The 136,434-nt window shown below is 42.3% G+C and overlaps 1 protein-coding gene, 1 long non-coding RNA gene and 1 other non-coding gene across 3 annotated transcripts; 2 read left to right on the forward strand and 1 right to left on the reverse strand.

Annotated features, from left to right (window-relative positions):
- Positions 1-8,041: 8,041 nt before the first annotated feature.
- Positions 8,042-58,029, reverse strand: LOC140197269 (uncharacterized). The gene is made up of 3 exons (XR_011885901.1): positions 57,965-58,029; positions 12,199-12,366; positions 8,042-8,127 (listed from the first exon to the last, which is right to left on the reverse strand). It is a non-coding gene; the product is annotated as an uncharacterized lncRNA (long non-coding RNA).
- A 140-nt stretch (positions 58,030-58,169) lies between these two features.
- Positions 58,170-119,865, forward strand: haus6 (HAUS augmin-like complex, subunit 6). The gene is made up of 17 exons (XM_072257192.1): positions 58,170-58,463; positions 68,417-68,512; positions 73,580-73,658; positions 75,811-75,943; positions 76,931-77,075; positions 80,293-80,358; positions 81,543-81,588; positions 82,367-82,540; positions 92,928-93,112; positions 94,251-94,380; positions 96,006-96,108; positions 96,309-96,417; positions 99,188-99,245; positions 99,379-99,567; positions 102,311-102,446; positions 103,533-104,777; positions 118,464-119,865. Exons 1-17 carry the CDS (start codon positions 58,354-58,356, stop codon positions 118,562-118,564), a joined length of 3,105 nt encoding a protein of 1,034 aa, XP_072113293.1. The 5' UTR covers positions 58,170-58,353; the 3' UTR covers positions 118,565-119,865.
- LOC140198546 (small Cajal body-specific RNA 8) lies at positions 97,594-97,725 on the forward strand. Its single transcript, XR_011886199.1, has one exon.
- Positions 119,866-136,434: the final 16,569 nt, after the last annotated feature.

The following is a 136,434-nucleotide window of genomic DNA, read 5'->3' on the forward strand; positions in this document are numbered from 1 at the left end:
CTGGAGTCAATCAGAAGAACATGGCAGTGATAACTATTAGGAACTAATACATAGCTGTATAGTACTGCAGTAGTATTTGTAGTGTTCTGATTTGTTCTGTATGTCATTTAAATACATAAAACAAATGGTAGTTTAGTCTTGATATACCTTTCTATCTATATGCATGAAACTTCAACTAATTAGGGCAGTTGCTTAATTGGGCAGTTTTGTTCCAATTAACCAGAATCCACTGTATTTGAATCATGAAGGCTATGGTAGAAGGTCTGGACATTGAATTAATATAGATGGTGTACATGGACCTAGGAGGGGTTGGCTGTTGGTGGTGGTTAAAAGGAGGACAGTATAGTTAAATCAACTTTGGAGGATACAGAATCTTCAGGTGTGATTCAGGGAGAAAGATGTAAAAGAGAAGGATTCTTTTAACATTGATTAACATTATTAAGTATATCCTAAAAGGTTGTTCAGATGAGGTCATACGGGTGGAGCTCAAGGGGAATGAAAAAGGAATGATTATGTTGCTGGGGGTGTAGTGGTGTCCACTCTATACTTCCTAATACTGAGCAACAGACAGAGGGATAGATATTTGGATGAAATGGAGAGATACTAAATAATGGGATTATAGTGCATTAAATTTCAGCTTCTTCAACATAACTGCATTTATTTTAGTACTAAAGGCACAGAGGATTTGTAAAAGATATTTAGGGAAGTTTTTTGAATCCAGTACTTACATAGTTCCATTAAAGAAAAGGCAGTAACTGTACTTAATCTTGGGGAATGATATTCTCCAGTAGCTGAAGTGTGAATTGGGTGGTATTTTGGAGACACCTGCTGAAGCTCAGTAGACTTCAAGATAGCTATGGAAAGGGATAAGGATAGTCCAGAAAATAAAGTCCTGAATTTGGATAAGGCGGATTTCAATATCATAAAACAAAACTTGACAAAAGTAGATTTGATGCAGCCTACTTCAGAAAAATAGAAGTCATTCAAAAACAAGATAATAGGAGTTCATGGATATGAAGTGATTCACTTTCGAAGGTTGAAGAAATGAGTTACTGGTAGGATTCTTAGCAGTGTGAGGAACAGGGGGAGGCTGGACAAACTTGGGTTGTTTACTCTGGAGTGCCAGAGACTGAGGGGAGAGCTGATAAAGGTTTATGGGATTTAGAGGCATAGATAGAATAGGCAGGGAATATATTTTGCCCAGGGTAGAAATGTCTGATACCAGAGGGCATGCATTGAAAGTGAGCGGGAGTAGGTTTAAAAGGGATGTGAGGAGTAAGTTTTTTTCCTCAAGAGGGTCATGGATGCCTAGAGTTTGCTGTCTGGTATGGTGGTAAAGGCAAATACATTAGTAGCTGTTAAGAGACATTTAGATAGGAACATGGATGTAAGGAATATGGAGGGATATGGACATTGTGCAGGTAGGAGGGCTGAGTTTTCGGGAGTTATTGATTTAATTTTTAGTGGGTTCAGCACAAGACTGTGGGCAGAATAGCCTGTTCCTGAGCTGTAATGCTCTGTGTTCCCTATGCTTACACTTTGGGTTAAAACTCTGCATCAGGGCTGACACTGGACATGCAAGATGGCCAGTATAGACAAAAGAGAGGGGTGGAAAGATTGGCCCGGTTGGTGATCAGGGAATCAAGGATGGTTCTATCCATATATTCAGACATTTTACCCACTAGATTCACCTCACCCGCATCTGCTGTCACCAGTCTTCCTCTCTGCTAGTGATTCCCCTTATTACAATTGGTATACTGTGTTCCACTCTCTGACTGTGCATAAAAATGGTTGATATCTATGTTATCAGTACCTCTGTACACAGTGGAGTAAAAGTCAAAGACTATTTGGCAATATTACGACAAGCATAGTCACTTTCAAAATAATCCTTCAAGAAGTCTTCTTGTAATCTGCTAAACATTTTTAAGAATTCTTTTTTGTAATCACAGCATTACCATTGCTGACCTTGGAACAATATTCAATGCTTACTGGTCTTTCTGGGGAACAAGGGGTTGGGAGCTATTGACCAGTGCCCTCCCCCCACCCCACTTTCCACCAGAAACTTGGCATGGAAACAATGGACCAAGAGCCTCCCTCTGTGCCATAAGTTTCAAAAAGAAAACATTCTTTGTCAGATGTTGCAGACCTGAGACACAACCTAATTAGAAAGTTCCTGAATCCAACCATATTTCTTTATCATTTTCGTTAACTTGATGTTCTTAAGTACAAATTCCAGGAAGAGGAAGCTCAACAGTGGTGGAGTTCACAAGGCCAGAAATGGCCTGGACAAGAGAGCTGCATGTAGCACTGCCTGTGTGAGAAGGTGTGCAGTGAACAGTGTCTGCTTCCAGCCTGGACAACAGCAGGGGGTCACTTCGTTAATGTGGAGAATGTACGATTCTTGCATTAATACTTGCAGCTCAAGCAGAAGAGAGGAGGTGTTTGAAGATTCCTAAACTGCTGAAGATAGTAGCAGCCTAAACCAACTAATTGGACAGATTTCATGAATGAAGTCAAATCCTTCTAAAAGGAGCCAGTGCTGAGAATAGAAGATGCCAGGAAGTGTGTCTTTCATTGCAGTTAGGATCCAGAGTAACTCTGAGACAAAATAAAGATAAGTATCACTCACAACACGCTGGAGGAACTCAGCAGGTCGGGCAGCATCCATGGAAAAGATGGGTCGACGTTTTGGGCGTGAGCCGTTTGTCAGGACTGTAGAGGGAAGGGGCAGAGGCCCTATAAAGAATTTGGGGGGAGGGTGTGAAGGAGAAGGGTGGTAGGTTCCAGGTGAAAAACCAGTAAGGGGAAAGATAAAGGGGTGGGGGAGGGGAGGCAGGGAGGTGATAGGCAGGAAAGGTGAAGAAAGAATAGGGGAAAACACAATGGGTAGTAGAAGGAGGCGGAACAATGACGGAGGTGATAGGTGAAACCCGACGCACTTTGGGGGACTGCTTCGACAAGCACCTCCGTTCTGTCCGCCAAAACAGACAGGATCTCCCAGTAGCCACCCACTTCAACTCTGCTTGCCACTCCCATTCAGATATGTCCGTACATGGCCTCCTCTATTGCCATGATGAGGCGAAACTCAGGTTGGCGGAGCAACACCTCACATACTGTCTAGGTAGTCTCCAGCCCCTTGGTATGAACATAGAATTCTGCAACTTCTGGTAATTGCCTCCCCGTCCCTTCCCCTATCCGTATGTCACTCTGCCCCCTCCCCCAGCTGCCTCTCAGTTCCCTCATGGTTCCGCCTCCTTCTACTACCACTCACAACACGATGAGGCTGAGTACAGGGCTACGGTAGGAAACTTTGTCACATGGTGTGAACAGAATTATGGTTGCCCCACTAATGGAAGGATGTTGAGTGTTTGGAGAAGGTATAGAAGAGGTTTACCAGGATGCTTCCTAATTTAGAGGGCATGTGAAGCTGGATAAACTTGGGTTGTTCTCTCTGGAGTGCCGGAGGCTGAGGGGAGATCTGAGGTTTAAAGATTATGAGAGGCATAGATAGAGTGGACAGGGAGTATCTCTTTCCCAGGATTGAAATGCCCAATAGCAGAGGGCATGCATTGAAGGTGAGAATGGGTAGCTCACCAGAGTGATGGCTCACAGATCCAGTCCTGACCTTAGGTTCTGTCTATGTGGTTTGCAAGTTCTTCCCACTACCCAAGTGGTTCCAATTTGCTCCCACATCCAATGGATGTGCTGATAGAACAATTGGCTCCCAACATTTATCATTTAGTGTAGGTAAATGGCAAAGTAATCAGAGGAGTTGGTAGACACCCAGAGAGAATAAGTTATAGGGATACAGAGAAATAAAGAGGGCTGAAAGGGATTGATAGGGGTGCTCTGCTGGAAGGGAACATGGAATGGGCAGAATGGCTTGCTTCTGTAATAATAACTAATATTAAAAGAATCATCTTAGATTTTGGGTGTGTTTGATATGCGGGATTTGAACCGACAATCTTCTGATTCAGAGCCTAGGTAAAACTACCAATGAAGAGTCAGAATCAGGTTTAATATCATTTAGAGATATTGTAAAATTTGTTGTTATGTGGCAGCAGTACATTGCAAACATAACAAAAACTGTAAAATACCACCAGAAATATATATAGTTAAATAAGTAGCTCAATAAAGTAATGAGGTAGTGTTCCTGGGTTCATTTGTCCATTCAGAAATCTGATAGCAGAGGGGATGAAACTGTTCCTGAATCATTGAGTTTATGCCTTCAAGCTCTTGTACGTCCTCCCTGATGATAGCAATGACAAGAGGACATGTCCTGGGTGATGGAGGTTCTTAAAGATGGATGCCATCCTTTTGAGACATCGCTCCATAAAGATGTCCTGGATGCTTGGGAGGCTGCTGCCCCCAATGGAGCTGAGTAAGTGCACAACCTTCTGCAGCTTATTTCGATTCTATGCAGTGGCACCAAACCCACACCGGCCCCATTAGAATGCCCATGGTATAGCTGTAGAAATTTGTGAGTGCGTTTGGTGACATAACAAAACTTCTCAAACTGCTGATGAAATATAGCCGCTGAGATGTCTTCTTTGTAAATGCATCAATATGATGGGTCCAGGACAGATTCTCAGAGATGTTGAAACCCAGTAACTTGAAATTGCTTGCTCTTTCCATTTCTGATCCTTCTTGGTGTACTGGCGTGTGTTCCTTCACCTCACCCTTTTTGAAGGCTACAATCAGTTCCTTGGTTTGATTGCAAGTTTGTTGCTGCGACACCACTCAATGAAGGAATGGAATAGTGCAAACACTATGACATGCATTGTCACTCTTGTTGCTACATCCTGAGGTAAATATTGGTAGTTGTTTATTATTGTCACTTGTACCAAGATACAGTGGAAAAACATTTGTTTGCTAGCCATCCTGTTACATCACTGAGGTAGTAAAAATAAAAGCAGAAAGCAGAATATAGCATTACAGAGGAAGTTCATTGATGATAGACAAATACAGAGGAAGAGGCACAATGAGGTACATTGGGAGATCGAGTTCAAACATTCAACTTTTAATGTATGAATAGCCTTTAGTAGCCAAAGATGATAGCAGAAAATAATGACCCAGTTCACGATTACCTTTACTGAAGTGGAAGTGATTGTAAGCTGTGTTATAAATGAGATTATTTTCCAAATAAAGTGCATTACTGGATTCTTAATGTAAATTGTAATCATCTCATCTGAACTACAGAAGTTGTTAAAAGAGAGGAGAATTGTCCTATTAGTCAAGTTCAGGCCATCTGTATACTTTAATCTATCACTTAACAATGTTTGGACCAAAGATTGAATTGAATTGAATCGACAAATATTGGTGACATGATTGATAATATAGATCAGTTGCAGATATGGGCTGAGAAATGGCAGATGGAGTTTCATCTAGCCGAATGTGAGGTGTACATAGGGAGATCCTATGTAAGGTACACATTTAATGGCAGAACCCTTTATGATGTACTGAAGGATCTTGGGATCCAAGCCAAGGCCTCTTTGAAAGTGGCCACACAAGTCAATGGGATGGAAAATAAGGTATGCTTGCCTTTATTAGTTGAGGCATGGAGTTCAAGAGTCAGGAAGCCATATTGCAGCTTGAAAAAACGCTGGTTAGGCAGCATTCTGAGTACTACTTTCATTGCTGGTTACACATTATAAGAAGGTTATGGAGCCTCTGGGGAAGTTACCAAAGAATTGAGGGACATGTCCTATAAGAAGTTGGAGAAACTAGGGTTGTTTTCTCTGGAGTGGCTGAGAGTGAGGGGAGACCTGACAGAAGATTATTTCAAGTTTGTTACATAGAATGGTGTGTGTGTGGAATGTGGTGCCTTCTTTCATTCCATAATCTCTACAATTGACCTGAATTAACTTAGTGATTTTCCCCCGACTACAGAAGACTCCCCACATCTTATCACCATCTACATACAAGGAATTCTTGCATATTTGCCTATTTGCAATTAAATTCCTGACATTATCTACAATGGTGACCAGCAGGCTAGCGGAGGGAAGGTGCGCCTGACACCTTCTTTGGTAGAGACAATATCTCCACCCTGCCACCACTGCCTGGCAATGCATCCAACTGGATACACCTAACTTGAAATTGCTAACTGCTATCATTACTGTTATATTCTTTAAGACAAAATTAACCCTCTGGATAAAGATACATTGATTACAACTGACCCAGAGATTGCTGAAATATGCCATATTGAGATTGTTCCAGTTCAGTACTACAAGTAACAGTCTGCAAAATGTTGGCCACCAGCAGAATTTTCAGAATAAAACAGAAAAATAGATACTTCTGCTCCTATTTGAATATTAATTCTAAAAAATACTGTATGTAAAACTGATAATATAGAATGCTGCTTTTTAAAAATCAGAAACTTAAATTCCAAAAGTAGTCAGAGGGGGTATCCAGCCATCAATAACTCATTGCTTGCAATCACAATGAGTGCCAGTCTTTTCCAGATGAGAACCACAAGAGGACCTAAACTCCATGATTCTTCTATTTAGCATCTGATAACACACACTAACTGGTAATCCAAACAAATTCTTCACAGCTCAATAGGATGGAAAATAAGGTATGTGGCATGCTTGCCTTTATTAGTTGAGGCATTGAATTCAAGGGTCAGGAAGCCATATTGCAGCTCATAAAACTCTGGTTAGGCAGCATCCCGAGTATTACATTCATGGCTGGTTGCACATTATAGGAAGGATATGGAGGCTTTGAAGATGGTGCCAAAGAGTTTTACCAAGATATTGCCAGGACATGTGCTATTCGGAGAGGTTGGAGAAACTACGGTTGTTTTCTCTGGAGTAGCTAAAACTGGAGGGAGATAGAAGTTTATAAGATTATGAAAGGTTTAGACAGAGAAGGCACACAGGGCATGCATTGAATTCCTCTGCAGAATCTCTTTTCTTGTTCTTCCTACATCACTGGCACCCACATGCACCATGGCAACAGTACCTTTCACCACCTATTCTAAATTCCTCTGCAGGTCATATGAAATGTCCCAAACTCAGGCACAAAGCAGCCTTCTGGACTGTTTATCCTGGCCACAGAATATTGTGTCTGTTCCCTTGATTATACTCTCCCCATTCACAACTACATTTCTCTGCTTCTCCCCTGAAAAATGGCTCCCTGAACCGTTGGTTGCTCATGCTTCCCACAGCCGTCACTCTCATTTTCACAGGGAGCAACAATCTCAAATCTTTTGGACAAGCACAAGGGCTGGGGCTGCTTCAGCACTACCCCTTCAATTCCCCCTACCTCCCTCACTTGCAGTTCACTCTCTTACCCCTATCTACATACCAAATTTGAAGTAGTAAACCTAATGGGTATGACTGCCTCCTGAAACATGGTGTCCTGGTAAATCTCTCCCTCCCTGATGCATCACACTGTTTGAAATGTAGATTTCAGGTAATCACTGCTGAGCCTGAGTTTCTCAAGCAAGCAGCACTTGCTGAAAATGTGACTATCAGGAACCACAGTGAGATCCACCAGCTCCCGCTGCATGCAGCCACCACACAGCACCTGAAGCTGCTGTACATCACCTGAAGCTGCATGCCTAATTAATTTAGTTAGTTGTAATCTTTTAGTCTTTTTATATAAAAGACTATGACATAAAAGCTTATTTTTTCTTGCCTGCTACTCGCCTCTGCCTCCTTGACAAAGCCATAGATCCCCACACTAACACTGTCCACTCCAACAGTGGCTGCTCTGCTTGAGCCTAACTTCTTTTTACTCACCCTTGCCAGTTACCTATTATCCTAATCGATCTCAGACTCAGCAGAAAGTCCCCAGTCCTTGCTTGCTTTTAAATCTCATGCTAATCACGACAAATAATGGCCTGCAGTCTCTAACATTTTGGGAAGTCAAATCCCCAATGGGCACCGAAGGACCTAAGGCCAGTTAATCAACTGATATCGGTATTGGCGATTATTTCAGTTTGCCATTGAACATCCCTTTTGCTGACCGTCACAAAATGTGGACTCTTTTTCCATAGATGCCGCCTGGCCTCCTGCTGATTTCCACCAGCATTTTGTCTGTGTTGTTGTCATGTTTATGATCCCTTTTGTTGATTGGGTTGACCTGTTCTCCGATCTTGGCAATACATTTGCAAATGCTTCATCACTATACAAGGAGACAGAAATAGAGAGATGGGTATTGCAAGCATTAGTAATGTTGGAGTCTGAGCGTGGAACAAGCAGTGTTTGTTCTCCTAAAGATGGAGGAAACAGTTTGGAATTGTGAATAACACATTTTTTTCAGTGTCTTGATGTCACCTGCAGGGCCAGCAGCTATTGATTTGTTTTGGAGGGAGTTCCAGCAGTTATACCCATAGTGATGAAAGAACAATGATATATTTCCAAGTCAGAGTATGTGGATGGAGGGAGACTTGCAGGAGGTGGTATTTACATTCTCTTCCTCCACTATACCTCTTGCTGTCCAGGGTGGTGTTATTTGTGTAGTCTGATTGAGAAATTGTAGTGCATTTTGTATATGGTGCACCTTTCATCCACTGTGTTCCACTCATTTATTGTGCATGAAATGGGAGAAATCTATTATTTCAGTACCTCTGTACACAGTAGAATGAAAGCGAAAGACTGTTTGGCAATATTAGAATAATCATACTCATATTTCAAAATAATCCTTGAAGTCTTTTTGTAATCTGCTAAATATTTTTTTTTAAATTTCTTTTTTATAACCCCAGGAATACAAATGCTGACCCTAGAACAATATTCAAAGCTAACTGGTCTTTCTGGGGGGAAAAGAGTGTCCAGTGTTTTCTGTATTTCCAGTATCTGCAGGATCTTGGGTTTAGAAAGTTATATGATTAACTTTATGGACAAAGGTGGGAGAAGTATGGATCCAGGAGGAGGGGAGTGGTTGAGCCTGAGGGGATCTCAATCCACCAGTTGGACCAGACTGCGGCATCGGGAAGGGGCAGAGGTGACAGCACCTGCTTCATGATAAACTCATTGTAATGCTTGGAGCACCAAGATGGTGCCAGAAAGTGGCGAATCTTTGTGTGCAGCTCTGAAGGGAATCGTCAAATATTCTCGTTTAGGACTACTTGGGCGCCATGGTAGCATAGCGGTTAGTGCAGCGTTATTGCAGCTTGGGGCATCGGAGTTCAGAGTTCAATTGTGGCGTCCTCTGTAAGGAGTTTATACATCCTCCATGTGGAGTGCATGGGTTTTCTCCCACAGTCTAAAGATGGAGCGGTTGCTAGGTTAATATGTTATTGCAAATTGTCCTGTAATTAGGTTAGGGTTAAATAAGGGTTTGCTGGAGGTGTGACTCAAAGGGCCAAAAGGCTCTATTCCAAGCTGTATCTCTAAATAAAATAAATACTACAGCTGAAATGCTTAGTCACAGCCAGGGGACTTCAGTAAGCAATGTGGTTTTAAGACATTAAAAAAATGTTTTGATCCTCAAAACCGGCAGATTGTGGACTGCAAGACTTGGGTCACAAGTGCAGTTTCCCTTTATTAGCAAGGAAACGTGGAAAGCATGCCGGCCTGCAAGTAAGACTGAAACATAAATCCCTTAGACCCCCACTTTCTGCTATCCTACTGGCAAATCTACAGTCTCTGGAAAATAAAATAAAAGACCTCAGAGCAAGATTGCAGTATTAGAGGGAGATTAGGGACTGCTGTTTGCTTTGCTTCATGGAAACTTGGCTCAACTCCACCATTTCGGATGCAGCATTGCAGCCCGAGGGCTTCACCATGCACCACAAAGACAGGACAGCTGAGTCTTTTAAAGGTAGAGGAGACCGAGTATGCTTCACGATTATCTTATCATGGTGTATAATCATGGTGGATCTGTCTCACTAATGCTCACCCAAACTGGAACATGTACTGGTCAAGTGCCATCCGTTATATCTCTCTGGGAGTTTTCCACCATTATCCTGGTAGCAGTGTACATTCCAACCTTGGCCAACATTAGCTTGGCACTGGAGGAGCTGAGCACCATGATTAGTAGTCACAAAACAGTGCACTCTGATGCCTTCCCTATCACTGTGGGCTTTTCAACCTGGCCAGCTTGAAGATATCTCTGACGAACTACCAATGACATTCCACCTGCCGAACTGGAGGATGCAACACACTTGACCACTCTTGCATCACCATCAAATATGCTTACCTTACCACCCCACACCTGCAGTGTGGGAAGTCCAATCATCTGTCTATACTTCTACTCCTGCCATAGAGCAAAGACTAAAGACCATAGCACTGGTAATGTAGACCACAAAGGTATAGTCAAGGGAGGCAGAGGAATGCTTACAGGACTGCTTTGAATCAGTGGACTGGACAATATTCAGGGATTCATCATCAAACCTGAATGAATAATCCACACTTGCCACCAATTTCACCAATACCTGTGTGGATGAATGTGTGTCCTCGAGCATATGCTGAACATGCCCAAACCAAATGCCATGGATGAACCAGGAGATTCGCAATCTGCTAAGGGCTAGATCTGTGGCATTCAAAACTAGTGATCCAGAACTATACAAGAAGTTCAAATACAACCTACAAAAGGCTGTTTTAAAAGTGATAAAGCATTCCGAATGAAGATAGAGATGGAATCGGATACAAGACAGCTCTGGCAGCATGTCCTACAAGCTGAAAGCTAACATTATAAATGGATGTGAAGCTTTACTTCCAAATGAGCTCAATATCCCCGGTGCATACTTTGGAAGGGAGAATAAAACTGCAACTGCAGCTTCTGGAGACCCTGTGATTTCTGTCTCGGAGGACAACATCAGAACATCTTTCAAGTGAGCGAACCATCGCAAGGCATCAAGACCCATAGGCGTACCCAGTAGAGCACTGAAAACCTGTATCAACCGACTGGCAGGAAAGCTCAAGGACATCTTCAGCCTCTCACAGCTGCAGTCAGTGTTTCCCACCTGCTTCAAAAGGGTAACAGTCATACCAAGGCCCAAAAAAAACAGGATAGGCTGCCTCAATGACTATCACCCAGTAGCACTCACATCTACTGAAAAGGACGCTTTGAAAGTTTACTAACAGCAGAATCAACTCCTGTCTAAGTGACCTGTTGCAATTTGCCTATCACCACAATAGGTTCCCGCAGATGCAATCTCATTGGTTCTCCTCTCCGCCTTGGATCACCTGAACAACAAGAATTCTTGCATCAGGCTTCTGTTGATGGATTACATCTTCAATATTCAACACCATCATATCTTCAGTACTAATCAACAAGCTCCAAATCCTGGATCATTGACTTCCTCATTGGGAGACCACAGTCAGCGTGGATCAGAAATAACATCTCCTCCTCACTGACATTAACACTGGTGCACCTCAAGGATGAATGCTTAGCCCACTATTCTACTCTCTCTACGACCATGACTGTGTGGCTAAACACACCTTAAATGCCATATATAAATTTGCCGATGACACAACTATTCTTGCAGATTTTCAGGTGATGATGAGGAGATGTACAGGCGTAAGATAGATCAGTTGGTTGCAACAACAACCTTGCACAATGTCAGCAAGATCAAGGAATTGATCGTGGACTTCAGGAAGGGGAAGTCTAGGGAACACATGCCAATCCAGATCAAGGGATCAGCAGTGGAAAGGGTGAGCAGTTTCAAGTTCCTACGTATCATCCAGAAGCCCTGGATGAACCAAGAGATTAGCAATCTGCTGAGGGCTAGATCAGTGGTGTTCAGGACTGATGATCCAAGAAAGTACAAGAGGTCCAGGTATCACCTCCTGAAAGCCATCTCACGTGCAAATTGGCAATTTCAGGCTAAGATTGAATCACAGAGGGATGCTCAACAATTGTGGCAGGACTTGAATACCATCACCTCCTGCAAGTGAAAACCAAGCAATATAAATAGAAATGAGATTTCATTTCTAGAGGCGCCAATATCTTCTATGCTCACTTTGACAGACATTTTCACCAACCCCCACAGATCCTGACAACCTCGTATTTCAGTCTTTGGGGTGGACCTGACAGCATATTTCAGGGAGTTTGAGCCGCCAGAAAGCATCTGGCCCAGACGTCATATGTAGCTGAGTACTGAAGACCTGTGCTAATCAATTGACTGGAGTGTTTACAGATATCTTCAAACTCCCACTTTGGCAATCTGAGATACCCACCTACTTCAATCATACCAGTGTCCAGGAAGAATGTGGTATCTTACCTCAAGGACTATCATCCAGTAGTACTTACATCCACTGAGAGCTGTACTTCACCACTTAAGCATAACTGAGATGAGGTTGGTCATGAAGCATATCAGTTCCTCCTGAGGAGTGACCTGTATCCACTTGACTTTACCGTCAGTCACAACAGGTCAATAGCAGATGCCATTTCATTGGCTCTTCATTCAGTCTCAAACACCTGGACAATGAAGGTGCATACATCAGGATCTTAATTGACTACAGCTCATCATTCAACATTATAATCTCCTCAAATCTTATGACTAAGTTCTAAGACCTGTGGCTTATAACACATATGGAATTTGATCCTGGATTTCCTCACTGGCAGACCTCAGTTAGTACAAATTGGCACACTTAACTATCAGCACATACCCCAGCCAGTTCAGAATACAAACAACATCACCTCCACGATCTCCATCAGCACAGGTGTACCCAAAGGCTGTGTGCTTAGCCCCGTGCTCTATCTACTCTATGCTTAAGTGGTGAAGTACAGCTCCAATGCCATATTTAAATTTGCTGGCATCGAAACTGTTGTCAGGTGAATCAAAAGTGATGATGAATGAGCATATGGGAGGGGGATTGAAAATATGATTGAGTGTTGCCAGAACAATAACCTCTCACTCTACAGCAGCAAAACCAAGGAGCTGATTATTCAGTACATGAGGAAGAAACCAGTCCTCACTGGAGGAATGGAGATTAAGAGGTTTAGTAGATTTAAGTTCCTTGGCATAAACATTGTCAGTGGACCTGTTCTGGGATCAGCATATAAGTGCCATCACAAAGAAGACACAACATCCCCTCTACCCCTCTACTTTCTTTGAAGATTGCGTATATTTGGCGTGTCACCTAAAACGTTTATTCTTTACGACATCCTGCTACCACGTGATAGGTGCAAACCTCGCTTAAAGTAAACTCGAAGTTAGACTCACATTTCGATCTTCGCTGCCTTCCTTTGAATTGGCTTAATGTTTTGCAGTTACAAAACATAATATAAACAAGGAAAGGTTATAGTGTTAGAATGTTAATCATAGACACTTCTAATAAGGCAAGGATGCAGCCATCTATAATCCAAATGGGAATATTGGTCTTATTATGTACATTTTTGCAATCAGTTTTGAAAGTCACTACAAGAATAAAGCTTGCAAAAGGTAAAATATTTATTTTAGCTTTACTTGTAAGTAACAAACATTCTTTAATCTGCTAGAGAAAAGTAGGTACAAAAATCGGTTTAGTATATTTATTGCAAAAAGCTCTAAAATTCCTTCAGCATTATATAAGGGTATGGAGAAGTCCACTGGTTCTCTTGAAACCTGTTTGTAGCTTGGATTGAGCTATACAGAGTGAATTTTAAAGGAAGAGATTAAACAAACAGATGAAGACTGAACAAGTTAAAGTTCAAATGTCTAGTGTACTTTTTCAATACAGAATATTGTAAATAAACAACGATGTCAGGCTGAAGATCAGGTCTGGCCTCAATAAAGAATTACACTCAGTTCTGAGCCCAGGGCAAAATGTTAAAGAGCCTTAAAACCTTGCCTCTCGCATGCCTTTTGCTTCATCAATTCTTTCTCTTTACTTCTAGCATACTAGAGAGTTGATGGGCTTCCAGCCTCTCTTCACTTGAATTTCCAGATTAAAACCACTAGAGGTTCCCAACCGTATAAATATCTGTGCAATATATTCTAACGCCACATTTAAAGCAACATCAGTGACAAGAAGGAAAATGTCAGATTAAGTCATATGAGCATAAGACACAGGGGCAGAATTAGGCCATTCAGCCCATTGAGTCTGCTCCACCATTTTATCATGGCTAATCCATTTTTCTCTTAACCCCATTCTCCTGCATTCTCCCTGTAACCTTTCACACCTTGACTAATCAAGAAGTTATCAACCTCTGCCTTAGACACACCCAGTGACCAGGCCTCCACAACTGCCTGTGATAATGAATTTCACAGGTTCACCACACCCTGCCCCCCCAGCTAAAGAAATCGCTCCTCATCTCCATTTTAAATGGGTGTCCCTCTTTTCTGAGGCTGTGTTCTCTGTTCCTAGATTTCCCCATCACAGGAAACATCTTCTCCACACCCACTCTATTTAGGCCTTTCAACATTCAACAAACAATGAGATCCCACCTCATTCTTCTAAATTCCAGCAAGTGAAGGACCACAGCCATTACATGCTCCTCATATGATAACCCTTTCATTGCTGGAATCACTCTTGTGAACTCCTCTGAACCCTCTCCAATGTCAGCACATCTTTCTTAGATAAGGAGCCCAAACGTGCTTACAATACTCCCAAGTGGAGGCCTCACCAGTGCCTTATAAAGCCTCAGCATTATATCCTTGCTTTTATATTCTAGTCCTTTCAAAATGAATGCTAACAATCATCACTTCTGACTCAATCTGCAAATTAACTTTTAGGGAATCCTGCACAAGGACTCCCAAGTCTCTTTGCAGCTCAGATTTTTGAATTTTTTGCCCATTTTGAAAATAGTCTGATTTTTATTCCATCTACTAAAGTACATGACCATACACGTCCCGGCACTGTACTCCATTTCCAACTCTTTTCTGATTCTCTTAATCTGTCCTAGTCCTTCTGCAGCCAGCCTGCTTCTTCAACAGGACCTGCCACTCCACCTGTTTCTGTATCATCCACAAACATAGACACAAAACCATTCATTCTGTCATCCAAATCATTGACATCCAACATAAAAGAAATGGTCCCCATACTGACCCCCGCATTATTCACTGGCAGCCAACCAGAAAGGGCTCCCGTATTCCCACTCTTAGCCACCTACCAATCAGCCAATGCTCTATCCATGTTAGAATCTTTCCTGTATACCATCAGCTCTTAAGCAGTTTCATGTGCAGCACCTTGTCAAAGACCGTTTGAAAATCCAAGTATACAATATCCACCGATTCTCCTGTTTCCATTCTGCTTGCTATTTTCACAAAGAATTCTAACAGATTTGTCAGGCAAGATTTTCCCTAAAGGAAACCATGCTGACTATGACCTTATCATCTGCTTTCAAGTACCATGAAATCACATCCTTAACAATCAACTCCGCCATCTTCCCAACATGGTTCAATTTCTCCAGAGAAAACCTGAAGTGCACATAAAAGAGGAAGTTAGGAGAATCCCCTACACCCAATAACATGCAAGCACATCATCGAAGAACATAGCAGTCAATATCGGAAAGCACAATGACACAGTAAATTATTATCTGTCCTGATGGATGGAAAATTAAAGCAATTTGAACGATATGGTGATTACTGATCAAATTATTTTCTTTCCTAGGTCCAATCCTGCCGCCGCCTGAATTTCTGCAGAGTTATAGGAAGAGAAATAGTATTAAAGGGAATAACGTACGTAAGCAGTTGGCTGATGATGAGATTGTAAATGCTATTGATGAATACCTCCAATATAATGACATAAGCAGCGATTTGATCCTGAAACAGTAGGAATCGGAAGGCAAGATAACCAAATGCCATTACTAAGAAAATGCTGTTCTCATGGTTGCAATAGAGAAGATTTTCGAGGGTACTGCTTCTGATAGAATAAAACACAGATGGTGACACCGTTTCAATGAAAACTTTAATATAGTAGTTTATTAAGGATCTTGCTTTCATGGAAAAAGCAAAGATATATTGCTTGCATTATCTGTTGTGTTCTTTTTGACTGTATTTGCATCCTGAAGCTTTAAAAGAAATAAAATCAAGCCCTGAGGCTTTTGCAGCACTTGTGTTCTCCTGACAATTTGTTTTGCAAATATTAATTTCAGTGTTTTGACAAATGCACACACATGCCTTTCAAATGACATTGGTCAGGACACAATTGGTGTTGTAGGTAGTTTGGGATCCCATATCTCAAAAAGGATGTGCTGCCGTTGGAGAGGGTGCAATGGAGAATGATCCTGGGAATGAATGGGTTAGTGTATGAGGATTGTTCGATGGCTCTTCTCCTTTGCAGAGTTTTCTTCCTGGGTGTAGGCTCTACATCAGACTTTGGTCCAATATGTACTCCCTGCCCTAGAGGAGAAAGATGGTTCCAATGGGGAATTTTTACAGGAATATTTCCATCTTCTGGTTTCAACTAAAAAATTGTCAAGTTTGGCACCTGACTCTGCACTACGTAAGGTGTAGGTACCCAGCAGGCGACCAACTTATGTGTCTCTTGTAGCCCTAAGTTTCTTACTAGATCTCAATCTCCAGGCATAAGTTGTGAAAATGTAATCTTCTGCGCGTATTGCTTCTTGTTTTTTAGGTTTTGTATTCTAGCTGAAATTGCTGCTAATTCATAAGCTATTTGTAGTTTCTTCGCATTGGTCACAAACCTGAGACAGGTTTTCTGTGGCAAGTCCTCACTAGAGGTTCCAAAACAAAGATCCGCAGTTATTCTCACTTTGTGTCTGAACGTTATGGTGAGTAGCCAGGAGCTTCATTCAGAGTACAGTTGGCACGAGAGTTCCCTGCTTGTCTGAAAATGGCTGTTTAAATCTCTGAGCAGAGGATGATATGGCAAGGTCCTTGACTTCTCAACTCCAAACCTGCTCGGTAACTCATGTATGAGACGGCTCTCAAAATCCATCCCCTGATTACTGTGCGTCCTTCTCAGGGGGCCATAATGAATGATGTATTTCCCCCACAACACTGTTGCAACTGTGGATGCTTTCTGATTCTTTGTGGGAAAGGCTTGACTGTATCTGGTGCAGTGATTAGTGATGACATTTGCAGTGTTACTTGAATCAGGCTCTATGTAAAGAAAATCCATACACACTGGATCAAGTGGTCCAGCGCTTTGAATGTGAGACAAGAGAGCAACTCCTTTTGGTCACGTCTTTCTCTGAATACAACAAATGCATGATTTACAGTCAGCTTCAACTTCAGGCTTTATTTGTGGCCGATAGAAACGATCTCTGACTAATCCATAATTCTTGTCAGATCCCAGATGAGCTGAGTCATCATGATATGACCTCAGTACAATCTTCTTGTGCTTCTCAGGCAAAATCACCTGAGAACATTGAGTTCTGTTTGTAGGAGAAGTAGCCCTGTATAAAGACTTTGTCCAGTTTTTCCTCAACTCCAGTTTTTCCCATTCTCTCAGCAGTAGAGTTCTCAACCTTTGAAATATCTCCTTTGAAAACAGCTGACCAGATTTCACTTATACAAGGGTCATCTTTCTGTGCTGCTGACAATTTATCAGGACTCAAGGCAGGAAATTCTTTCATATTCAGCATTGTCAAGTTGCAATATTCCTGGGGAATTTCATTGATAGATGCACTCAAATACTTGACAGCTCCATCGGGCCATAGGCTTTGCTCTGATTTGCTAACTGTGAAGAACTGGCACGTTGCTTTAACACCCAAGGCAGTTGTCGCCTTCTCATAAGAGCACCGTGATTATGCATTTGCATCAATGCGCTGACTTCCTGGTCAATATTTAAGGCTGAAATCATAGGCAGACAACGCTGCCAGCCAGTGATGACCTGTGGAATTCAACTTTGTTGAAGTGAAAATATAAGTTAGTGGGTTGTTGTCCATTCTCACCTCAAACTTGGGATCATTGAGTTCGTCTACCACTGCCTACTTCAATGCCAGAAACTCCAATTTGTGAGCAGGGTAGTTTCATTCAGATGGTAATAAACTCAGGCTATTGAAAGCAACAGGTCTCAGGTCTTCACCTTGGTCGTGATAGTCTCTTTTTATCACACCAAACCTTAATCCTTGCAACATCCGTATCAGAGTCCTTTACTATTTCGTGCTTTCAATTGCACAATAAAAAACTATAGGTAACAAAATATAGAAAATGGCCCTAGATATATATTAGTCCATATCATGCACATAATCATTGGAGCTCATTGTTGTGTAATCAATTCAATTTGTTTCACTTTGTTTAATCACAGTACTAAAACAGCTCTACCCTGAAAACCCTGTCAAAGTGAAACATAAGTAAGTTTCCACGTAGCATCCAAGGAAAAAACGTTGAACTTTCTCCAAGGTTGTGTGCTAACTAAAAGTCATGCATGAGACCAAAGTCTGCACGAGGACCCTCAGTGTACCTGTTCTTCCAAATTTGTTACCAGTTCCTTCGTCTTGCTGACATTGAGAGAGAGGTTGTTGTTACCACACCACTCAGCCAGATTTTCAGTGTCGCTTCTATATGCTGATTTGTCACCAACTTTGATTTGGCCCTTACCAGTGGTTTCATCAGCAACCTTGAAAATTACATTGGACTGTACTTAACCACATAAGTATAAAGTGAGTAGGACAGGGGGCAATGCACACAGCCCTGTGGTGCACCTGCGCTGGTGGAGATCATGGAGGTGATATGTCAATGATGTGGATGATGGAATTGATGGCTTTGTTGCAAAGTTTGCAGATGATATGAAGATAGGTGGAGAGGCAGGTAGTTTTGAGAAAGTAGAAAGGCAACAGAAGGGCAGACAGATTAGAAGAATGAGCAAGGAAACGGCAGATGGAATACAATGTTGCAAGTGTATCGTTATGCACTTTGGTAGAAGAAATGAAAAGGGTGACTATTTTCTGAATGAAGAGAAAATATAAAAAAACTAAAGGTCAAAACAACTTGAGAATCCTGCATAGGACTCCCTAAAGTTTAATTTGCAGGTTGAATCTGTGGTGAGGAAGGCAAGTACAATGTTAGCATTCAATTCAAGAGGATTAGAATATAATGTTGAGACTTTACAAAGCTCTGGTGAGGCCTCACTTGGAGGACTGTGAGCAGTTTTGGGCCACTTATCTTAGAAAAGGTAAAGGTCTGCTGAAACTGGAGAGGGGTCAACGGAGGTTCAGGAAAACGATTCCGGGATTGAATGGCTTGCATATGAAGAGTGTTTGATGGCTCTGGGCCTGTATTCACTAGAATTCAGAAGAATGAAGAGTGACCTCATTGAAACCTATTGAAAGGTGAACAAAGACTTTGATAGAGTGGATGTGGAGAGGAAGTTTCTTCTGGTAGGAAAGTCTAAGACCAGAGGACACAGTCTCTGAATGAAGATAAGGAGGAACTTTTTAGCCAGACAGTGGTGAATCTGTGGAATTGTTTGCCATAGGCAGCTGTGGAAGCCAAGTTTTTATGTATATTTAAGGCAGAAGTTGATAGATTCTTGACTAGTCAGGGCATGAAAAGATATGGGGAGAACACAGGTGATTGGAGCTGAGAAGAAAATTGAATCAGCCATGATGAAATGGTGGAGCAGACTCGAAGGGCCAAATGGCCTAATTCTGTTTGTATATCTTATGGTCTTATAATCTGCAGGCCCACATACCATTTGGTAGGTGGTGGGTGGGTGTTAAACTGGGGAGCTGTATTGATACAGTGGGCTGAATAATTTTGTTGTGCCTTAGATTGTCTATGGTTCTATGACAGCAAGAGCATTTCTAAGTGTGCTGCTTTCTGCTGAAGACTCAGTGACTGTAGTATCCTTTTCTGCACCATTGTATTCCAATGGTCTAGCAGAAAAAGCAGCATGTTACTTGAAATAGAGGCAATCTAGAAGAAAACCTAAAATTAAAGGGTGTAATAGAAAAGCAGTGAAATATGGGACAGAGCAGTATGAAATGCAAGTACAAAGTTCAAAGATAACAGTAAATTTATTATCAATGTACATATATGTCACCGTATACAGTAATCTGATTCACTTTCTTGTGAGCAATCATAGTAAATACAACAAACACAATAGAATCAATGAAAGACCACACCTAACAGGACAGACAGATAACCAATGTGTTCAAGACAACAATCTGTGCAAATGCAAAAGGAAAATTACAAATAATAATGATAAGTAAATACGCGATTGAGAACATGAGATGGTGAGTCCTTGAAAATGAGCCCATAGGTTTTGGGAACAGTTCAGTGATGGGGCAAGTGAAATCCCTCTGGTTCAAGAATCCGATGTTGAGGGATAGCAACTCTTCCCGAACCTGCTGGTGTGGGTACTGAGGCTTCTGTTTCTCCTTCCTGATGGCAGCAGTGAGAAGGGATCATGGCCTGGATGATGGGGTCCTTGAGGATGGATGCTGCTTTCCTGCAACAGCATTCCATGTAGACGTACCCAATGGCTTGGAGGGCTTTGCCCATAACGAACAGGGCTGTATCCACTACTTTTTGTAGATTTTTCCATTTATGTAACCAGTCGGTTTACAGGTACTCTCTACCATGCATCTATAAAGTTTGTCAAAGTTTTATATGGCATGCCAAATCTTTGCAAACTTCTAAGAAAGTAGAGGCACAAGTATTAGAAAAATTAGGAAAAAGTGCATTATTTTCTCTGTACATCATGAAAACCAGCCTCCTTCCCATAGATTCTGACTGCACTTCCCACTACCTAAGTCAAGCAGCTAACATAATCAAGCACCCCACCCACCACAGACATTCTCTTGTCCCCTTTCCTATAGAGAAGAAGATACAAAAGGGGCAACACGGTAGTGTAGTGCTTAGCACAACACTTCACAGTACAGGCAATGCAGGTTCAATCCCCTTTACTGTCTATAAGCAGTTTGTGCATTCTCCCCATGACTGCCTGGGTTTCCTCCAGGTGCTCTGGTTTCCTCCCATATTCCAAAGACATACTGGTTGGTAGGTTAATTGGTCATTGTAAATTGCCCCATAATTTGGCTAGGATTAAACTCAGGGATTGATGGGCAGTGATCTTCAAAGGATCAGAAGGGCCTACTCCATGCTATATGTCAATAAATAAATAAACAAGCAAACAAAAGCCTGAAAGTATGTATTGTAAGTCTCAAGGGCAGCTTCCATCCCTCTGTTATAAGGGTATTAAATAAATCCCTGGTACAATAAGATCATAAGAATAGGAACAAAATTATGCCATTTAACCCATCGAGTCTGCTCCATCACTTGATCATGATAGATTTATTTTCCCCCTCAACCCCATTCTCCTATCTACTCCCCGAAACCTTCGACAACCTTACTAATCAAGAACCTATCAAGCTTCACTTTAATGTCAGAATCACAATCAGAATCATGTTTAATATCACCGGCATAAGTCGTGAAATTTGTTAACTTTATGGCAGCAGTACAATGCAATACATGATAAATATACTAAAAAACTGAATTACCATAATTATATATATATAATGTGTGTGTGTGTGTGTGTGTGTGTGTGTGTGTGTGTGTGTGTGTGTGTATAAAAAATAGGTTAAAAGAAGCAGTGCAAAAAAAGAGATAAATTACAGAAAAGGTAGTGAGGTTGTGTTTATTTAGAAATTGGATGGCAGAGGAGAAGAAGCTGCTCCTGAATCATTGCAACACACACAAAATGCTGGAGGAACTCAGCAGGCCAGGCAGCATCTAGGAAAAGAATACAGTCAACGTTTCGGGCCAAAACCCTAATGCGTGGTTACTGTTCAGAAGCTTGTATGTAACTTCCAACAGGGTCTTGTTTCTTAACTCTACCTACAGGGCTTACTAAATCTTTTCATTACTCACTTCTTTCTAAGGATTTGATTTCATTGTTTTAAAGCAACAAAGTTACCTCACCCACTCTGTCCGCCTGTCCACCCTTTTGATACAATGTGTACCCCTGGATATTCAGCACCCAGCTGCAATCTTCTTTCAACTCTGATTCTGTGCTGTCCACAATGTCATACCTACCAATTTCTAACTGTAGCACAAGGTCATTTACCTTACTTGTATTCAGCGTGCCTTCAGTCCTCTATTCACCAACCTTCTTTTCAATTTTGTCTCCATGCTGCTTTATGTTAATTTCTTATCCTCTTCTAAAGATAGCCCTGTTCTTTTTCTGGAGACTTCAGTAACCTCTCCTGCACTCTCCTTTCCTTCTAGTTTATCTGTAGTGATTCAGGCTGTTGAAGCCACCCCTCCCTTGACTAATTAGTTTAAAGCCCTAACCATGGCCCTAGTTATGATCTTAAGATATGATGGACTCTTTTCCTCACAATCTACTTCATTATGATCTTGCATTTTATTATATCTAAATGGACTTCTGTAATTTATTTGCTTGCTTCCCACAAAGTCCAAGGATGCCTCCAAAAGGTATATTGTCAGTTTGGGTAGCCCTGACCTGAAGTTATGATTGGATAGCCTTCAACCTAATGGCATGAAAGGGTATCTTCCAACCTGACGGCATGAACATCTATTTCTCTAACTTACGGTAATTTCTTCCCTCAACTCTTTCTCTTCTTTTACATTCCCCATTCTGGCTCCCCTCTTACCCCTTATTTTCTCATCCCCTGCCTGTTTCCTCCCTCTGGCACCTATTGTGTATTTAATATTTCATTAATATTTGAGTAATATCAGAAATATATTGTTTGATTAATCATTCTTTGCTTGTTTAAATATTTTATTGCGGGTTGTATGTAAAAGTACGTGATTGGCATATGTCATTACGCACCATGTTATAAATGCACGCCTCACATGAGAAGTAAAATGAAGTAGACCGATTATCCCTGGCTTCAGGTTTTTCTTCTGACTTGTTTTATAGTTGGAGTTTCAAATAATAACAGCGCTCCTTCCCTTTCTCTCGTCGTCCACTCTTCTATCCTAACAGATTCCGTTTTTTTAGTCCTTTACCTTTTCCACCTATCACCTTTCAGCTTCTCACTTCATCCCCCCCACCTCCTTCAGCCACCTGCCCTCCTCCTCACCTGCCTTCACCCATCACCTTCCAGCTTGTACTGATAGTATTTAACTCCATTCGTTCCGTCGTGGTGTTTGTCGGGACTTGAACCCGGACAGGACACAGAAACACTTCTCTGCCTGCATTCCGCCTTGCCTGAGAAATTGGACCCTTGAGTCAACTGAATTTGAAAACCAACGATATTCATTTAATTCTTAGTTGTTCTTTTCAGCCGCAGTGCAGGCTTCGTTTTCCATTTGAATGTTTTAGTCATTGGCCCTGTCTGGCCTCACGTTTATTGTTTTCTTTCCCTTTAATACTGTTCGCATTAAATTCTGAACCATCGACCTGCTTCAGTGTCTCTCACTCCGCATTTGAGCCATGACCGAACCACCAGGTGACAGTAGAAACTGGTGTGTGTGAAGATCTCAGGAGATTGTCAGTTTGAGATATTCAAACCACCTTGTCTGGCACCAAAATTCATTCCGTGGTCAATGTCACCTAGATCACATTTCTTCCCCATTCTCATGTTTGGTGTGAACAAGAACTAAACCTCTTGATCATGTCTCTTTGCTTTTATGTATTGAGTTATTGCTGTATGATCGGCTGCTTTGATATATGCGTTAACGAGCAGGTGGACAAGTGTACCAAATAAAGTGGCCACTGAGTGTATGATAAAGCTAATAAAACCATTGATTACAAAGCGCTTTGGCAGTGACAAGTCACCTCTGCCTCGTTCACCTTAGAGGTGGACCAGTGTTGCACCTTCTTCCACAGGGCCCTCTATTGACCACGGAAGATTTCTTTGGCACATTTAACAAATTCCATACTGTCTACGTCCTTTGCATTGTGAGTGAGCAGGCCAATATTATGTAAGTTAAAATCTCCCATGAATACCACCTCACTATTCATACAACTACCTGCGATCTTCACCACACATTTGCTTCTCAAATTCCCGCTGACTACTATGGTGCCTTTAGTAAAGCCCATCAAAATGCTCATCTCCTCCTTGTTTCTAAATCTTACCCATACTGAATCTCCCAATTCCTCTCTCAAAAAGACAATACCCCTTCCTCTCTGATCCATCTCTCTGTTAAACCTGTGGCAACTGTAACCTGGAGCAACTGTAACCTGGAACATTAAGCAGCCTATCCTGGCCTTGTCTCAGCCATGTTTCCGTTATGGCGGTTGTATCCCAGTCCTCCATGTCGATCCATGTTCTGAGTTCATCCTCACTAAAAATTCTCTCTTGCTGTCGCTCTCTCTCTCTCACACATACACACACACACACACACACACACACACACACATACCCAATTTGCAAAAGAGGACAAATTGTGCAAATAGCTTTTTGAAAAAAGTAAACAGAAGTAGACATGAACTGCAGAGTCCCCCAAAGTGCGTCCACAGCTGCGGAGCCCGTTCGGTGCTCAGGAGAATGAACATGTCCAGGAGCCTGTGGCTGTGGGGCAACAACTGCACCCAAACCTGGCAGTGTGGACACAAGACCCCTGTACCTTCTGCCAGGTGGTAGTAGCGAGAACAAAGGGACACCGGTCACACGGAGGTGGTTGGAACTGAACACCTGTTTGTTTTCTGCTCTAGTCAACAATTTTAATCTTACTCAAAGCTTTAATCGGCATGAAGTAACAGAAGCGACCATGGGTCTGTTTTCTGTTATCAGGGCTCAACACAGTGATGGCCGCCCCAGCCATACCTGCACTTTCAAGAGTCTGGTTTACTGAATACCCCAAGAAACCGCAAAAGTGCCAAATCATTTAGTCAGTTCACAAGTTCATCCTTTAAAGGGAAATTACAGTGAATACACTTCAGAAGAAGATGTATATCTACTTTTGTGAACTGACTGCAAAATGGCACCATTTTGTCTGTTCTCCAAGCTCCGAATGCCCCAAGCTGTAATAGTGTGCTGCCAACGGCTGTGCTACCATGGCACCTTATCTTATTGTGGGATCATTGAGCACAACGATTTCTGGGTGCTCATGCTTTTTTCTTGAGAATGTTCTGCAATTGCTCACAGACATCTTTGACCTGGGAGGCCAGATGCCATCCTGGCATCTTATTTGTAGCAACAAAATCTCTTTTCTGTCCCCCTAACTATTGAGTCTCATTTCACTACAGTTCTGAGTCTGTCCTTCCCTGCTGAGCCTCAGAACCTGTTACTGTGCTGGACACCTGGCTGCTGCAACACTCTGAATGGTTGTTTCTCACTACCTCCCTGCCCCACTACAGTATCAAAAGAGGTATAGCTGTTACCAAGAGGATTGTCCACCGGGGGACACTCACTGTTTGCTGACTTCCTTTCCCAAGGTCACCTAACTACCCCATAGCCTCATTAAAACTCCAAACTATGATGTGCTCAGCATCCCACACGATCCTGACTGAGTCCATTTGTTCCCATAAACTGAATAACCCAGGGTCCAGAGAATATAAGAGATGTCTAGGAGTTCACCACTAGTGGAAGAGAAGCAAGAATGAAAAGAACCTGGGTGGATCCAAGATGACAACAGACTGCGGGGAAAGGATTTAAATATTATAATCCCAGCCTGAATCCAGCAGCCTTTGTTGAAGATTTTACCATGTACTTACACTTACCAGGAGAGACAAGATGCAAATTTAAATGAGTCATTATTGGTGGTGGAAAAAGATGGGAAGAGGTACATTGCCAATGGTGTTTAGTTTGTGTGTGATGTGAAGCTGGGAAAGCACCAAAAATACAAATGGAGAATCACCCAAGCCCAAGGGGACCATGGGAATATGTATATAAAGATTTCACAAGACCCTTACCCCAGTCACAAAATAAAAGGACTGCTTATTACCGACTGACTACTTTACTTGGTGGGTAGAGACATTCTACTGCTCCTTTGACTCTTTGCCTGAAACTGTGGCATGGATCGTAGTCAAGGTAGTAATAGTCCAGTGGAGGGAAGAGTTCCCTTCAATGAATAACTCAGATCAGAGACTTGGATGTCTCGGAGGCAGGAATGGTTACTTCAAGTACCAGGCTTTAGATGTTTCAGAAAGGACAGGGAGGGAGGCAAAAGAGATGGAGGTGTGGCACTGTTGATCAGAGATAGTGTCACGGCTGCAGAAAAGGAGGAGGTCATGGAGGGATTGTCTACGGAGTCTCTATGGGTGGAAGTTAGGAACAGGAAGGGGTCAATACTCTACTGGGTGTTTTTTATAGACCAGCCAATAGTAACAGGGACATCGAGGAGCAGATAGGGAGGCAGATTCTGGAAAGGTGCGATAATAACAGGATTGTTTTGGTGGGAGATTTTAATTTCCCAAATGTTGATTGGCATGTCCCTAGAGCGAGGGGTTTAGATGAGGTGGAGTTTGTTAAGTGTGTTCAGGAAGGCTCCTTGACACAATATGTAGATAAGCCTACAAGAGGAAAGGCTGTATTTGATCTGGTATTGGGAAATGAAACTAGTCAGGTGTCAGCTCTCTCAGTGGGAGAGCATTTTGGAGATAGTGATCACAACATTATCTCCTTTACCATAGCATTGGAGAGTTAGGAAAGCATTTAATTGGAGTAAGGGGAAATATGAGGCTATCAGGCAGGAGCTTGGAAGCATAAAGTGTGAACAGATGTTCCCAGGGAAATGTACGGAAGAAATGTGGCAAATGTTCAGGGGATATTTGTGTGGAGTTCTGCATATGTACGTTCCAATGAGACAGGGAAAAGATGGTAGGGTACAGGAACCATGGTGTACAAAGGCTGTTGTAAATCTAGTCAAGAAGAAAAGAAGAGTGTATGAAAGGTTCAAACAACTAGGTAATGATAGAGATCTGGAAAATTATAAGTCTAGTAGGAAGGAGCTTATGAAAGAAAGTAGGAGAGCCAGAAGGGGCCATGAGAAGGCCTTGGTGGACAGGATTAAGGAAAACCCCAAAAGACATTCTACAAGTATGTGAACAGCAAGAGGATAAGATGTGTGAGAATAGGACCAAGCAAATAAGATAGTGGAAAAGTGAGTATGCAACCGGAGGAGAAAGCAGAGGTAGTGAATGAGTACTTTGCTTCAGTATTCACTACAGAAAAGGATCTTACCGATTGTAGGGATGACTTATAGCAGACTGAAAAGCTTGAGTATGTAGATATTAAGAAAGAGGATGTGCTGGAGCTTTTGGAAACCATCAAGTTGGATAAGTCACCGGGACTGGACGAGATGTACCCCACGCTACTGTGGGAGGAGAGGGAGGAGACTGCTGAGCATCTGGCGATGATTTTTGCATTATCAATGGGGATGGGAAAGGTTCCGGAGGATTGGAGGGTTGCAGATGTTGTTCCATTATTCAAGAAAGGGAGAAAAGATAGTCCAGGAAATTATAGATCAGTGATTCTTACTTCAGTGGTTGGGAAGTAGATGAAGAAGATCCTGAGAGGCAGGATTTATGAACATTTGGAGAGGCATAATATGATTCGGAATAGTCATCATGGCTTTGTGAAAGGCAGGTCGTGCCTTACGAGCCTCATTGAATTTTTTGAGGATGTGACTAAACACATTGATGAAGGAAGAGCAGTAGATGTAGTGTATATGGATTTCAGCAAGGCATTTGACAAGGTACCCCATGCAAGGCTTATTGAGAAAGTAAGGAGGCATGGGATCCAAGGGGACATTGCTTTGTGGATCCAGAACTGGCTTGCCCACAGAAAGCAAAGAGTGGTTGTAGACGGGTCATATTCTGCATGGAGATCGGTGACCAGTGGTGTGCCTCAGGGATCTGTTCTGGAACCCCTACTGTTCATGATTTTTATAAATGACCTGGATGAGGAAGTGGTGGGATGGGTTCGTAAATTTGCTGATGACACAATTTGGGGGTGCTGTGGATAGAGTAGAGGGCTGTCAGAGGTTACAACAGGACATTGATAAGATGCAAAACTGGGCTGAGAAGTAGCAGATGGAGTTAAACCCAGGTAAATATGAGGTGGTTCATTTTGGTTGGTCAAATATGATGGCAGAATATAGTATTAATGGTAAGACTCTTGGCAGTGTGGAGGATCAGAGGGATCTTGGGGTCCGAGTCTATAGGACACTCAAACCTGCTGCGCAGGTTGACTCTGTGGTTAAGAAAGCATATGGTGCATTGGCCTTCATCAATCATGGGATTGAGTTTAGGAGCTGAGAGGTAATGTTGCAGCTATATAATACCCTGGTCAGACCTCTCTTGGACTACTGTGCTCAGTTCTGGTCGCCTCACTATAGGAAGGATGTGGAAACCATAGAAAGGGTGCAGAGGAGGATCACAAGGATGTTGCCTTGATTGGGGAGATTGCCTTATGAGAACAGGTTGAGTGAACTTGGCCTTTTTTCCTTGGAGTGTTGGAGGATGCGAGGTGATCTGATAGAGGTGTATAAGATGATGAGATGCATTGATCGTGTGGATAGACAGAGGCTTTTTCCCAGGGCTGAAATAGCTAGCTCGACAGGGCACAGGTTTAAGGTGCTTGGAAGTAGGTACAGAGGAGATATCAGGGTGAGTTTTTTATGCAAAGAGTGGTGAGTGCGTGGAATGGGCTGCTGGCGACGGTGGTGGAAGCGAATATGATAGGGTCTTTTAGAGACTCCTGGATAGGTACACGGAGCTCAGAAAAATAGAGGGCTATGGGTAACCCTAGGTAATTTCTAAGATAAGGACATGTTAGGCACAGCTTTGTGGGCTGAAGGGTCTGTATCGCGCTGTAGGTTTTCCATGTTTCTAGAAGAAAGTAATGAATGAGGCTTCTGCCTCATTAGGAATAAAACAGTGATTCCACATCTCCTACAACCCACAGAGTTCTGTGCTAATGTACCAAACAAACAGGACCCTGATGAACATCCATATGGAGGCTATTGAACTGAAAACTCAACTATCCATTTCCCTTCATAAATGCTTCCTGGCCAGCTGAGTTCCACTAGCACTTGGTTTGTGAAGCTGGGTATCAAGACCAGACAAGGAAGTGTTAAGGCCTCCCCTGCAAGTGTGGCAGGAAATTGAGCTGATGACAAGATAACCCATCAACCAGCTGGCAGATGTGATAAGTGGAGTAGCAGAGATTTGTAATGGAAGGCACATCCAAGGAATTACAAAATGATTACATTAATTTGACAATGGGATTATTTCATCAGCAAATATTTATTTATTTATTTAGGTCTCACATCCATCCCACATGAGGAAGTGTGTTATGACTCCGTTGCAATGTATAGAGATGTGAATTTAAAAGTTTAATGGCTTGTAGAAAGAAGCTGTCCTGCAGCCTGTTGGTCCTGGCTTTAATGCTGTGGTACCGCTTGCCAAATGGAGGTAGTTGAAACAGTAAATGGTTGGGGTGACTGGTTTTCCTAGTGACCTTCCAGACCTTCTTTCTGCACCTGCTGCTATAAATATCCTTAATGGAGGGAAGTTTATGTCCACAGATGCACTGGGCTGTCCGTACCACTCTCTGCAGTGCCCAGCAATCAAGGTTGGTGCAGTCCCCATACCAACCAGTGATGCAACCATCAGGATGTTCTCAATGGTGTCCCAATGGAAGGCTTTGAGGATCCAGGAGCTCATGCTGAACTTCAGTCACCTGAGGTGGAAGAGAAACTGTTGTGCTTCTTTTGCCACACACCAAGTGTGTACAGTTCAGGTGAGATCTTCAGTGATGTGTGTACTGAGGAACTTGAAACTACTCACCCTCTCAACTACAGTCCCATTGATGTTAATCGGGGCAAGCCTGTAATCCACAATCAGCTCTTTTGTTTTTTGGACACTGAGAGAGAAGTTGTTATCTTGGCACCATTGGCATCGGGGTGTCAAAATCTCCTCTGTAGGCTGTCTCATCATTGCTAGATAGAAGGCTGATTAAAATCCCATCCTCTGTGAACTTGATCCGCAGATTAGAGCTATTTGTGGCAATACTCTCATGAGTGTAAAGGGAGTAGAGGAGGGGGCTCAGGCCACAACCCTGGGGTCACCTATGTTGAGGGTCAGAAGGGCAGAGGCGAGGGAGCCCATCCTGTTGGCAATCCGATAGGAAGTCTAGGACCCAGCTGCACAAGGCAGGGTGCAGGCCAAGGTCTCTGAGCTTCCTGTCAAGTCTGTAGGGAATTATGGTGTTGAATGCTGAACTGTAGTCCAGGATCAGCATCCCTCTTCTCCAGGTGATTGAGGATAGTGTGTAAGTTTAAGGGTTGGGAAAAGGGGAAAGTATTCATGCAGAAATACCAAAGGACAGAAATGAGATAACCATTGAAGTTCTCCCAGAATGAGCTGCACTCCAGACATGGTGGGTCGGACCACACAGGATTAGAGAAGGAGAAACATACAGTCTGGTGGAAATGGAGGGAATAGTCCAGGGAAACAATATTAGGTACCGAGTGAGGAGAATTAACTGTCTGCTGACTACCAGAATTGTCTTTTTATAGGCAGGATTTGTTATTCTTTTTTGTCCATCGGAGAGCATGGAGCCCCCTGGGACAAGCACGTGGCAATAGTGACTAATTACTCTGAGTCTGGGTCAGGCGCTCTGCTGTCTGATTGGACCATTCATAACAGCAACGTACAGGAAAATAGTAAATTGCATCTGTGCTAAATTGTAAGCTATTCAAGTAAATAATTGGAAGCAGAGACAATGAAGATCAGCGGACCAGGATAGTGGCAAGAAAGAGGCAGAGTTGGATGATTAATTGCACATGCCTGGCAAGGACAACAGCTTTGGTGAACACTATCTCCTTAGCTTCTAGCAACTATGTGACTACAAACAACCCCACATCATGTGAAGAAGAAGTCGAGGTAGGGGATAGTCATGGTTGACGATGACCCTAACCAAAGTTAAAATAACCCTTGTTCTCTACTACTGTCAACTCCGGGTGATATTTAGTCTCAATGGGTTGAACATCCAGGATGGCGCTCCATAACCATAAAGGAATTATTCCAATATCTGTTAGAAAGTGGTAGAAACACCAAGGACCAGATGAGAACCAGTAGATAGTGAAGCAGAGCTGAAATGGAGAGTACTTAGACTGACAGCAATGGGATTTAAGGCTATAGAAAGGAAGTAGCATAACCCCCGTTATGCTTTCCCCATTCTTTCTGACCTCCTCCCTCTGATTCCGAATGAACAATCCTCAACAGAGACCTCAGTTTCATGCTCACACACATCCTTGTATCTCTTTCTGAACCATGACCCCACCAGTGCCTCTTACACATCCATTGAGTTCATTTTCTCGGTAGATCTCCATCACAGAACCTAGTACAGTGTCAGCCCTGCAATATCTGCTTCTACCTTTTGCCCAAGTTTCACAAGCAGTCTGTCTAGACAGGCCCTTTGTTTCAGCCAGCTCTTACACTACTAAACTGAATTCTTCCTACTACCATGCTCCAAAACAATGGCCTCACCAATCTCATCCTTGGACTTCCGCTCTGGTCAAATCCATCACTGCTAGAGACCCCTCAGGCAATAATACATCTCTATGGGTGACTCCCCTAGTGGCTGAATATGGAACAAAAGCGATGACAACAGGATTCTGCTGAGATATCAAATTTAGCCAGCAGCGCCTCCTTCAGGTCACCATAGTTGTTGGACCTCTCTCCATCCTTTACAGCGTAGGCTTTGAGAGCTTTACCTGTCAGTAGTGGCATTAGCTGGTAGGCCCACTCTTCCTCTGGCCATTGCCATATCCGGGCCATCCTCTTGAACCTGAGGAGATAGTTCACAATATCGTGAACTTGACAGCATCTTGGGACCCTTCTGCAGGCTTTGAAGTTCCTTCCTAAAAGTGTCATCTCTCCTTTGCTGGGTAAACAAAAAGCCTCAGAACAGATTTTCCAGCGAGGGTTCAGAGAGATTGGATCTGAGCTGAAGTTTTTTCTCTTCTGAGGCTGTGCTGTTTCTCAGGCAACTGCTTCAATTTCTGCCTCAGAAAGCTTCCTGACTTGGGACCATTATCCTATAATTCTTTGACTCGAACATCCGTTGTGACTGGCTATCCCACCACTGGCGCCATCTGTTACTATACATGGGCTATGACCAAAAGACGAAAATAGCTGGAGTCACTTAGTACTTCTGTGTAAGTCTGTTTATTAGGTACAGCAAAAATCAAACTTACAAAAAATAGAGAAAATAGCAAAAGAAAACTGCCAATATTTACAAAAAGATATCTACCAGAAAGCATAACAGCTAGATATTAGCTAGGGTGGCTAATGTAACCCCACTTTTTAAAAAAGGAGGAAGAGAGAAACCGGGGAATTATAGACCGGTTAGCCTAACGTCGGTGGTGGGGAAACTGCTGGAGTCAGTTATCAAAGATGTGATAACAGCACATTTGGAAAGCAGTAAAATCATCGGACAAAGTCAGCATGGATTTGTGAAAGGAAAATCATGTCTGACGAATCTCACAGAATTTTTTGAGGATGTAACTAGTAGAGTGGATAGGGGAGAACCAGTGGATGTGGTATATTTGGATTTTCAAAAGGCTTTTGACAAGGTCCCACACAGGAGATTAGTGTGCAAACTTAAAGCACACAGTATTGGGGGTAGGGTATTGATGTGGACGGAGAATTGGTTAGCAGACAGGAAGCAAAGAGTGGGAATAAACGGGACCTTTTCAGAATGGCAGGCGGTGACTAGTGGGGTACCGCAAGGCTCAGTGCTGGGACCCCAGTTGTTTACAATATATATTAATGACTTGGATGAGGGAATTAAATGCAGCATCTCCAAGTTTGCGGATGACACGAAGCTGGGCGGCAGTGTTAGCTGTGAGGAGGATGCTAAGAGGATGCCGGGTGACTTGGATAGGTTGGGTGAGTGGGCAAGTTCATGGCAGATGCAATTTAATGTGGATAAATGTGAAGTTATCCACTTTGGTGGCAAAAATAGGAAAACAGATTATTATCTGAATGGTGGCCGATTAGGAAAAGGGGAGGTGCAACGAGACCTGGGTGTCATTATACACCAGTCATTGAAAGTGGGCATGCAAGTACAGCAGGCGGTGAAAAAGGCGAATGGTATGCTGGCATTTATAGCGAGAGGATTCGAGTACAGGAGCAGGGAGGTACTACTGCAGTTGTACAAGGCCTTGGTGAGACCACACCTGGAGTATTCTGTGCAGTTTTGGTCTCCTAATCTGAGGAAAGACATCCTTGCCATAGAGGGAGTACAAAGAAGGTTCACCAGATTGATTGCTGGGATGGCAGGACTTTCATATGAAGAACGACTGGATGAACTGGGCTTGTACTCGTTGGAATTTAGAAGATTGAGGGGGGGATCTGATTGAAACGTATAAAATCCTAAAGGGATTGGACAGGCTAGATGCAGAAAGATTGTTCCCGATGTTGGGGAAGTCCAGAACAAGGGGTCACAGTTTGAGGATAAAGGGGAAGCCTTTTAGGAACGAGATTAGGAAAAACTTCTTCACACAGAGAGTGGTGAATCTGTGGAATTCTCCGTCACAGGAAACAGTTGAGGCCAGTTCATTGGTTATATTTAAGAGGGAGTTAGATATGGCCCTTGTGGCTACGGGGATCAGGGGGTATGGAGGGAAGGCTGGGGCGGGGTTCTGAGTTGGATGATCAGCCATGATCATAATAAATGGCGGTGCAGGCTCGAAGGGCCGAATGGCCTACTCCTGCAACTATTTTCTATGTTTCTATGTTTCTATATTATTTCCAGTGTGAATTTCTGGCAGCTCAATCTCTCTCTGCCACTGAAAGTGATCTGTCCCGTTATTACAGGCACCAGGACATACCATTCTTAATTACACACAAAGTTAACAGTTCTGCACATGAATCAGAATAAGATGCACCCCACAATCTAGTTACAATCAGATTACAAAATAAACAGAAGCAAATACAGTAAACAAACAATATATACACATTTAAACATCCCCATTACTAAAGAAATGGAATACTCCACCGTGACTGGCAGAAAGGGCACCAGAAAGCCAAACCCTTTAGGTCTCATTATTAGAATATACTGAGGGGGAGGCAGTGAAGTGTGCACACTCAGCGTAACCACAGCAGAATTACTAAGGGGCGGGGGTGTAAATGCACAGGTGTAAAAAGTGCATTTACTGAGCGCTCTCTGTCACAAAAACCTAAGGATATAGGACCAATTTTGATTCATGTGAAAACCATCCTGCCAGTACAGGTTCCACCTACCACAGATGCACTTCCAATGATCCGGAAATCTAAAGCCTTCCCTTCACAGCAACACGCATCAAAGTTGCTGGTGAACGCAGCAGGCCAGGCAGCATCTCTAGGAAGAGGTGCAGTCGAAGAGGTGCAGAGATCCCTTACTCACTCTTCCTTCAGTTAGTCCTGACGAAGGGTCTCGGCCTGAAACGTCGACTGCACCTCTTCCTAGAGATGCTGCCTGGCCTGCTGCGTTCACCAGCAACTTTGATGCGTGTTGCTTGAATTTCCAGCATCTGCAGAATTCCTGTTGTTTGCCTTCCCTTCACAATTCCTTTAGCCATATACTCAACTGACTTAGCTTCATGTTTCTATAGTCAGGAGCATATGCCATTGAAAATAATTCTGTTGCAATGAGCGAATGAAGTGAACCCAAGTGCAGGACACAGGCATGGAGATTGAGTTAGGATGCTTACGCAGACGTGAACGTTGAACAGCAAAGGGATCTTGACACGTAGCCTTGACACAGAGAGAGAGAGTTTCATAGGTAAACCTTGAAACTGGAGCAAAACTTAGAACACACGGTCCTAAGTGGCTGGGAAACGTTAATTAACCACACAGGCAAAACTAACGATCTGGCGACTAGTGGTTGTAGTGCTGCAGGTCTTGATGGAAACCAGGTGTGCCATCATCAAAGAGAATTAGAAGCAAAGAGGAAATTAATGGTGGGAACCGTGGCACAATCAAAGGAAATTAGGAGAAAGATAGGTAATTAACGATTGGGACCGTGACAATATACCCCACCCCAATGGGAGCCTTCAGGTGAACCACCAGGCTTGTCCGGATTGTCTCATTGGAAATCACGGAGGAGGAAAGGGTTCAGGATGAAAGAGCGGGGAATCCAGTGGTGTTCCTCCGGGCCGTATCCCTCCCAATCGACCCAGGTACTGGAAGCCCCTGCCTCAGCGGCGCACATCCAGTATTTTCCAGACGGTGTACATTGGGTGGTCGTCAATGTTCCAGGCGGGTGGAGGGGGTTTGGCAGGAGGGCACAAAGGGCTGACAGATACAGGTTTCTTTTGGGAGACGTGGATCGTGAGATGAATGTGCATGGATCTGGGCGGTTTGAGTTTTACCACCGAGGGGTTGATGACACTCTCAACCTCGAATGGTCCCAGGCCTGTGGCCATCAAACTTTACAACTCCTCCCTTGGAGGGTCAGACACCCTGAGCCAATAGGCTGGTCTTGGACTTATTTCCTGGCATTTACATATTACTATTTAATTATTTATGGTTTTATATTGCTTTATTTATACTCTATTCTTGGTTGGTGCAACTGTAACAAAAACCAATTTCCCTCACGATCAATAAAATATGACTATGACTAGCGAGGGGCAAGTTTCTTGGGTTCATTCCTGAGGGGGAAGTCTTTTGATGAGAGCCAAACATTCTGCCCAGGCCGATGTGTGCATCCTTTCAGATCTTGCAGCACCGGCTGAGATGGCCCTGAACAGAAGGCACAGCAATGTCACCTTCATGTGCGGGAAACAGAGGGGGTTGGTAAATGACAGAGCATTTGAAGGGAGACATTCTGGTGGCAGAGCTGACCAGGGCATTGTGGGCATACTCGACCCAAACGAGATGGGTGATCCAGGATGATGGGTTGTTGGCAGTTATGCAGCGCAGTGCTGCTTCCAAATCCTGGTTTGCTCGTTCTGTTTGACAAATAGTCTGTGGATGGAAGCTGGAAGGCAGGTTTACTGAGGCTCCAAGAGCATGACAAAAGGATCTTCAGACTTGAGAGATGAAATGGGGACCCTGGTCAGGAATAGTGTCAGAGGGAATTCCATGAAGGCAGAAGACGTGATAAACAAGGAGGTCGGCTGTCTCACGGGCTATAGGGAGTTTGGGAAGGTCTACGAAATGCACAGCTTTGGGGAAGTGGTCCACCACGGTGAGTACGGCAGTGTTCCCATGTGAAGGGCGTAGTCCAGTGACAAAATCCAGCGCAATGTGAGGCCAAGGGCGGCTAGGGACGGGTAGGGGACAAAGCAACCTAGCAGGTGATCGATGTGAGGCTTTTCCATGGGCACAAACAGAACAGGCAGAGATGAAGGAACGGGTGTCAGCATCCATGGAGGGTCAACAGAAATGTCTCTTCAGAAAGGACAGAGTTCGATCGATTCCGGGATAGCAGGCAAAACAAGAAGTGTGCCCCCACTGGAGAACCTGAGACTGAACCGAGTCAGGCACGAAGAGGCGATTGGATGGTCCATTGTCTGGGTCAGGTTGAGTCCATTGGGCCTCTTTGACTGTGGATTCGATCTCTCAGGTGAAGGCAGCCACTACACAGAATGGTGGAAGGATGGTCTTGGGGTTGGGAAGGCCCTCCTCGGAGACGTATTGATGGGAGAGAGCATCGGGTTTCCCGTTATTGGACCCCGGACAATAAGTGAGTGTGAATCTAAAACGGCCAAAAAATAATGCCCAACGGGCTTGGCGGGAATTCAGGCATTTGGCGGTTTGGACGTATGCAAGATTCTTGTGATCAGTCCAGACGATGAATAGATGTTCCGCTCCCTCCAGCCAGTGCCTCCTCTCTTCCAAAGCGAGTCTGACGGCCAGTTCCTCCCAGTTCCCTACGTTGTAGTTCCGTTCAGCAGGGGATAGCCAGCAAGAAAAGAAGGCGCAGGGATGGAGTTTTTGGTCTGGGCTGGAGCATTGGGAGAGGACCGCTCCCAGCCCAGAGTCGGAGGCGTCGACTTCCACAATGAATTAGCGAGAGGAGTCATGTTGGACCAGGATGGGAGCAGAGGTGAAATGCCTCTTCAGCTCCGAGAAGGCTGAGTCTGCTTCAGGGTCCCAGTGAAAAGGGGTCGTAGGAGAGGTGAGTCGAGTAAGGGGTGCTGCCACCCAGCTGTAATCCCTGAAGAAGCAATGATAAAAGTTTGCAAACACCAGAAATCACTGGAGTTGCTTGAGTGTCGTGGGTTTTGGCCACTCCACCACCGCCCGGATCTTTTCAGGATCCGCCCTCACCTGCCCGCTCTCGATGATGTACTCTAAGAAACTGACAAAAGGGACATGAAACTCGCATTATTCAGTTTTCACGAATAGTTTGTTCTCCCAAAGCCTCTGCAGAACCTAACGGACACGGTGGATGTGTTCCTGAAGACTGTGGGAGAAGATTAAGATGTTGTCCAAATAAACAAAAACAAAACGGTTAATAAAGTCCCTTAGGACATTGTTTATCAGATCTTGGAAGATGGCAGGGGCATTGGTGAGACTGAATAGCATGACCAGGTATTCGAAGTGACCAAGAGGGGTGTTAAAAGCTATTTTCCACTCATCTCCCTCCCTTAACCTGACCAGGTGGTAGGCACTTCGTAGGTCCAACTTAGAGAAGATGGTGGCTCCACGAAGAGGTTCGAAAGCAGAGTTGATAAGGGGCAGTGGATACTTACTCTTTATGGTTATGCTATTCAGGCCCCAGTAGTCAATGCAGGGGCACAGTGAGTTGTCTTTCGTCCCCAAAAATAAGAAACCTGCACCTACAGGAGAAGATGAAGGTCGAATTATGCCCGCCGCAAGACAGTCATTTATGTAAGCCTTCATTGTTTCCCTTTCTGGCCGGGACAGGTTATACAGCCGACTGGTGGGTAGAGGGGCTCCGGGGAGAAGATCAATTGCGCAATCGTAAGGGCGGTGTGGAGGCAAGGAAAGAGTCCGTTGTTTGCTAAACAGTTCTCCCAGATCGCGATACTCTGCTGGAACCTTGGATAAGTCAGGGGTTTCAGCAGCAGACGAGGTTGCGGTGACTTTCACAGGGGAAGGGCCGATTGTAAACAAGTGGAGTGACAGAACGGACTCCAGCTGACTGACTATCTTCCCGATGGACCAGACAATGTGGAGATTATGGCGGCTTAACCAGGGGTACCCAAGAACTACAGGAGCTTGAGGAGAGGAAATTAGGTTAAATTGTACCTGTTCCCAATGGTTCCAGAAGAGAATAAGAGACACGGGTGGTGTGCAGTGTGTGACTCCGGCCAGAAGGCTTCCGTCCGGTGCCCGGGCTTCCAGAGGGGTACTCACCAGCTCCCGAAGAATTCTGGCCTGGGCAGCTATGTTTTCATCCAAAAGGTTTCCGTCAGTGCTGGAGTCCACTAGAGCTGACAGAGGCAGGGACTGTTGGTTGTAACGTAAAGTAGCTTGGATCTGCATCTGGGTTTGAGGGACAGAAGGGAATGTTGTCTGGCTCACCAGGGTTCCCCTTTCCCCTGGTGAGCCTTCTCCTTTGGCCAAAGGGAACAGGTAGCATGGAAGTGGCCAGACTGGCCGCAATAGAGACACTCCCCCGCTCTCAATCTCCGGAGTCGCTCTGTAGGAGAAAGACGGTTCTGTCCCAGCTGCATGGGTTCCTCTCCCGGGGCGGTGGAAATGGCCGGGCTGGGAACTATTCTAGGAGCAGGAGGAGAAGAGAGGCTTGGGCTGGTGGGAGATGGTAATGAGTGCCGTGGAGTGGCCAAAGGTGGTGGATGACCAGTTCTTTCCCTAAGGCATTCTTGAAGATGATTGTTCAACCTGGTGGCTAGGGAGATCAAGGAATCCAGGATGTCGGAGTCATCTCTTGCCGCCAACTCGTGTTTCACCACGTTGCTGAGACCATTCCAAAATACCCCTTGGGGTGCCTCATCGTTCCACCCACAGTCAGCTGCTAACGTCCGGAACTCCACAGGATATTCGGCAACACTGCGTGAGCCCTGATGGAGAGTGAGTAGACGCTTAGCGGCATCTTTACCACAGAGGGGGTGGTCAAAGATCTTTCTCAATTCCACGATAAAGGTGGGGAAAGAAGAGCAGATATCCAGTTGATTATCCCAAACAGCTGCAGCCCACGCCAAGGCACTTCCCTGCAACAACCCCATGATATAAGCTATCTTTGACTTATCTGCAGAGTACGTGGATGACTGCTGTTTGAACACCAAGGAGCATTGCAGGAGGAAGGCCCGGCACTTCCCCAAATCCCCAGCGTGGCGTTCTGGTTCAGGTACATGCGGCTCTCTTGGCGGGGGTGTTATTGACACCAAGGGAGTTGCTACTACAGGCTGTCTGGGCTGTATTTTACCCCATCCACTCCTGGACAGAATTACAGGAGTGGATGGGGTAAAATGAGTGAATACACGGTCCACCTGGTCACCGATCTTCATTACGTTAGTAGACATGACATCCCGGAGAAGTTGATCGTGCAGACCCAGTAGGTAGCCCTGGCTGGTGAGGGTTTGTTGCAGGGTATTCATGTCCGCTGGGTCCATTGTGGCCAGATCGTTCTGTTGCAATGAGCGAATGAAGCGAAAGCAAGTGCAGGACACAGGCATGGAGACTGAGTTAGGATGCTTACGCAGACGTGAACGTTGAACAGCAAACAGGAGGAATCTTGACACGGAGCCTTGACACAGAGAGACGGACCTTCATAGGTAAACCTTGAAACTGGAGCAAAACCTAGAACACATGGCCCTAAGCGGCCGGGAAACATTAATTACCACACAGGCAAAACCAACGATCTGGCGACTAGTGGTTGTAATGCTGGGGTTCTTATGCTGCAGGTCTTGATGGAAACCAGGTGTGCTGTCATCAAAGAGAACTAGAAGCAAATGGGAAATTAATGGTCGGAACCATGGCACAATCAAAGGAAATTAGGAGAAAGATAGGGAATTAACGATCAGGACTGTGACAAATTCAGCAATTACCATTTACAGGTCCTACTTTTTTATCTTCTACCTAAATTCACATTCCAAGACCTCATCCTTTTTCCTACATGTCATTGTGGGAAACAAACTGAACAAACTCCTACTCTTTGTTTTTTTATGGTGGATGAGTTCCCGCTCCTGGAGCTCACTGGCTGACCGTTTTACAACATTCTCCAGGCGCAACTTGGCAGATGGTGCATTCGGGGTGCAGCCCTGAGGACGACTGATTCCAGGCTAGTGTTGCTGACTGAGACATCGCTGGAGAAGGAACATCAGGATTCGCTGTAGCGGATGTACGGGTGGAGGTCTTTGTAGTGGAGCAAATGCACTCCCTCAATGGTGCCGATTCTTGTGTCGGAGAATCCTGGAATAAAAAGGGACGCAGCAGACTAACATCATAACGGCAACTGTTCCTCACCCCTTTCGCTGTCAAATGGGTGACATTTCTCTGTCCTTTGTTAGTGAGAGAAAGAGCCTGTGACATGTTGAACTGTCGGGGAAACAATAATTTTTGTTGACTGCAGATCGTGGTCTCTTTGAATACTTTGTGCTATTGCTTGGAGGGTGGTGGCCACCGATGCTTTTTTGCTGGATTGGGTAGGGGGAGAAGGGAGGTTGATGCATTGATGTTTGCTGCTGTTTACGTGGGGAGGGAGAGAGTGGGCTTCGAGGTTCTAACGTTTTTTCTGTCTTTCATTCTTTTGGGGTTCTTCTGTTTTTGTGGATGTCTACAAAGATTAAGTATTTCAGTTTGTCTACTGTATACCAGTGATTCTCAACCGTTTTTTGGCCACGACCCCTTAGGAGTTCTTCTCAGGTTCCAGGGCCCCCCTTTCAAACAGGGATACAACACGAACAGATAGATAGAAAATCATTTATTATTGAACACCAAGAAAACTTGAACATTCTGACATACTGGACAAAACTTAAAAAAAAGATTGTATGAAATTAAACATCTATCAGGCTTAATGCGATGCTTGAGCTTGGTGCTTTTCTGCAAGTTTCATGATATCGGGCTCCAAGTTAGACAATGACAGTCGGAGGTCACCTCCTGTTGCGGTATCAATTCTGTTCCTGGATTTTGTCAAGGAAACTAGCTTGCAGAATCCGCTCTCAACCAAATAAGTTGAGGAAAAGGCAATAAAAAATCTTTGGGCTTTGTCCCACAGTGTTGTAAATTTATTCAGCAGATCACTCTTCATCCAAAAATCTTTTTGAAACTGACTGAACTGACGACGTGCAGTTATATCACTCTGAAGATCAATCAAACTCTCTTGAATTTCTGCCTCAACTTGGGTGGGTTGTACTTCAAATGGATTCAAAATCCAATCCGGGATACCAAGGTTTAACAGGTCACTAAATCCTTCTTGCATATCCTTGTGTATCTGCTTGAGATGTTTCACGTAAGTGGTAAGGTCACCATCCTTCAGTGCCTCTGTGATCGTGCTCAAGTTTGGAAATTGTAAAAATTCCCGATGTCCCATATTGTGGAAATAGACTTAAGTTTCTTAAGGAAAGAAACAATGGCTTCCTTATAATCTACGAGGTTACTGTTTCTGCCCTGTAAGGTCTTGTTTAACAAATTAAGTTTCTGAAAGCTATCTGCCAGATAAAATATGTCCACCTTAGCATCAAAGAGTCTTTCTCCATGCTCATTATCAGACATGAAGGAAACTGTGGCATTCCAGAGTGTAACAAAATGTTGAAGACAGTTTCCCTTGGAAAGTCACCTCACCTTGGTATGCAGGAGCAGCGTCTGGAAGTCTTCATCATTTTCTTCACACAGCTGCTGGAAAAGACGATCCTGAAGGGCATGGGATCTGATGAAGTTTACAGCCTTTATGACAACTGAAAGCAAAAGATTGAGATGTCCTCCTAAGTTTTTAGCTACTAGGTGCTCCCTGTGAATGACGCAATGAATAATAAAGACAGGAGGTATTACTCTTTTTAGATGGGCGATGAATGCTCAGTATCGACCAACCATAGAAGCGGCACCATCAGTTGCACAAGCAATTATATTCTCCATTGGAATATTGTTCTTGCTTAAGTAACTTTTGACTTCTGCAAAAATAGACAGTCCTTTAGTATCCGTTTTAATCCTCCTGGCAAACAACATCTCTTCCATCAGTTCGCTTCCGTTCCAGAGTCTCACATAAGCCATGAGAAGAGCGTCGTTATCTTGTAAAGTGGTTTCATCTAATTGTAAAGAGAATTTCCTGGATTATAATGAACTGACCAATCCCTTTTCAATGTTCCGTGCCATCTCATCGATTCTCCTGGCAACAGTAGAATTACTCAAAGGAATTGCCTGAGTTGTTTCTTTGGCACTCAAATTCATGACATCAGATATTATTATGTACACTGAAGGCAGGAAAACTACTAGCAATACTTACTTACCAATCATCAACTGATCAATGTCCAACTTGGGGTTTATTAGGCTCACTTGGCTTCTGACCTCATCACAGCTCTGTTAGTTTAAGAGCACCAAAGAGCTGAATTTTTGGAATAAGAGTTGCTGCCCTTGACATCAAGGTCAACTTTTGACCGAGTATAGCATCAAGGTATGCTGGTAGAATTACATTCAACAGGTATTAAGTGCAAAACATTTCAAGGGATATGTAATGACGAATGGAAAGAAACATTCATGCCACAATAATACTAGTCAATGACCACCTCCAACAAGTCTAACCACATATCCTTGACATTCTGTGGTATTACTACAGAATCTCACACCATTGACTAGAAACTCCTCTGGACCAGCCACACAATTCCCATAGCTAAAAGACCAAGTCAGAGATTGGGTATCCTGTAGTAACCAGTTCACCTCCTGGCAACACAGAAGTCTTTCCATAATCTCCAAGACACAAAGTCAGAAGCATAATGAAACACATTCCACTTGTCTGGGTAAATACAACTCAAGTATTCTCATTTCTTCCCTCATAACAGCAGCTGAAGCTCACTGTTCCACTTCCATTCTGTTTATGTTCAAAGGTAGTGAATTTCTGGTGTTGTGAAATACCAGTGTCAAAAATAGCCATATTAAATCCACTGTGATTCACTGTTGTAAAACAGTATAACATGAAAACTTCCAAGGGGGTGAATTCTTTTTATAGGCACTGTAACTAGTTTTCAGAGAAAACATGGACACAGACACACAAAGAACCATGCAGCAATAACCTCAATGTCATTTTAAACACATTTTTCTATCAGATATGACAAAACTGATTTTATTGCACTGTTCCACTCTGCTATACTGCCTATTAGCAAAATGAAGAGAAATTAATTTTCATATTTAAAAAAGTAATCATAGAATTGTTGCAGTGAAAGTTGGCCATTTAACTCATGAAACGCAATATTTGCTCTCTGAAAAACCTACCTAGTAAATCCTATTTACAGGGCTCATTTTCCTGTAAGTCTGCATTTTTTTTTTGCTCTTTTAAGGAGAAATTCATTTCTCTGCTGACAGCTATGATTGTAATTACTGCCACCATCCTTTCAGGCAAGCAACTTCAAAACACGATAATGGCCATTCTTGGCACATTCATACAATGTGTGAGCAGATACATATGTATATTTGATGTTGTGGTGTTCGCAAGCTTGGCAATTAGCTTGTAGATGTTTCATCACCAGTTGAGGTGACATCCTCAGTGCACAGCTGGTGTTGGTATTTCTCTCTGGTAGTGCTCACGCTTATATAGCTCCCTGTTTGCTTGCCTGAGTCCTGATTGGCTACCCCATCAGGTGATCTTTGAATTCTATTGGCTCAGTTCCTTTGGCTGTTCGTGGTTTGTAGATGGTGACTATTTCGATACATTAGTTTAGGGAGTTATAAGAAGAGAACCATGCCTCTGAGAATTCTGATGGATGCTTCATGTTTGCCTGCACCAGAACCTCTGTGGTGTCCCAGTGAAAGTTCTTCATGGTCTTCACGAGCCAAGATTAGCAGCAGCATCTCTGTATTGCCAGTTTGTGCTGCCGTAAATGAGTTAAGAGTATACGTCTTGGCCAATGAAGTTCTTGTTGCAGTCTCCACAGGTGATCCTATACAGCACATTACTTTTGTTGGTTGTCTTTACTGGTACCTTGGTTCTTGAGACAAGCTTCCTTAAAGTCGCTGTTGGCTGTGAGTTATTGTGATGCGTGAGAGTCAAGCTGTCATTTCTGAAATATTCTTGATGTAGGGCAAAATTGCGCATTTCAATGCACGTTGAATAAGGTCTGGGTATAGTGTGGGGCAGTTGACTGAAGTGACAATGGGGGGAGCATCTTGGGACGAATGACAATACTTCTATTAGTTTCAAAATAGTTATAGAAGGGACAGAACTGGTGCACAGATTTCAAGTTCTAAACTGAGGCAGGACAGATTTTGATGACACGAGACAGGAGCTTGCAAAGTGTAGGTTGTTTGCAGGCATAAGAATCACAGGCCAAATGGGAGGTGATATAAGAGTTCAAGCTCTGCATGTTCTCTTAGAGTGAAGGGCAAGGCTGGTAGGAGCAGGAAATCCTGAACAACAAGGAATATTGAACATATGGCCAGAAAGAAGCAAAGGGTAGGTACAGGCAGCTGGTTTCAAGTGAATTCCCAAAGGTGTATAGGGGATGTAGGAATGTACTCAAGAAGGAATTTAGGAGGGAAAAAGTCATGTACTATATATCAAAGATTTCGATAAGAATGTACAGGGCATGGTTTGTAAGTTTGCAAATGCACTAAAACAGGTAGCATAATGGACAGTGAAGAAGGATTTCAAAAATTATAGGGGGATCTTGATCAGATGAGTGAATAAGCAAATGAATTTTAATTTGGATAAGTGTAAAGTTGTGACAAGCGGTCTAGGCGAGGATGGTAAGGACCCAAGTGTTAGAGTATCTAAGACTAGAATTGAGACATGATTCCGAGACTGAGACGAGAATAGGGCTCTTGACTAGATTCTAGATGAGTACCTGATGAGACTAGATAAGAATCCAAATGAGACAGAAATCCTAAACACAATCACAAACTGAACCAAAGCTGAGCTAACGATTGAGCTCCAAGCCTGAGTTCAGGTGCTCTTTAACTAGCCAAACTTGGGTGCCAAAACATTAGTGGAGTGGGCCAGAATTTTAAAAGGACCGCACCAGCTATCCACACACTGGACAATTGTAGCATCTAAAACCCATGCAAAGGCTAGTGTGGTTGGATGTGTACCATAACAGAGGTGTTCCATTTTGGAAAGTCAAGTCCAGGTAGGATTTTCACTGTACAGAAATGCCATAGGGAGTGTTGTAGACAGAGGAGCCTTGGAGTACAAACACATGGTTCATTGAAAATGGAGACAGGTTGGTGAGGAAGGCTTTTGGCATGCTGGCTTTCATAGGTCAGAGCTCTGAGTATTAAAGTTGGGAGCTTATGAGGATGTACAGGATGCTGATATGTTCAGTTTTGATATAGGAAAGCAGGTGACCAAACTGAACAAAATATTCCAAATGTGGAATAGAGAGAGGCTGAACAGGCTTGACAGTATTGAAGGCTGAGAGGTAATCTTATAAAATTATGAAGGAAAATAGTTAGGGAGAATGCATTCAGTCTTTTTCCCAGAGTTGAGGAATCAAGAGCTAGAGGGCACAGGTTTAAGATGAAAGTGGAAAGGTTTAACAGCAAACAAGAGAAAATCTGCAGATGCTGGAAATCTGAGCAACACACACAAAATGCTTGAGGAACTCAGCAAGCCTGGCAGCATCTATGGAAAAAAGTACAGTTGACGTTTCGGGCCGAATCCCTTCGGCAGGACAGGTTTAATAGAAAATTGAAGGGTAACAGGTTTTTACACAAAGATGGTATCCATGTGAAATCAGCTGCTAGAGGAAATGGTCGAGGCAGGTACAATATGAACTTTTATAATACGGTTAGACAGGTACATGGATTAGCAAAACTAAGCACAGTGGTTTCCACCTACCGCCATAGACCAAATAGAAAGGTGGTGATAAATCTGTATATAGAGTGGAGATTGAAAATTTGGCTGAGTGGTGTCATAACAACATTGTTCTCAATGTCAGCAAGATCAAGGAAATGTTTATAGAATTCAGGTGAAGGAAACCAGAGGTCCATGAGCCAGTCATCTTCAGAGGATCAGAGGTGGAGAAGGTTAGCAAATTTAAATTCCTGGCTGTTATTATTTCAGAGGATCTGTACTGCACCCAGCATGTTAAATGCAATTACAAAGAAAGAACAGCATTGCCACTACTTCCTTAGGATTTTGTGTAGATTCAGCATGACGTCTAAAACTTTGACAAACTTCTATAGATCTGTAGTGGAGAGTATTGTATATTGACGATGCATCACAGCCTGGTATGGAAACACTAATTCCCTTGAACAAAAAAATCTTACGAACAGTAATGGATACAGCCCAGTCCATCAGGGTAAATCCCTCCCTACCATTGAGCACATCTACATGAAGCATTGTCACAGAAAAGCAGAATCCACCATCATGGACCCTCAGCACCCAGTAATGCTCTCTTCTCCCTGCTGTGATCAGGAAGAAAGTACAAGAGCCTCAGAACTCACAATACCAGGTTCAAGAACAGTTATTACCCCTCAACCATCAGGCTCTTGAACCAAAGGAGAAAACTTCACTCAATTTCACTTGTCCCTTCATTGAAATGTTCACACAACCTATAGACTCAATTTCAAGGACTCTTCTTCTCATGTTCTCAGTAGTTATTGCTTATTTTATTATTATTAATTCCATACATTTGTATTTGCACAGTTTGTTGTAATTTGCACACTGATTGAACATCAAGTTGGTGCAGTCTTTTATTGATTCTATTATGGTTATTATTTTATTATGGATTTATTGACTATGCCCACAAGAAAATGAATATCAGGGTTGTATATGGTGACATATATGTAGTACATTAAACTACAGTTTACTTTGAACCTGAACATTAAACTTTGATCAAAGTCTAAAAGAACGGTGGGTTAGGAAGATGTAAGGACTGAACTCATTGTGACTCCTCCTTGGTAAATGCCAAAATAAAGCAGAAGTTTGAAGACAAAATGGTGTCATGTTGAAGTGTGGTAATGGTCTGTTTTCTCTCTTGTCAATGTTTTGTCTCGATCTTGAATGGACATCATGAAGATGAGATACCAGTGAAGAATGTCATCTTCCTTACAGACCTGTTGTCTCCTTTTTCTTAAATTGGGGTGACACAGTAGTGTGGTGGTTAGCACAACGCTTTACAGTATAGGCAACCTGGGTTCAATTTCCACCACAGCCTGTAAGGAGTTTACACATTATTCCCGTGACCATGTGGGTTGTCTCTGGGCACTCTGATTTCCTCCCACATTGCAAAGATGGACCGGTTTCAAGGTAAATCGGTCATTGTAAATTGTCCCGTGATTAGGCAACGATTAATTTGACGGATTGCTGGGTGGTATGTCTCGAAGGGCCAGAAGGGCCTACTCCGTGCTGTACTGTCAATTATTAAATAAATAAATAATGTGCCTGGTCTGGAGGTCATAGGGATAAAGGGGTGCAGCCGGTACAATCAAGGGATGGAAAAGTACTGGGGTGATAATGTTATGCTTTGAGGGAATCTTAAAGGGATTAAAAGGGGGGATTTTGTATGTGCAGTGCAAGAGCTTTTTCTTAGGCTGGGTCACGATCATTGCTAGTGCTAAGAGTCAGAGTTAGAGTGAGGGAGAAAGAGTGAGAGTGAGAGAGAGCGAAATAGAGTGAGGCAGAGAGAAAAAAAAGGCTGTTTGTAAGGTTCACAAACATGAGAAAATCTGCAGATGTTGGAAATCCAAAGCAAACGCACAAATTGCTGGAGGAACTCAGCAGGCCTGGCAATATCTATGGAAAAGAGTAGAGTCAACGCTTTGGGTCGAAACCCTTCATCAGTCCTGATGAAGAACTGTCGACTGTTTACTCTTTTCCATCAATGCTCCCTGGCCTGCTGAGTTCCTTCAGCATTTGTGTGTTTGCTTGTAAGATTGTTGGATGTGTGGTTTCCCCAGCCACCCAAAATTGCAGAGGTTGGATTGTTTAGTGGATGGTAAGTGCTATTTTAATTTCTGTACTGCAAATACTGTAGAAATCTGTTTCTTTTCTGTATTACATTTGTGCTCATTCTAATAAAGTGTTGTCTTGTAGCCTTCAACACATGTGCAGTGTTTCCTTTGTTTGTTGATGCATATGTGAATACCTTGAGCTGAATCAGAAAAGAACACAGAATGAATTTTAAATTAACTTTTGATGATGTGATTACATGATCTTTGTAATCAATTATGTGGCACTGAGGATCCAATGTTTATGCTAAGTAGTTCATTTCTCAAATTAATCTTGTAGTCCCTCAGCTGTCCCCTTTGCTACCGAGTGCCATCCCAGTACCCCCTTTATCTTTATTGGCCCCTTTCAAACTCACACCACCCCAAGGTAAATGACTATGTCCGCTTTTGGAACTACTAATTTAGATTATAGGCTAAATGGTGGTAAATGGGACTAGTCTGAATGGGACACTTTGGTCAGCATGGATCAGTTGGACTGAAGAGCCTATTTCTGGGCCGTATAACTCTATAACATGGCTTATTCACTCATATTCAATAAACTAACCAATGACAGAAAGTGTGTCACTGCCTTCTTTACCACTCTATCTACTCGCATTGCCACTTTCCCTGAGCTTATAGGGGTGGTACAGTAGTGTAGTGGTTAGCACAATGCTTTACAGTACCAGCAACCTGTACTCAATTCCCACTGCTCCATATAAGGAGATTGTATATTCTTCCCGTAACTGCATGGATGCTCTGGTTTCCTTGCTGAGTCCAAAGACATACCGGTTGGTAGGATAATTGGTCATTAGAAATTGTCTTGTGATTAGGTTAGTTAGGGCAGGGGTCCCCAATCTTTTTTGCACCGCGGACCGGTTTAATATTGACAATATTCTTACGGACTGGCCGACCCAGGGGGGGGGTTCAAGTAGGGTTAAACTCACCTAAACATGTCTTTTACAGTCAGGGTTGCCAACTTTCTCAGTTCCAAATAAGGGACAAAAGTAACAGTCAAATCCCGGGACACTTGTTACATACCTCGTGGATATCTTGTGACTATCTTATGAGGATGATGTAATGGTCCTTTGGAGGTCACCTGATGTAATTTTCCCACCAATGTGAGGTCACGTGATGACCTGTTCTCCCCAGGTATATAAGTGTAGACCCCTGGTGACGCAGTTAGTTTTTCCAGTTAGAGCTTTAGCCAGATACTCTGCTCTGCTGCGTATTTGCTTTATGACGCAGTTTCGATTTAAAACGGAGTTTTACGTTCTATTGTAAGGTACAAAAGTGCTGGACCGGCAGTTTAACCAATTTCTGCCAGGATTTTCAGTAGTATTGGAGAGTGAAGACGGGAACCTGAAGGAGTCGTTTGACGATTGAAAGGATCGACCAGTATTGAATTCGTTCAAGAAAGAGTGATCTGCATGAGATAGCCTCTGCTAAAGGTGGCAGAAAAGGCTGTGCAGAATTTAGTATCTAGAGGAAAAGGTCAGTGCCTTTAATCCGTTTTATTTCCGTCGTCATGAATCCTGCAGACAAGGCAGGATCTGGCTGGGACTGGCGTGACGTCGTGTCTTCGAGGAATTCTTTACTTCAGGAAAGTCTCTCCTAATTGGCTGTATAAATCTCTTGGACTTTCGAATTTACCATTCTAAGAACTGTGTTTGAATTTACCACTTTAAGAACTGTTTTTGCATTTATCGCTTTAAGAACTAGTGCTGAGTGGCGGTTTGTTAAATGGCCGCATAGCAGTTTACTTCCGGTTAAGATTCTCATTTGTTTATTTTTTTATATATATTGAGCAGAGTTTAATAAATGTTTGATTGTCTTTATAAAACCTGACTCATTTCACTTCTATATTCATTGTTGCCGGTCACGTGACACCCCAGGAAAGACTACCATGACCACGAAGCCTTGCGCGGGCACCTGCGTGCGCATGCACATACGTGCCGATTTTTTTCCCCACAAATCGGTTTTGCCTTCATCTTCCCAACTATACTGTACATACATTATTTCTACTTTATATAGGCCGTGTATTTATCATAATCATTCCTGCTTTTACTATATGTTAGTGTTATTTATTTTCGGTTTTATGTGTTATCTGGTATGATTTGTTAGGTTATTTTTTGGGTCTGGGAATGCTCAAAAATTTTTCCTATATAAATTAATGGTAATTGCTTCTTCGCTTCACGCCATTTCAGCACGAAAGGTTTCATAGGAACGCTCTACCTTAGTGGGGGAAATATGGGACAAACCAATTTAGTCCAATATACGGGATGTCCCGGCAAATACGGGACAGTTGGCAACCTCATGTTCAAGTTCAACAGTGCGTGACAGGGAATGAGGAAAGGTGCAGCTGACTCATATCATTTCCTCACGGCCCAGGAACACATGCTTTGTGGCCCAGTACCAGTCCGCGGCCTGGTGGTTGGGGACCGCTGGGTTAGGGGTTAAAATCGGGGTTTGGTGGGTGGCAAGGCTTGAAGGGCCAGAAGGGCCTACTCTGCACTGCCTCGCAATAAGAATGAATAAATAAATAACCCTTAGGCATATCGGTGCGGGTAAGGATCCTGCCATTAACTGTAGATGTTACGGCATCATTGAATAATTAACTTGTTATATTACTTTTACATGAGGTTGTAGTTGGTAAAGTCTTTGTACATATGTCCTTAAAACTGCCCCTGGAAACCTACTTGAATTGTTGCAATTCTCCTGGTTAATGTATTACCATAGCATTTCCATAGTTTCAACCCACTACAATGAACAATTGGGGATGTATTTCCAAATCAGTGAACAGGATGTGATTTGGAGGGGAACTTGCAGGTGATTGTGGGAGTAGCCATTGAGAGTGGGCCAGTGTTAGAGTGGAGAGTTTAGGCTTTGCCTCACAGAGGCTTCGGCAGGAGAGGCAGAGACTGTAGGTAGATTTCTCATTTATTTTTTCTTTCTTTCTTTCTTCTTGCACAGTCTGAGCAGTGGGAATGCCAAGCATTGTGGAATGCTTCTCTTGCGGGATGTGGGAAGGCAGGGAGACCTTCAATGCCCCTGACAACTACACTTGCAATAAGTGCATCCAGCTGCAGCTTCTTTCAGAGTACGTTAAGGAACTGAATCAGCGCTGAACGAAGTCTGGATAATTCAGGACCCTGAAGGGTTGATCTACAGGGAATGCAGAGAGGTTGTTACATCCAAAGTGCAGAACAGGTGGTGATTGTCAGGAAGGGGAAAGGGGATAGGCAGCCAGTACAGAGTATTCCTTGGCTGTTCCCCTCAACAACAAGTATACCACTTTGGATACCGTTGGGGGGAGGGATGACCCAGCAGAGGAAAGCCACAGCGATAGGGGCTAGGGGATTCATTCATTAGGGGAACAGGCCGGAGGTTCTGTGCACGAGACTGAGATCCCCGGATGGATGGTATGTTGCTTCCCAGCTGCCAGGTCAGGGACATCTTGGATGCGGTCCACAGAATTCTTAAGCGTGAGGGTGAGCAGCCAGAGATCATGGTTCACGTTGGTATCAATGACATGGATGACAAGGTCCTGCAAAGTGAGGTCAGGAACTTAGGTGCTAAGTTAAAGGACAGAACCTCCAGGGTTGTGATCTCAGGACTGCTACCTGAGCCATGTGTGAGTGAGACCAGAAATAGGAAGATCATACAGTTTAACATGTGCCTAAGGAGATAGTGCAGGAAGGAGGGCTTCAGATTTTTGTATCATTGGGCTATCTTGCAGGGAAAGTGCTACCTCTACAGAAGGGACAGTTTGTACCTGAACTGCAGGGATACTACTATCCTTATTGGAAGGTTTGCTGATGCTACATTGGGGAGGGGATTTAAACTGGAGTTGTAGGGGGATGAGAACCAGACGCTAGAGCAAATAGAGGAGTGGTTGTAGGGAAAGATGTTGTTAAGCTTGCAAACAAAGTCAGGGTTCGAAAGATTGAGCATAGTGGGACTAATGCTCTGAGTTATGTTTATTTCAATGTAAGAAGTATTTTAGGAAAGGCGGATAAGGTTGATGCTGCAACTCCTGTTCCAGTGCATCATACACTTAGTGCTCCAGCCATCTCTGTATGTTACTGACCAAGCCAAAATTGCCTTTGTCAATTCTCTCTTAACTGGGTGAGCTCAGCTATCCAGGAAGTGGAAGTAAGTCAGGAGATCAGATACTTCGCTTATACTTCTGCAGCTGGAATGCAGAAGCAGTACTGGCCCATTACCATCATAGCCTTTCTGAGCGCTTCAAAGACAAGTTATCTGGGCAGGAGATGCCCACCGACCTTGAAAGTTTCATCCCTCTGATGCCCCGCTTTATCAAGTGATCATGGTGCATGCTGCTGGACTATTGTTTCTTTGGTGATTTGGTCTGAAACCTAAACAGCTTCACCACTCCTGAGCAGCAACAAATATTTTGCTCTGTGTCAGAGATGATGCAAGCTTTTCGTTTCCTCATGCTGTGTTGTCTCTAAATTTTTCACTTTGTTTCAGTCCAGTATGTGTAGTTATAGAAGGGAAGGAAGAACAGGCAGCTTGTTCTCAGTCTCTGGCACATTGACAGCTCTGATGAACTATAGCCATTTGCAAAAAGTATGGAGCGATAAGCTAGCAGTGCCTTGTAGCGGTCTTTTGCCTTCAGTGGGAAACTCTTAACAGTTCAATCGTTATTCCTGCTTCTCCATTTGCCTGTGGATACTGTGGACTGCTTGTCTGGTGTTTGAAATCATAGGCTCTAGCAAAGGCTTTGAATTCTGAGCAGCTGAATTATGGACCGTTGTCTGACACAAGTGTCTCTGGTATTCCATGATGAGTGAATATAGCTTTTTGCTGCTGAATAACTGCTGCCAAGGATGTAGTGCACAGCTTGGACATCTCAACATTCCATGAGTAGTAATCCACAATGAGTACATATTTGTCTCTTTTCAGCATGAAAATGCCCGTGTCTGCAATTTGCCATCAAAAGTCTGGGAACTCTATGGGGCAGAGGTCCAACATGATTTTTGTGCAGTTTTTTGCATTGCTTTACATAATCTCCCAGCTATGTCCTCAGACCAGGTCATCACACAGATTGCCTTGCTCTTAGGTGACATTTTCCAATGCCTTGATGTCCTTGGGGGATTTACTGATGATTTTAGTGTGCATAAAAGCAGGAATGATGAGTCTGGAATCCCATTATCAGCACACCTTCATCTCCTTCAAGCCAGTAAGGTCTGAGTTCATGAGCTCCTTTTGGTACAGCTGGCCATCCATTCTCACAGTATTGCATGACCTTGCTACACGTTTGGTCCTTTTTCAACTTAGCACGAATTTCATCCAATTTACTCTGTGATGCATGTACCTGAGCTAAGTAGATGTTGATATCTTCCATGAGGGCAGAGCCAACTTCTGTCAACTCATTTTGCTGGCACCCTTGACAGAGTGTCTGGTTTTATGAAAGATTTGCCGGGAAAATGTTCAATGTCATAACAGTATCACATACGCTTCATTCTGAATCATTGCAGATGTGGAGTTAAGCCATCCGAATGTTTCAAGCTGAAGAGACCAAAGAGACTTGTTTCAGGCAGGAATTTAGCACCTATCAAGGAGCAGCTGAGGTGTTCACAAGCCAGCATCTCCTTTTCGATTTGGGCATCACGCTGTTCAGTAGGAGTCTGTGCTCTAGATGCACACATCACTGCAGAATTGCATGAGCACTCTCCCTAGGCCAAAGGAAGAGGCATCTGCAGAGACCTTGATTGCTTTGTTCGGATCAAAGAACACCAATGTTGGTAGAAAGGTAACCTCTGCTGTAAGTGATGAGAATGACTTTTCCTGTGGTGCATCCCAGGTCCAAACATTTCTCTGAGAGAGAAGGTCACACAGTGGCTTTGCTTGCTCTGCCAAACCTGGAATGAACTTTCCCAGCTGGTTTACCATTCCAAGGAAGCTGTGGACCTCTGATATATTCATAGGCTGTTTCATGTTACGAACTCCTGCCAGTTTGCCTGAATCTAGTTGCACTCCCTCTGAGGACAGATGGTGGCCTAGGAACTACACCTCTAACTTTGCAAATTTGCATTTCATTTTCTTCAGGGTGATTCCAGCCTGTTTCTGTTTCTCCAAGACAGTTTCCACTCTTTTGTCATGTTCCTCACTTGAGTCTCCGAGGAAGAATATATTATCCATTTGGCAGTCCCTCCAAAATTTGATACATATACATCTAAAAGAGTTTAGAGACTGATGAGATGCCAAAAGGGAGTCTCCTGAAGGCAAAGTCTACATATGGTATGATAAAGGTCGTGAATTTCTGTGACTCAGGAGCTAAACAGAACCCTGAGCTTGCATCCAGTTTGGTGAAGAACTTTGCTCCACCCGGCATACCCAATGTGTGCTTAGCAGAAGGCAGAATAAACTTCTTCCCCCTCACTGCATTATTCAATTTTGTTAGATCAACACAGATCCTCACTGTGCATTTGGCTTGGCAACAGGGACAATACCCGCACACCAGTCAGTAGGTCCATTCACTCTATTTATAATGTCAAGCATCTCCATTATCTCAAGTTTAGCTTTGACTTTATTCATCAATAGGACTGAAATTTACCTCGCTGTGATTGGAGAGTAGGGTGTCACTCCTGGCCTCTGTTGGAAAAGATACTCCTCTTTCAGTACCCCAGGCCTGTGAACAACTCTGGGTACTTCTCCTGCTACTGAACATTGTTTAGTGAATCCAACCTTGTATTGAGGTTCAGCTTCTCAATGGTATGTCATCCCGTTAGTAGCGAAAGAAGATTCTGAACAACAGACACCCTCTTTTGACTGTTTCTCATTTTTACAGATGGAAGTAGTAAACATTCCTTTCACACTGAGCTTGTTTCCCTGGCCCGATGGGAACTTTCTTCATTGGGTTTAACATAATACCTATTTTCTTTGCCAGTTTTGTGAACAGGCATTTGGGGATGACTTTAACATCTGCCCCAGTGTCCATTTTGAATGTCACTGCTTCATTTTACCATGGAACTGTAGTACACCAGTCCTGCCTATTTGAATCCAGAGCCACAAGGAAAGCTCTCTCTATTGCATTGATGGCATTTCACTTCTTTTGCTGAACAGAGCTCTTTGATATGGAATGGAGACTTGCTGCAGCTCCAGCAGCTGAATATTTGACCTGCTCTTTGTTTTGCTCCTCTGTTTTATTTGACCTGTCACCTCTTTCTGACAGCAATTGTTTGTACCCTTCCTTTAGTACAGCTTCTAGCTTTACTCAGCATTGTTTTGTGCCCAAATTCTGCCTGCTGATGAAAATTCACACTCTGTCTGACCATAGTAATAACTTCCTCTAGTATGAAATTTGACTGCAACTGAAGTCTCCTTGACAATCTGGTTTCTAGAAGCCCAACAGCAATCCTGTCTCTAATGAGCTCATCTCTCAGAATTCCATATGGACAATTGTCTGACAGGGCTTACAATGCTGTGATGAAGTCCTTTATACTTTCAATCGGCCCCTGTTTTCTGGAACTGAACTTTACCCTCTCATATATTACATTTCACTTTCCCGTGAAATGTTCTTTAAATTTGTCCTGCACTGTTTAGTACTCCTTTTCCACAGGATCTGTCAGTCCTAATCCACCATGATATCACTTGCTTTCTCACCCATGCAGTATATCAGTGCGCTTACTTGATGCTCTTCTAAAGCCTGAGTGAGATTGCTTGCAACCCTAAATCTCTCAAAGTGCCTGAACCACTTCTTAAAGTGCACTGGTTTAGAAAAATCAAATGTCTCCGGGGGGGGGGGGGGCTTTATTACATAAGTAGATGTAGGTACTGCACCTCTGATGTTTGAATTTTCTCCCCATTTGGATAATAGTCTGTACTATTGTTCCATTTTCCAAAATGCATTATTAGGTTAGATTACAAGGACACGCAGTCCTCTTTTATTGTCATTTAGTGATGCATGCATTAAGAAATGATACAATATTCCTCCAGAATGATATCACAGAAACACAAGACAAACCAAGACTAAAAAAACTGACAAAAACCACGTAATTATAACATATAGTTACAACGGTGTAAAGCAATTCTGTAAATTGATAAAGAACAGACCATGGGCACAGTAAAAAAAAGTCTCAAAGTCTCTCGAAAGTCCCATCATCTCACGCAGACGGTAGAAGGAAGAAAGGCTCTACCTGCCAAAAACCTCCAGCGCCACAAGCTTGCCAATGTAGCACCCTGGAAGCACCCAACCACAGCCAACTCTTGAGTCCATCTCAAAACTTTGAACCTCCGACCAGCCTTCCGATACCGAGCACCATCTCTGCCCAGTGCTTCAACCCCGACATCCACTGCCTCTCCTTTGTCCACCCTGTTTGTTATTTCCTCAAAGAATTCTAACAGATCTGTCTGGCAAGATTTCCCCTTAAAGAAACCATGCGGACTTAAACTTATATTATCATTAGTCTCCAAGTACCCTGAAACTTTGTCCCTAATTATGGACTCCAACACTGTTCCAACCACTGAGATTAGGCTAATGGTCCTATAATTTCCTCTCTTTTGTCTTCTTCCCTTCTTGAAGAGTGGAATGACATTTGCAATTTTCCAGTCCTCCAGGACTATGCCAGAATCAAGTGATCCTTGAAAGATCATGACCAATGTATCTGTTATCTCTTCAGCAACCTCAATCAGAACTCTAGGATGTAGTCCATCTGGTCCTTAAGACCTTTCAGTTTGCCTAGCACTCTTTCCTTTGTAACAGCAATGGCACTCACTCCTGCTACCTGACACTCATGGACCTCTGACATACAGCTAGTGTCTTCCATAGTAAAGACTGAAACAAAGTGCTTATTAAGTTTATCGGTCATTTCTTTGTCCCCAAATACCACCTCGCCAGCATCTCTTTCCAGTGGTCCAATATCAACTCTCACCTCCCTTTTATTCTTTATATAACTGAAAAACTTTTCGTATCCTGCTTTATATTATCGGCTAGTTTGCCCTTATATTTCATCTTTTCCCTTCTTATAGCTTTTCTCGTTGCCTTTTGTTAGATTTTAAAAGCTTCCCAATCATCCAACTTCCCACTCACTTCTGCTACCTTATATGCTCTTTTCTTGGCTTTTATGCAGGTCTTAACTTCCCTTGTCAGCCACAGTTGTCTCACCCTCCTATTGGAGAACAACTTCTTCTGTGGGACATATCTATCCTATGCCTTGTGAACTATTCCCAGAAATTTCGACCACCTCTGTTCTGCTGCCATCTCCACCAGTATCCTCCTCTAATCCACCTGGGTAAGCTTCTCTTTCATGCCTCTGTAACTCCCTTTATTCCATTGCACCATTGATACTTGTGACTTATGCTTCACCCTCTCAAATTGCAGTATGAATTCAATCATATTATGATCTCTGCCTCCTAAGGTTATCTTTATGTTAAGCTAATAAAATCGGGGTTATTACACAACACCCAGTGTAAGATAGTCTTTCCCCTAGTAGGCTCAAGCACAAGCTGCTCGAAAAAGCCTTACACAGTGAGATGCTGGGCACTGAAGAATGAAGTAAAACAGAGGGGTTGGGAATACAGGTCCAGAATTTTTCTGAAAATGATGTCACAGATAGATAAGGTGTTAAAGAAAGTTTTTGGCACATTGGTCTTCATAAATCAAAGTACAGGGATGTTTTGTTGAAGTTGTATTAGTGAGGCCTAAATTTGAAGTATCGTGTGCAGTTTTGGTCACCTACAGTACCTACAAGAAAAATGTCAATAGGATTGAGAAAATGCAGGAAAAAATTACTAAGGATATTACCAGGTCTTGAGGACCTGTGTTATAGGCAAAGGTTGAATAGGTTAGGAGTTAATTCCCGACACCGTAGGAGAATGACGGAAGATTTGATACAGGTATACTAATTATGCGGGGTATAGATAGGGTAAATGCAAGCAGGCTTTTTGCACTGAGGTTGGGTGAGACTGGAACTGGGTGCAGGGGGGATGGATTAAGGACGAAAGGAGAAATGCTTGAGAGAAACACATGAGTGAGGGTCTTCTTCACTCAGAGGATGGTGCGAGTGTAGAAATAGCTGCAGCGGAAGCGGTGGATGTGGGTCTGATCTCAACATTTTAGATAAATTTCGATGGGTATATGGATGGGAGGGGTATGGTCCCGCGCAGGTCAATGGGACGAGGCAGATAAAGAGTTCGGCACAGACTAGATAGGCCGAAAGCCTTGTTTCTGTGCTCTGGTGTTCTAGGACTGCATGCATCTGATGATATTTTCTAAATTAAGTGTGTAACTGAGAACTAACCTTTAGTGAATGCATTGAGACTCACAGACCGATCACCATTCTTTCACCCCTGACAGAAGCCTCAAAACAGAAAAAAACGGAATTGTTGGGACTGCGACTGCGCGCACGCTCTCCGTCTCCCACCAATCAGAGCTGCGGTCTGTCTCCCGCGGTGGGGCCGCGCCACTCTCTGATTGGCTGCCGTTTGGACCGGAAACAGCGGAGGGAGCGCGAGTGAGCGGGAGTTGAGTTTGAAAGGAGCGAGCTTTGTTGGCTCTGGTACCGGTCTCGGTACGGTGTAGCGGCGACCGGCCACCGGCCCAATATCGGACCGGAGCTCCGCGCGGGATAAGCCGGAATTTGGTGGAGTGTAGCGGCCTAGCTCGGTGTGTTCAGGCAGGGCCGAGTGGATGGCGGGGGACTGGCGGAAGGAGTACCTGTGGAAGACGCTGCTGGCTCTCGGCTTCCCGCCGATCGGCGGCGAGCAGCGAACGGCGAACCGCATCGTCTTCAGCGGCGTGTAAGTGAATCGAAGCCCCTTTCTCGTACCTCGGCCTCTAGTGAGCCCTGCTCTGATGGGCAGATAGAGGAAAAGAGAGTGGAATGCCTCATTCAGTCCACATGAAGGGTCTCAGCCCAAAACATTGACTATCCACTTCCCTGCACACATGTTGCCTGACCTGTTCATTTTGTACAACGTCTTGTATATTGTGTCCTGACGAAGGGTCTCGGCCTGAAACGTCGACTGTACCTCTTCCTAGAGATGCTGCCTGGCCTGCTGCGTTCACCAGCAACTTTGATGTGTGTTGCTTGTATATTGTAGGTTGCTTTCCACTCCTTCCAACCTCCCACACCCTAAAGCAGCCCATTATTGCTGCTGTTAATATATGTTCTTATTCTTACTGCAATTGCCGTCGGTCTTGATGAACCTTTTGAAAGTCCAATTATGTTGCATCACCTGTATTTCCATCTTTATACACCTGTTACATTATTTTAAAATTCTGTCAAGTTGTGTGACTGTAAAGATCTAAATTTCAAACGCAGTCAGTGCCTAGGCTTTTACCCATCTGTATGAGTAGAAAATGCCAAAGGTTCATTGTGCATTTCCCTTGTTATATACTTTCTTATTCTTCCCTGGATGGAGAAAAGTCTCCCTGTCTTATTCCTAAGTGGCACACCTATTATTTGGAGACTGATCCCTTAGCCAGAGGAAAATGTCAACCCCATGTCCACACTGTAGAGCCCTCTAACAATTATGTGTATTTTAATGTGATTGCATCTTGCTCTTCAGAATTCTAAAGAATAAAGTTGACCTGCCCTCTTAGGCACCAATCTGGTGAATATTTGCCACACTTCCTAGCAAATAAATCTTTATTTTTGGGTTGGGAGAACAATATTTTACAGAATATTTCACTTGTTGATCCAATTGCTGCCAATATAATTGCAAGGTGTCTTCTAATGCTCAAATCCTCTTGTAACAATGTGCTGTTTGCTCTTATTACACCTGCATTTCAAAGTTCAAAGTACACATGCATCATCATATACAAACCTGAGATGTGGGCATACTTAACAAGTCATAACTACATAGTAGCTTAAGCAGAATCAATAAAAGACCACCCTACTAGGCCTTTCAACCAGAGTGCAGATAAATAAATAGTAATAAATAACAGGAGCACGAGAGGAAGAGTCCTTGAAAGTGAGTCCATTGGTTGTGGGAACATTTCAATGCATAAGCAAGTGAGTGTAGTTAACCTCTTTTGTTCAAAAGCCTGATGATTGAGAGGTAGTAACTGTTCTTTAACCTGATGGTGCGAGTCCTTAGGTTCTTGTACCTCGTTCCTGATGGCGGCAGTGAGAAGAGAGCACAACTTGGGTGGTGGGGATCCCTGATGATGGCTGCTGTTTTCCTTCAACAATGTTTCATGTGGATGTGCTCAATGGTTGTGATGCCCATGATTTACCCATGATGATCTGGGCTGAATTCACTACTTTTTGTAGGGTTTTCTCTTCAGGAGCATATTCAGCTATGATGCAGCCAGGCAATATACTCAACTATGCATTTATAGAAGTTTGTCAAAGTTTTAGATCCCGTGCCAAATCTCTGCAAACTCCTAAGGAAGCAGAGGTGCTGCCGTACTTTCTTCCTAATTGCACTTGTGTGCTGGGCCTAGGACCGGTCCTCTGAAACAGTAACACCTAGGAATTTAAAGTTGTTAACCCTCTCCACCTCTGTTCCTCTAATGAGTTCTGGCTCATGGACGTGGTTTCCCTCTCCTGAAATCTATAAGTTCCTTGGTCTTGCTGACATTGAGTGAGAAGTCTTTGTTATGACACCACTCAGCCAGATTTTCAATCTCCCTCCACTATGCTGATTCATCACCAGCTTTGATTTGAATTTTGGCCTTCAGTGGCTTGTGTGCAGGAGCATGCAGGTGCCTCTGAACATTGATATGTCTCAGTCTCTCATCATTTTGGGAGGTTGTGGAAAATGTTTTCTGTTTTTACGTTCTGGCGAATAACCTCCCCTACCTTGTAATTGCCCAGACACTTGGCTTCTCTATGCCACCATGAAGCTCTTTTGCATTCTCACTTTTTGCAATTCCTCTTGAGTTTTTTTTATTGTGAACAAACTTAAAAATTTAACATTTGGTCTCCTTAGCCAAATTGCTGTTACATTGTACCTATTTGGAGTCCAAGTGCCAGTCTGTAAGATATTTCACTCATTGCAGTCTGTCAACCTTTTATACTACTTTTAATCCATGCTAATGTATTATCACAATTCCATAGTTTGTAATTGTTCAGCAGCCTTCTGTGTTGAACCTTATAAAACACCTTATGAAAATCCAAATACTCAACATTTACTAATTTTCTGTCTAATAGACAACTCCTCAAAGATCTCCAGTAAATTGGTCAGACATGCGTTTCGTTTTCATCAAGATTCACTCCGCTTTACCTTATTTTGGTTGAAGGACATTATATCAAGACACTTAAAATAGATTGTAACATTTTGCCTTCTATTGATATCAGACTAACAATCTGATAGTTCCCTCTTCCTTTTCTGTTTCTTAACTAGTGGGGTTGCATTGGTTATCTTCCAAGCTGCAGGAACTAATCCAGAATTTATGTATTTATTTGTTTAGAGCAGTGGTTCTCAAAGTGGGTGAAATTGCCCCTCTGGGGGTGCTCGGTAGCAAGAGGGCAGCTGATGGATTACAGGATTAATTTAAGAAATGGATTACTTATTATAAGCATTCTATCCTCAGTGCCTTGTTGATTCTAATGATCACATCATCTCTTGTATAACACAAATCATTTAGAATTTGTTCTGTGTTCTTTTCTGATTCAGCTCAGGGAACTCGCTTATGCATTCATAAACAGGAGCCAATGCACATGTGTTGAAGGCCACAAGGAAGCACTTTATTAGAACTACCACAAATGTAATATAGAAAAAAAAAGTACAGTATTTGCAGCACAGAAATCACAGTAATACTTACCGTCCACTAAACCAACTGATCTCTGCAATTTCAAAGGTGGGGCCACAGATCCAACAATCTTACACGCCTTTTCTAGCTCCCTGTCTGTCGCTTAGCACTAGCAATGATCGTGACCCAGCCTAAGTCAAAGTTCTTCTACTGCGCATAGAAAGTGCTCCTTTATTATACACCCTTTAAGATTTTAAGATTCCTTTAAAGCATAACATAATTATTACCTAAGTACATTTTCATCCCTTGATTGTATCAGCTGCACCCCCTTATTTCTTATGACTTTCAGCCCAGACACATAATTTAGGAAAAGAGGAGACAAGAAGTCTGTAAGAAGGATGGCATTCTTCACTGATATCTCATCTTAAGATGTCCATTCAAGATAGAGACAAAGCATTGGTCAATAAGAGGGAAGCAATACACACAGAATGCTGGAGAAACTCCTGTTGAATGGTCTCAGACTGAAACGTTGATTATACTCTTTTCCATAGATGCTGCCTAGCCTGCTGAGTTCCTTAAGCATTTTGTGTGTGTTGCTTGGATTTCCAGCATCTGCAGATTTTCTCTTATTTGTCAATGAGGAAAAACAGGTCATTACCACATTCCAACCTGACACCATTTTGTCTTCAAACTTCTACTTTATTTTGCCATGTATAATTAAACTACTGTTCTCTTAGATCAGGGGTTCCCAACCTTTTTTATGCCACTGACCCTTACCAGTAATTGAGGGGTCTGTTTACTCCAGGTTGGGAACCCCTGTCTTAGACTTTGCTCAAAGCACGTTATAATTGGTAAAAGGCACATACATTTCTGTGTTTGACATATCATGGGAAATCTGGGCTGAATAAATTGTGCTCTTTCTGGGCCCGGCCCGTACATTATTGCCATTCAATACTGTTGTACAGTGTTTGCTAGTATGATTCCCACACTCGAATCATGCAGCGATGTCATTCCTGTGAATTGGCTTATGGCATTCAATGGAATTAAGTTCAGAATCCGCTCTTTAGAATGGTGTTGACTGCATTTCTCTAGTCCATGGCCCAACCAAGGTATCACTGCCCCTCTTTATGTACCTTCATACAGAACCAGGTTTTGCCTGAGTTATGATGTCATATTAACTTGCCCCTTAATTGATCACAATGTGTGAGGTTGGACTTTTAAACAATAGGTGATTGATTGTGGTTGTTAATCCATAATGAAAATGGCAGAAGCAGATACTTGCCCCCTGACAATCTCGAATTTCTGGTTTACTGCTGGTGTCTTCCACAATGAAGACTGACACAAACTACTTAATATGTTTGCCATTTTTTGTTGTCCCCCATTACTACCTCTCCAGTGTCATTTTGCAGCAGTCCAATATTCACTCTCGCCCCCTCTTTTACTCTTTAAACAATAGGCAATTTTCCCTCGTTGTTAATCCATGACGAAAATGGTAGAAGCAGACCAGATGAAAAAGAAATGTAGACAGTATAGTATGGAATATCTGAAGTTTGAATTTATATTGCACCAAACAACCAGTAGCAGCAATCTGTCTATTGTGTGAAAAAGAATTTCCAAATGAGGAAATGAAACTGTCCAGGCTCCTTGAATATTTGAAGAGAATAAACTCCAATAAACCAAACAAGAACTTGGCTTTTCAGTCATTTAATGAAAACTGTCTAAAGCAGAAAGCAACTTCAAAACATGTTTGTCAGCACTTCATGACAAAACAATGATGGTTTGTATGCTTCATGCAAAATTTCATTGTTAAATATGGAAAGCACCATGGGGAGCAAGGACATGGCAGACCAATTGAATAATTACTTTGGTTCTGTCTTCACTAAGGAGGACATAAATAATCTTCCAGAAATAGTAGGGGACAGAGGGTCCAGTGAGATGGAGGAACTGAGCGAAATACATGTTAGTAGGGAAGTGGTGTTGGGTAAATTGAAGGGATTAAAGGCAGATAAATCCCGAGGGCCAGATGGTCTGCATCCCAGAGTGCTTAAGGAAGTAGCCCAAGAAATAGTGGATGCATTAGTGGTAATTTTTCAAAACTCGTTAGATTCTGGACTAGTTCCTGAGGATTGGAGGGTGGCTAATGTAACCCCACTTTTTAAAAAAGGATGGAGAGAGAAACCGGGGAATTATAGACCAGTTAGCCTAATGTCAGTGGTGGGGAAACTGCTGGAGTCAGTTATCAAGGATGTGATAACAGCACATTTGGAAAGCAGTAAAATCATCGGACAAAGTCAGCATGGATTTGTGAAAGGAAAATCATGTCTGACGAATCTCATAGAATTTTTTGAGGATGTAACTAGTGGAGTGGATAGGGGAGAACCAGTGGATGTGGTATATTTGGATTTTCAAAAGGCTTTTGACAAGGTCCCACACAGGAGATTAGTGTGCAAACTTAAAGCACACGGTATTGGGGGTAAGGTATTGATGTGGATAGAGAATTGGTTAGCAGACAGGAAGCAAAGAGTGGGAATAAACAGGACCTTTTCAGAATGGCAGGCAGTGACTAGTGGGGTACCACAAGGCTCAGTGCTGGGACTCCAGTTGTTTACAATATATATTAATAACTTGGATGAGGAAATTAAACGCAGCATCTCCAAGTTTGCGGATGACACGAAGCTGGGCGGCAGTGTTAGCTGTGAGGAGGATGCTAAGAGGATGCAGGGTGACTTGGATAGGTTGGGTGAGTGGGCAAATTCATGGTAGATGCAATTTAATATGGATAAATGTGAAGTTATCCACTTTGGTGGCAAAAATAGGAAAACAGATTATTATCTGAATGGTGGCCGATTAGGAAAAGGGGAGGTGCAACGAGACCTGGGTGTCATTATACACCAGTCATTGAAAGTGGGCATGCAGGTACAGCAGGTGGTGAAAAAGGCGAATGGTATGCTGGCATTTATAGCGAGAGGATTCGAATACAGGAGCAGGGAGGTACTACTGCAGTTGTACAAGGTCTTGGTGAGACCACACCTGGAGTATTGTGTGCAGTTTTGGTCCCCTAATCTGAGGAAAGACATCCATGCCATAGAGGGAGTATAAAGAAGGTTCACCAGATTGATTCCTGGGATGGCAGGACTTTCATATGAAGAAAGACTGGATGAACTGGGCTTGTACTCGTTGGAATTTAGAAGATTGAGGGGGGATCTGATTGAAACGTATAAAATCCTAAAGAGATTGGACAGGCTAGATGCAGGAAGATTGTTCCCGATGTTGGGGAAGTCCAGAACGAGGGGTCACAGTTTGAGGATAAAGGAGAAGCCTTTTAGGACTGAGATTAGGAAAAACTTCTTCACACAGAGAGTGGTGAATCTGTAGAATTCTCTGCCACAGGAAACAGTTGAGGCCAGTTCATTGGCTATATTTAAGAGGGAGTTAGATATGGCCCTTGTGGCTACGGGGATCAGGGTGTATGGAGGGAAGGCTGGTTGCAGGGTTCTGAGTTGGATGATCAGCCATGATCATAATAAATGGCGATGCAGGCTTGAAGGGCCGAATGGCCTACTCCTGCACCTATTTTCTATGTTTCTATACAATTGGAGATGAACTGATTTTGCCAGCAGTAAGTGAGGTTTTGAGTATGGTTTTGCATAAGTCACCAGACCAAATAATTAAAGCAGTTCCTCTCAGCAACAGCTGTGTCCTAAGACAAGTTGATGAAATGTCTGAGAATGTGGAAGACACATTGTGTAACATACACTTATACACTTAGGACAACAGATTTTGTTCTGCAGTCGGATGAGTCAACTTTGCCAGGAATCAAATCTTTGCTTCTTTGTTATGCTCATTTCATAGAAGATAAAAGCATGACTTGAGTTCCCTGGCCCCCACCGCTTTATTTTCACCATGGATGTCCAGTCCTTATATACTTCCATCCCCCATCAGGAAGGTCTTAAAGCTCTACGCTTCTTTTTGGATTCCAGACCTAATCATTTCCCCTCTACCACCACTCTGCTCCGTCTAGCGGAATTAGTCCTTACTCTTAATAATTTCTCCTTTGGCTCCTTCCACTTCCTCCAAACTAAAGGTGTAGCTATGGGCACCCGTATGGGTCCTAGCTATGCCTGCCTTTTTGTTGGGTTTGTGGAACAATCTATGTTCCGTGCCTATTCTGGTATCTGTCCCCCACTTTTCCTTCGCTACATCGACGACTGCATTGGCGCTGCTTCCTGCACGCATGCAGAACTCGTTGACTTTGTTAACTTTGCCTCCAACTTTCACCCTGCCCTCAAGTTTACCTGGTCCATTTCCGACACCTCCCTCCCCTTTCTAGATCTTTCTGTCTCTGTCTCTGGAGACAGCTTATCCACTGATGTCTACTATAAGCCTACTGACTCTCACAGCTATCTGGACTATTCCTCTTCTCACCCTGTCTCTTGCAAAAACGCTATCCCCTTCTCACAATTCCTCCGTCTCCGCCGCATCTGCTCTCAGGATGAGGCTTTTCATTCTAGGACGAGGGAGCTGTCTTCCTTTTTTAAAGAAGGGGGCTTCCCTTCCTCCACTAGCAACTCTGCTCTTAAACGCATCTCCCCCATTTCACATATATCTGCTCTCACTCCATCCTCTTGCCACCCCACTAGGAATAGGGTTCCCCTGGTCCTCACCTACCACCCCACCAGCCTCCGGGTCCAACATATTATTCTCCGTAACTTCCGCCACCTCCCAATGGGATCCCACCACTAAGCACATCTTTCCCTCCCCCCCCCCCACTGCATTCCGCAGGGATCGCTCCCTACACAACTCCCTTGTCCATTCGTCCCCCCCATCCCTCCCCACTGATCTCCCTCCTGGCACTTATCCGTGTAAGTGGAACAAGTGCTACACATGCCCTTACACTTCCTCCCTTACCACCATTCAGGGCCCCAAACAGTCCTTCCAGGTGAGGCAACACTTCACCTGTGAGTCGACTGGGGTGATATACTGCATCCGGTGCTCCCGATGTGGCCTTTTATATATTGGCGAGACCCGACGCAGACTGGGAGACCGCTTTGCTGAACACCTACACTCTGTCCGCCAGAGAAAGCAGGATCTCCCAGTGGCCACACATTTTAATTCCACATCCCATTCCCATTCTGACATGTCCATCCACGGCCTCCTCTACTGTAAAGATGAAGCCACACTCAGGTTGGAGAAACAACACCTTATATTCCATCTGGGTAGCCTCCAACCTGATGGCATGAACATCGACTTCTCTAACTTCCGCTAAGGCCCCACCTCCCCCTCGTATCCCATCTGTTACTTATTTTTATGCACACATTCTTTCTCTCACTCTCCTTTTTCTCCCTCTGTCCCTCTGAATATACCTCTTGCTCATCCTCTGGGTCCCCCCCCCATTGTCTTTCTTCATGATCCTCTCGTATCCCCTTTTGCCAATCACCTGTCCAGCTCTTGGCTCCATCCCTCCCCCTCCTGTCTTCTCCTATCATTTTGGATCTCCCCCTACCCCTCCAACTTTCAAATCCCTTATTCACTCTTCCTTCAGTTAGTCCTGACGAAGGGTCTCGGCCTAAAACGTCGACTGCACCTCTTCCTACAGATGCTGCCTGGCCTGCTGAGTTCACCAGCAACTTTAATGTGTGTTGCTTGAATTTTCAGCATCTGCAGAATTCCTGTTGTTACTTGAGTTATTTGCAAGGGGTCTAGAAACATTTACAAAGGGGGAGTCAATATTTCAGGTTGTTGAGCAATTTTTCAAAGAGATGGAAAATCTGTCATTACAGAGGAAAAAAATAACTGGGCCCAGAACCCACGCAGACTTGTAGTCTGAAGACCGAAGTGGTGGGCTCCACAATTTATTAAATACTGTTATCATTGTGGTAATTGGAATCAAGTTCCATGCTCTCATTCTGGACTATTTCAAGAGCTTTGCATTGACAATAATGAACAGTTTGAAAGCTTGCTGTTGTACACAGAAGTCGGATGGCTCTCAAAAGGAAACAAGCGCTTTTGTAGCAGCAGCTCGAACAAATCAACGCTTCTAGTGACCACATGGGGAGTTATCCTGTATAACGTACCCTCTGATCAATCCAGTAATAATGTTCCAAAAGTCAAAGAAGTGTATTTGATCCTTTATTAGCATCTAGCAAAAGTATACAATCTTGAAGCGATATTAAACAAACTTAAGCAGACTTAAGTGATTTCAAGTGTAATTAGAAGTTAAGCAGTCAACAAAAGGTATGACACCCAAAAGTCCCCAGCTCTAAACTGAAGAAACAAAGCCCTTCACTTTTACCATGTCCCCACCTGTGTAACTAGCTACCATAATAAATGTGCAACACGGAATACAACGCAGATAGAAAACAGATGCATGTCTCCTACAGCTTTTATGTGTTTTTGAAACTTATTAAAATTACTTGAAGGCTCGAATGCTTCATTCAATAATCAACTCGAGCATTAGGCAGGAGCACTGTTTTTTGTCAGAATTGTTCGAAAGTTTTAATGAAATCAATCTTCAGTTGCAAGGAACTTGTGTGACTGTCAAATCAGCCGTCTCCACATTTCTGTGTAAGTTAACTCTATTTAAGTACGGCATTGACTGTTGCCACCTCTTCCAATTTCTGAGCCTCTGAGTTGGAGGAAAAAGAAAAAATACCAAATGACAATCTTCAAGTATACTGTATCCACCTGGGTGAGCTGCATAAAGGCATGCCAGAGATTTCAGGATCTTGATCCAAATCCCAGATCTGGAATCTGGAGTAAATCAGGCCTTTTTTTCTATTGTGCCACACAGGATAGTTCCCTTTTTTTAATAACATGGAAAACTATCAAGTTCAAATAAATCAATGGATCACATAATTGTTGTGTTGTTCAAATTGGTCAGGAACTGATAAAAAGAAATTGGTTATTGAGAAAAGTGTTAAACCTTGATGCTTTCAAGGGTACTATGCTAATAAGTGCATGATATCGAGCTACAGTGTCAAAAATCTGCAGCACGGTGGCTAAATTTTTCATACAACTAATATTAAAGATAATAGTGTATTTCTTTAAACAGGGATATGTTTGACAAGCCAAATGTGGAAGCCTTCCATATTGTTGCATACCACTTGTTCTTGCAACTGGACCAAATGCGTGCCAATGTTGTCTTCAGGTAAGATGGGGAGTTATGTTTGTTAATTGATACAAACATTGCTTAATGTTAACTAGCAATTTTGTACTTGATTAAAGATTTATTAAAAATAAAACTCTCTCTAAAGCTTCCACATCCTTCCCATAAGGAGATGACCAGACCTGAACATCATACTCCCAACTGTGGCCTAACTAAAAGCAACATTACCTTGTGGCTCTTGAACTCAATCACCCAACAAATGAAAGCCAGCACACCAAATGCCTTGCTAACCACCATTTCAACTTTCACTTTCAACTTCGATCTTCCAGAATATATCACTTCACACTTTACTGGATTAAATTCCTTATGCCAGTCTCTTCCCAGCTCTGCATTTATATCCTGTCGTAACCTAGCTTTTACACTGTCTACGACTCCTCAGACTTTCATGACATTTGCAAATTTACTAACCCGCCCCTCCACTTCCAAGATATTTATAAAAATCATGAAAAACATGGATCCTTTAACAGATCCCTGCAGATCATCATTAGTCACTGACCTCCAGGAAGAATACTACCACCTCCTACCTTCTGTGAGCAAGCCAATTCCAAATCCATGCAGACAGGTTTCCATGAATCCCATGTCTCTCGGCTTACTGGATGAGCCTTCCATTATCAAAACATCTTATTAAAATCCATAAGCACCACATTCATGCTCTATCTTCAACAATTTGATTTCTCAATTCCTCAAAACTCAAATCAGACTCGAAGAAGCGTGACCTGCCCTTCACTGAGCCATGCTGACTATCCCTATCAGAATATGTTTTTCCAAATGCTTGTAAATCCTGTCTCTAAGAATTATCTACAATAGTTTGCCTACCATTGATGTAAGACCCACTGGTCTTTAATTCCCAGGATTATCCCCATTATCATTCTTGAACAATGGACATTTGTCATCCTCCAATCCTTTTGTACCACTCTTGTGGAAAGGGAAGATGTGAAGATCATTATCAATAACTTAACAATGTTCCCTCATTTCCTGTAGTAACCTGAGAGATACCCTGACTGGCCCTAGGACTTGTCTATCCTAATGTTTTTCATAAACTCCTATGCTGATCTCATATACATCTAAGTCCTTGTCCCTGGTAAACATGGAAGCAAAGTATTCATTAAGGACCTCTCTATCTCCTGCCACATACTTCTCTCTTTATCCCTGAGCAGTTTTACTGTCACTATACATTCTCCTTTGCTTCACTTGTGTAGTGTGCCTTGAAGTAGTCCTTAATTCATCTGGAAGCCATTCTTGTGTCTCCTAGTTCCTACATCCCGTGTTAAGCTCCTTCCTGGTTATCTTATAATTCTTAAGCACCCTACCTGAGTTTTGTGCCCTAATCCTTAAGTGTGATTCCTTTTCCTCTTGAAGAATTCTTCCACCTCTCTTGTTTACTGTAGTTTCTTTACCCTAACATGCTTTCCCTGTCTCATTGGAAGTGGTTCCTAAGCAGCCTCCACATTTCCATTGTGCATTTCCCCAGAGAACATCTGTACCAATTTATGCTCCAGAGTTCACTCTAATACAATTGTAGCAACACACATCAAAGTTGCTGGTGAACGCAGCAGGCCAGGCAGCATCTGTAGGAAGAGGTGCAGTCGATGTTTTAGGCCGAGACCCTTCGTCAGGACTAACTGAAGGAAGAGTGAGTAAGGGATTTGAGAGTTGGAGGGAGAGGGGGAGATCCAAAATGATAGGCGAAGACAGGAGGGAGAAGGATAGAGCCAAGAGCTGGACAGGTGATAGGCAAAAGGGGATACGAGAGGATCATGGGACAGGAGGTCTGGGAAGAAAGAAAAGGGGGGGGGGACCCAGAGGATGGGCAAGAGGTATATTCAGAGGGACAGAGGGAGAAAAAGGAGAGTGAGAGAAAGAATGTGTGCATAAAAATGAGTAACAGATGGGATACGAGGGGGAGGTGGGGCCTTAGCGGAAGTTAGAGAAGTCGATGTTCATGCCATCAGGTTGGAGGCTACCCAGATGGAATATAAGGTGTTGTTCCTCCAACCTGAGTGTGGCTTCATCTTTACAGTACAGGAGGCCGTGGATAGACATGTGAGAATGGGAGTGGGATGTGAAATTAAAATGTGTGGCCACTGGGAGATCCTGCTTTCTCTGGCGGACAGAGCGTAGATGTTCAGCAAAGCGGTCTTCCAGTCTGCGTCGGGTCTCGCCAATATATAAAAGGCCACATCGGGAGCACCGGATGCAGTATATCACCCCAGTCGACTCACAGGTGAAGTGTTGCCTCACCTGGAAGGACTGTTTGGGGCCCTGAATGGTGGTAAGGGAGGAAGTGTAAGGGCATGTGTGGCACTTGTTCCGCTTACACGGATAAGTGCCAGGAGGGAGATCAGTGGGGAGGGATGGGGGGGACGAATGGACAAGGGAGTTGCGTAGGGAGCGATCCCTGCGGAATGCAGAGAGTGGGGGAGGGAAAGATGTGCTTAGTGGTGGGATCCCGTTGGGAGGTGGCGGAAGTTACGGAGAATAATATGTTGGACCCGGAGGCTGGTGGGGTGGTAGGTGAGGACCAAGGGAACCCTATTCCTAGTGGGGTGGCGGGAGGATGGAGTGAGAGCAGATATACGTGAAATGGGGGAGATGCGTTTAAGAGCAGAGTTGCTAGTGGAGGAAGGGAAGCCCCCTTCTTTAAAAAAGGAAGACATCTCCCTCGTCCTAGAATGAAAAGCCTCATCCTGAGAGCAGATGCGGCAGAGACGGAGGAATTGCGAGAAGGGGATGGCGTTTTTGCAAGAGACAGGGTGAAAAGAGGAATAGTCCAGATAGCTGTGAGAGTCAGTAGGCTTATAGTAGACATCAGTGGATAAGCTGTCTCCAGAGACAGAGACAGAAAGATCTAGAAAGGGGAGGGAGGTGTCGGAAATGGACCAGGTAAACTTGAGGGCAGGGTGAAAGTTGGAGGCAAAGTTAACAAAGTCAACGAGTTCTGCATGAGTGCAGGAAGCAGCGCCAATGCAGTCGTCGGTGTAGCGAAGGAACAGTGGGGGACAGATACCAGAATAGGCACGGAACATAGATTGTTCCACAAACCCAACAAAAAGGCAGGCATAGCTAGGACCCATACGGGTGCCCATAGCTACACCTTTAGTTTGGAGGAAGTGGGAGGAGCCAAAGGAGAAATTATTAAGAGTAAGGACTAATTCTGCTAGACGGAGCAGAGTGGTGGTAGAGGGGAAATGATTAGGTCTGGAATCCAAAAAGAAGCGTAGAGCTTTAAGACCTTCCTGATGGGGGATGGAAGTATATAAGGACTGGACATCCATGGTGAAAGTAAAGCGGTGGGGGCCAGGGAACTTAAAACCATCGAAAAGTTTAAGAGCGTGAGAAGTGTCACGAACGTAGGTCGGAAGGGATTGAACAAGGGGGGATAAAACCGTGTCGAGGTATGCAGAAACGAGTTCGGTGGGGCAGGAGCAAGCTGAGACAATAGGTCGGCCAGGACAGACAGGTTTGTGGAGCTTGGGTAGGAGGTAGAAACGGGAAGTGCGGGGTGTGGGAACTATAAGGTTGGTAGCAGTGGATGGGAGATACCCTGAGCAGATAAAGTCGGTGATGGTGTGGGAGACAATGGCCTGGTGCTCCTTAGTGGGGTCACGATCGAGGGGTAACTAAGAGTAGGTATCCGCGAGTTGTCGCTGTGCCTTGGCAAGGTAGAGGTCAGTATGCCAGACTACAACAGCACCCCCCCTTATCGGCGGGTTTAATAATAAGGTTAGGATTAGTGCGGAGGGAGTGGAGAGCAGAGCGTTCCGAAGGAGTGAGGTTGGAATGAGGACAAGGTGCGGTGAAGTCAAGATGGTTGATGTCCCGTCGGCAATTAGCGATAAAGAGATCCAGAGCAGGCAGAAGACCAGAGTGGGGTGTCCATGAAGAAGAGGAGGGTTGAAGACGGGAGAAGGGGTCATCGGTGGGGGTGGAAGAGTCCTTGCCGAAGAAGTAGGCTCGGAGACGGAGACGGCGGAAGAAGAGTTCCGCATCATGGCGAACACGGAACTCGCTGAGGTGTGGGCGAAGGGGGACAAACGTGAGGCCCTTACTGTGAACAGAGCATTCTGCCTCCGACAGTTGAAGGTCGGAGGGGATGGTAAAGACCCGGCACGGATGAAAGCTGGGATCAGAGGGGGGGAGGGGGGAGGCTGGGTGTGTTAATGGAGAGGGGAGGGTTGGGGTGAGAGGAAGATGGAGCCTCTGAGGGCCCAGGAGTTGACGGTGGGATCTGAGGAAGACGGGGCTGTGGAGTGGTGGTGGGGGAAGGGGAGACGGGAGTCACAACAGCAGCACATAAAGACCTGGCAATTGTAATTATCTTCCCCCAATAAAAAAGCTTTCCCATATCATCTGCTTCTACTCTTGTCCATGGTTATGCTAAAGATCAGGGAGTTGTGGTCACCATCTTTGAAATGCTCTGGTACTGGAGTTGCTATTTCTGAAATGCTGTAGTACAGAGGTCTGTTACCTGACCAGGTTCAATTCCCATTACCAGATCCAGGATGGCCGATCCTCTAGTTGGTCAGTCCACAAACTATATCATGAATCCTTCCTGATTGTACATAACAAATTCTGTCCAATCTAAACCTTTTGCAACAAGGAGGTGCCAATCAATATTAGGGAAGTTGAAATTACCTATGACAACAACCCTGTTATTTTTGCATTTTTCCAAAGAATGGCTATTGAGGTCCTCTTCAATACTCTCAATAGAGTGATTGTCCCCTCCTTGTTTCTGCCTTCCACTCACATAGTTTCAGTGGATGATTCCTCCACGTCATCCTTCCTTTCAGCAACTATAACACTATCCCCGATTAGCAATGCTGCTCTCCCTGGCTCATTTACCTCTTTTGAAACATCTGAACCCTGGAGTATCAAGCAGCTTGATTAAAGCATGGTAGGTTTCCAATGTTTTCCAGTTAAATTGAAACATTTTCCCTTCCAAATACTGCCAGAATTGTTTGATATTTCAATTGTTTACTGTTCATTTGAATTGTTTCTTTTGAAAAGTTTAACGGAAATGTTTTATGCACAAGTATTTTTTTATTTAAGGGATTGTTGGCCTATTTTTGATAAGAAAAGTGCTGCATGCTTCAGAAAAGCATGTTATGAGTGGATGAAAAAGATTGCTGTAAGTAATTAAACACATGGTTGAATGCATATTACTATTGTTTAATAGAATTGGTTGCCTTTGTTGAACATGAAGATGCTAGACGTATTGTAATCAACATGAAGCTGCCTGATGTTCATTATTTTCATATATTGGTATACTTTTAGATTTTTTTTCTGCTTTTCAAAAACTTCCTCATCATAATGCTAAAAAGCCACTCTGACAAATTTTGTTTCTTAGTTACCAGCTCTCCATAACTTAAGACTATTTCTATCTAATACACTTTAATCTGACACCATCATCTCTACCAACACCACCACCAAACCTCAGTCTTTTTGTAGCTGGTACTTCATTGTTTAACTATCCTTGGCATCATAAATTTTGCCCACTTCCTAAGTCTTCACCATTTAGGTTTTCACCACCGTTTAGAAACCTATGATAGCTTGATTCAGCTGTTAAGACCAAGTCCAGATATTTTTTCTGCCTCTTTATCCATATTCCTGTCAGACAGTCCTTAAAAGCAGGGCCTGAGTTTTTAAAGATAGTTGTTGATAAATATACTTGTCACTGCCATTTATTTATTTATTGATTGAGATACAGCACAGAAAAGGTCCTTTAGACAATGCTGCTCAGCACTCCTTGATTTAACCCTAGCCTAACCATGGGACACATTAACAATGACTGATTAAGCTGCTAACTGGTAGGTCTTTGGATTGTGGGCGGAAACCAGAGCACCCGGAGAAAACCTATCCATTCCACGGGGATGACATTAGAATTGAACTCTGAGCTCTGTTGCCCTGAGCTGTAATAACTTCACCTGGTTTTGCCTGACACTTGCTACCATGTACAGTTGGCCCTCCTTATCCGCGAGGGATTGGTTCCGGGACCCCTCGCGGATACTAAAAAACAGAGAGGCTCAAGTCCCTTATTCAACCTGTCTCAGTGCGGTGGACCTTAGGACTCAGCGGAACCCCGGACCTTATTTAACCTGTTTCAGTGTGGTGGACATTAGGACCTGGCGGCGGAGCTCTGAATCCATAGTGTTTCTGTTGACGAAAATAAAGTGGAAATAATAAAGCGATCAAAAAGAGGTGAAACGCCGTCGGTCATTGGAAAAGCATTAGGCTACAGCTGGTCAACGATTGGAACAATTTTAAAGGATAAAGTGAGAAAGGCCCTGCCCCGATTAAAGCTACAATTATTACTAAGCAACGCAGTGGTTTAATTATTGGGTTCTGGGGTTTTGGGTCTTTTATCCTCCACATCAACCTGGCACGGATGGAGAGTGCGCTCGGTAGCGCTCCGTCACTGGATCGCACTTTTCCGTTCCTGAGCCCAGCGCTGAAACATACGTTTCTTCAATATTTTATATGCATAGAAAGTTAAAATATATACTAAGACAAACGTTTGACTAACTGACACTAAATAATACCGGGTGTACCTGTTCCGACTGACTTAGTAAGAGAACTTAACGGTTTTTTTCCGATCTTGATCCATGATAACCTATGTATATCCTCCCATATACTTTAAATCATCTCTAGATTACTTATAATACCTAAAACAATGTAAATACTATGTAAAATAGTTGTTGTACTGCATTGTTTAGGGAATAATGCCAAGGAAAAAAGCCTGTACATGCTCGAACAGCAAGTGCTGGAAGAACACTTCTGGGTTTTCTTGATTCGCGGTTGGTTGAATTCGCGCATGCGGAACTCGTGGATAACGAGGGCCGACTGTACTCCTTCCCCCCCCCCCCCACCTTTTATTCTGGTTTCTTCCTCCTTCCTTTCCAGTCCTGATGAAGGGTCTTGGACCCAAAATGTCGACTCTTCTTTCCTCTTCATTGATGTTACCTGATCTGTTTGAGTTCCTCTAACATTTTGTGTATGTAACTATACCATTAATATCTCATTGCTTTATTGGGCATGGAGAACTTTACATTGAGGGTGGGGTAAAAGGGGAGAGGTGGTAGGAGAAAGGTGCATCCAATATATTTTTCTGGTCGGGATTATGTAGCACTAATGCCAGATATGACTGTCATAGAAGAAAACCACTGATAACATTTTGATGCTTTTGCAGATAGCATTTGGTTGTATTTCATAAAATTGAACTGTATATTCAGAATAATGTGCCTTCATGTTTTAAAACTTTGCTTTTTTTTAAACCCATAAAGGAAGAAGTTGGAAATGGTTTTCCTCAAGTTGTGGCTTCTTTATTTCTTTCTCCTGGAGGTCCTAAATTTATTAATCTTATGTACGCTTTTGCAAAATATGTACTCACACACAAGTTAAACATACAAACTGAAAGTAAGTGAATATTTTTGGGTTAAATTGAAATTATCTTTTGAAATGTCCTCTTCAATATTTAAACTTTCAGTCATGAGTTTTTAAATTTCCTCACTCTAGATTGGAGGTTGTGTAACATATCTCTATGTGCTTTACAAGTATCAGAAATATTTAGAAAAATCTATTTTGTTCACATTTAGATTGACAATTTACTCATAAATATTTACAGTTAATCTAGAGGAGCTTGTTCTTGTGTTAATTGACTGTGCCTGCTTTATGTACCTTTTTGATTGTGTTGGGGCATTTTCAAGTTCTTACATTAAATTACATCTTACAGAAAAGAAATTTTCAAAGTTGTGATTTGGGTGTTGATTTTGGTTTCCACAGTGTTGGTCGGTTGTACATTGGATGCTTACCTCATTACTTGACTTTAGCTAGGTTTGTGAAAATATGTTACCAATGCCAGCACAATTAGAAGTTAGCTTTCAGTTTAGCACTGGGTCAGTTTTTTTATTTATTTTGAACTTTCTTGAAGCTACTCATCTTGCTAGTATAGTTTTGCACAGATATTGGCAGATCCCTTTCACCAGCAGCGGTAGATTATTACATTATGCCTTCTGCTGTTATCTGTCTGAAGTTAAGGGCATTTTACATTTCTTTCCCCAAGTCAAAAGGTCCAGTGAAACTTTGTAATGCAGCCAAAGTAAATTGTTCAGAAAAGGGGAACATAATTTAAATCTCAATGTATCTGGAATTTTCTTGCTCCTTTGAAAAACTTCACATTGATATTAAAATTGCAGCTTTAAAGGTTGCCAATTTACAGCCTCTCATTAGAAGTTCCTCAAGTAACACTTGCACTGAGAGTATATACACTATTTGTTTTGAAAGTTCAGAACCCACGATGCAGTGTTTAAGGGGGATTTTATTCTATCAAATTAGAAGGCAAGATTCTCATTAAAGGATTTTCAAGTTTTTTTTAATTGTTTTATCCTCCTACACTTAAAATAGAGAACAATTGGCGCAACAAGAGAGTGAGGGGAAGATCACAAGACCTTCATTTAGCAGCAATGAAATGTTGTGTTGCACGTAGCCAGTTCTTAGAAGGAATTCAGAAAGAAGCTTTTGTCATTGAGGAATATAAAAGAAGGGAAGCGTGAGTATATTTGGATAACTGCATTTTTTTATATAGTCTGGTGTTTTGTATTTATACTAATATTGCAAAAGATTTGCCACCTACCTATCCAGTAATTGTTCGAGTACTGATGTAATGCAACTCTTGGTCACTGTATCCAGAGCAGCTGTAATTTTTTTTTTATGAAACAAGAAGAATATAGCCCAGTCTCTCGCTATTCTTTGAATTATAGTAGTTGACATCTCTATCGATGGGTTTAATATGTCCAAATGATTTGTGGCAAACTGTGAATTGTATTAATGGCTCAGCTGCCTGTAGGTACTACAATCAAGATAATAAAATCACCTCTAAAAGTTGTATGCTGTAATGTCTTAGTATATCACCATTCCTATATTTGAAGGAATGGAATTCTATGCTTGACATTGTCACTGCAAGGACTGCTGATAAAAGAGCAATTGCAGATAAAAAGGTCACAATTACACTGTGGCTTTTCTTGATTGAAGTATTAAAATGTCCTTTATTGATTAACTCTTGTTAATCAATAATGACCACTCATTTGTTGGATTATAATTTTGTTGTGTCACTCTGTTTCCAGTTTGTGGGCCAGATCTGTTCTTATCCCATTGAAATCAGCTCTCTCCAAATCCTTTTTTTTTGGGGGGGGGGCGGGTGATGTACATCCTTTTTTGTAGCCAGTTTGTTTGAACTTTGTGATATTATAAGCACTATTTCTTTCCAAGCGAAGTTAAGCCCTGCCCTACAAATCTTTCCCAACACCTTGCATACAACTGATGAATCCAGCCTATAGTATCCAGGTTTATCCCTACTGCTATTTTTGAACATGGGACAACATTGGCTGTCCATAGGTCTTCTGGTACTTCACCGGTCCCCAGTGAAGGTGCAAAAATTTCTATTAGAGCTTCATCAATCTTGTTTTCACCTAGAGTTTTTTTTTCTCTCTTTTGGGCTTTGCTGCTTGGAATTGCTTTATGCAATTTGGGTGACAAGAGATGGCTAGAGGCTCCAGGGAAAATCTTCGGCACCGCTGTAGGGGATTAAGTAAATTTGGCAGGTACTGAACCAGTGTATTCCCTCGGCACCCTTTTAGAGAACCAGTAGTTATTCAGTGAACTAAAAGAAGACTTGAAAATGTCAGACAAGGTCTGACATTCGTGACTGCGTACTTCATTTCCTTCATGGTCTAAATATTAATTATGTGATAGTGTTTCAAAGCCATCTTATTGGTTTGGAAATGCTGTGTGGCTAATAAAATGTTCTGATGTAATGCTATACTACAACAGAGTTGTACATTACTGAAACTGCCATGTGCCCAACAGATATAGAACACTAATTCTGTTTACCAACACTTAGCCCACAAGCAACTAAGCCTTGGTGATTCCAGTCCTGATCTATATATTTTTAACATTGTGCGAGTACCTGCCTCCATTGTGCCCTCGGGTAGTGTTTCAAATTGCAACCACACACTGAGGGGGAGAGATAACGTTATTATTTCTCAGTCTTTTTACTTCTCACCTTAAGCCTATGTTCTCTGGTTTTAGATATTATAAAAATATTAACTTCCAGATTTTGTTTCTATGCTAAGGTCATGCAAAATAGTTGTTAACTTCTATAGGCCCTCAAGCCAATTAAGTCTCCACCATCTGCCATGTACTAGTTTAGTCTTGTTATTCTCCCCACATTTCTATTAGCTCCACCCTAATTCTGCTACCCTCCTACACCAGGGCTACTTTACAATGGCCAACCTACTAGCCCACACTTATTTGGGATATGAGAGGAAACCAGACCAAATGAAGGAAATGCTCAGGCAATGTGCATTTCCACATGGACAACATGGGAGGTCTGAGTTGCTGGAAGCAGTTGTTGAAATGCCCTGTAAACCATAATATAGGGATCACTTTAATGGTTAATCAACATTTCAATACCTACTGATCTTAATCCCTGGCAATTGTTTTTTTAGAAACAAGGTTTAATTGAAGACTAGTCATTTTGATCGACATCTTCAATGGGGACCATATAAAAAAAATTAATGTTGATAAGAGGGAAAAAAGTTATGAAAATGGGAGTTATATAATTATAATATTGTGCAGGAAGGTTATAGATGGGTACTAGTTAGAGTAAACTATTGGACTACAGCCAGAGTTTCAGACTATTGATCTGGAGATGCAAGTTCAGATCCCTTAGTAACAAAACAGAAACAGAAATCTCATCCAGTTTGCTAATGTTCCCCAGGGAAGGAAATATGCAGCCACCACTCAGTCCAGCTTTATACAAGAAGTGCACTGATTAAGTAAAAGTTCTGTTCCTGTGATCTGTATAAATACTGAACTTTCCGTAGGTTGGAAGTGAAAATTTTCTTCCCAAATCATGTGAAATCTTTAACCTTGATTGACCTGGAGGTCTGGTCTGCAAAAGCGATATAGGTTGTTGCCAACAAATGAACTGTGACAAATATTTGCAGTTTGGCAGGGGTGATGGCATAGTTGATTTGCTATTGGCAAGGAAAACTATCAGCAGTTTATTGAAAGTAAGTGTACACTAACGAGATCACTTGAAGTTCATATTATTTTGATCTTCACTAAAAGAGATTGGATAAGACATTGCCTTTCTCCATAGGTTAGCTCCGCATTATTTTCTGGTGAAAAGATTCGAGAACTTTATCTGACAGCAGAGTCTGGCAGAATTTGCATAAGTCAGATTTTTGTACATCAGATCTTCTGTAACCTGGGGCCTCCTGTAAATGACTTCGGATCCATTAAGGTGGTTAGCTCTTAATTACATCCTTGTTTTAGGAACAATCAGAATTGGGCATCCAACATCAGATACTGTACGTACAAAAATGTATGCGTTTTGAGAAAGTGTAATGGCGAAGATTATTCGCCTTTTGAGGTTGAAAGTCTTGTCTTTTATCTTGAAGTGAAAGCTCATTTTGTGTATTCTTGTATATGCCACCACTCCTTCCTTTACTTGTCTCTTGAATATTACCCCTACATTCTGACCACTTTTTGCTGTGTGGAAATTCCTCTTAAAATTCATTGCTTCATCTAAGCTCCTGGGTCATGCTTTTTTTTTATATTTGTGAAAAAAAAACACGCTTGTGTGATTTTAAAGATGTACATGTATTTCTTTTCTGTAGTGAGTTTTCACATGAAATGGGCTTAGCTGGATTATTTGTGATAAATGACCTGTATAACAAGCAAACTTTTATACTTATCTCTAGATTACTGGTTAAAGAAAATCAAGCCTTGGAGAAACAGCATAAAGAAATGAAGGTCCTCCTAGAAAAGTAAGATTCGTTTAGCTGTCTGGTTCATAATAACATTGGTAGATACTTAATGGGTAATGCTATTAGTTTACAGGATAAACATCCAGTGAAAATCATTACCTTTAATTTGAGAAAACATTATTTCATCTGAATGTGCCTTATGATCTCAAATTTTAATGTCCTTCATTTGGTGATGATTGTGTTGTGGAATTCTGACTCAACCATAGAATGTGGGTTGCTGATAACACTTTGTGAGGACTAGATGTAAATTAAATTAGTTGTTTTAAAGGACAGGATGTAGAAGAGACGAAAATTGGTATTTTTGTCCCTTCTGAGAGATGGAGTCAAATCGGTTGCCAGTTTACGGCTGGGCAATGAAATGAGCAATCATGTTATGCGCAGGGAAGATCATGCTACATAATTATTGCTTTGAGAGGGTAACTACAGAATTTGAAAGCAGATTGTAGACAGAGTTTGCATGGACTTTAAGTCTTTTGATGAGGTTCCATTGGTAAGCTGATACAAAAGGATCACAAGATCTGATGTGTGTTTTCAAAGTGGATCCTTAAAGGAGAGCTGAGGGGCAAGTTTTTCCACATAGTGGTAGATATATATGAAATGAGTTGCCAGAGGTGGTGGGAGAGGTAGATACATTTACACCATTTAAAAGGCATTTAGATAGTGTTGGAGGGATAAAGATCTCATGCAGACTGGGAATAGTGTGGATAGGAATCATGATTGGCATGGACAAAGTGAGCTGATGGGCTCTGCACTATAAGGAGCTATGTTTGTTCATTATTATCTAGTTTATTATCATAAGAAAAATTGTCGTGTGTCCATGCCTAGAGTGAAATTCTTGTCAAATGTGAATGCTCTCATTTACCCTCTAGAAAAAGATAAAGCCAATTGTAGCACTTGTTACACAATGGTGATGAACGAGTTTCAAACGGTACTGTGTAAAGAGGCAGGAATTTAAATATTTTCCTCTCAATTTGTTCTTGTCAGTCACTTAGTATAAAGACCAAGATAACTTGCTTTGCTGTGTGAGATTGGAGACAATTGATGATAGTTGACCTGATGTGAAACAATTTTTTTCTTTTAAAATCATGCATGCTTGCATCCTAAATTGTTTGTTCTTTTGTATGTGCTCCATATAAAGATCTGCAGTGTATAAACTATTAAAAACTTTTTAAACTTTTTGCTAGAGCTGCCAATGGCTTCACAGAAGGAAGTTTTCCAGAACTGAATGAGGTTTGTATCAAAAGTAATTTAATTTCCTTTAATTTTCAATTGATCCATAGCAAAATTGTCTCTTTACTTTTTTTTACATTTCTGTGTTGAACTGATTGCTTGGTAAAGCTGGCAGTATAATGGGATACAAGTTTTAGACGAGTCACTGTTTATTTTTACTATTTGCTGACACATTAGTTTTTTGGCTATATACCCACCCAGTTTTTGTGAAAGAATTCTTTTTATAGAAAATGAAAATTTATAAATATTGCTATTATACATTCACGTGGAGAGTCTGATGTGCAAACATCTTCCTGCCAAGCATCCTCAGCGATTGCTTTTTTTTGTAAATTGTACCTAAGAATGAACTTTGAACTATGGTCAGAGATGCTCTAGAAGTGAGGAAGCCTTATTACCACTTGTTTGAGGAAAAAACAAACTGCTTGAGGAACACAGTGAGTCATGCAACTTCTGTGGGGATGGAAGGCAATCTTAGTGCTTCTGGTTGAGACCCTGCATTAGGACTCCTTCGGCAGTTTGCTTTTTTGCTCTAGAATCCAGCATCTGCAATCTTATTAATTTCTAAGAACACTTTTGAAATCTGTAAGTTTGTTGTTCAGTATTTCAGTTACTGGTTCATTCTTAAAACTGACTTATGAAATGTCACCTTGCCTAAAATTATAGTAATCAGTCTATATGGAGTGTGAGATAAAATTAGTATTGAGTGAGAATTGTGTATGTTTTGCACTACTTTGAACTACTTTGTGTAATTTGTTGCACTAAAACTACTTCCATTCAGCCACGTGAGATGTGGAACACAGTAATGGACACGCTGTTGGAGTTGGAGAAAGAAAAGGAAGTTATTGATTCCATAATGGAGGGTCGTGTAGACATGGGCGTTCTTGATGGGACTGATGTTACATTAAAAGTTCCAAGACCATTAATAATTAAGATTGAACAAGAAACAGATCAAGTGAGTATGCTTCATAATGGTCAATGCTGTCCAAAAGTTTATGTTGCATAAAGGTTGTTAATTATTGGGCAAAGTCATTTTTTAAAAAAGCAAAGCTCACGTGTTTCTCATTGCTTGCATAGTTTGTAAAATTCTATGAATACGGTTATGAGAATTTGATAATTTTGAAAGCCATTCCTCCACAGCCCCCCCCCCCCCCAAAGGCATCTACTTTGTTGTAGGTAATTCCCTTTGGCGCACCATACACATCCTATTTTTGTTAGTGTGTTTTGTTAGAGAATTTGATGCCGTTCTTTAGAAAAAAAACTACTCTTAAAATGTCTCATCCACTGTGTAGGATCTCATGGAGAATTGTGTTGCCTTATCTGGTATCTTGGTTAAGATTATTAATGTATCAATTAGTTAAACCTTAACCCACTATGTTTTAGATTGAAGTATAGAATTGTTTATTTGCAGAATGTGAACACTGCTGGCAAAGGCAACATTTGTCTATTTATAATTTTTTCTGAATTAAGAAGGCAGTTAATAATCTTAGAGTATGGAGTTACGTATTGCCAGATTGGATGATTGGACCTTCAATCTACCAGACTTCCTGTCTTGTAGATAAGGAGATTTGTCTATAGCAGAGCAGTATTTATTGAAACAGGAATCAAAGGATTGTACGTGAGCAAATTAAATGGCAATGTTCAATTGTGCCCAGTGTCATGGAGTCGTACTGTCATAGAAAAGTACAGCAGAGAAACAGGCCTTTCAGCCAAGTAGTCTGTGCTGAATCATTTAAACTGCCTACTGCCAACGACCTGTACCGGTACAATAGCCCTGCAGATCCCTACTATCCATGTATCTATCTGAACTTCTCTTAAACGTTGAAATCGAGCTTGCATGCACCACATGTGCTGGCAGCTCATTCCAAGCTTTCTCAACCCTCTGAAGAAGTTTCTCCTCGTATTCCCCTTAAAATTTTCACCTTTCATCCTTGACCCAATGACGAAGGGTCTCGGCCTGAGACGTCGACTGTACCTCTTCCTAGAGATGCTGCCTGGCCTGCTGTGTTCACCAGCAACTTTGATGTGTGTTGCTTGAATTTCCAGCATCTGCAGAATTCCTGTTGTTTGCGTTTTTAAAAAATAATACTACTCTCTGGCTTTTCCCACAAGGCCAATGTCAAATACAATTTACTACCTCATCTTGAATGTTGAGCAACTGAACCTTTTTGACCAACCTAATATCCATATAGGACCTTGTCAAGGGCCTTACTAAAATCCATATAGAGAACATTCACTGCCTTGGCTTCATCAACTTTCTGAGTAACTTCCTTGGAAAAACTCAATAAGGTTGGTTAGATATGACCTACCACACACGAGGCCGCCAATCAGTCCATGTCTATGCAAATACTCTCATATCTAGTTCCTTAGAATACTTTCCAATACCTTTCCTACTGCTGATGTAAGGTTCACTGGCCTATAATTTTCTGGTTATTTTTAGACCCTTTCTTAAACAGTGGAATAACAATAGTTATACTCTAATCCTCTGGTACTTCACCTGTCACTAAGGATGCTTTAAATATCTCTGCTAGGGCCCCTGCAATTTCTGCATTTGTCTCCCACAGGGTCTGAGTGCACACCTTGTTAGTCAGGCTCTGGGGATTTATCCACCCTAATTTGTTTCAGGACAGCAAACACTTCTTCCTCTCTATTCTGTATAGGGTCCATGAAGTCGATGCTGCTTTGCCTTAGTTCTGCAGACTCTGTGTCTATCTCCTGAGTAAATACAGATGCAAAAAATCCATTTAAGATCTTTCTCTCCATTCCACCCCCACCATCTCTTTTGGCTCCATGCATAAAATACCAATCTGATTTTCCAGAGGACTAACTTTATCCCTTGTGCTCTTAACGTATCTATGGAATCCCTTAGGATTTTCCTTCACCTTATCTGCTAGGGCAACCTCATACCTTTTAGCCCTCCTGATTTATTTCTCAAGTGTTCTCTTGCATTTCTTATATTCCCTAAGTACAGCATTTGATTCTACCTGCCATGCACCTTCTTTTGTTTTTCTTAACCAGGCCCTCAATACCTCTTATAAACCAAGGTTCCCTAAACCTGTTATCTTTTCCTTTTATTCTGGCAGGCACATACAGCCTTTGCACTCTCGAAATTTCACTTTTGAAGGCCTCCCATTTACCACGTACACCTTTGTCTCATGCTGCAGATTCCAGCTGCATATCATCCCTGATGCCAATACATGCTACTACCTCCTGGTTCTATATGCATACCTAACCAAGTTCCCAACCCTTTTACACAAAGTCTCAGGAGCAGACAATATTAAACTCAAGTTGTATAACGAAGCAATTAGGGGCTCCAGTGTCAAATCCAGAACCACCTATGTTTGTATCTGGAAAGGGATTATCACAGGTGCCCTTGGGTTTTGTAACTATGATTATCTGTCAGATGAAAAATCCAACTGCTAACTACAGGTGTTTGTGCTGTTGTTTGCTTTAAAAAATGTCAGTGGCAAGGTTTTTCTCAACCATTTGTTCCCAGTGGCCAAAGAGCTGTTCCTCAGTGTGAATTTCATCCATTCTCGAGATACAGTGAACGTGTATCACCTGCAACCACTCCAAGAAATATGCAATAAGCATCAGCAATTTTTCTGACTCTTAAAACAGTCACCTAGATTGTGGAATATCCTGCAGTTCATCTGCTGAAAGAAATTCATCTCCATCTTTTGCCTGCTTCATGATGGCATGAAATCCATGATGTTAACTAAAGCATACAGCTACTATTAATGAAGCAAGTATTTTTATGCAAAGCTAGTCTACATCAATATTTTACTTATTTCTCCCCCTATCTCGCAGTAATGTTGCATCAAATCAAATAAACTTTGTGAAAGTAGAATTGGAGTGGAGTGACATTTGCAATATTCCAGTCCTCTGGAACCATTCCAGAATCTAGTGAATCTTGAAAGATCATCACCAATGCCTCTACAATCTCTTCAGCTTCCTCTTCCAAAACCCTGGGGTGTAGTCATCCAGTCCAGGGACTTGCCTACCTTCAGACATTTCAGCTTCCCAAGCAACTTCTCATTAGTAATAGCAACTACACCATCTTCTGCCTGCTGACACTCAAATTTCTGGCATACTGCTGGTGTCTTCCACAGTAAAGACTGACACAAAATGCTGAGTTTGCCTGCCATTTATTTGTCCCCCTTTATTACCTCTCCAGCATCATTTTCCAGTGGTCCCATATCCACTCTCACTTCTATTTTATATTATCTGTAAAACAAAAAAAATTGGTATCGTTTTTCATATTAACTAGCTTACTTTCATATTTCATCCTTTATAGAGCCATGCTCTGGAATTCCCAGGGTTATCGCTGTTACCTTTCTTGAACAAAGCAATAATATTTGCCACCCTCCAGTATTCTCCTCGCCTCTCTTCAGCCAGTGAGGATGCAAAAGTCATTGCCAAAGGCACAACAATCTCTTCAGTCAGTTCTCTTAGTAACCTGGGTTGTATCCCATGTAGACCCAGTGACTTGTTTATCCTAATGTCTTTCAAAGGTACTAGCACATCCTGTTTCTTAGTGTCAACATGTTGCAGCATATCAGCCTGTTCTATGCTGATCTCGTGTTCATCACGGTCCCTCTCACTGTGAATTCTAAGCAAAGTATTCATTGAGGACTTGTCCTACAGTGGTGTTAGAAAGTTTGTGAATCCTGTAGAATTTCCTCTATTTCTGCATAAATATGTGAAGATCTGATCACATTTTTGTTCATGAGTCCTAAAACTAGATAAAGAAAACCAGATTAATAAGTAACAAAAAATTATACTTGTTCATTTATTGAGGAAAATGATCCAATATTACATGTATTTGATGGAAAAAGTATGTGAACCTCTGGGGTAATGCTTTCTGCAAAAGCTATTTGCAGTTGGGTGTTCCAATCAATGAGATGAGATAGAAGGTGTGGGTTATAGAGGTGATCTACCCTATAAAAAAGACACAAAGTCAGGTTACTGACAGAGCCTGCTCTTCTCAAGAAGGATCTGTTTAAGTGCACCATTCCTTGATCAAAGCAACTTTCAGAGGACTTTCAAATTGTAGAGATGCATGAAGCTGGAAAAGGCTACAAAAGTGTTTCTAAAGACCTGAATGTTCATCAGTCCACAGTAGGAGAATTGTCTACAAATGGAGGAAATTTAGTACTGTTGCTACTCTCCCTAGGAGTGCGCATCTTATAAAGATCACACCAAAAGCACAACATGCAATGCTGAAGGAGGTGAAAAAGAACCCGAGGGTAACTGAAAAAGACCTGCAGAAATCTCTAGAAATTGCTAAAGTCTCTGTTCATGTGTCTACTATACGAAAGGCACTAAATAAGAATGGTGTTAATGGAAGGACACCACGGTGGAAACCACTGCACTCCAAAAACATAACACTGCTGCATACTTCAAGTTTGCAAAAGACCACCAGGATGTTCCACAGTGCCTCTGGGACAATGTTTATTAAGCAGGTGAGAAAAATGTTGAACTTTTGGCAGAAATGCACATTGCTATATTTAGATGGAAAAGGGCATTGCACACCGACACTAAAACCTCTTCCCAAAGGTGATGCATGGTGGAAGAAGCATCATGGTTTGCGGCTGCTTTGCTGCCTCAGGTCCTGGACAGCTTGCAATCGTTGAGGGAACAATGAATTCAAAATTGTATCAAGACATTTTACAGGTATGACATGTATAGGAAACAGGGAATAAATAAGGTGCTTGAGGAGTATAAGAAGTGTAAGAAAATACTTAAGAAAGAAATCAGGAGGGCTAAAAGAAGACATGAGGTTGCCTTGGCAATCAAATTGAAGGATAATCCAAAGAGCTTTTACAGGTATATTAAGAGCAAAAGGATTGTAAGGGATAAAATTGGTCCTCTTGAAGATCAGAGTGGCCGCCTATGTGCGGAACCAAAGGAAATGGGGGAGATCTTAAATAGGTTTTTTGCGTCTGTATTTACTAAGGAAATTGGCATGAAGTCTATGGAATTAAGGGAATCAAGTAGTGAGATCATGGAAACTGTATAGATTGAAAAGGAGGAGGTGCTTGCTGTCTTGAGGAAAATTAAAGTGGATAAATCCCCGGGACCTGACAGGGTGTTCCCTTGGACCTTGAAGGAGACTAGTGTTGAAATTGCAGGGGCCCTTGCAGAAATATTTAAAATATTGCTGTCTGCAGGTGAGGTGCCGGAGGATTGGAGAGTGGGTCATGTTGTTCCATTGTTTAAAAAAGGATCGAAAAGTAATCCGAGAAATTATAGGCTGGTAAGTTTAACGTCAGTAGTAGGTAAGTTATTGGAGGGAGTACTAAGAGACAGAATCTACAAGCATTTGTATAGACAGGGACTTATTAGAGAGAGTCAACATGGCTTTGTGCGTGGTAGGTCATGTTTGACCAATCTATTGGAGTTTTTTGAGGAGGTTACCAGGAAAGTGGATGAAGGGAAGGCAGTGGATATTGTCTACATGGACTTCAGTAAGGCCTTTGACAAGGTCCTGCATGGGAAGTTAGTTAGGAAAATTCAGTTGCTAGGTATACATGGAGAGGTGGTAAATTGGATTAGACATTGGCTCAATGGAAGAAGCCAAAGAGTGGTAGTAGAGAATTGCTTCTCCGAGTGGAGGCCTGTGACTAGTGGTGTGCCACAGGGATCAGTGCTGGGTCCATTGTTATTTGTCATCTATCTCAATGATCTGGATGATAATGTAAATTGGATCAGTAAATTTGCTGATGATACAAAGATTGGAGGTGTAGTAGACAGTGAGGAAGGTTTTCAGAGCCTGCAGAGGGACTTGGACTAGCTGGAAAAATGGGCAGAACAATGGCAGATGGAGTTTAATACAGACAAGTGTGAGGTATTGCACGTTGGAAGGACAAACCAACGTAGAACATACAGGGTTAATGGTAAGGCACTGAGGAGTGCAGTAGAACAGAGGGATCTGGGAATACAGATACAAAATTCCCTAAAAGTGGCATCACAGGTAGATAGGTTCGTAAAGAGAGCTTTTGGTACATTGGCCTTTATTAATCAAAGTATTGAGTATAAGAGCTGGAATGTTATGATGAGGTTGTATAAGGCATTGGTGAGGCCGAATCTGGAGTATTGTGTTCAGTTTTGGTCACCAAATTACAGGAAGGATATAAATAAGGTTGAAAGAGTGCAGAGAGGGTTTACAAGGATGTTGCCGGGACTTGAGAAACTCAGTTACAGAGAAAGGTTGAATAGGTTAGGACTTTATTCCCTGGAGCGTAGAAGAAGGAGGGGAGATTTGATAGAGGTATATAAAATTATGATGGGTATAGATAGTAAATGCAAGCAGGCTTTTTCCACTGAGGCAAGGGGAGATGAAAACCAGAGGACATGGGTTAAGGGTGAGGGGGGGAAAGTTTAAAGGGAACATTAGCGGGGGCTTCTTCACACAGAGAGTGGTGGGAGTATGGAATGAGCTGCCAGACGAGGTAGTAAATGCGGGTTCTTTTTTAACATTTAAGAATAAATTGGGCAGATACATGGATGGGAGGTGTATGGAGGGATATGGTCCGTATGCAGGTCAGTGGGACTAGGCAGAAAATGGTTCGGTACAGCCAAGAAGGGCCAAAAGGCCTGTTTCTGTGCTGTAGTTTTTCTGTGGTTTCTAGGAGAATGTCATGGTAGCAGTCCATCATCTGAAGCTTAATAGAAATTGGATAATGCAACAAAACAATGATCTGAAAAATGACAGTAAATCAAAACAGAATGGTTTAAAAAAGAAAATTCATGTTTTGGAATGGCTGAGTCAAAGTCCTGACCATAATCATATAGAAATGTTGTGGAAACTCTGAAGCAAGCAGTTCATGCAAGGAAGCTCACCAACATCCCAGGGTGGAAACAGTTTAGTAAGGAGGAATGGCCTGAAGTTCCTCCAAGCCGATGTGCAGGACTGTTTCACGGCTATTGGAGACATTTGGTTGAAGTTATTACTGTTCAAGGGGGTCACACCAGTTACTGAAAGCAAAGGTTCACATACTTTTTCCAACAAATACATGTAATAGTGGATCACTTTTCTCAATAAATAAATGAACAAGTATAATGGTGTTGGTGTTATTTAATTGGTTTCTCTATCTAGATTTAGGACTTGCATGAAGATCTGATCACGTTATGCAAAATTTGAGAAAATTCTACAGGATTCACGAACTTTCTAGCACCACTGTACCTCATCTGACTCCAGGCACATATTTCCTCTTTTATCAGTCGGCACAACATTGTGGGCCAAAGAGCCTGTACTGTACTGTGCTGTACTATTCTATGTTCTATATCCTTGATTTGGTCCTAACCTCACTCTAGACATCTTCCTGTTCTTCATGTGCATTTAGAACACCTTGAGGTTTTCCTTAATTCTACTCACTAAGGCCTGCTCATGCCCCCTTCTATCTATCCTAAGTCCGTTCTTAAGCTCTTTCCTGGTTACCTTATAACTTTTAAGCCCTATCTCATCTTTGCTTTCTAGATATCTAGTATTTAATTGCTTTCTGAGATCCCCTATTGTTCTTCCAAAGTGTAGTGAATATAGGCTTAATTGACCAAATCTCTCTTCATTCAACAGTCCCACTATCTGAAAATTTGATCTGGTGAGTTTTAGCAGAATTCTCTTCGGTGTCGTAAACATCCTTTCTCTGATAAGGAGACTAAAGCACAGGGCACAATGCTTGAATATGCTTTCTCACTAAGACCCTTTACAGTTACAACAAGACATACCCACTTCTAATGTATAATCCTCTTGCTATAAAGGAAAACATATTTGCTGCTTTAATCCCCTATTATACCTGCGTGCTTTAGCAATTGGTGCACATAGACATTTGGGGCTCATTGCTGCACCCCATCCATTTTCCCAATCTAATATATTACCAATGCTGCCCTTAAGCACATCCCTTCCATTTCGAGCACATCTGCCCTCACCCCATCCTCCTGCCACCCCACCTCTTGTCCTCACCTACCACCCCACCAGCCTCCGTGTCCAGCACATAATTCTCCAGAACTTCTGCCATTTACAGCAGGATCCCATCACCAAGCACATCTCCCCCTTCCTCTTTTTGTTTTCTGCAGGGATTGCTCCCTACACGACTCCCTTATCCATTCATCTCTCCCCACTGATCTTCCTCCTGGCATTTATCCTTGCAAGTGGAACAAGTGCTATACCTCCCCTTACCCATCCTCATTCACTGCCATTCAGGGCCCCAAACAGTCCTTCCAGGTGAGGCAACACTTCACTGTGAGCTTGTTGCGGTCATCTACTGTATCCAGTGCTCCCGGTGTGGACTGTATATCAGGGAGACCTGACACAAATTGGGAGACCACTTCACCAAGCCCCTACGTTCCGTCCACAAGAAAAAAACAGGATCACCCTGTAGCCACCCATTTTAATTCCACTTCCCATTCCCATTCCGACATGTCAGTCTATGGCCTCTTCTACTGTTGTGCTGAAGCCACACTCAGGTTGGAGGAGCGACACCTTGTATTCCATCTGGGTAGCCTCCAGTCAAATGGCATGAACATTGATTTCGCAAACTTCCAGTAATGCCCCCCCCCCTTCACCATTCCCCATTCCCATTACTCTCATTAAACACGAGAAAATCTGCAGAAGCTGGAAATTCAAGCAACACACACGAAATGCTGGCCACATCTGCCTGGCCTGCTGCGTTCCACCAGCATTTTGTATATGACCCTCTCACCTTATCTCCTTACCTCTGGTACTCCTCTGCCCTTCTCTAGCCCTGTATCTCTTTCACTTATCAACTTCCCAGCTCTTTACTTCGCCCCTCTCTCCACTCCTGGTTTCACCCATTACCTTTTGGTTTTTCCACCCCGCCCAGTCCTGAGGAAGGGTTGCGGCCCAAAACATCAACTACTCTTTTCCATAGATGCTGCCTGGCCTGCTGAGTTCCTCCAGCATTTTGTGTGTATTGGATATTCTGCAGCTGCAGATTTTCTCTTGTCTATTATATTATCTATTCAGATGGCTTCTCTTCCTGTTAACTGCCACCAAGGTGAATGGTGTGTGTTCAATTTTCCCTGGAGCTGATCATTGCAATTCCCTATAGGGTTCTAGTCAGTTGCAACCTTGTTTTGAAATGTTAAAAACACAAAATGCTGGAAGTACTTGGCAAGTCAAGCAGGATCTGTGGAAACAGATATGGTTAACGTTTTGGGACATGTTTCTTGAAATTTCTATTTCAGATTTGCATTTGCAGCATCTGCAATTTTTATTCTGAAGAGTTATGGCTCAACAATAAAATACCAACATCCTTTCAAAGTAGCATTCAAAATCTCATTAAATAATGAGATTTCAGCCTGAAGAAAATTCAGTTGATAACAAAGATTATATTTTTTGTTGCATTGTCCTAGTACAATTTTTAGGGATGTGGTGAAGGGAAAAATTAAAGTTGAAGACCAGAAGATATAGGAGCAGAATTGGGCCATTTGGTCTATCAAGTCTGCTCTGCCATTTCATCATGGCTGATCTGTTTTCCCTCTCAAATCCCATTCTCTTGCCTCCTTCCCTTAACCTTTCACACCCTAACTTGTCAAGAATCTGCAGCCTCCACCTTAAACACACCCAGTGACCTGTCCTTCACAACCGCCTGTGGCTACAAATTCCACAGATTCACCACTCTCTGTCTAACGAAATTCCTCCTCATCTCCATTCTAAAAGGACACCCCTCTATTCTGAGGCTTTGTCCTCTGGTCTTAGACTCTCCCACTATAGGAAACATCCTCTCCATATCCACTCTATTGAGGCCTTTCACCATTCAGTAGGTTTCAATTAGATCACCTCTCGTTCATCTGAATTCCAGTGAACACAGACCCAGAGCCATCAAACACTCCTCATATGACAAGCTTTTCAATTCCAGAATCATCTTCGTGAACTTCCTTTGGACCCTCCTCAGTAAGCAAGTTTAAAATAGACTGTCCTTCATTGACAGATCTTCACTCTTTGGTTGGATTGGCAGCAGAAAGAACTGTGCATTGATACACCTCTCATTACGATTTGGTTTAAAGTCTGACCCAAATATTTTTTAAGGGACATGAATTGATAAGAACACTGCTGAAGTATTGGCAACATATACTTCTCACTGTTGTAAGGTAGAGAAAAGATTGAGTTGAGTACTTCCATGACCTATGTTGACACAACAAATTTAATCAATAAATTAGATTCATAAACTAAATAGAACTGAAGGATACTACCTTTTTTGTTGTTAATATGTTGGCAAATATTCATTTGTTGAAATGAACCTGACCTGTTCCAGTGGTTCAAAATTTCAGCTCTGTGATATCTGTCTAGTGCTTTAAACATTTGATTGTGTTTGCAGATTGATGATCTATACAAAGCTGGTAAACTGAATCTTTCAGCCGTAACCCAGCTGTGCAATTGGTCTCTCAGACTTCTTGGTGACCAGCGTGACCAAGTAGGCTCAGCGCAATTAGAACGTCGTCCTTCCTTGGAGAATTTAGCAGGATTTCTGAAAAATGAGCTAATTGAAATGAAGGAAAAAAGGTAAATGTATAGCTTTAATAGCTTAATTGGAAATTTGGATAAGAGGCAAGGAATGAAATCAGCCTTGAAATGCAATTAGTATTGTGCTATTTTTGTTCATGGGGAAATGATCAAAAACTATCTTTTATTCCATCTCCAAACTTTTAATATATCAATTGTGCTCTCTAAATTTTGCTTGCTTTAGTCATAGTTTAGAAGGAAATTCTTCTTTACTTACTGTATTTACCATTTAGTTATCTAAGAAGATTTCACACAAAACTCTTTTTAACATGTATGGTGCAACTGCTACTTTCCTTAGTAACGATAGCATTTCCCCCTCCGCAACCAGAACCATTGGACTGGGCTTTATCCAAGTGCTGTTTTGGGTTGTGCTGACTAGTTTTGTGTGCTATTGTGCAGTGGCCTTAATGTAACCTAAGTATTTTAATATCCTATTTACAGGGCTTTCCAATGTGAAGTTTCTACTTTAGTTCCGTTACTTTGAAATAATTGTTAGAGGATGCTAATCTCTGAAAATTTACTGATTAGCTTACTAGTTTGGGATAAATTTAAACTTTGTTAAGAGGAAGTCTAAATAACATAGAATAACTTGCAATGTTCATACACTGCAAGTTATTGAAATTACAACTTCCCTAAGTTTAGTTAGAAAAGTATTACTGAAAGTAAATGTTTCTTGAATTGCAACAATAAAACAAACAACTACTCCTCTCTTTCCCCCCCCCCCCCTTTGTAGTTTGTTTTCCCACAGATCTGTTAAGCATGTCTGTCCATTTTGATGTTGTTAACATTGAGATCCTAGTTCTGGTATTTACTAAAATCATTACTATATTTCATTGCCTTCAAATTTTACTTCTGTAACAATTTCTTAATGTAATTTCAATGATTTCTGTTGCTTAGTAAATGGAAAAATTCCTGGTTTGGGATATTTAAATATTTTATTATTTAGAGGTGGTCACCAAGATTGTTCTTTATACTTTTTTTTTTACAGCTGGTTCACATTTGCAAATCCAAGTATTAAAATCATTGATTTCATGTATATAAGAGTTCTGGAAAGACATCAGCATGTGATAGAAAATATTATTTCTCTATTTTACTTAACTGCCAGATTTTCCTTAGTTTTATATAATTCTTTTCACAGCCAGAAGATAACACAAGAAGTTATTCCCTCTGTGAAACAATCAATAGCCAAAATGGAAAGCGTGTGGGACAAGAAATGGGAGCAGTATTTGCATAAAACGGGATTTTCCCCAATGAGGAAAAAATATCCTGTGAGTAGACTCTTTTGCTATATAGTTGCCATTCTGGGAAAGTCAAGACTTCAGTTTTGATTTATTAACACAAAGATAGATTTCATTGACGAACCCTTATCCGGAGATATAATTGTGTGGCTCTCACAGGAGTAGAAAAAATCAAACCTGATCCTGTACAGAAAAGTTATTTAAGAGGGAAAATCACTTTGTATAGAAAACTTTGGAGTTAAATACCTGCACTGATCAACTAGCTGGAGTATTCTCTGGCATCTTTAACTTCTCGCTTCGGCAGTCTGAGGTACCCACTTGCTTCAAGCAGGTTTCAACTATACCGATGCCTAAGAAGAATATGGTAACCTGCCTCAATGGCAATCAACCAGTATGTCTTGCATCCACGGTGTTGAAGTGTTTTGAGATGCTGGTGATGAAACGTATCAACTCCTTCCTGAGAGGATTTGGATCCACTTCAGTTTGCTTTACAGCACAGCTGGTCCACAGAACATGCCATTTCATTGGCTGTTCACTGAACCCTGGAACTTCTGGACAGCAAAGATGCATACATCAGAATGTTTTTTATTGACTGCTGCCTGGCGTTTAATGCTATGAGGCCAATACCACCTCATGCATTGGATCCCTGATTTCCTTACTTGCAGACGCCAATCAGTTCAGATTGGCAACAACATTTCTTCCACAATCTCCATCAGCACATGTGCACCACAAGGCTGTATACTTAGCCCTCCGCTCTACTCACTTTACACTTATAGTGTGGCTAATCACAGCTCCAGTGCCATATTTAAGTTTGCTGATGACACCACTATAATGTCGAATCGAATGTGGTGATGAATCAGCATGTAGAAGGGAAATGGAAAATCTTGACTGAGTGGTGCTACAACAACCACTTTTTACTCAAATGTCAGCAAGACCAAGGAGCTGATTATTGACTTCAGGAGGAGGAGGAGGAAGAAGACAGAGGTCAGTGAGTCAGCCTTCATCAGGGGTCTGAGGTGGAGAAGGTCATCAACTTTAAATTCCTCAGTGATAACATTTTGGAGGACTATTCCTGGGCCCAGCACGCAAGTGTAATTATGAATAAAGCACGGCATCACCTCTGCTTCCTCCGGAGTTTGCGAAGATGTCATGCTGAATCTAAAATTTTGACAAACTTTTGTAGCTGTGTGGTGGAGAACATATTGACTGGATGCATCACGACTTGGTATGGATACATCAGTGCCCTTGAATTGAAAAATCATATAAATAGTAGTGGATATGGCCCAGTCCATCATGGGTCAAACACTCCCCACCATTAAGCACATCGGCATGGAGCACTGTCTCAGGAAAGCAGCATCCATCATCAGGGATCTCTGCCACCAGATCATGCTCTTCTCTGGCGGCTGCCATCAGGTAGAAGGTACAGGATCCTCAGGAGTCACATGTGACTAGTATGGTTGACATTTAGCAGCCTCAAATTTTGATGCAACTGGTGACTGCTGTTAAATAGTAAAATTGTCAATAATGTCAAGTGAATAAAAAAAAACAAAGCGTTCTGATCATATTGCCTTAAAATATCCTTTGTGTGCCTTGATTTAGTTTGAGGTGTAGAAGTTGCATTCCATCAGCTTCATAATCAATGTTTCTTTTTAAAGGTCCTTGATCTTCTACCAACCATGCCAACTTTATCATTTGAGCCTGCTTCAGAAGAAGCTTATAAAAGCAGTATATTTTATTCACACTCTGCAACACTTTCAGGTGAGTTCAGAAAATGCTAAAAAGAAATGTCTTGCTTAAAATTGATTTTAAAGCAAAGCTCTTATTAATTTTTTCTTCTATACTATCCGTAGCTCCTCTAACCTTCATCTGTAAGTTTACTAACCCACTCTTTCAATTCATTAACTAAGTCACTTATAAAAATCAAAAAGAACAGCCTAATACTTCTGTATTTTGGACAGGGCTTGAAGAATCCTGTACAAAATCTTCTGAAAGAGATGACGCTGGTATCTTGAGCATTTCAAATGACGCCAATGATCTAAGCACATCAAAACTTCAGTGTTCAGAATGGTAGGTTCTGTCACATACTCAATTGCATTTATATTTGAAATTTTTAATTGAATCTGTTGAAGTGTTGAGATCTTGATTGTTCTAGTTATAGCTTTTATCTTGGAACATTTTTATTGTACAGTGCTAGAACTTAGATTTTTGAGCAATAAGAATTTTGTTTATATAGATTAAGCATTTTGAACAAATTTCTGCATTGGCTATGTGTTAATTTTAGTAGATTACATTATTTATTGCTCTTTGAATTAGGTATTTGACTTTTTTTTACTCAATTGAAAATATATATTTGGATTTTAAAAACTAGCTGAAACAATTTGAATCTATTTTTATCTTGCCAATTTTGTCTGTCATTTTCTCAAAGTATTAAATCTATTATTGAGGTACATTTCAAAAAGTGTCTTGGCAAAGAAAGCATTTGTTTTTTTTTTTTGGACTGATGTATGGTCAGTTCCCCTTTTTCTTTATGTGGTGGAGTCACACAACTGGTTTGTCAAAGATATCATTTGTATTGGCTGCCCTTTAAATTGACGGCATGTCTAGCTGCCGAGTCATTACTGTTGAATTTAGTCCCGAAGTTGAGGAGGAGCTCTTCTATCTGTGATACGGTGAGTTGCTTTTATGGGTGTGTAGGTAGTGGTGGTCTGATGAAAATCACAAGAGTTCAAGAGGGTGGAGTTGCAGCACTGAGGGATTAGAGCCTTTATGGAAACAGAAACAATTCAGTGTAAATACTATTTTGGGGAAAGAAGGAAAAGCATGCTAGTTTGTATTGAATGATGGACAAAAAACCACACAGGGGAGTATTGCATTATATAGGGATGGGTTTGGAAAGTTTAAACCTTGGAATCTGTGACACTTTCAATATCTGGTTCCAATATAATTAGCCATGGGATTACTTAGCTATAGAATGTAAGTTATCGTCTTTCTCTCACTAAATTGAAACTACCTTATCAACTGAGTGTAACTAGTTTTAAACCAGGTTGCGGTGGGAGGCAGAAAATATGGCTTGATTTTTGTTGCACTTTAACTGTGACACACTAGAAAATAACTTGATTTTTTTTAACGCAAAGGAAATTTTACTACAAATTGCAAAGCGTATCTCAGTATGTTTTTTGATTGCGTAACATGGGCAACTGACTTGAGCCGAGTAATCTTTTACCATTTATTGTTTTTAATGTTTGGGAGACTGATACACGACTAGAGCCAAATTTACTCTAGTTGTCACTAATATCTCCCTAGAATAAAATGAGCCTTTTGATGACCAAGCCGACTTGAGAGAAATCGGAGTGGACAGATACGGGGCAAACAAAAAATTTATGTCAAACTTCTGTTGCAAGTGTGTTCTGTTCCCCATAACTAAACTGGCTACGCAGTGGTAGGTGTGATTCTTGAGTTCCGTAGCTATTTAAATTATTCACAAAGGAAGGTTTTACTTAGCATGTGGTGGCAGAGAGGGATAATATTTTTCATCTCAGGTGCTGATTTTAATGAAGTACTGAGTAAAGGCAGCAAGCCAGGGGTAGTGAGGGAGGAAGTGCAGGTGAAGTAGTTGGTAGTTAGCAACAGGAATGGAGACAGGCTAACCCCTATTGACATCAATGGATCTGGATTTGAGAAGGTAAACAGCTTAAGTTCCTTTGGTATCCACATCACCGAGGACCTCACGTGGTCTGTACACACCGGCTGTGTGGTGAAAAAGGCACAACAGCGTCTCTTTCACATCAGACAGTTGAGGAAGTTTAGTATGGGCCCCCAAATCCTAAGAACTTTCTACAGGGGCACAGTAGAGAGCATCCTGACTGGCTGCATCACTGCCTGGTATGGGAACAGTATCTCCCTTAATCGCAGGATCCACGGTTCAGGACATTTACAAAGACAAGTGTGAAAAAAGGGCCTGAAGGATCATTGTGGACCCGAGTCACCCTGACCACAACCGCAGTATAAAAGCCAGGACCAACAGGCTTCAGGACAACTTCTTCCATCAGGCTGTCAGACTGATTAACTCACACTGATTTGAGTGTGTTTCTATGTTGCATTGACTGTTCTACTTATTATAAATTACTATGATTGCACATTTAGATAGAGACGTAACATAAGATTATTACTTGTGTATGTGAAGGATGTAAGAAATAAAGTCAATTCAATTCAAAAATTGTACAAAGGGTCTAGTGTGCCAGGAGATTTTGATGGAAGGGGGAAAAATGACAAGAATGATGTGCTTTGTTTTGAGCTCAGAATTGATACAATCCAGTGTATGAGATAAGGGTCAATTGAAGGTCAATTATTCAGTTTGGATGAATTGTGAAAATCCAGCTGTGAGAAGTATGATTGCTAATTTAGTAATGGAATGAAGTAGTAGAAGGTTGATTTTGATCAGAGTTGCGAGTGTTTCGTGATATTTGAAAAATTGTTTTGCTAACTAAACATTGGAATGGAAAATATGGAACTGAGGATTAGGATAGCTGCATGATTAATTGTATCACTGGTATGGAAGAGAATTTAATGCTTTGCACAAGGCTGCACTAATAGTGACCTCCATGTTGCAAGGTTACCAATCAGTGTTAATTAGCATTTATAAGGCAAGCAAAGACATCTGAGCTGAAATTGAGTGAGGTGGACTGGAGGTGGATGTGAAGATTTGGTACCGTTCATGGAAATGTTATTAATCAAAGTGTCGTACCTTGAACATTAAGCACCTGTGCACATTTTAATCTTAGAATTTAATTGGAATCAATTTAATTCATTCTTTTAATTCACACCTTTGATTTTGCAGTTTCACCCCTTCTATCAGAAAACTAAATGAACAAATTAGTTCTTCATGTTTTACAGAGGTAAGATACCTTTGTTATATTTGCAAATGAGATATGACAAATTGTTTTATAAAATGCCATTTTGCAAGCCATACAAATTGTCACCTTTATTACTACTACTATTTAACTCAATTAAAAAAGTGCTTTTTCTCAGGAATCAATTGAAGCACCATTGGTAACTGGGCAGCCTCTTGAAAGTAGATTGCAGACTCCGTACGTGAATAGAATGGAAACATGGCATAAGGACAAAGATCAAAGTCCACCACTTTTGAATAAGCCTAAAGAGAGTATTTCTAAAGGAAATGAGCCATATCAAAAGGCTGTTGACCAGTTGGCTGAAGAGGTATGTAATGCTTTCTTATGTGAGCCGCAGAGCAAAACAAATTTTTATTTAAATTTTTGTACTTGTGTTGGTTCATTCAAGAACTATAATTAAAAGTATTCCCTTGCTCTTATCCAATAGACATTTTTTAAAAACTAATCTTTACATTCTAGTATCTGCAGTCTTGTACTATATCTCTACATTTTTTTTTCTTTTTGAAGAATGTAACCATCTTTTAGATGATTGCTATTAAAACTGGTTTGTTTGACCCTTCTTTACATAACAAAGCATAATCATTTTATGAGTACATTGTTTCTTTTTGCTTAAATTAATGCCTTTTGTTTGTTATTTATACTGTCAATTGAAATAATTTCTATTTAAGATCACTAAAGAAATGTCTCATTACACGGAGCCTTAACTTATGCTGATGGAGTAGTCAGTAATTTTACCTTTATATTGATGAATTTCTTTGTGCCTGGAGTAATAACACATCTTCTAGGCATTGATCCTAAATCGTGCTAGTTGGAATTGAATATGGCCTCAGCTCAACCAATAGTTTTTAATACAAATTTCCATAACCTCCTTCTAGATTCTGTCACTTTTGATAAACCTAAGGATAATACATGTTTCTTTTTGATAGACTTTTAAATTATGAATTTGTGCTGCCACTTTCAAAGGTTTATGTGTAATCCTACATTTCTATTCTGTTATTTTTCTCCTAGTTCTTTCCAGAATGCATTACTTTATTTTGTACTAACTTTGTTTATCTGCTAGTTCTGGACATTGGCTATCTGCCTAACAAGCAAGAATAAGGCATGTAGTACCTTATGTTTGCTTCACATTCAACATGCTGGGCTCCTCCTTTATCGTCATGTGCTTATTTTTACCCCATCTTTTGACACCCCAGTTGATGCCCTAAAACCAGTTGATCTTGATTTTGATTATGCCTGACAATTAAGTATCCACAATGCAGAGATTCACAGCCTTGTATATTGTTATTTCTATTGGCATCAGTTTTATTAGTTAATAAATATAGTAAATATCTGGACCTGCCTCTCGGTTTTTTTTTGCACTACCTTACTTCCCATTTTTCTATTTTCTATTTATGATTTATAATTTAAATTTTTAATATTTACTAATTTTAACTTTTTAATATCCTTAATATTTAATATTTGTAATCCAGGGAGTGTGAAGCGCAGAATCAAATATCGCTGTGATGATTGTACATTCTAGTACCAATTGTTTGGTGACTATAAAGTATAATAATCCCTTACCCCTGAGAACATGCTTCCTAGTTGTAGACACTTGTGAGTTCTTGACAAAGTAGCCTGTTCGTACCTTTCACAATCTTACAGTAGGATCACATTTCATTTTTGTAAATTTACTCTCGAGTTTAGACCCAGCCTACTAATCCCATTATTTGGACTAACTCCTTCATCCCAAGAATCTATCCAGTGAACCTATGTTGTATACCTTTTACAGTAGGTAAACAAAAGCTATACATGTTTAGACTTGTTAAAACCCTGCAAAGTTGCAAATAAAACTTCATTAAGTTTATGCATATTTCTTACTGTTTAATATAAATCGAAATTTTGTGGCACTGACGGATTCTGAAATTTCAAAAGTACAAAATAAATTCATGTTCATTACTAAATTGTCATCAATAATATCAAAAAAGCAAAGGTCTAAATCACTAATCTCTCTTGGGAAATATTCATTTAACACCTCATCAACGTCCTCTAGCTCCGTGCACAGTTCAATTCTTTAGACCTTAATGAAAACTAATTTTTTCACTAGTTACCATTGGAATGCTTAGAGTGATTGTTTTTGTTTTCTCTCAATTATGCTCATCTATACCCTCTATTAACTTTTCTACATGTTAAGAGGCTGCTAATGCTTTGTCCTAATAATGAACATGAATTGCATAATAATTAGGAAACCAAAGGTCCATGAGCCAGTCCTCAGAGGATCAGAGGTGGAGAAGGTTAGCAACTTTAAATTCCTAGGTGTTATTATTTCAGAGGACCTGTCCTGGGACCAGCATGTAAGTGCAATTACAAAGGAAACATGGTAGGGCATCAACTTCCTTAGAAGTTTGGCACGTCTAAAACTTTGACAAACTTCTTTCGCTGTGTAATGGAGAATATGTTGACTGGCTGCATCACAACCTGCTATGGAAACACCAAGGCCCTTGAATGGAAAATCCTACAAAAAGTAGCGGATGTAGCCCAGTGAATCATGGGTAAAGCCCTCCCAACCATTGAGCACATCTACAAGAAATGGCACACCCATCATAAGAGACCCCCACTATGGAGGATATGTTCTTTCCTTGCTGCTGCCATCAGGAAGAAGATACAAGAGCCTCAGGTTTTACACCATTAGATTCAGGAACAGTTACTGCCCCTCAGCCATCAGGTTCTTGAACCAAAGAAGATAACTTCACTTGCCCCTTCATTGAAATGTTCCCACAACCAATGGACTCCCTTTCAAGGACTCTTGATCTGTTCTCGATATTTATTGCTTATTTACTGTATTGTTAATTTTCTTTGTATTTGCACAGTTTGTTGTCTTCTGCACTCTAGTTGAATGCTTTAGTTGTGTGGCCTTTCATTGATTGTTATGGTTATTATTCTATAGATTTATTGACTATGCCCACAAGAAAATGAATTTCAGGGTTGTACTGTATATGGTGATTATATGTACTTGGATAACAATATTTACTTTGAACTTTAATTATGAATGTTTTTTTTTGTTTGTTCTTCAGGTAGTAGATACTGTAACAAAAGATTCACCTGGAGTATTTCAAAAAGAAGATCTAGTCCAAGAAAGCATTCTTTTTTCATGGTCTAACAGTCCCTTCATTGCACAAAGTGAGCTACCAAGAACACCTGAAAATTTGAGTAAGTTTTCTGTATGTCTAAATAGTTTCAGTTTAAAATATAACTCTCCAATTTACTGCTGAGTTATAAAAATTGCAATAGGTTTTTGTATGTCAGTAGACTTACAGCTACAGTATAAGATTGTAGTGATCATTAAAATTATCAAAATATCTGTGAAATTCAAAGTTGTACAATAGTTATGACTGCAAATTTCAAGGTCCTCTGTAAATGCAACATTTCGTCGTCGTTCGATGTAGAGTTGAGGGGAAGAATTCAAGATGCTGGAGTAAGAGTTGATCATGCAGCTCTTTTAAGCCCACTGTGTCATTCATTAAAATTATAGAAATGTATTTCAGCTTCCCCTCATTCATGAGCAAATTACTAATATTCTCATTTTGGAAACATTCTAGACAAAGCAACATTTTTGTTCTCTGTAAGTTTACTTTAAGTCTGATTTATCAAACATGCCTACAACAATGTTGAATGCATTTCTTTCCTATAATTATTCCTGTTCTTCAAATATTTTATTACTGCAATGCAGTTGCAGAAATGCAGTAGTATTTCAGATGTCACATTTTCAGTTACTTTGAAATCTGATGAAGAAGCTTTGTTATCAAAAAGTGGGACAGGTTTCTTCATCTATTCATGGAGAAAATGAGGAAAATGGCTGCTCATTGTGTTGAATTATTCTTTGTCCTTTGCTACTTCTCACTGTAGTGTAGTGTGATCTACATGCAACAAGCAGATATACAGTAGGTGATTCAGACCAACTTGTTAATGCTGGACTTTGTTGTTTGCCTCTTCCTGCAAATAATTTGTTACATTTGTATGCAGAACTAGAATTCTTTTAAGTGATGTATACAGTTTGTCAAATGAAATTGGAACTTTGCAGCCAAGTAAATATTTGAAAATAATAGAAGTATGCAGAATTAAGTGGAAAGTTGAGGCTTTTTGGTACAACAAAGCACTATTACTTGGAAAGAATATTTTGGATTGATGTTATTAATCTGTTGCAATCCCATCTTTGCCATTGCAAGCATCTTTAAATTTTTCATGCTTGATTGTTTTCTTTTGCCTGTTCCAGCTCTTTAAAAAATATTTTTATAGTTTCAGATATTAGAAACAGCTGGCGATGTGCAGTTCAAGAATCTGAATTTGAGCAAATGAAACGCCAGGAGTCTGTGTCTACACATACAAAACAGATAAACTATGCAAATGACCCAGTTCAGTTGGAACTTGACGAATCATCATCTGCAGCATATAGAAAGGTTGGATCTTTTCAGGAGAATACTCCCTCAGCTGTGACTGAACTTCACTGTAATGACATTGATAAAACAGGAAGCTGGGGTAGGACTCCATGCAATCCTGATGTAGTGACAGCTAGTTCAAACCATCTTTCCACCAGAAATGAAAAGTGGAGTAATCGGGCTCTGGGTATGGCACAGTTTGATTGCAGAGACCCAGGAATGGACTATTCAAATATGGGATCTGAAAATGAGCGGCACAACTTCAATAGTAAAACTGCAAGTAATGATAAAGATGGTGTGCTGATTGGTAAACTTCTATCTCCACTTTCTGCTTCCCAGGATTTCTGTTCTAGTGAAGGTGCCAATAAACATTCTGGAAATCTCATAAACAGTGACGAGATTAATTTTGGTCATTCTCAACGATTTTTGCCTCTTGATAAATTAAATCCCAAATCACCAATTAAAAAAGAGAAATTATCGAAAAGCTTCATTATGGAAATGTGCAAAACCAATGAAACTTTGGAGACTTCCAAATCCTATAATTCTCTAGATACTGAATGTGAATTGGATAGTACGTTACCTTGGAATCAATCACAGAATGTAAACACTACTCCACGCGATTCATTGAATTCTCTAAGGTTTGGAATTTTGCAGGAGACGATTCCTGATGTCCTTGGTAATGACAGTTTGAACAGCACTATGAGTCCCAATGTTGATCGGCTGGATGAGCCTCATTTGGACATGAAAAAATTGCAGAATAGATGGGAGCAGCTTCATAAGAGGACTTTAGCTGTTATTGCATCGGATGCAAGTGAAAAGATAAACTTAGCTGAAAATATGGGAGCTTTTAATTTCCAGAATTACACCGATAGTATAGATCAGTGCAAGTCTGAACTTCCTTGTGAAGTAGACTATATAAATGAAGAAGCTGATAATGCTGGCAAACTGCTTGCTCGGGAATCAACATCTTTGAAAACTCTTTCACCAATTTCTTTTGGATCTCAAAAGCCTGGTTTATATCCGATTTCTTTGGGCAGCTCTTCATTCAATATCTTGGAGCTTCAAGATGACCTTATTGATCCTTCTCCACTCAATCCTTTTCAGGGTAAATATGTGCAATATAAGTTTTTAATGGCAACAGATAAATATTTCTGATCTTGCTCATATTCGCTGGTATTGATAAGTGTCAAATGTGAATTTTATTTTTTAAAAAGGCTTGATAATTTATTTTGCTGTTGCTTCTAATCCCCCAACGTGGCTTATAATTGTCTCCAAAAAAAATTAAGAAACAACTGTCAGCCCCTTGACGGAAGAGAATTATTCCCCTGAATGAGTTGAGTTCAACTTTTAATTATCCCCAAAAGAAAAATTGACAAAATTTCTCTGCCACCTATTTCTGCTCCTACCCCACCCCTCAATTCCTTCAACTGCGATTCCTACACAAATTTGTGTGTAACTGAGGGAATGATAACAAAATTGCAACTGTAGAGATCATGTTATTTAATCCTCCTTGTACTATACTTGCCTTTTGTGAACAGTGATAGGAACTTTGCCTCATATCCCTTCCTCTTCCCCATTGTTGTCTCTAGTATGCATACTAAAGATGTCGGCTGTCCCCTTGTTTTTGAATCTCCTATAATTTATCCATGCTCTCCAACACTTTTGGCAAAAGTGTTTTGATAAGGTTCCTGAAAATCTTGTCCTTTTCTTCATAATGTCAGTAAGTACTTTGCAACTGTTGAATAGTGTCAATTTTGAGCATTATTTCCACTGTCCATTTGCATGTAGCGTCAGTCATAATAGTAGCATTCTGATGTTGCACCTTGAGATTTTATCTTTCGTTCCAATGTCCTACCTAATGACTGAGCTGGAAAGATTAATGGCAGAAACATTTGTTGGTGATAACCTGTATTCTGGATGTAACCTGTTCTTAACAACATCCCTATAATTTATATTAAGACCATAATACATAGGAGTAGAATTGGGCTACTTGGTCCATTGAGTCTGCTCCACCACTCTATCATAGATGGTTTATTATCCCTCTCAACCACATTCTCCTTCCTCCTCCCCATATCTTTTTGACGCCCTGACTAACCAAGAACCTGTCAACCTCTGCTTTAAATATATTCAATGCAACACTCACAACACACTGGCAGAACTCAGCAGGTCGGGCACCATCCGTGGAAATAATCTGTCAACATTTCGGGCCGGTACCCTTCATCAGGACTGAAGAGGGAAGGGGCAGAGGCCCTGTAAAGAAGGTTGAAAGGGTGGGTGGCGGTGGGAAGGAGAAGGCTGGTAGGTTCCAGGTGAAAAACCAGTAAGGGGAAAGGTAAAGGGATGGGAGAGGGGAAGCCGGGAGGTGATAGGCAGGAAAGGTGAAGGCGGAATAGGCGAAAACACAATGGGTAGTAGTAGGAGGCGGAACCATGAGGGAGGTGATAGGCAGCTGGAGGAGGGGGCAGAATAAAATAGGGATAGTGGAGGGAATTACCGGAAGTTGGAGAATCCTATGTTCATACCAAGGAGCTGGAGACTACCCAGACGGTATATGAGGTGTTGCTCCTCCGACCTGAGTTTAGCCTCATCATTGTAGTAGAGGAGGCCATGTATGGACATATCCGAATCGGAATGTGAAGCAGAGTTGAAGTGAGTGGGAAGCGGGAGATCCTGTCTGTTGTGGCGGATGGAGTGGAGGTGCTCAACGAAGCGGTTCCCCAATCTGGGTCAGGTTTCACCGATGTAGAGGAGGCCGCACCAGGAGGACCGGATGCAATAGATGACCCCAACAGACTCACAAGTGAAGTGTTGCCTCACCTGGAAAGACTGTTTGGGGCCCTGAATGGTGGCAAGAGAGGAGGTGTAGGGACAGGTGTAGCACTTGCGCTTACAGGGATAAGTGCCGGGTGGGAGATCCGTGGGGAGGGACGTGTGGATCGGGGAGTCGTGGAGGGACTGATCCCTGCGGAAAGCGGAGAGGGGTGGAGAGGGAAAGATGTGCTTAGTGGTAGGGTCCTGTTGAAGGTGGCGGAATTTGCAGAGGATAATGTGCTGGATCCGGAGGCTGGTGGGGTGGTAGGTGAGGACAAGGGGAACTCTGTCCCTGTTGTGGTGGCAGGATGATGGGGTGAGGGCTGAAGTGTGGGAAATGGAGGAGATGCAGGTGAGGGCATCATTGATAACGGCAGAAAGGAAACCACGACCCTTAAAGAAAGAGGACATTTGAGATATCCTGGAACGGAAAGCCTCATCCTGGGAGCAGATGTGGCGGAGATGGAGGAACAGGGAATAGGGAATGGCATTTTTGCATGTGACAGGGTGGGAAGAGGTATAGTCGAGGTGGTTATGAGAGTTAGTGGGCTTGTAGAAGATGTCAGTGGACAGTCTGTCTCCAGAGATGGAGACTGAGAGATCGAGAAAGGGGAGAGAAGTGTCCGAGATAGATCAAGTGAATTTGAGGGCTGGGTGGAAGTTTGAAGTAAAGTGGATGAAATTGCCGAGCTCAGCGTGGGTGCAGGAAGCAGCACCAATGTAGTCGTCAATGTAGCGAAAGAATAGTTGGGGAGCAGTACCAGAATAGGTTTGGAGCACAGACTGTTCCACATAACCAATGAAGAGGCAGGCATAGCTGGGGCCCATGCGAGTGCCCATAGCTACACCCTTGGTCTGAAGAAAGTGGGAATCATAGAAACATAGAAAATAGGTGCAGGAGTAGGCCATTCGCCCCTTCGAGCCTGCACCGCCATTCAGTATGATCATGGCTGATCATCCAACTCAGAACCCTGTACCTGCCTTCTCTCCATACCCCTGATCCCTTTAGCCACAAGGGCCATATCTAACTCCCTCTTAAATATAGCCAATGAACTGGCCTCAACTGTTTCCTGTGGCAGAGAATTCCACAGATTCACCATTCTCTGTGTGAAGAAGTTTTTCCTCATCTTGGTCCTGAAAGGCTTCCCCTTTATCCTTAAATTGTGACCCCTCGTTCTGGACTTCCACAACATCAGGAACAATCTTCCTGCATCTAGCCTGTCCAATCCCTTTGGGATTTTATACGTTTCAATAAGATCCCCCCCCCTCAATCTTCTAAATTCCAGCAAGTATAAGCCTAGTCGATCCAGTCTTTTATAATATGGAAGTCCTGCCATCCCAGGAATTAATCTGGTGAACCTTCTTTGTACTCCCTCTATGGCAAGAATGTCTTTCCTCAGATTAGGGGACCAAAACTGCACACAATACCCCAGGTGTGGTCTCACCAAGGCCTTGTACAACTGCAGTAGTACCTCCCTGCTCCTGTACTCGAATCCTCTTGCTATGAATGCCAGCATACCATTCGCCTTTTTCACCACCTGCTGTACCTGCATGCCCACTTTCAATGACTGGTGTATAATGACACCCAGGTCTCGTTGCACCTCCCCTTTTCCTAATCGGCCACCATTCAGATAATCTGTTTTCCTGTTTTTGCCACCGAAGTGGATAACCTCACATTTATCCACATTAAATTGCATCTGCCACGAACTTGCCTGCTCACCTAATCTATCCAAGTCACCCTGCATCCTCTTAGCATCTCCTCACAGCTAACACTGCCACCCAGCTTCATGTCATCCGCAAACTTGAAGATGCTGCATTTAATTCCCTCATTTAAGTCATTATTATATATTGTAAACAACTGGGGTCCCAGCACTGAGCCTTGCGGTATCCCACTAGTCACTGCCTGCCATTCTGAAAAGGTCCTGTTTATTCCCACTCTTTGCTTCCTGTCTGCCAACCAATTCTCTATCCACATCAATACCATACCCCCAATACCGTGTGCTTTAAGTTTGCACATTAATCTCCTGTGTAGGACCTTGTCAAAAGCCTTTTGAAAATCCAAATATACCACATCCATTGGTTCTCCCCTATCCAGTCTACTAGTTACATCCTCAAAAAAAATTCTGAGATTCGTCAGACATGATTTTCTTTTCACAAATCCGTGCTGACTTTGTCCGATGATTTCACCGTTTTCCAAATGTGCTGTTATCACATCTTTGATAACAGACTCTAGTATTTTCCCCACCACCGATGTTAGGCTAACCGGTCTATAATTCCCTGGTTTCTCTCTCCCTCCTTTTTTCAAAAAGTGGGGTTACATTAGCCACCCTCCAATCCTCAGGAACTAGTCTAGAATCTAAAGAGTTTTGAAAAATTATCACTAATGCATCCACTATTTCTTGGGCTACTTCCTTAAGCACTTTGGGATGCAGACCATCTGGCCCTGGGGATTTATCTGCCTGTAATCCCTTCAATTCAAGAACCAAAAGAGAAGTTATTGAGTGTGAGTACCAGTTCCGCCAATCGGAGGAGGGTAGTGGTGGTGGGTAGCTGAGGGCTTTGAGGCCTCCTTGATGGGGAATGAAGGTGTATAAGGATTGGACATCCATAGTGAAAATGAAGCGGTCAGGACCGGGGAACTGGAAGTTATTGAAGAGGTGGAGGGCATGGGACGTATCCCGGACGTAGGTAGGGAGGGACTGAACTATGTGTGACAAAATGGAGTCCAGGTAGGCAGATACAAGTTCGGTGGGACAGGAGCTGGCAGAAACTGAGTCTACTGGGATAGTCAGGCTTGTGGATCTTGGGGAGGAGGTAAAACCGAGCGGTACGGGGTCTGGGAATTATGAGTTTAGCGGCTGAGGATGGAAGTTCTCCAGAGTTGATAAGGGCGGTGATGGTACAGGAGAAATGGTTTGATGTTTTTTGGTGGGGTCCTGTTCCAGGGGTAAGTAAGAGAAGGTGTCAGAGAGCTACTCTTTGACCTCAGTGAGGTAGAGGTCCGTCCACCAGACTACTACGGCACCACCTTTGTCTGCGGGTTTGATGGTGAGGTTGGGATTAGTGTGGAGAGAGTGGAGGGCAGTGCGTTCAGAGGGAGTGAGGTTGGAACAGGGGAGAGGAGTGGTGAAGTTGAGACGGTTGATGTCTCGGCGACAGTTGGAGGTGAAAAGATCGAGTGCAGGTAGAAGGCCTGGGTGGGGTGTCCAGGAGGAGAAGAATGGTTGAAGATGGGAGAAAGAGTCATCAGTAGGGAGAGGGGAACCCTTGCCAAATAAGTAGGCTCAGAGACATAGGTGACGGAAGAAGAGTTCAGCGTCATGGCGGGCACGGAACTCACTGAGGTGTGGCCAGAGGTGGACAAAAGTGAGTCCCTTGCTAAGGACAGAACGTTCTGCCTCAGAGAGGGAAAGGTCAGAGGGGATGGTGAAGACACGGCAAGGGTTGGGGCTGGGGCCAGAGGAGGGTAAGGAGAGGGAGGTCTCAGGAGGGAGAGGGGGGGTTGGGATATTCAGGGAGAGCGGGATTAGGGGTGGATGAGGGATCAGAGGGATGGAGGGGCGATGAGTAGAGGGAAGGTTGGGAGTCGCGGGGAGGAAAGAGGGTAGTGGGGGAATAAGATGGGCAGTAGGACCCAGCGGCAGTAAGAGTGGTCCCGGTCTGGAGAGGGTCAGTACCTCGGTCCGAGCTGGATCCGGAGCTGGGGGTGGTGGAGCCTGCAGGGCTCCTGAACTGAGGTCGGAATCAGAGGTGAGTGAGTCCATGTCACACTGGGGGCTGGTGCCCATGTACGGGAGGCCGTGGTTCCAGTTGGGGTCAGAGTCAGAGCAGATGGGTCTTCGGCCTGCCGAAGGCCTGAGAAGTCGAGGTCCGAGGGGTCGGGGTCCGGGTTGGAGCCAGTCGTTGTTGTGGGCTCCAGGCGTGCGAACTTGCGGTCCTTCTTGGACGCGAGGAAGGAGAAGAAACGACAGTTGGAGGCGTGAATCCGGCAGAGAATGAAGTGTAGGAGAGGTCCATGGCAGACGAGGAACAGAGAGGTGGGAGAGCAAGGGTCGGAGAGGTGGCAGAGAGAGGAACAGGGCATGTAAGTATCTTCACATGGCAGTGAACGTGGCGCAGAGAATCCGGCAGGAGTAGCGGTCAGTGAAATGGAGGTAGCTGAGATCCTCGCTGGGCCCGAACTAGGAGGCCTGGAACCGGACCTGGAATCCCTGTGGTACAAGATGACGGCGGAGACACGTTATATTCAATGACTTGGCTTCCACAGTTGTCCATGGCAATAACATTACATGCCACATCCCAAGAAAGGAGCAATTTTAAGAATTGTCTTAAGTTGTGTCTTGTAGCTGGAGAAGAGTCTGGTCAGAATATGTAATGGGTGATTATATATAGAATGAAACCAAGAACTTTAAAAATGGAAAATAAAATTAAAGTCACTAATAGAAACCACCATTGGTGACAGTCATTATTAATGTTACAGGAGTAAAGCACCAATAGCAGGGCACCTAAAGTATATCCAAAATACAGTACAGTTTTTTTGTGCAGAATGTTTAGCATTTGATCAAAGTAGGAATTTGATGTAGAAAGGTGATAGTTTTTTGAATTTAAAAATACCTTTCACGCACCCTCTCGTTCTTCTAAACTTCAGCTCAGTAACCAGAGCCATCAAGTTCTCCTCATCGTTAACCCTTTTCATTCTCAAAATCATTCTTGTGAACCTTCTCTGGACCGCCTCCAATGCTAGCACATTGTTTTTTAGATAAGGGGCCCACAACTGCTCACGATACAAGAAGTGCAGATTGACCAATGCTTTATTAAACTTTAGCATCACATCCTCTTGTATTCCTGTTCTGTCAGAATGAATGCTAGCATTGCATTTACCTTCCTTACCACTGATTCAACATGCAAGTTAACCTTTAGAGAATCCTGCACGAGGATTTCTCCCTGTTTAGAAAGTAGTTTACATCTTTATTCCTTCCACCAAATGGCATGACAGTACATTTCCCTACATTATATTCCATCTGCCACCTCTTTGCCCATTCTCACAGTCTCTCCAAGTGCTTTTGCAGACTCCCTGTTTCCTCAAGCCTACCTGACCCTCCACCTGTCTTTGTATCGTCTGCAAACTTAGCCACAAAGCTATCATTTGTCATCCATTGTTGATTTACTGTGAAAAGAGGCAGTCCCGATACGAACCCCAGCAGATCCACCCCTTGTCACTGGCAGCCAATCAGAATAAGCCCTCTTTGCTCCCTGCCAATCAGCCAATCTTCCATCCATACTAGTATCTTTCCTGTGATACCATGGGCTGTCATCTTGTTAAACAGCTTCAAGTGCGGTACCTTTTCAAAGGCCGCCTGAAAATTCAAGTAAACAACTCCTTTGTCTATCCTGCCTGTTATTTCCTCAGAATTCCAACAGATTTGTCAGGCAAGATTTCCCCTTAAGGGAACCATGCTGACTTTGGCTTACTTTATAATGCACCTTCAAGTACCCCAAAACGTCATCCTTAATAATGGGCTTCTTCCCAACCACTGAAGTCAAGCTAACTGCGTATAATTTCTTTTCTTCTGTTTGTCTCTTCCTTCTTGAAGAGTGGAGTGACATATTTACAATTTTCCAGTCCTCTGGAACTATTTCAGAAGCTGGTGAATCGTGAAAAATCATAACAAATACCACCACAGTCTCTTCAACTACCTCTTAACCCTGGGATGTCGTTAATTTGGTCCAGGTAAATTATCTATCTTTCAGCTTCTCAAGCATCTTAATAATTGCAACTTCTGTCCCTCTTTAATTTCTGGCATACTGTTGGCATCTTCCACAGTGAAGACTGGCGCAATATACTTATTGAATTTGTCTGCCATTCCTTTGCTCTCATTACTACCTCTCTAGTGTCACTTTCAAGCAGTCCAATATCCACTTTGGTCTTTCTTTTACTCTTTACAATAGGCAATTGACCCTGGTTGTTAATCCATAATGAAAATGGCTGAAGCAGACTAAATAAAATAAAAGTATAGACACCATAGTTTGAAGTATCTGAAGTAATGGATTTATACCAGCACCAAGCGGTCTAATATCCTCGCTTGCTTCTCCTTTAATGGTATATCTGGGGGCAAATTTGGTTTCCTCTGATATTTTTGGCTAGCTTACCTTTATATTTCATTTTTTTCCTTCCTTGTTTTTAGTTGCCTTCTGTTGGTTTTTAAAAGCTTCCCAATCTTCTAACTTCCCATTAATTTTTGCCATATTATATGCCCTCTCATTTGTTTTTGTGCTGTTTTTGATTTCCTTTGTCACTCACAGTTGCTTCATTCTCCCTTTAGAATAATTCTTCATCCTTGGGATATATCTACCCTACACTTTCTGAATTGCCCCCATTGCTGTTCTGCTGTCATCCCTATCCCCTTCCATTCTTAGTCTTTTGCAGGGTTTTCTTTGAGCTGAAACACTAGACCATTTGAAACAATACAAGCTTACACAAGCAACGCCAAATGTGAAAGGTATTTTTAGACCATAAGACCAGAAGATATAGGAGCAGAAGTAGGCATTTGGCCCATCGAGTCTGCTTCGGCATTCAGTCATGGGCTGATCCAATTCTTCTAGTCGTCCCCACTCCCCTGTTTGATGCCCTGGCTAATCAAGATCCTATCTATCTCTGCCTTAAATACACCTAATGACTTGGCCTCCACAGCCGCTCATGGCAACCAATTCCACAGATTTACCACCCCCTGACTAAAGTAATTTCTCTGCATCTCAGTTCCAAAAGGACGTCTTTCAATCCTGAAGTCATGCCCTCTTGTCCTAGAATCCCCTACCATTGGAAATAACTTTGCCATATCTAATCTGTTGAGGCCTTTTAACATTCGGAATGTTTCTATGAGATTTCACCCCCCCTCCCCCCCAATTCTCCAGAACTCCAGGGAATACAGCCCAAGAGCTGCCAGATGTTCCTGGTACGGTAACCCTTTCATTGCTGATGTTACTTTTTTGAATTTTAAATTCATCTTTCTACATCAAATTCCCACTCTGATCAAATGCTAAATATTTTGCACTAAAAAGTGTACTGTATTTTGGATATACTTCAGGTGCCCTGCTCTTGGTGATTTACTCCTGTAACATTAATAATGACTGTCACCAATGGTGGTTTCTATTAGAGATTTAAATATTAATTTCCATTTTTAAAGTTCTTGGTTTCATACTATATATAATCACCTATTACATATTCTGACCAGATTTTTCGCCATCTACAAGACGTGACTTAAGACAATTCTTAAAATCGCTTCTTTCTTGGGATGTGATGTGTGAGGATATTGAAGTTGGCAAACTATGGGGGTTAATTTAACAATGCTACTGAAGCGGGGGTGAATGGAAGTAAAAGAAATAGATTGAGCTTTTGCGAGTGTTCAATATCCAAAACTCATGGTGATTGCTGCTTATTTTACACTAGGTTATTTGAGTAGCTTGGCTTGTGCATTAATGAGAATTGGAAGACATGATGTTGGTGCAATAGGTAATCATTTGGACAAACTCAGTGGGTCGAACAGTGTGTGTGTTGGTGGGGAGGGGAGGAATTTGTTGACATTTTGAATGGCAACACGTGAAGATTCCCCACTTTCCATCTCCCCCACTGACAAATGCTGCTCCTCCAGATTGTCCGTTATCCCAGATTTCAGAATTTCTATTCTCCTTGTGTCTCAAAATGCTGCTGGTAGGTGAGATTTCCCCAGGCTCCAAAGTTTGAAATTAATAATTCAATAATCAACTAAATATCTGCTGGGGTTATTGTTATGGCCTCTAGAGGTGTAGTTAATTTTATGTGGTCATCACTTCCTGTACAGGTTAATTTTGATTCTATTTGTAGCATACAGTAGAAAGCCATTCATCTCCATTATCTCTTTGTTTGCCTTTGAAACAACAATGTCTTTTCACAAGTTAGAAATCTCTTCTTTTAAAAACCCTGAACAAAGCTTCCGTCTTGGATGATATTTGGGAAGTTGTTTAACCATGTAGAGGTGCACTGCAAGGGCAATAGAGTGAGAAGATAACTCGTCTCCAGAAGCATTGCCTGTGGACTGGAGACTCATCTGAACACCATAGATGTTAGTACCAGCTTCCAACCAGAGGTACATCGATTGCCAAGTCCTGGAAATCAGATCAGAAGTGCGGCTCATCGATTGCGTCTTCGCAACACTTGAGTGAAACCATAATTAGCATAGCTACAGCATGAGCTCGCGCCAGAGCTGAGGCAGCAAGAATGAGAGCAGAATGTGCTAAACCCAAAGTTGAGATGCAAATAGAGAAGCTCATATTGACGTGAAAAGAGCACTTATAGAGGCTACATTAAGTGCATTCAAGGAGGAGCATGATGGTGAAGTTGCCTCAACAGAAGCATAGGTGTATGAAGCAGCAGATGACTTGGACGGGGGTGAGTCTATAACCAGAATCATTCCTGTTTTCCCTTCACAACAGCCAATGCATCTTATGGAAGGATATATCCAAATTCTTTTCAGCTATAACAAAGAGTGCTCTAGCTCTACAAGGAGAAGCTGTCCGCACCACACAGCCAACATGTCTTTCACATAGTCCAGTTATTGACAGTCAAGGTCTACAGCAGCTAAGACCCACAACACCACCTCCTGCAGTTCCACCACAGCAAAGACGTCAATCAAGCATTGCTACTGATGCCAATTCCATACGTACAGATGTGGACAGTTTGAGCTTCCTTCCATCCCAGGACACACATTTGGTAAACCAGTCTCCACAGTGCTCTCGTTCAGGATCTACAGGTGTATTAGATTTGGCTTGGTGAGGTTTAGCCATAGCAGGACTAAAAGTGTTCAACATCCAGTTATCTGCTCTGGAAGTCAAGCTTTTGCAATTCTGTGGAAAGTCTGAGTATCGTACCCAGTAAAGAGACCTCCTCTGTAAGCAGCTTGCTGGGAATTCACTGAAATATGCAAGAACGGTTAGGACAGTTCACATTAATAATCCAGTTTTGGGGTTGCCAATGATGTGGCTGAGGCTGGACAAGTGCTATGGCTCTCCAGAGACAATTGAAGAAGCTTTCTTCAATGGGCTTGATAATTTTCCAAACTTTCACCCAAAGAACTGCAGAAGCTACAGGAGCTTGCATGGAGATCCGTTGTAGGAACTGCAAGTTGCAAACAAAAGAGGTACATAGCTGGGTTAAATTTCTTGGATACAGCATTATAGTAGAATGAATTAAAAATTATAAACTCAGTAGACAGTGCTCTCTCCATAAGAAACCTCGCCCCCTAAGGAAATTTAGAGGAAAACTGCTTGTAGACTGGTGGCACTTTCTAAAAGAGCACTCAGTGTTTTCAAATATTGTGCTTTAACAGCACACCAAACAAAGAATGTAAAGCTATCATACACTACACTGAGTGTAACAGTGACCAGCACATTTTAACACTTCATTCTGAACCAGTACCTTAGGCTACCACCAGTTCTAGCAGAGCACAGCAGGGAGCCAGCTGAGCATCCATCAGATGTATCCATTTCCAGGTACACAGAAGTATGGCAGAAAGGCAAATCCTGCTTTAAAATGTACCTAGATAACATCTTCCCAAAAAGACATCCTGAACAAAAAAAGCATACATATATTAGATGATCAGAGCAACATGCCATTCGCAAGATCAACATTCTTTCGCATATTCGGTATTCAAAGTTATGTTTTCCCCATGCTCTCTAAAGACACAATAGGGAACATCAGAAGTTTCCAGAAGAGCCAGTGGGTTTGTTGTGGTGTCATTAGGAGAGGTCTGCTTACTTTTGCCAGCCCTCATTAAGTATGACCAGATTCTCACCAACAGGGACAAAACCTCAACTCCTAAATCTGTATACTGTCATTCATATCTTAAGACCATAGCTGACAAGATCTCCCCCCCCCCCCCACTTGACTCTTCCGCTGAGATTCTGGGTGTTATGATAGTGTAGCGCGACGCTATTATAGCTCAGGATGTTGGAGTGCAATAGTGGAATCGTCTGTAAGGAGCCTGCACATCCTCCCTGTGGAATGTGTGGTTTTTCCCTGAGTGCTGTAGTTTCCTCCCACAGTCCAAAGACTTGCTGGTTAGGTTAATGCAAGTTGCCTCTTGCTTTGGTTAGGGTTCAATTGGGGTTGCTGGGGCAGTGCGGCTCGAGGGGCCAGGAGGGCCTGTTCTGTGTTGTGTTGCTAAATAAATAATTTCTCCTATTGCATAGCAAAAACACTATCTATTAATATAAGGCATGTGCCCAGTGCAGTGGTTGGCACGAAGAACCTTCTGCCCAATGACTAGACCTGGGTTGGGTCATAGTGGGTGAAGACTGCCTTGTTGGTGCTCATCAGCCCACTGTCAGCACATTTTAAGACTAATGTGCTGGAGAACAGGCATCCAATTAATTTTAGACCCTGTGAGAGTAGAATCTGTATGAAAGACAAGATTGTAGGTAAGCAAGCCAAGCACCCTGACATACTTGCCTCTGCTCAACCAGATTTAGGCAAGCTTTTCTTCTGTAACTCATAGGATGATCATAAGCTGGCAACTTCCATCCAAGATGAGGTCTTCCTTCGAATCATAAACAGAGTTTAGCACAGGTGAGTCAGACAGTTGGGTAGTTCCCCTTCCTTTCCACTTGTAACATAAACTACCAAACAACAAATGACAGGCCCTTAGTCGACGCATGTCCCTCAGTCGCACATTGAAAAGGAAATCAGAATTGTCTCTGATTCAAGTGTCCAATTCAAAGGTATACCACTGCACAATGTGCTTTTGTGGGGGTACAAGTCTCAATAAGAGTGTGCTTGGGGTCCTCATGCATTTCAGATTGAGTCAATCACAATGATGGCAGACATCAAACAAATGTTCCACAGCTTTGTAGTGAGAGAAGATCATTGAGACTACCTCAGATTCTTGTGTTTTCAAGACCACTAGCTGGACAATGAGATTCTGGAGTATTGCTTGGGAGTTCTTGTATTTGGTGACTGTCCCGTACCAGCTGTAGCAATCTATGGCCTTAAGAGGATGGCTATTGAGGGAGAGAAGGAATTCGAGGCTGAAGCATGGCATTTCTATATTGGTGATGGTACTTGTATCATTTTCTAGTGCAGAAGAAGCAGTGAGCATTCTGAAACCAGACACATTGGCACAGTCTAATCTCAGACCTGTCCTGATGGAGGGTCTCAGCCCGAAGTGTCAATTGTTTGCTGTTTTCCACAGATGCTGCTTGACCTGCTGAGTTCTTCCAGCATTTTGTATGTGTTGCTTTGGATTTCTAGCATCTTTCTCGTGTTTGTTGTATCCTAATTCATCATCCTCTCTGTAATATTGTAGCAAGCTCCTTTCTGCATATTGTCTTAGGGCATTTTTAATTTGAAAGGTTGTATGAATCATGCCTGCAGTTTCTGTACATCGTTTACCTTCAACTGAACCATGTCAAAGTATGTACTTCAGGTGCTTTTCATTGTCGATTTTTGTCTTACATGGAGTAAGCATACAAAGAGTATTTTAAAACAAGGAATTATGCAGTATATACCCAATTCCGCTGTGCAGATACGAATTACAAACTGCATTTGAATACATTTTATTTTCTCCATAGCAAGTGTTGTTTATGGCAGAAATGGAACAGGTACTTCTAATGTATTAACCTTCTAAATAACTATTGTCTTTCCTCTGAAGAGGCCATTCTAATGCACAGTGGAGTATTGATCCATGTCACAAGACCAATAAGGAAATTTAAACCTTGTGTTACAGATCATCTACAGATGAATGACTTTAATATGTTGATACAGGTTGTGCAAGGTCTAGTGATGCTATTAAGTTGCAACACTGTTCATTAAATTAAACTCACAATGTAATTGTGCCTGGTTGCATTTTTTTTGCAGCTGGTAATGCTGCTTTTTAAACATAGCTTTCTGAAAAGTAACATGGTGTTTGCTTCTGCATGTATTTGTTTTAATTCCTTGTCTAATTTTCAGATGAAGCATCTCAAAGGACATGTCTTGCCAAATCAGAACCCCCCTCTGTCACCTTGGATACTTTCTCAGATAATGGAGTGGAGCAACTCATAATGTTTTAATAGAGACTGATGGTTCAAATGCAACTCAGAGGAAAAACTTCAGTTGACCATGACGCACTTTTGATATCTGCATTTGGACAACCATTGGAATAAGCGATACAGCAGATCTTGTTCTAGCATAAGGTTAATTGCACTCTATCTTTGACCGTATTATATCTAATCCAATTATCTGTTTGTGTTTGTTTGTGAAGTAGGAAATTCTGTTCACCAGCAGATGGTGTTTCATGCATGTAAAGTATTGTATAGATCTTTTTGTATAGATTTATGTATAGATGTAACATACAAATGTTGAGTTTATTAGGAGCTGTAAACATTAATCTTGAATAGGGATCCAAACTAAATTCATCTAATTTCAAGTAATTCCTACTGCAAAAACTGTCAGAAATGTAGTATTAATTCATCTTTAAAATGCCAGCAATGCCTGGTTGATTTACGCAGTTCAGTAATTATAGGTTTGACATTTGATTAGAATCCAGAATTCTGGTCATGTATCCTGGATTTAATTAATTGGGAACATGGCTGCAGATCATAAAACTGAATGGGAACTCAGCGGGTTGAGCAGAGAGTGGAGGAACATGAAGTGCTGAGGGGCAAATTGTCACTGCTTTGTGTTGAGAACAAACATCAGGGCTGAGAGTGGATGGAAGATTGTGAGTCCTGAGGGGTTGAACAGAGAAGGAATGAGGGATACTGAGCAGATTAAGCCATAAAGAGGGAAGGTAGAATTGGGAGACAAGCTGGATGTGCTGGGTGAAAGTAGACGGGGGGGGGAGGGGGAGAGAAAGGCAAGAGGGGGGGAAATAAGGACACAAAGACAACTTTTGTGCCCTGCTTATCACTCCCCAGCATCTATTTCCCTCTGCCATCCTGGCTTCATCTGCCTTTTTATTTTCTTTGTCTGTTTCCACTCATTACCTTAGCCTTTGCTTCCCAACTGCACCTCTCCCCTACGAGGTTCCATTGGCTCATTCAGTAACAACACTCCTCTGTGCATCTTTCAGCTACTCTCTCCACACACCCCCCCCACTCGCCCTTTAAACTGGATACCTTCGCTCTTCATCCTCAGTCCTGATGCAGAGTCTTGACCTGCAATGTAAGCTCTCCCCTCCCTACATCCCCTGCCCCCCCCCCAAAATGTAGATACCACACAACACACTGAGATTCCCAGCAGGTTTTTAAAAACAACTGGGATTTGGTTCAGAAGCTTACCTTCAGCAGGATTCATCAAAAAATGTAAACTACTTGTTATTTCACCCCAGTCTTTGTACTTTTTTTTAACCAAATCATTTGCCATTAAAGTGAAAGTGACTTTCTTTGCGTCTCTAAGTTTATTTTTTGATCGTGTCTTTCCCGGTTTTCTTTGTAAAGTTGCAATTCAATATTTATTTAGTGATACAGCGCAGAGTAAGCTGTTCTGCCCCTTCGAGCAGCACTGCCCCAGCAAACCACGATTTAATCCTAACCTAATCTCAGGACAATTTACAATGACCAGTTAAACTACCCAGTTTGCCTTTGGACTGTAGGAGGAAATTGGAGCACCCGGAGAAAACCCACGCAGACCATGAGGAGGATATACAGACTCCTTACTGAGGACACCGGGACTGAGTTCCGAACTCCATCGCCCTGAGCTGTAATAGCGTTGTGCTAACTGCTGCGCTATGGTGGTGCCCTTCATCAGTTGAGAGTTTTGAATGAAATTAAAATACTGTAGTCCTATTGCCTAGAACTTTAAAATTGAGAAGGTTAAACCAGTATTTGTTAAAGCTTGTGGGGGGGCGGTGGGCGTGGTTCCTACTGAAACAAGATTGAAGGGATTTTGCAGGTTTGATGCTGAGATAATGGTTCAGTATTTCTTGCCTGGGGAGCTTATTTTGGAATGTAGGATCATTCTTTTTAAATGGAGAGTTGGAATATCTTTCCTCAGGGTTTTGCAGCCTTTCAATCCTCTATCCTTTTTTTAAAAAAAAAACCATTGAAGGGGAAAATTTTAGAACTGCAGGGGAATTGAGTTTTAAAGGGACCATAGGAAAAGTCAAATTGATACCAACGTCACCTTGGTCACAGTATTGAATGTCAGAGCAGGTCGAAGGGGCTGGATGTCCTACCTCTGATTTCTCCAAATCATACAAAAAAAAACAAAGATGAATATCCCAGAAAGAACACCTGCATGAACAAGATGATCAAAATGCACAATAGTACCACAATCCTAAAGCCTTCTACATTTTGGTGGAGGATATTGTGTAAGGAGCCGGTACAAACTTGTGCATAATTGGGTACCAAAGGTGAGAGAAGACATCAATGAGTTCTTAAATAAATACTTCTCACCTACAGTATATTCCCACATGAGAAGGAGGTTGCCTTTGGTACATTTTTCTTAATAGATACACAGAAGGGTACATGAAATGTTTCCCTGCTCTAATGGGAGGTATTGGAGGAGGTTGTTGGAGTCTTGTGAAAGATTTCTGAATCTTTGCTGGTCACTGGCGAGGTACCAGTTAAGATCTGAAAAGGTATATTTAATTGCAGAGGAAGAGGCCCAGGTGTTGAAGGTCTATGGTTAGTATTGAGGGGATGGTGTAGAACACCAAGCTGTAACTGACATATATATTGGTCCAATGCTAAGTGCAGAGCCAGTGTGACTGTGTCTGCTGAAAACCTGTTGTGCCAGTAGGAGAATTGCGTAAGGAGAACGATGCAAAACCATTCAAATTTAGGACTTCGCAAACACGAAGAAATCTGCACTTGCTGGAATTTCAAGCAACACACATAAAAAATGCTGGTGAACGTAGCAGGCCAGGCAGCATCTATAGGAAGAGGTACAGTCGACGTTTCAGGCCAAGAACCTTCATCAGGACAAACTGAAGGAAGAGATTTGAAAGGGGGAAGGGGAGATCTGAAATGATAGGAGAAGACAGGAGGGGGAGGGATAAAGCCAAGAGCTGGAAAGTTGATTGGCAAAAGGGATACAAGGTTGGAGAAGGGAGAGGATCATTGGACGGGAGGCCTAGGGAGAAAGAAAGGGGGAGGGGAGCGCAGGCAAGGAGTTATTGTGAGAGGGACAGAGAGAGAGAGAGGAAAAACTAATAACTAAGGGATGGGGTAAGAACGGGAGGAGGGGCATTATCGGAAGTTAGAGAAGTCAATGTTTTCTGCCATCAGGTTGGAGGCTACCCAGACAGACTATAAGGTGTTGTTCCTCCAACCTGAGTGTGGCTTCATCTTGACAGTAGAGGAGCCCATGGATAGACATATCAGAATAGGACGTGACCACACATTTTAATTCCACGTCCCATTCCCATTCTGATATATCTATCCATGGCCCATTGATCTGCTCTGCCATTCCATCATGGCTGACTTATTATCCCACTCAACCCCATTCTCCTGACTGTTTCTGTAATCTTTGATGCCCTCACGAATCGAGAACCTGTCAACCTCTGCTTTAAATGTACTCAATGAATTAGCTACCACCCCCACCCCTGTGGCACTGAATTCTACAGATTCACCACCCTCTGACTAAAGTAATTCCTCCTCTCCATTCTAAATGGATATCCCTCTAGTCTGAAGCTGTGCCCTCTGGTTCTAGATTTCCCCCCCACCAGAGGAAACATCCTCTTCATATCCATTCTATCCAGCTGTTTCAATATTTGACAGGTTTCAATGAGATTCCCCTCTCCCCAACCCCCCACCCCCCCAGTGAGTACAGGCTGGGAGCAATCAAAGATTATCCTTTTCATTCCCAGGATCATTCTCCTGGACCTCCAGTGCCAGCACATCTTTTCTTAGATAAAGAGGTCCTAGACAGCACATAATACTCCAAGTGCAGTCTGACCAATGCCTTATAAAGTCTCAGCATTACATTTTTATATTCTAATTCTCTAGAAATGAATGTTAACATTGCATTTGTCATCTTTACCACCAACTCAACCCGCAAGTTAACCCTTAGAGAATCCTGCACAAGGACTCCGAAGCCCCTTTGCACCCCTGATGTTTGAATTTTCTTCCCATTTAGAAAGTAATCTAAACATATATTCCTTCTACGAAAGTGCATGATCATCCACTTTCCTATACTACATTCCATCTGCCACTTCTTTACCCATTCTGCCATTCTGTCTAAGTCCTTCTGCAGAGGCCCTGCTTCCTCAACACTACTTGTCCCTCCAACTATCTTCATATTGTCCGCAAACTTGGCCACAAAGCCATCAATTCCATCCAAATCATTCACATATAATATGAAAAGAAGCAGTCCGAGCACCGAGATCTGCAGCATATCACTAGTTACCATCAGCCAACCACACGAAACCCCCTTTATTCCCACTCTTTGCCTCCTTCAGTCAGCCAATGTTCTATTGGTGCTAGTATATTTTCTGTAATACAATGGGTTCTAGTTAAGTAGCCTCATGTGTAGCACCTTGTCAAAGGCCTTCTGAAAATTGGAGTGAACAACATCCACTGACTCTCATTTGTCTATCTTGCTTATAATTTTCTCAAAAGTTTGTACAGATTTGTCTGACAACATTTCTCCTTAAGAACCTATTCTATCATGTGCCTCCAAGTACCCTGAAACCTCATCCTTAATAATGGACTCCAATATCTTCCCAACCACAGAAACCAGGCTAACTGGTCTAAAATTTAATTTCTTCTGCCTCCCTCCCCTAAAGAATGTAGCGATATTTCCAATTTTCCAGTTCTCCGGAATAATTCCAGAAACTAGTGATTCTAGAAAGATCATTACTAATGCCTCCGCAATCTTTTCAGCTACCCCTTTCAGAACCCTGAGGTGGAGTCCATCTGGTTCAGGTGATCTATCTACCTTCAGACCTTTCAGAATCAGTTTTAATAACAATGGCATGTCATGAAATTTGTTGTTTTTTGTGGCAGCAGTACAATGCAATACATAATAGAAAAAACGGAAGTGTAGTAAGTAAATATGTATATTAAGTAGTTAAATAAGTGACGCAAAAATAGAAAAATGAAGTAGTGAGGGAGTATTCATGGGTTCATTGTTCATTCAAAATTTGGATAGCAGAAGGGAAGAAGCTGTTCCTGAATTACTGAGTGTGTGCCTTCAGGTTTCTGTACCTCCTCCCTAATGGCAGCAATGAGAAGAGGGTATGTCCTGGATAATTTGGATCCTTAATGATGGACTCCACCTCTTTGAAGCATCGCTCCTTGAAGATGTCCTGAATTTAAGGAGGCTAGTGCCCATGATGGAGCTGACTGTTTACAATTTCTGCAACTCCTATCCTGTGCTGTAGTTCCCCCTCTTCCCCCCCCAACCACCATTACCAGACAGTGAAGCAGCCAGTCGGAATGTTCTCTGCAGTACATCTGTAGAATTTGTGAGTGTTTTTGGTGTCTTACCAAGTCTCGTCTAATTCCTAATGAAATATAGCTGATATCGTGCCTTAGAGGCTTTGTGTGTCAATGCAAGGAGCATTCGTAATAAGGTGGATGAATTGAAAGTGCAGATTGTTATTAATGATTATGATATAGTTGGGATCACAGAGACATGGCTCCAGGGTGACCAGGGATGGGAGCTCAACGTTCAGGGATATTCAATATTCAGGAGGGATAGACATGAAGGAAGGGGAGGTGAGGTGGCGTTGCTGGTTAAAGAAGAGATTAACGCAATAGAAAGGAAGGACATAAGCCGGGAAGATGTGGAATCGATATGGGTAGAGCTGCGTAACACTAAGGGGCAGAAGACGCTGGTGGGAGTTGTGTACAGGCCACCTAACAGTAGTAGTGAGGTCGGAGATGGTATTAAACAGGAAATTAGAAATGTGTGCAATAAAGGAACAGCAGTTATAATGGGTGACTTCAATCTACGTGTAGATTGGGTGAACCAAATTGGTAAAGGTGCTGAGGAAGAGGATTTCTTGGAATGTATGCGGGATGGTTTTTTGAACCAACATGTCGAGGAACCGACAAGAGAGCAGGCTATTCTGGACTGGGTTTTGAGCAATGAGGAAGGGTTAATTAGCAATCTTGTCGTGAGAGGCCCCTTGGGTAAGAGTGACCATAATATGGTGGAATTCTTCATTAAGATGGAGAGTGACATAGTTAATTCAGAAACAAAGGTTCTGAACTTAAAGAGGGGTAACTTTGAAGGTATGAGACGTGAATTAGCTAAGATAGACTGGCAAATGACACTTAAAGGATTGACGGTGGATATGCAATGGCAAGCATTTAAAGGTTGCATGGATGAACTGCAACAAATGTTCATCCCTGTTTGGCATAAGAATAAATCAAGGAAGGTAGTGCACCCGTGGCTGACAAGAGAAATTAGGGATAGTATCAATTCCAAAGAAGCAGCATACAAATTAGCCAGAGAAAGTGGCTCACCTGAGGACTGGGAGAAATTCAGAGTTCAGCAGAGGAGGACAAAGGGCTTAATTAGGAAGGGGAAAAAAGATAATGAGAGAAGACTGGCAGGCAACATAAAAACGGACTGTAAAAGCTTTTATAGATATGTAAAAAGGAAAAGACTGGTAAAGACAAATGTAGGTCCCCTGCAGGCAGAAACAGGTGAGTTGATTATGGGGAGCAAGGACATGGCAGACCAATTGAATAATTACTTTGGTTCTGTCTTCACTAAGGAGGACATAAATAATCTTCCAGAAATAGTAGGGGACAGAGGGTCCAGTGAGATGGAGGAACTGAGCGAAATACATGTTAGTAGGGAAGTGGTGTTAGGTAAATTGAAGGGATTGAAGGCAGATAAATCCCCAGGGCCAGATGGTCTGCTCCCAGGGTGCTTAAGGAAGTAGCCCAAGAAATAGTGGATGCATTAGTGATAATTTTTCAAATCTCGTTAGATTCTGGACTAGTTCCTGAGGATTGGAGGGTGGCTAATGTAACTCCACTTTTTAAAAAAGGAGGGAGAGAGAAACCGGGGAATTATAGACCGGTTAGCCTAACGTCGGTGGTGGGGAAACTGCTGGAGTCAGTTATCAAGGATGTGATAACAGCACATTTGGAAAGTGGTGAAATGATCGGACAAAGTCAGCATGGATTTGTGAAAGGAAGATCATGTCTGACGAATCTCATAGAATTTTTTGAGGATGTAACTAGTAGAGTGGATAGGGGAGAACCAGTGGATGTGGTATATTTGGATTTTCAGAAGGCTTTTGACAAGGTCCCACACAGGAGATTAGTGTGCCAACTTAAAGCACACGGTATTGGGGGTAAGGTATTGGTGTGGGTGGAGAGTTGGTTAGCAGACAGGAAGCAAAGAGTGGGAATAAACGGGACCTTTTCAGAATGGCAGGCGGTGACTAGTGGGGTACCGCAAGGCTCAGTGCTGGGACCCCAGTTGTTTACAATATATATTAATGACTTGGATGAGGGAATTAAATGCAGCATCTCCAAGTTTGCGGATGACACGAAGCTGGGTGGCAGTGTTAGCTGTGAGGAGGATGCTAAGAGGATGCAAGGTGACTTGGATAGGTTGGGTGAGTGGGCAAATTCATGGCAGATGCAATTTAATGTGGATAAATGTGAAGTTATCCACTTTGGTGGCAAGAATAGGAAAACAGATTATTATCTGAATGGTGGCCGATTAGGAAAAGGGGAGGTGCAATGTGACCTGGGTGTCATTATACACCAGTCATTGAAAGTGGGCATGTAGGTACAGCAGGCGGTGAAAAAGGCGAATGGTATGCTGGCATTTATAGCGAGAGGATTTGAGTACAGGAGCAGGGAGGTACTACTGCAGTTGTACAAGACCTTGGTGAGACCGCACCTGGAGTATTGTGTGCAGTTTTGGTCCCCTAATCTGAGGAAAGACATCCTTGCCATAGAGGGAGTACAGAGAAGGTTCACCAGATTGATTCCTGGGATGGCAGGACTTTCATATGAAGAAAGAATGGATGAACTGGGCTTGTACTTGTTGGAATTTAGAAGATTGAGGGGGGATCTGATTGAAACGTATAAGATCCTAAAGGGATTGGACAGGCTAGATGCAGGAAGATTGTTCCCGATGTTGGGCAAGTCCAGAATGAGGGGTCACAGTTTGAGGATAGAGGGGAAGCCTTTTAGGATTGAGATTAGGAAAAACTTCTTCACACAGAGAGTGGTGAATCTGTGGAATTCTCTGCCACAGGAAACAGTTGAGGCCAGTTCATTGGCTATATTTAAGAGGGAGTTAGATATGGCCCTTGTGACTACGGGGGTCAGGGGGTTTGGAGGGAAGGCTGGTTGCAGGGTTCTGAGTTGGATGATCAGCCATGATCATAATAAATGGCGGTGCAGGCTCGAAGGGCCGAATGGCCTACTCCTACACCTATTTTCTATGTTTCTATAAGACATAGGAGCAGAATTAGGCCGTTCAGCCCATTGAGTGCATTCCGTCATTTCATCATGGCTGATCCCGAATCCCATTCAACTCCATATACCTGCTTCCTCACCATATCCCTCGATGCCCTAACCAGTCAGGAATCTATTGACTTCTGCTTTAAATATACCCACGGACTTGGCCTCCATCACAGTCTGGGCATAGCATTCCATAGATTTACCACTCTTTGGCAAAAAAAATTCCTCCTTACTTCTGTTCTAAAAGGTCGCCCCTCAATTTTTGAGGCTCTGGCCTCTGATTTTGGATACCCCCACCAGAGGATATCCCTCTCCACATCTACCTTATCCAGTCCTTTCAACATTTGCTAGGTTTTAATGAGATCCCTACACATTCTTCTAAATTCCAATGAGTACAGGCCCACTTTCTTTGTAGCTTTATCAATATGTTGGACTCAGGTTAGATCCTCCAAGCTATTGATACCCAGGAACTTGAAATTGCTCACTATTTCCACCTCTGATTCCTCAATGAAGATTGGTGTGTGTTCCCTCATCTTACCCTGTCTGAAGTCCACAATCAGTTCTTTGGACTTACTGATGTTGAGTGCAAGTTTGGTGCTGTGGCACTATTCACCATTCATATATCTCACTCTTGTCTGCTCTCTCGATACCACCTGAAATCCTGCCAACAATTTATAGAAGGGACTTGAGCTGTGTCTAGCCACACAGTCATGGGTGTAGAGAGAATAGAGCAGTGTATTAAGCACACATCCCTGATGTGTGCCACTATTGATTGTCAGCAAAGTGGAGATATTATTTCTGATCCACACATTACTCACTTCTGCCTTGTGACACTCTAATTTCTAGCAAACTGCGAGTGTCTTCCATTGTGAAGACTGACACAAAATACTTAATTAAATTCCTCTGCCACTTCTTTGTCCCCCATTGCTATCTCACCAGCATCATTTTCCAGCAGTCCGATATCCACTCTCACCTCTCTTTTACTCTTTATACCATATATTTGGAAAAAGCTTGTGGTGCTCCTCTATATTAGTAGCTGGCTTCCCATCATATTTCATCCTTTCTCTTATTAGGGCATTTTTAGTTGCCTTCTGATGATTTTTAAAAGCTTCCCAGCATCTAACCTCCCACTAATTTTTGCTATATTGTATGCTCTTGGTTTTGTTTTTAATGCTATCTTTGACTTCCCTTCTCAGGCATGGTTGCCTCATCCTCTTAGAAATGTTCTTCATCTTTGGGATGTATCTATCCTGTGCCTTTGGTATCATCCCTGCTAGTGTCCCCTTCCAGTCAAATTTGGCCAGCTCCCCTCTCATATCTCATGCCTCTCTAATTCCCTTTACTCCATTGTAACACTGAAACGTTGGACTCTTATCTTCTCCTTCTCAAACTATCATATTCTATCATATTATGATCACTCCTCTTAAGGGTTCCTTTACCTTCAACTCCCTAATCAAATTTGGTTCATTACACAACACCCAGTCCAGAATTGCCTTTCCCTAGTGGGCTCAACCACAAGCTGCTCTAAAAATCCATCTCATAGGCATTCTACAAATTCCCTCTTTTGGGATCCAGCAACAACTTGATTTTGCCAAACTAACTGCATCTGTGGATCTGAATGTCTGCACCAGGGTTCTAACAGACTTTATTAAAACAGCTGTAGATGAGTGTTTCCCCATGAAATCATTCGGAGTCTTCTCCCAATCAGAAGCCCTCGGTGAATCATGAAATCTGAAATTTGCTGAGGTCCAGATCGGAAGCATTCAAGTTGGGAGATGAAAACTGCTACGGGATGCAGGTACGATCTCCAGAAAGCCATCTTAAGAGCGAAGTGCAGATTCCGGACCAAACTGGAGCCAATGAGGGATGCTAGGCAGCTGTGGCAAGGTTTGAATGACACAACCTCCTACAAAATTAAATCAGGTGACATGGGGTACAGTAGGGCTTCACTTCCAGGTGAGCTCAATGGTGTCAGTGCTCACTTTGACCATCAGAACATGGAGGAACAATTGCAAATCTCCTGATGATCCTTTGGTCTCTGTATCTGAAGATGACGTGCCTTCAGGAGCGTGAATCCAAGGAAAGCATTCAGCCTGGCCAAGTACTAAAGTCCTGTGCTAACCAATTGGCTGGTGTGCTCACTGATATCTTTAACCTCTCGCTTCAGCAGTGTGTAGTAACCACCTGCTTCAAGCAGGCTTCAATCATACCAGAGCCCAAGAAGAGCGTGATAACCTGCCTCCATGACTTTCAACCTGTGGCACTTACATCCACAGTGATGAAGTGTGTCGAGAGGCTGTTGATGAACCACGTCAGCCCCTGCCTGAGAGGAGACCTAGATCCACTCCAATTTGTCTACAGGAGCAACAAGTCCACAGCAGATGCCATCTAAAGGTTGATTTATACTTGTGCGTCAACTCGACGCTGTAGGTACAGCGTCGCCATGAACCCTACGCAGAGCCTACCCGGATCCCTACGCCGTAGCCAGATGCGCACCTCTCCCGAAATGTAACTACGCATTGCGGCAACACAGACCGCAACAACCGTGATTGGTCCACCTGGTAGTATCGCATTTCCTCCTACGCTGCAATAGCTTCCCATTGGGCAACTGAAGGGCAGGGAAGGAACTCTGGCTGCAATGCTTTCCATAAATCTTTACAGATCTCCGAAATTATGGAGGACACATTTCGCTTTTACGAAAAAAGATGCTCACTTTAAACTTGTTTACCCCGAGAAAGACTACCATGACCACGAAGCCTTGCGCGGGCAGGTGTGTGCACATGCGTAACATGCCCGAATTGCAGAGCGATACAGACACACCAATGCACAAGTATAAATGCTCACAACACATGTAGGCCACTTGCGTAGGCTACGGCGTCCATTTGACGCACAAGTTTAAATCAGCCTTTATTGGCTCTTCACAAACCTGGACTTCTAGACAGCAAAGGTGCATACATCAGGATGCTCTTTATTGATTACAGCTCAGTATTTAATACCATCGTCCCCTCAAAACTAATCAGTAAACTCTAAGACCTGGACCTCAATACCTCCATGTGTAATTGGATCACTGATTTCCTCACTTGCAGACCCCAGTCAGTTCGGATTGGTAAAAAACATCTCCATGATCTCCATCAGCACAGGTGCACCACAGGGCTGTGTGCTTAGCCTCCTGCTCTACTTGCTTTACACCTATGACTGTGCGGCTAAGCATAGATCCAACACCATATTCAAGTTTGCTGATGTGGGACATATCAAAGGTGGTGATAAATCAGAACACAGGAGGGAGATTGAAAATTTGGCTGACTGGTCTCATAACAACAGCCTCTCACTGAACACCAACAAGATCAGGCAACTGACTGTAGACTTCAGGTGAAGGAAACCAGAGGATCATGAGTCAGTCCTCATTGAAGGATCAGAGGTGGAGAGGGTCAGTAACTTTAAATTCCTGGGTTTTACTATCTCAGAGCCATCATATAAATGTAATTGCAAAGAAAGCACAATGGCACCTCTACTTCCTGAGGAGTCTGCGGAGATTCGGTGTGACATCAAGAACTTTGACAAACCTCTATAGATGTGTAGTGAAGAGTGTATTGACTGGCTTCATCACTGTCTGGTATAGGAACACTAATGCCTTTGAACGGCAAATCCTACGAAAGGTAGTGGACTTGGTCCAGTACATCATGGGTAAAGCCCTCCCAACCGCTGAGCACATCTACGTGAGATGCTGACATAGGAAAGCAGCAAAGATGTATTATATGTATTGTATATGGATACCAGGGAATGCTCCTTTCTCACTGCTGCCATCAAGTAGAAGGTACAAGAGCCTCAGGACTCACACCGTTAAGTTCAAGAACAATTACTACCCATCAACCATCTGCTTCTTGGACAAAAGGGGATAATGACACTCATCTATTGAGATGTTCCCACAACCAATGATCTCACTTTAAGGACTCTTTATCTTGTTATTTCATGTTCTCGTTATTTATAGCTATTTATTTATATCTGTATTTAGTTGCATAGACACCTGAAGAGCAGACTATCTGTTGGATGGAAGTGACCAACAACTCTGATAGAGGCAGATGCCAAGTTTTTAAGCTCACCAGTGGGAGGTGGTGCTTTAGCACTGCTGGCCCACCACCTCGAGGGAGTCTTGATCATAAGCGGGCCGAAACTCCTGAAGACAGGTGGCAGATCAACTGATGACCCCACTGGTGATAGCACAGGACAGTTAACATCTTAGTCCACATGTATTTTGTAACTCTTTGTATTTGCACCATTTGTTGTCTTCTATGCTCTACTTGATCTTCCATTGTTCCTGTTGAAGTTACTGTTCTATAGATTTGCTGAGTATGCCTGCAGGAAAAAGAATCTCAGGGTTGTATGTGGTGATATGTATGTACTCTCATAATAAAATTTACTTTGAACCTTGATCTTGAAATCATAACATTGCCCTTTTTACATGCCTTTTCTATCTCCCTTTGTAATTGGTATCCCACATCCTGGCTACTATTTGGAAGCTTGTATATAACTCCCATAAAGGTCTTTTTACCCTTGCAGTTTCTTAACTCTACCCTCAAGGATCCTACACCTTCCCATCCTAAAGATTTGATTTTGCTTTTTTTCTAACAGATCCACCCCAGTCTCTCGCCTACCTGCCTGTCCTTTCAATACAATGTGTATCTTTGAACGTTAAGCTCCCAATTATGATCTTTCAGCCACGACTCAGTGATGCCAATCTCTAATAGCGCTACAAGATCACCTACCTTATTCCATATACTGTGTGCATCCAAATATAACACCTTCAATTCTGTATTCAATGCCCTTTTCAATTTTGCCCCGAAGTTACACTTAATCTCATTCTGTGGACTGCTATTTTGCCCTACCATCTTCCTGCCCTTCCTCACAGTCTCTCTACACACCGCATTCTACTTGTATACCATCCGCCCCATCCTCAGCCCAAACACTCTGGTTACCATTCCCCTGCCAAGGTAGTTGAAACACTCCCAACAGCTCTTGCAAACCTGCCTGCAAGGATTTTGGTTCGGTGGTAACCCAACCCAACCTTTTTATACAGAAAAAGATTCCAATGATCTAGAAATCTGAAACCCTGCTCCCTGCACCAATTCCCCAGCCACATTTTCATTTGCCAAAACATCCTATTCTTACCCTCACTGATGTGTGGCACAAGCAACAATCCAAAGATTACTACCCTAGAGGCCTTGCGTGTAACCTTTCTACCTAACACCCTATATTCTCTATTCAGGATCTCCTATCTTGTTGGTACCAATATGTACTATGACTTCCAGCTGCTCACGCTTTCCCTTTGGAGTGCTGTCAAGCCAATCTGAGACATTCCTGACCCTGGCACCTGGGAGACAAATTACCATCCGGGTGTCTTTTTCACATCCACAGAATCTCCTTTTGCTACTGTACTCCTCTTCCTTTCCTTCTGATCCACAGAGCCAAATTCAGTGCCAGAGACCTATTCACTGTGGCTTCTCTCTGGTAGGTCGTTCACCACCGCCCCCCCCTCAACAGTATGCAAAGCAGTATGCATATTATTGAGGGAAATGACCATAGGTGTACTCTGCACATGCTGCCTGTTCCCTTTCCCTCTGCTGTCAGTCACCCAGGTACCTTCCTCCCGCAATTTAGGGGTGATTACCTTCCTGTAGCTCCTGTCTATCACCTCCTCATTCTTCTGTATGTGTCAAAGGACATTCAGATGCAGTTGCAGTTCCTTAACACAGTCTCTATAGAGCTGCAGATGTCACCTTGTGCAGATGCAGTTATCAGGGAGACCAGAGGTCTCCTAAAGTTCCCAGTTCTCATTTAAGGAACATACAACAAAATCTGGACCCATTCTCAGCGTACTGACTATGTACTAACAGAAAAAAGCCTTACTAATGAATCTGTGCTTGACCAGGCCTGTTGTCACAGAAACCTGTTGAGCCAAAGCTGGGCCACCCTAAACAGTGCCTCACTCCAACAATGGCTGCTCTGCTTTCACCTGCTCTCTTTTTATTGGCTCAAATAAGACTCACTCCCAACGAGACTTGCATTTTTCAAACAGCTCCCATCCTGCAATATGTCATTCTCTCACACACTGCTTCAAACAATGACTCATTCCTGATGAGTCTTGCACTTTTTAAACAGCTCCTGCCCTGCACGATGTCAGTTTCTCACTTGCTGCTTCAAACAATGACTCACTCCTGATGAGACTTGCAGCTTTTAAATGGCTTCTGCCCTGCACGATGTCACTCTCTCACTTGCTACTTCAAGTAATGGCTCACTCCTGACGAGCCATGGAGGTTTCAAACGGCTCCCCTGCCTCTCAATATTGTTCTATTATGTGGTAAGAAAATTGGTGGATGTGACTAAACTTATCTGTGTACTTCTCGGTCTCTTCACCCACTTCTGAAAATTCTGTCTGCCCATGCCATAAAATATTCCTACACTCTACTTCCACCCTACTTTGAGGAAGAAACTGCCAAAGCCACTCGGTCCTCTGAGAGAGAATATTTTCATTCCAGCTATTTTGACCCACTTTTTTTCCCAGTAACTTGTATCTAAATTCTCCCACATGGGGAAGCATTTTCTTCACATTCATGTTATATTTAAATTTATTCCCTAAAACCCCGGCACAACTTGCACAGCTTTTTCCTCATTAGACAACTTGTCATTCTCAACATATAAGTTTAGTAAATCCTCTGCACTGCTTCCAACATTTGACATCCTTAAATTAGTGAACCAAAACAGTGCGCAGTATTCCCCATATTGAGAGCATTATGTGTCAAAATGGGCTATTGCATATTTTCCAGATATTTAGGCAGTTACTTAACCTTACCTGCACAGCTCACCATGCATGGACTGTATTCAGAGGAAGCAGAAGTTGTAGCATATGCCAGATGAGGAATCAGCAGCAGCTGGAAGGCCACCTTAACACTTGCATCAAGTGATTAGAAAAGTGAGATAGTAAAAGTGTCTTTTTTCCCACTTGTGCCCCAGTAATCAAACAGTTCTTGTCAGAAGAAGTGGTATGGATTTTGATGAGGACCATTAAATGATGGTATTCGTGACTGTCATGATGCCTTGCAAATATTTATTGATCTCTGCTGTGGGAAGAGTCTTTTCTAACAATATGTGCTGTCGAGCAACTCTACGGATCTCTGACATCCAGCAAAAGAGATGGCGTGAAACAGACTGAGCAGTTAGTTGCATTGAAGAATTCTCACACATGCTAAGCCAGGTAGTAAAAGACACACTATTTCAACATTTTTAAAGTATGAGAATAAAAACTGGAAAGTGTGTATGAGATTAAGGAAGTAACAATATCTGTCTTTCAAAGCTTTATTTTTGTTTTAAGCTGATAAAAAACTTTGAAATATTTAGAGAATTACAATTCACATATGAAATTAATTTCTTAAGCCTGAGGTTGATGCTTAGTGGTTAATATTGCTAGCATGCTATTCAAAATGTGTTTACATCACCTCCTAATACAAAGTTTATTATTTTCACTGCAGGAGAAGTTCATAAATGGCACCATGGTAACATAGTGCTTAATACAACACTATTACAGCTCAGAGGATCGGAGTTCAGAGTTCAATTCCACATCTGCTGTAAGGAGTTTGTACATCCCCTGTGTGTTTCCTCCAGGTGCTCTAGATTTTTCCCACAGTCCAAAGATAGAAACATAGAAAACTTACAGCATATTACAGGCCTTTCAGCCCATAATGTTGTGCTGACCATGTAACCTCCTCTAGAAGCTGCCTAGAATTGACCTACTGCATAGCCCTCTATTTTTCTAAGTCCATGTACCTATCTAAGAGTTCCTTATAAGACCCGTTTGTATCAGCCTCTACCGTCTTCGCTGCCAGTACATTCCACACACCCATCACTCTCTGTGTGAAAAACTTACCTCTGACATTCCCCTTGTACCTACTATAAGCACCATAAAATTATGCCCCTTTATGTTAGCCATTTCAGCCGTGGGAAAAAGCCTCTGGCTATCCACACAATCAATGCCTCTCATCATCTTATACACCTCTATCAGGTCACCTCTCATCCTCCATCACTCCAAGGAGAAAAGGCCAAGGTCACTCAACCTATTCTCATTAGGCATGCTCTCCAATCCAGGCAACATCCTTGTAAATCTTCTTTGCACTCTCTCTATAGTATCCACATCCTTCCTGTAGTGACGTGACCAGAACTGAACACAGTACTCCAAGTGGGGCTCTAACTAAGGTCTTAAATAGCTGTAACATTACCTCACAACTCTTGAACTCAATCCCATGGTTGATGAAGGCCAACACATCATACACGTTCTTAACAACACTGTCAACCTGCGCAGCAGCTTTGAGTGTCCTATGGACACGGACCCGAAGATCTCACAGATGCTCCACACTGCCAAGAGTCTTACCATTAATATTATATTATGTCTTCAAATTGGACCTACCAAAATGAACCACTTCACAATTATCTGGGTTGAACATCATCTGCCACTTCTCAGCCCAGTTCTGCATCCTATCAATGTCCCACTGTAACCACTGATGACCCTCCAGACTATCTACAACACCCCCAACTTTTGTATCATCAGCAAACTTACTAACCCACCCTTCTACTTCCTCATCTTGGTCATTTATAAAATCAAAAAGAGGAGGGTCCCAGAACTGATCCCTGCGGATCACCACTGGTCACTGCCCTCCATGCAGAATACAAACCATCCACAACCACCCTTTGCCTTCCATGGTCAAGCCAATTCTGGATCCACAAAGCAAGGTCTCCTTGGATCCCATGCCTCATTACTTTCTGAATGAGCCTCACATGGGGAACCTTATCAAATGCCTTACTGAAATCCATATACACTACATCTACTACTCTACCTTCATCAATGTGTTTTGTTATATCCTCAAAGAATTCAGTCAGGTTTGTAAGGCATGATCTTCCCTTGATAAAGCCATGCTGACTATACCTAATCAGATTATGTCTCTCCAAATGCTCATAAATCCTGCCTCTCAGGACTTTTTCCAACAACTTGCCCACTGAAGTAAGACTCAATGGTCTATAATTTCCTGGATTATCTTTACTCCCTTTCCTGAACAAGGGAACAATGTTTGCAACCTTCCAATCATCTGGTACTTCTCCCTTCCTTATTAATGAAGCAAGGATCATTGCCAGAGGCTCAGCAACCTCCTTCCTTGCTTCCCATAGTAGCTTGGGGCATATCTTCTCTGGTCCCAGCGATTTATCTAATTTAATACCTTCCAAAATCTCCAGCACATCCTCTTTCTTAATGTCTATACACTCAAGCGTTTCAGTCTGCTGTAAGTCATCCCCACAATTGCCAAGGTCTTTTTACCTGGTGAATACTGAAGCAAAGTATTCATTAATTACCTCAGCTATCTCCTCCAGCTCCAAGGACATGTTTCTACTCTCACTCCTGATTGGTCCTATTCTCACACGGCTCATTCTCTTGCTCTTCACATACTGGTAGAATGCCTTGATGTTTTCCATAATCCTGCTCGCCAAGGCCTTCTGATGGCCCCTTCTAGCTCTCC

Source organism: Mobula birostris, chromosome 5, assembly GCF_030028105.1.
Source record: "Mobula birostris isolate sMobBir1 chromosome 5, sMobBir1.hap1, whole genome shotgun sequence".
Lineage (NCBI taxonomy): Eukaryota > Metazoa > Chordata > Chondrichthyes > Myliobatiformes > Myliobatidae > Mobula > Mobula birostris.

Excerpts from the sequence above, each read along its gene's own strand:
- haus6 (XM_072257192.1), top strand. The coding sequence starts at position 58,354 with ATGGCGGGGGACTGGCGGAAGGAGTACCTGTGGAAGACGCTGCTGGCT. Across the intron at positions 80,359-81,542 it reads ATGAAGGTCCTCCTAGAAAA|AGCTGCCAATGGCTTCACAG; the intron begins GTAAGATTCGTT and ends ACTTTTTGCTAG. Across the intron at positions 81,589-82,366 it reads GTTTTCCAGAACTGAATGAG|CCACGTGAGATGTGGAACAC; the intron begins GTTTGTATCAAA and ends ACTTCCATTCAG.